This window comes from Phocoena sinus, chromosome 3, assembly GCF_008692025.1.
Source record: "Phocoena sinus isolate mPhoSin1 chromosome 3, mPhoSin1.pri, whole genome shotgun sequence".
NCBI classification, from domain to species: Eukaryota; Metazoa; Chordata; class Mammalia; order Artiodactyla; family Phocoenidae; genus Phocoena; species Phocoena sinus.
In genome coordinates this window covers 7,109,858-7,243,788 of record NC_045765.1, presented here as the reverse complement: position 1 = coordinate 7,243,788, position 133,931 = coordinate 7,109,858, and the positions used below count along the sequence as shown (strand labels likewise).

The 133,931-nt window shown below is 55.0% G+C and overlaps 11 protein-coding genes and 1 pseudogene across 33 annotated transcripts in view; 7 read left to right on the top strand and 5 right to left on the bottom strand.

Moving 5' to 3' along the window:
* The window catches only part of CDC37 (cell division cycle 37), a 9,529-nt gene extending 163 nt beyond the window's left edge, over positions 1-9,366 (top strand). The window contains exons 1-8 of one of the 2 annotated variants that reach the window (XM_032628382.1): positions 1-58; positions 5,652-5,933; positions 6,271-6,379; positions 6,482-6,597; positions 6,684-6,806; positions 7,435-7,617; positions 7,718-7,789; positions 8,788-9,366. The exon at positions 1-58 is cut by the window's left edge and continues 163 nt beyond it. In XM_032628382.1, the coding sequence (XP_032484273.1) occupies positions 1-58; positions 5,652-5,933; positions 6,271-6,379; positions 6,482-6,597; positions 6,684-6,806; positions 7,435-7,617; positions 7,718-7,789; positions 8,788-8,940 (1,096 nt within the window). In that variant the 3' untranslated portion in view covers positions 8,941-9,366. Of the gene's footprint in view, positions 59-5,651; positions 5,934-6,096; positions 6,380-6,481; positions 6,598-6,683; positions 6,807-7,434; positions 7,618-7,717; positions 7,790-8,787 lie in introns of both variants that reach the window. The other variant, XM_032628380.1, reaches the window with a different exon arrangement.
* Positions 9,367-12,594: 3,228 nt separating this feature from the next.
* LOC116752377 lies at positions 12,595-12,694 on the bottom strand (annotated as a pseudogene).
* A 10,362-nt stretch (positions 12,695-23,056) lies between these two features.
* TYK2 (tyrosine kinase 2) lies at positions 23,057-45,156 on the top strand. 13 transcript variants are annotated; one of them, XM_032627381.1, is made up of 26 exons: positions 23,057-23,137; positions 24,516-24,621; positions 24,938-25,153; positions 28,121-28,244; positions 28,362-28,509; positions 28,828-28,991; positions 31,906-32,272; positions 32,855-33,064; positions 33,185-33,342; positions 35,849-35,957; positions 36,052-36,241; positions 36,334-36,437; positions 36,533-36,715; positions 36,804-36,891; positions 37,807-37,934; positions 38,824-38,959; positions 39,042-39,196; positions 39,917-40,067; positions 40,523-40,629; positions 40,848-41,040; positions 41,416-41,534; positions 41,906-42,078; positions 42,299-42,416; positions 43,386-43,496; positions 43,580-43,682; positions 44,381-45,156. In XM_032627381.1, the coding sequence occupies exons 3-26, from the start codon at positions 24,958-24,960 to the stop codon at positions 44,437-44,439; spliced, it is 3,594 nt and encodes a 1,197-aa protein (XP_032483272.1). In that variant the 5' UTR covers positions 23,057-23,137; positions 24,516-24,621; positions 24,938-24,957; the 3' UTR covers positions 44,440-45,156. The 13 variants fall into 13 exon arrangements, with proteins under 13 accessions (XP_032483272.1, XP_032483271.1, XP_032483277.1 ...); XM_032627380.1 differs by having other exon boundaries at positions 23,061-23,137; positions 24,516-24,580; XM_032627383.1 differs by having other exon boundaries at positions 23,071-24,375.
* Positions 45,157-47,757: 2,601 nt separating this feature from the next.
* On the top strand, positions 47,758-53,272 carry ICAM3 (intercellular adhesion molecule 3). 5 transcript variants are annotated; one of them, XM_032626276.1, is made up of 7 exons: positions 47,758-48,091; positions 48,753-49,019; positions 51,076-51,384; positions 51,709-51,990; positions 52,263-52,517; positions 52,629-52,877; positions 52,966-53,272. In XM_032626276.1, exons 1-7 carry the CDS (start codon positions 48,010-48,012, stop codon positions 53,121-53,123), a joined length of 1,602 nt encoding a protein of 533 aa, XP_032482167.1. In that variant the 5' UTR covers positions 47,758-48,009; the 3' UTR covers positions 53,124-53,272. The 5 variants fall into 5 exon arrangements, with proteins under 5 accessions (XP_032482167.1, XP_032482163.1, XP_032482166.1 ...); XM_032626273.1 differs by lacking the exon at positions 52,263-52,517 and having other exon boundaries at positions 47,785-47,886; positions 48,000-48,091; positions 52,966-53,270; XM_032626272.1 differs by lacking the exon at positions 52,263-52,517 and having other exon boundaries at positions 47,759-48,091; positions 52,966-53,270.
* Positions 53,273-53,350: 78 nt separating this feature from the next.
* RAVER1 (ribonucleoprotein, PTB binding 1) lies at positions 53,351-67,287 on the top strand. 3 transcript variants are annotated; one of them, XM_032626270.1, is made up of 14 exons: positions 53,351-53,733; positions 55,300-55,366; positions 56,954-57,423; positions 61,159-61,350; positions 61,470-61,599; positions 61,934-62,028; positions 62,837-62,924; positions 63,271-63,482; positions 63,578-63,671; positions 63,747-63,871; positions 64,647-64,721; positions 65,189-65,329; positions 65,717-65,800; positions 65,888-67,287. In XM_032626270.1, exons 1-14 carry the CDS (start codon positions 53,464-53,466, stop codon positions 66,032-66,034), a joined length of 2,190 nt encoding a protein of 729 aa, XP_032482161.1. In that variant the 5' UTR covers positions 53,351-53,463; the 3' UTR covers positions 66,035-67,287. The 3 variants fall into 3 exon arrangements, with proteins under 3 accessions (XP_032482161.1, XP_032482162.1, XP_032482160.1); XM_032626271.1 differs by having other exon boundaries at positions 63,837-63,871; positions 65,888-66,138; XM_032626269.1 differs by having other exon boundaries at positions 63,578-63,871; positions 65,888-66,138.
* FDX2 (ferredoxin 2) lies at positions 67,241-71,865 on the top strand. Of its 3 annotated transcripts, none has more exons than XM_032626278.1 (5): positions 67,241-67,673; positions 67,761-67,815; positions 68,024-68,066; positions 71,151-71,238; positions 71,437-71,865. In XM_032626278.1, the coding sequence occupies exons 1-5, from the start codon at positions 67,273-67,275 to the stop codon at positions 71,591-71,593; spliced, it is 744 nt and encodes a 247-aa protein (XP_032482169.1). In that variant the 5' UTR covers positions 67,241-67,272; the 3' UTR covers positions 71,594-71,865. The 3 variants fall into 3 exon arrangements, with proteins under 3 accessions (XP_032482169.1, XP_032482168.1, XP_032482170.1); XM_032626279.1 differs by having other exon boundaries at positions 67,434-67,673; positions 68,024-68,130; XM_032626277.1 differs by having other exon boundaries at positions 67,241-67,815.
* A 490-nt stretch (positions 71,866-72,355) lies between these two features.
* On the top strand, positions 72,356-74,742 carry ZGLP1 (zinc finger GATA like protein 1). The gene is made up of 5 exons (XM_032625528.1): positions 72,356-72,492; positions 72,697-73,116; positions 73,912-73,997; positions 74,353-74,446; positions 74,613-74,742. Exons 1-5 carry the CDS (start codon positions 72,356-72,358, stop codon positions 74,740-74,742), a joined length of 867 nt encoding a protein of 288 aa, XP_032481419.1.
* A 3,098-nt stretch (positions 74,743-77,840) lies between these two features.
* Positions 77,841-84,500, bottom strand: ICAM5 (intercellular adhesion molecule 5). Its single transcript, XM_032627839.1, has 11 exons — positions 84,339-84,500; positions 83,137-83,406; positions 82,634-82,954; positions 82,125-82,412; positions 81,476-81,730; positions 81,106-81,354; positions 80,374-80,616; positions 80,017-80,295; positions 79,676-79,915; positions 79,001-79,267; positions 77,841-78,280 (listed from the first exon to the last, which is right to left on the bottom strand). The coding sequence occupies exons 1-11, from the start codon at positions 84,418-84,420 to the stop codon at positions 78,006-78,008; spliced, it is 2,769 nt and encodes a 922-aa protein (XP_032483730.1). The 5' UTR covers positions 84,421-84,500; the 3' UTR covers positions 77,841-78,005.
* A 1,450-nt stretch (positions 84,501-85,950) lies between these two features.
* ICAM4 (intercellular adhesion molecule 4 (Landsteiner-Wiener blood group)) lies at positions 85,951-87,155 on the bottom strand. Its single transcript, XM_032627841.1, has 3 exons — positions 86,747-87,155; positions 86,323-86,628; positions 85,951-86,199 (listed from the first exon to the last, which is right to left on the bottom strand). The coding sequence occupies exons 1-3, from the start codon at positions 87,138-87,140 to the stop codon at positions 86,081-86,083; spliced, it is 819 nt and encodes a 272-aa protein (XP_032483732.1). The 5' UTR covers positions 87,141-87,155; the 3' UTR covers positions 85,951-86,080.
* Positions 87,156-87,529: 374 nt separating this feature from the next.
* Positions 87,530-96,318, bottom strand: ICAM1 (intercellular adhesion molecule 1). The gene is made up of 7 exons (XM_032627840.1): positions 96,164-96,318; positions 94,263-94,523; positions 90,379-90,687; positions 89,720-90,007; positions 89,385-89,639; positions 88,934-89,182; positions 87,530-88,848 (listed from the first exon to the last, which is right to left on the bottom strand). The coding sequence occupies exons 1-7, from the start codon at positions 96,228-96,230 to the stop codon at positions 88,667-88,669; spliced, it is 1,611 nt and encodes a 536-aa protein (XP_032483731.1). The 5' UTR covers positions 96,231-96,318; the 3' UTR covers positions 87,530-88,666.
* Positions 96,319-103,825: 7,507 nt separating this feature from the next.
* Positions 103,826-111,795, bottom strand: MRPL4 (mitochondrial ribosomal protein L4). Of its 2 annotated transcripts, none has more exons than XM_032628843.1 (9): positions 111,458-111,795; positions 111,306-111,372; positions 111,069-111,219; positions 108,713-108,764; positions 107,225-107,342; positions 106,323-106,429; positions 106,122-106,231; positions 105,951-106,027; positions 103,826-104,663 (listed from the first exon to the last, which is right to left on the bottom strand). In XM_032628843.1, the coding sequence occupies exons 1-9, from the start codon at positions 111,512-111,514 to the stop codon at positions 104,518-104,520; spliced, it is 885 nt and encodes a 294-aa protein (XP_032484734.1). In that variant the 5' UTR covers positions 111,515-111,795; the 3' UTR covers positions 103,826-104,517. The 2 variants fall into 2 exon arrangements, with proteins under 2 accessions (XP_032484734.1, XP_032484735.1); XM_032628844.1 differs by having other exon boundaries at positions 111,306-111,363; positions 111,458-111,775.
* An 11,196-nt stretch (positions 111,796-122,991) lies between these two features.
* Positions 122,992-130,993, top strand: S1PR2 (sphingosine-1-phosphate receptor 2). Its single transcript, XM_032629051.1, has 2 exons — positions 122,992-123,193; positions 128,496-130,993. Exon 2 carries the CDS (start codon positions 128,538-128,540, stop codon positions 129,594-129,596), a length of 1,059 nt encoding a protein of 352 aa, XP_032484942.1. The 5' UTR covers positions 122,992-123,193; positions 128,496-128,537; the 3' UTR covers positions 129,597-130,993.
* The last annotated feature ends 2,938 nt before the right edge of the window (positions 130,994-133,931 follow it).

The following is a 133,931-nucleotide window of genomic DNA, read 5'->3' as shown; positions in this document are numbered from 1 at the left end:
TGAAGACGAGACGCACCCCAACATCGACACAGCCAGCCTCTTCCGCTGGCGGCACCAGGTAGAGCGCGCGCGTCCAGCGCCTTCCCCCACTCTCGGGACTCCGCTTCAGAGTTCTGACTCCTGATACTGCTGGGGGCCCGGCCACTGACACCTGGGTTTCCCACCCTACAGTCTGGACTTTCAGGATCGCCCGGGGTTCCTTGATTCAACTCCGGGGCAACAGAATTGCCGAGACCCTTGAGTTCCTTGCCCGCGATCCCGGGCCCTCCCCCCTCCCCCCTCCCCCCTCCCCTTCCAATTTCTTCTTGGAACTCCCAGTTGACCCCTAGGGCACCTTCTTCACAGTTTAGACTACCAAGACAAGCTTTGGACGTGCCCCCCCCAATCCATTTGGGACCTTCCACTTACACCCAGAATTCTACCTCAGAATCTGCACCCTGAACCTTTCGGGTACCCACTTATGATCTTGGATGTCCCATTGGCCCCTCCCAACCCCCAGAGTTCCCAATACTTTAAGTCTAGTCTGTGACCTGCCTTTCGGAATCTTGACGGTGATTCCCATTTAGATGTAGAGGTTCTCCTCCTCTCAATAGAGCAAGGAGTTCTGTCCTCCCCCGAGATTTCTGTTCCTGGCCTGGGACTCCAACCCACACCCAGGACCCCTTCCCTAGAACGTAGACCGGTGCCCCACCAGGACCCTCAGTCCCATCTAGGACTGGAATTTTGAAACCTGGTTCCCCTTCAGATTGAACCACCAGCTCCGCCCTGATGGAGCCTCCAATTCCGGCTGCTCTCCTTCAGCCTCATGCACTGTACACCCAATTTCCCATTGCATCAGGAAACCCTACCCACGTGGCGTCCTGCCCAGCCAGAGCCCCTGCCCCTACTTGGTACTGCAGGCCCAGTCACCGCCCACCCCTGAGACAGGCTTCCTGTAGGAACCTCCGCCAGCATTGGAATGCCTCATTCAAGCCCAAGTCCAGGACCTAAACCCACCCCAGCTTCCTTCTGACCCCAGTTTGGTCTGCTGTTCTCAGACACCCACACTGACCCTGCTTTTACCAGGAACCCTCCCAGTCTGATTCCAAATTCTCTGCCCCTTCTTTTATTTATTTTCCCCCAAATCCAGACCCCAGAATCCCAAGTCTGTGTGTTCTCTCACCCCTCTCCCTGACCAGCAGCGCTCTCAGGCCAACAGAATGGCTCTCATGAGACCTAATGTTCTAATCTACTCCACCAAATCAGAGCTCCTGCACCCACATTCCTATGCTTGTTATACTCTCAGACTGAGGGCATATATCTCTCAGAATCTTCCAGTTAAGGAATTCCTCACCCCACCTTCCCATATATCAGCTCCCAGTCGTTTATCTAGAAGCTTCTAGAAGGGCCCTTCCCCATCCTGCCAAGACCCAGCATTAGTCCCTACATCTGGTTCCCAGTCCCAGTTCCAACCCATTCCTTAAAGCAGCAGCCTCCTGGGTAGTGTCTGCCGGGTGGGCCCCTGGAGTGTAAGGAGAAAGTTCTAGCACTTCTCTTTCTTGCCATGTGTAACATTTTATTATGAAATATTGAAGATCTCTGCAAGCTCTCAAGGCGATTCTTGGGAACACCTATTTCTGTCACATAGTTAATCTGTATCGCCGTGGGGAGGACGGTTTGGTCCTGCTGAGTTGGGAGGCTGCTGTCCCCTCTCCTGCAGCATCCTCCTCCCACCATACCCTTCTCCCTCTTGGCACAAAACCTTTTCCTGGCCTGCCGCTGGGAGCCCCAGGGCTGGAGTGGAGGCAGGGAGCCTGGTGTCTCCAGCACCCGGTTCAGCGGCCACCAAGCCTGGGTGCTCATCCCAGCCCTGCCACAGGGCCATTGCTGCTTTAGGGGGAGCGAGACCCCGCCTCCATGAGACCGTCGTAAGGACGACGTGAAATGAGATCTGAAAAGAACTTGGCTCAGGGCCTGGGAGGGAGTACGCAGGACCAGAGGGGAAAGGGGGATTAGAGGAAAGGTAGCCTGCTGTGCTTCTGAGCACAGGCCTGCCCACCCGGGTTCAGATGCTGGCTTCTGCTGAATCACTGACCTGCTGCATTGCCCCCAGTGAGTTTTGATCTCTCTGTGCCTCAATTTCTCCAGCTGGGGATCTTATTAGTATCTCCCTCATAGGGTTGTTGTGAGGGTTGCCTTATGTATTTAATGTGTGTAATGCTCTCAGGACAGCACCTGGCATGTAATAAACTGTGTAGAAACTTTAGCCACTATCATTATTATTACTCATGTAATTCACGCTCATGGTAAAAAAATAATCCAAAGGTTCCAGAAGGGGACCAGCGAGTCTTCCCGGCTCCAGCTCCAGCTCCCTGGCTCCCTTGCCCAGAAACAGCCACCAGTACTAGTTTCTTGTGGCTCCTCCCAGTGAGCTGTGTGGTATCCAGGTTCTGTGAGCCTTGGGTCCCCTGTCTGTAAGGAGGGCAGTGATACCTGTGGCCCCTTCTCGCTGCCAAGGCTTCTGCCCTGCCCAGCCTGCTACAGCCCCTCCTGGAGACGTAAAGCTCAGGCCGGGCAGGCTGCCACCCCCAGCAACTCCAGGAGGCCTTTATTTAGCTTTGGCCTCCCTGGCGGCTGCTCAGAGGATGCCGGGAAGATTTTGATGGCCGTCCAGCAGAAACCAGCAGTGTGGTAGATTCCTGCTGCCACCCAAGGCCAGCTATAATGCCAACCGTAACCCTCATAAGGCAGCAGGAAGGCTCCAGGTGACACAGTCCCATCATGGAAAAAGAGAGGTGGCAGAGGCCACAATGTGTCCTCCGCAAGGCGAGGGCCTCATCCAAGTGGGGAAAAGTGAGGCTCAGGGTTGGCCATGTCGGTCCTATGGGGCGTTAGAGAAGGATTCAGGTCTCCCGATTCTCACCCACCGTCTTCCTGGCCCTGTGCTAGAATCTGGAGATACGGTCTCTAGTAAAGCACAGAAGCAAGTTAGCAGACCATTCTGGTGGCCATGGCCGTGGCCGTGGCCATTGACGGCGGTGATGACAGTTGAGGACATGTATACTGAATGCTGTGTTGCAGGCAGTTTCCTGGGAGTAACTCATTTAGTCCTCAAAACAACCCTGTGAGACCCCATTTCATAGAGGGGGACACCAAGGCAGGGAGAGGTATGAGACTTGGCCAAGGTCACATCACCAATAAGTGGTGGAGCTGGGCTGCTCCCAGTTACCAGTTATAAGCATTTACTGGATATCGAGCTAAGCACTTGAAGTACATTTTCTTGTTTGAGCCCCAGTACAGTCCCCAGAGAGAGACAGATTGTCCCCTGGGACAGACAGTAATGACAGTAGCCAACGTGGGAATGGTGCTGACTGAGCACCCAGCACAGCTCTGGACTGTCTACTTTTATAACCTTTTTTGCTTTTCCCAGTGCAACCTTGGCACTGTTGTCTGCATCTGACAGATGAGGAAACTGAAGTTAGGGGATTGGCCCAGGGACACCCAGCCATTACATGGTGGCTGTGAGATATGACCCCAGGTCTGGTGCCCCAAGGCCTTCCACTAGCATCTCATCACGTCATCTGATGATCACAGAGGGGCCTTTGGGGCTCAGTGACTCTGGGGGTCAGGCACTTGGGGAAGGCTTTGTCGAAGCGGAGACTTGGGGACAAAGCAGATGGAGTAAGGGGAAGAGAGTTCCAGCTGGGAGGAACAGCATGTGCAGAGGCTAAGAGTCAGGAGAGAGCTGGTCCATTCAGGGCTAGCATCAACCACAGGGGCCGGCATCGGCCTGGGACCCAGCCCCCCAAGGAGCCTTGGCCATCTGGCCAGCGTGGGGCAGGGGTCTGGGGTCCCCTCTGAACCCAGACACTCCAGTCTGAGGTAGCAGGGAGGGCTGTGGTCAGACAGGTACATTTCAATCCAGCCTGGATTGGGGCGACAGCGATGGAAGATGGTGGCACCTCTCAGGGTTCAGTCATTGGTCTGGGTTGAGCAGGCACTGCTGGGAGCCAAGCAGGGTTGCAGAGTGACAGGGCCCAGTGATCTGATAGGAGGCGGGATGGGGGACTGAGGAGATGGGGTGCAGTGGAAGAGGAGGTCTGAGGAGTGGCGTCTAGGGTAGGGGGGGACAGGAGGCTGGTGGGCACTAGGCTGGGCTCAGGAGGGCATGCTGGCCTGGAGACAGAGCTGAGCGGGCCTCTGCAGATCCAGGTGCAGCACTCGGGGTGGAGCAAATTGGAGAAACAACTGGAAATGAAAAGTGTCAGGGGAGTTTCCTGGTAGCGTAGTGGTTAGGGTTCTAGGCTTTCATTGCCGTGCCCCGGGTTCAATCCCTGGTCGGGGAACTGTGATCCCACAAGCCACGTAGCGTGGCCAAAAAGAAAAAAAATAGTGTCAGGATTTGGTGGCAGCGAGGGAGGGACAGGGCTCACAACAGGCCTCAGCTTGGGACAGGAGGCGGGGGCAGGCTCTTTGCTGAGGGAGGACACAGCAGGAAAACAGGTCTGGGGGGCTCCGGTGGGGAGTTCAGTTTGGGGCACAGAATTGGAGGTGCCTGTGGGACACCCAAGCAGCGGTGGCTTGAGGGGCGTGGTGGGCACAGGAGGGTGCCCGAGTGTTACTGAGGGTGGCTCCAGGGAGGAGGGGGAACCTGAGACCCTGGGGAGGGGTGAGGCCTCAATCCAGCACCTTATTACTTTATTACATCCAACGAGGCTTTCCTGAGTCCGTACTGTGTGTCAGGCCCAGTTCCTGGCTCTGGAAGCACAACACCTTCGTTGAGCCAGTATCCTTGGAGGAGGACAGTGCCCAAAACATGATAAATAATTGTCACAGGCTGTTGTCGGGTGACAAGTGCTGAGGAGGAAGATCAAGCAGAGCAGAGTAGGGGGAGGTTGAGACCTTCAGCCGGGTGGTCAAGGAAGGCCTCATCTGTAAGGGACTTTTTTTTTTTTTGCCTCACTGTTCAGCTTGTGGGATCTTAGTTCCCCAACCAGGGATTGAACCCGGGCCCTCGGCAGTGAAAGCACGAGCATTGGACCACCAGGGAATTCCCTGTAAGGGACATTTGAAGATGATAAGGGGGACTTCCCTGGTGGCCCAGTGGTTAAGACTCTACACTCCCAATGCAGCGGGCACAGGTTCAACCCCTGATCAGGGAACCACAATCTCGCATGCTGCAGGGCGCGGCCAATGAATAAATAAATAATATATATTTTTAAAAAAGAAGATGTTAAGGATGCCAGGGTGGGGGGTATCTGGGGAGAGAACATTCCAGGCCAAGGGAACAGCCAGTGCAAAGGCCCTGAGGTTTGAAGTGGGTTCGAGAAAAGGTGAGGCAGCCAGTGTGGCTGGAGGGAGGGGTGAGCAGGAAGAGGTGAGGCCATGGAGGGCACGGGACAGATTGCGCACGGCCCTGTGGGTCACAGGGAGGACTTAGGTTTTTGGTCCAAGTGAGGTGGCAGCCGTAGAGGGTTCTGAGCAGAAGAGGGACCCGCCCTGGCTCAGGTGCACCTGTAGGGGTGAGAGCGGGAGCTGGGAGTCCGGCACACGGAGGTTGGTGCTGACATTCTCCGGGGTCATCCCAGGTGCAGCTGTTGGGGTCCTGGGGCTGGGGCTGGGGTCAAGGGACAAGCCGTTCCGCAGAGTGATGGGCCGTGCCTGTCCCACAGGCCCGGGTGGAGCGCATGGAGCAGTTCCAGAAAGAAAAGGAGGAGCTGGACAGGGGCTGTCGCGAGTGCAAGCGCAAGGTGGCCGAGTGCCAGCGGAAGCTGAAGGATCTGGAGGTGGCCGAGGGCGAGGGCAGCAGGGCCGAGCTGGAGCGGCTGCAGGCCGAGGCACAGCAGCTGCGCAAGGAGGAGCGGAGCTGGGAGCAGAAGCTGGAGGAGATGCGCAAGAAGGAGAAGAGCATGCCCTGGAACGTGGACACGCTCAGCAAGGACGGCTTCAGCAAGGTGTGCGAGGGCCGGGCGCGCTCGGCAGACGGTGGCAGGTGTGGCCGAGGGGACTGCTCAGGTCCAGGGACGGGTGGATGGAGGTGGCGGGTGAGGGGATCATGTGTGGGGGCCCAGGCAGGTGCGGCACCCCACCGGTACCCCCCCTCTGATCTGCCCGAAGGCCCTAGTCCGAGGCCACACCTGCCACGCCCACGCTCCCACCACGCTGATGTTCATGGCGCCGTCACCACCTCCACCCTGGATGGGATGGGCGCTGCGGCCGCGGCCCACCTGGCCACGCTTGAGGCGCCGCACAGCCTCGCCCCAGCCCACTCCCCTTCTCACCCCACCACAGAGCATGGTCAATACCAAGCCTGAGCGGGCGGAGGAGGAGTCGGAGGAGGTGAGGGAACAGAAACACAAAACCTTCGTGGAGAAGTATGAGAAACAGATCAAGCACTTCGGTAAGTTGGGCCCAGGTGGGGGCCCGGTGGGCGGTGCACGTGACAAGGGGCTGGCCTCCGCCTCCAGGGCCCTTCCAACACCTTGCCAACACCTTCCCGCAGGCATGCTCCGCCGCTGGGATGACAGCCAGAAGTACCTGTCGGACAACGTCCACCTGGTGTGTGAGGAGACCGCCAACTACCTGGTCATCTGGTGCATTGACCTAGAGGTGGAGGAGGTACGTGGAGCCCGCCCCCGGGGCTGGGGAAAGGCTCTGCCCTGGGTCTGCCACTTGGTGACGCCGTGCTTGTTTTCCCTTGGCAGAAATGTGCGCTCATGGAGCAGGTGGCCCACCAGACCATCGTCATGCAGTTCATCCTGGAGCTGGCCAAGAGCCTGAAGGTGGACCCCCGTGCCTGCTTCCGGCAGTTCTTCACCAAGATCAAGGTAGGGAGGGGCCGGAGTGGCCAGGGCAGAGTGGAGGGTGGTCCGCCTCAGGGAACCAGCCTGCGGTCCACTGGGGGAGACAGACATGGGTTTACTCAGACTCAAGCCCCTGTGATCAGTCCTCAGTCAGGAGAGGGCTGGGCCACGGAGTAGCTGACGAGTGGTCGGCTCCTGGGCAGATTTGGAAAGCCGAGCTGGCACGATGTGCTGAAAGTCCTAAGCTGGGGTGAGGGCCAGAGTCAAGGATGCCTGTGGGTTTCTTACCTGAGCACCTGAAGAGCAAAGCTATCCCTGCTGAGCTGGGGGAGCTGCAGGACAGACTAAGGGGTGTGACCGGGAGCTCCGGGGTGGCTGTGTTGCATTTGAGATGCCCGCTAAACTCCACAGGAGGACCCGGAGGAGGTGGGTGTCACGAGTCTGAGGTTCAGGGGCTTGTGCGGGCAGGGGGTCGTGAGCACAGAGGTGTGAAGTCGAGCTCAGAGGAGGCAGAGGAGAGCCCTGAGGCCCAGGGTGCCCGTCTGTCAGTTCAGGAGCAGATGCGGGGAGCCCTGGGGCGTCTCTGAGGACCTGCAGTGGGGCGGTCTTGGCTCCCCCAGTTCAGTCCTGTGCACGCCTCTGCCCCCCGCAGACTGCTGACCGTCAGTACATGGAGGGCTTCAACGATGAGCTGGAGGCCTTCAAAGACCGCGTGCGGGGCCGGGCCAAGCTGCGCATCGAGAAGGCCATGAAGGAGTACGAGGAGGAGGAGCGCAGGAAGCGGCTTGGCCCCGGCGGCCTGGACCCCGTCGAGGTCTACGAGTCCCTCCCTGAGGTGCGGCTCCCTGGGCCCTGGCGGGCAGCAGGCAGGCAGCCAGTGGGGTCCCCAGGCTCCTTGGGACCCAGGCCCTGACCCCGCCCCTCTGCACCCACAGGAGCTCCAGAAATGCTTTGACGTGAAGGACGTGCAGATGCTCCAAGATGCCATCAGCAAGATGGACCCCACCGTGAGTAACTGCGCCCAAGCCCACCTGGGCCAGCGACGTGTCTCCCTCCGCCCCCTCCAGCTCTGCTTCCCACATCATTGGTAGAAGCGTCCCTCCTGGGCTTCTCAAAGGAACAAGGGACGTTTTGTCACTCTGTGGCCAGCACACGAGGCAGCCAGGCACACCAGCTGACCCCACCTTTGCCAGCAGCTCAGAGTGGCCCAAGGAGGGGGTCCCTTTCCAGCCTCAGTTACCTCATCAAACCACTTTCTCTCGATATTAACTCACGAAATCCATGGGGAGGGCTGAGCACGTAGTTGGTGCTGGTAAAAACAGCAGCTGTTTGGAGCAGTCACCGCGCTGGTAGATAAATACTTTGAGTCTTGATAGACCTCGGTTTGACCCCATTCCTGCTGCCTGTCTCACCGGTTGGCCACACTGCTTTCCTCATCTGTAAAAAGTCTAGTCGCAAGCCCTGGCCCAGGGTTTCTAGATGCTTCTGTGGGAATGAACATTTAGACCAAGGGTCTTCCGCCTATGGCTTGCAGGCTCAATGCCTGTCTCTACATAAAACTTGATTGGAATGCGGCAGCCAGGCTGGTTTATTTTCATCTTGTCTGCGGCTGGTTTTGTGCTACAACCATAAAGCTGAGGCACGATGGGTTGAGGTTTTGACAGAGACCCGAGGGCCCGCAAGCCAACGATATTTACTGTCTGGCCCTTTACAAAAAAGTTTGCTCACCCTTGTTCTAGACTACACTGTTTCAACTTGAATTAAAGTTAAGTGAGATTTAAAGTTTCCCTGCACCGGCCACATTTGAAGTACTCGGTAGCCACACGTGGCTGGTGGCTACCGTATTGTACGGCACAGATTACAGACCATTTCCACCATTGCGGGCAGTTCTTTTGTAAAGCTGTAATCTAGAAAGAGCAGGAAGCAGGCTCGAGGATGCGCAGGGCACGGGCGGGCCACCAGAAGGTGGCAGCCCAGCCTCACCAACCCACCCTTCTCGCTGCAGGACGCGAAGTACCACATGCAGCGCTGCATCGACTCCGGCCTCTGGGTCCCCAACTCCAAGTCCAGTGAGGCCAAAGAAGAGGAGGAGGCGGGTCCCGGGGACCCCTTGCTGGAAGCCTCCAGTCGGGGCGACGAGAAAGACGTCAGTGCATGACCCACCTCAGCTGCTGCCCGACTGCCTGCAGGCCCCTGTGCGCCCCTTTTCAGAAAACAAAAATAGACACCATCTCCCCAGCTCCGGGCTTCCTCCACTTTGGCTGCTCCCACACCTAGCCCGGAGGGGCCTGCCCACCCACCTCCACTGACCCCACTCCCCGAGCGCTCATCCAAGTCTGCTTTGAGTCAAGGGGCTTCATTGCCTGCAGCTACCCCACTTCAGCATTATGCCAAAGGCTCGGGGGTCCAGGGAGGGGTAGAGGTTGCCAGGCTGGTCCACAGGGTATGGGTGGGGTCCCCAGCTGAGGGCCCTGCCCCAGTCACTGTGGGCTCCGTTTTCACTGTTCATCTGCTGTTGAGTCTCCTACATAGTAAACAGCAATTATCTTCCAATAAAGGATTTCAGATGCTCCGCGAGACCTCAGGAGGGCTGGCACAGCTCTTCTCTTGCGGGGTGGGAGGGAACCCTGGTCAGTGTTGGCGGCTGGGCTTGTGATGCCCCCAGCTTTGCCCTGCAGCAAATGGGCAATGTCCTCCGTCCTCACTCCAGGCTCTCCAGGAATGTATCGTTCCGCTGCCTGGAACACTTCCTCAGGACACCTTTGTGTCAAGGGTTCTCACTCCCCCCCCCCCCCCGCCCCCATAAGTCTTGGGATTATCTCATCCCTCTGAGCCACCCCCCACCGTCCGTTCAGGAGCATCAACTTGCACCGTGTCTCACCTTCCACGTGGCCAGCTCTGCCTCCAAAACAAATCTTGAGTCTGTCCACTGCCCTTCGTCCTCCACCCTGGTTCAGGTCCCTGTCACCTCTGGCCTGCATGGCCACTCCAGCCTCTTCCCTGTCTTCCTTGCCCTCACTGGACCCCAGCAGGCAGCCGCCAGTGGGCACCTGTGAACACCTGAGTCAGGGCACATCCCTCAGAGCAGAAGCCTAAGACCTCGCTGCAGTTCACCAGGCCCTACACCATCTGCCTGGTCAGCTCCCTGCCCTCGTGTCATGTCCTCCCCTTCTCAGCTCCCTCCTTGCTGATCCTTAAGCACTCTCAAGTTTTTCTATCAGTGTGACCGTGGGCACTTTCCTCAGCCTCAGTGTCCCCCTCTGTACAATGAGAGTGATGTTCATGCTTTCCTCCCAGGGTTGCGATGAGGTGTAGGTGAGATAATGTACAGGCAAGCATGGCGCCTGGTACCCCGGTGCTCAAAATCTGGGCCTCAGCACATGCCCGTCCCTCCGCTTGAGCACCCTTCCCTTGAAAAAGTAATCTTTTGAAAGCAGTCTTCCTTTAAAAGGTAATGGAATATTCGGGCCACAGGAAAGGCTTAAAGAATACTATAATAAACAAGGACACGTCAGCTTTTAAGACATGAAATACTAAGGGTCCAGTGAAGCCCACTGCCCACCTCTTCTGGGGGACACCACCCCCTGGCAGCTGCTTCTCACTCCAATCAGAGCTCTGCCACCTCCTCCCAGAGGTCCTCCTTGACCCGCCTTTTGAGTCACCCATCACGTCTGGCCACGCACCTTCTTCACCTGCCTGGTTTTGCTGATGTGTGTATTGCTGTCTCCTTTTTGCTGTGAGCACCACCACGGCACAAACTGAGTCTTTCTTGGTCCTAAAATATTCCCAGCGCCCCGAAGGTGTCCTGGTCCTCAGTAAATGCCTTTGTGTCCAAGCTGATCACCACCAGGGGTCAACAGTGAGCTGCAAACCTGAGTGGCATTGCCTAATGCTTTTCATATAGATGAGAATGGCTGGTGGGGGCGGAGGTATGGGGGGCCCCCCTAAGGCCCTGGATAAACCCCACCCATCCAGGATCCACTCAGGATCGTCAAGTTGTTAATTCTTTACTGCAAAAACTTTCAAAGATAGAATCCATATTCCTGATATTTCGTTTGACCTCAGGCTTCAGTCGAATTCAGCGCTGTTACTGATTTTTTTTAAAAAGTTATTTATTTTTGGCTGCATTGGGTCTTCGTTGCTGTGCCCGGGCTTTCTCTAGTGGCGGCGAGCGGGGGCTACTCTTCGTTGCGGTGCGTGGGCTTCTCATTGCGTTGGCTTTTCTTGTGGAGCACGGGCTCTAGGTGCATGGACTTCTGTAGTTGTGGCGTGCAGGCTTAGTAGTTGTGGCGCACGGGCTTAGTTGTTCCGCGGCATGTGGGATCTTCCCGGACGAGGGCTCGAACCCGTGTTCTCTGCATTGGGAGGCGGATTCTTAACCACTGAGCCACCAGGGAAGCCCTGTTACTGATTTTTTACTTAAAATTTTAATGTTCATCATGTTTTTTTTCACATTAATGGTGTTTTTGGAAAATATTACATTAAAATATTTATCTCGATTACTGAGTTGGCGCCCTTTTTGCTTTCATGCCTCGCCTGCCTCACCCTAGCACGGGCTAGGATCTAAAACACCAGCTATTAAGAGAGACACATAGAGTAGGTTCTCTCTCTACTCACCCGCCACCCACCCTGTTCCCTGCCCCCAACCATGGGAGCCCACTCTCTACGGTGTCTCGTGACTCCTTCCAGGGTTTCTTTTTGTAAGTTCAAATGTAATCTTACCCCTTCCGTTCCTTTTTCACACGGAGCTAACACACTGCAGTCAGCGGCGCGCGTCTTTGCTGTTTTTCACTGAACCTTGTGGCCCTGCAGATTTTTCCTTATCAGTTCATCAGCACTTCCTCATTCTTTCTACCCTGGTAGAAAGCTCCAGTATGTGCACATCTCAGCATTTATTTCACCAGCGTTTTTAACACTTGCAAGTTTTTCCGTCTCTAATTTTACAAGCAATGCAGCGAAACATACCTTTGCGCACCATTTTCCACGAAGACAGGCATCCCACCTAGAGTAAGCTCCCAGAAGCATGATTGGCTGGGTCTCAGCGGCAAACAGAATTCCACTCAAAAGGGTTTCGCTGAACAAAATGTAATGATGTGAGTGGGACAGGAGAACCAACAGATGTGTGTTGAGTGGATTCATTTTCTGTGGCTGCTGTAACAAATCACCACAAACTTAGTGGCTTCAACACAAATGCATTACCTCACACTTCCACAGGTCAGAAGTCTAACATGGGTCTCGCTGTGCTAAAATCAAGGCATTGGCAGGGCTGTGAGCCTTTTGGAGGCTCTGGGTAAGATCCATTTCCTTGCTGTTTCCAGCTTCTAGGGGCTGCCTGTGTTCCTTGGCGCATGGCCCCCTTCCTCCATCTTCAAAGATGGCAAAGATGAATCAAGTTCTGTCACATCATTCTGACCTCTTTTTCTGCCTCCCCATTCCACTTTTTAAAAAAATTTATTTTTATTTATTTATTTTTGGCTGCGCGCGGGCTTCCTCTAGTTGCGGCGAGCGGGGGCTACTCTTTGTTACAGTGCGCGGGCCTCTCATTGCGGTGGCTTCTCTTGTTGCGGAGCACGGGGTCTAGGTGCGCGGGCTTCAGTAGTTGTGGCTCGCAGGCTCTAGAGCACAGGCTCAGTAGTTGTGGCGCACGGGCTTAGTTGCTCCGTGGCATGTGGGACCTTCCTGGACCAGGGCTCGAACCTGTGTCCCCTACATTCTTAACCACTGCGCCACAAGGGAAGTCCCCTCCCTGTTCCACTTTTAAGGACCTTTGTGGATACACTGAGTCCACCAAGATAATCTCCCTATCATTTTTTTTAATATGGAATGATTCACATATTTGCGCGTCATCCTTGTGCAGGGGACATGCTAATCTCTGTATCCTTCCAATTTTAGTATACGTGCCGCTGAAGCAAGTGCTAATCTCCCTACCTTAAAGTCAGCTGAGTAGCATTCTTAATTCCTGATTCTCACTGGCGATTAGGGCATGGACATCTTTGGGGCGTTGTAATTCCATAAGGCACCCGGAACTAGCAACAGTGGGAAGATTTTGACAGGACTAAAGAGGATGGGAAGGGAGCAGAACTTGCTGACATCTGGAGCCGTGAAGAAGCGGCTCCTTGTAGGTTATGTGGCCACAGAGAAACCACCACTGTCCAACTGTGGTTGGGCAGGGAGGGAATAGGGACCCTCGTCTGTCTCCCACCTCTGATCTCCTGCCAGCCTTCCCCATCGGCAGAACCCACCAGAAGCCAAGGACATGGAAGCAGAGTGAAGCAATGTGCTCTTTTTTTGTGGCTATAGGAGGAAGCCCTGAATACACAGCTGCTCATAGGCAACACATATCCTGCCGGGGGCCTGGAATTACCCTGGGTGCTGAGGACAGAGCCTAAAACAAGTTACTCCTGCATCCTATACCCTTTATCTGCTCCACTCTTCTCTGCCCACCACTTCCACCTTCCAACAAAACCCACAAGTGGGCTTATTAGTATTTATCTGGTTTATGTAAGCTTCCTGAAGGCAGGGATTCCTGTGTTTTGTTCATGGCTAAATCCCCACGGCTGAGAACAGCACAGAATAAGCATTCTGTAAGTGCGTGCACGCGTGTGTGTGTGTGTTTGTGTGTGTTTAATTGTGGTAAAATGTACATAACAAAACTGATCACTTAACCATTTTGGGTTGTTTTGTTTTGTTTTGTTTTTTGCCATGCCACGTGGTATGGAGGATCTTAGTTCCCTGACGATGGATCAAACCCATGGCCCCTGCAGTGGGATCGGGAAGTCACAACCACTGGACCACCAGGAAAGTCCCCATTTTAACAATTTTGAGGGGTACAATTCAGTGGTATTAAGTACAAGACTTTATTTTTTTTAATTGAATTGTATACTTTTTAAAAAATTAATTTATTTTAAATTTTATTTTAGCGGGGGCTACTCTTTGATGCGGTGCATGGGCTTCTCATTGTGGTGGCTTCTCTTGCTGCGGAGCACGGGCTCTAGGCACTCAGACTTCAGTAGTTGTGGCACGTGGGCTCAGTAGTTGTAGCTGTGGCGCACGGGCTTAGTTGCTCCGTGGCATGTGGGATCTTCCTGGACCAGGGCTCAAACCTGTGTCCCCTGCATTGGTAGGCGGCTTCTTAACCACTACACCACCAGGGAAGTCCAAGTATGAGAATTTCTGTATGCATTAAACACTTAAGTCCCCACTCATAAAATATCTGTAATTTTGTTCCTGGCTTATTTCACTTAATATAGTGTTTTCAAGTTTCATCCATGGTGTAGCGTGCGCCAGAATTTCCTTCTTTTTTTTTTCTTTATGGCTGAATAATATTCCATTGTAGAATACACCACATTTTGTTTACCCACTCATCCATCGTTGGATACTTGGGTTGCTTCCCACCTCTTGGCTATTGTGAATAATGATGCTATGAACACAGATGTACAAATATCTCTCTGAGTCTGTGCTTTCTTTGTGTATACACTCAGAAACGCAATTGCTGGATCGTATGGTAATTCTTTTTTTTTTTTTGGTGGTATGTGGGCCTCTCACTGTTGTGGCCTCTCCCTTTGTGGAGCACAGGCTCCGGACGTGCAGGCTCAGTGGCCACGGCTCACTGGGCCCAGCCGCTCCGCGGCATGTGGGATCTTCCCGGACCGGGGCACGAACCCGTGTCCCCTGCATCGGCAGGTGGACTCTCAACCACTGCGCCACCAGGGAAGCCCCTGGTAATTCTTTTTGAGGAACCATTAAACCATAGCATGTTTTGAATTCAGTAATGAGATGGGTGTCAGGGGGCTGGAAGCAGAGTGGGGACTTGTCCTCAAAACCATTTTGTGCCTTTTCGATTTGGAACTATGTGAATGAATTACTTATTTTTTTAAAAAATCCAAAAAACAATTAAAAAGAAAAAAAAGGTGGGAAAATTTTGTTTCCTGGAGACATTGAGACCACAAAATTGGATTTCACATAACTGTCCATTCACGGGGGAAGGGACAAATAAATTACAGCCTATTAATGTGTACAGTGCTGCATGACAGAGCAGTGAAACCAGGGAGAGTAACTCACATCAATATGGATGAAATTCATGAACAAAAATGCGGTGAACAACAAGAGAAGCCACTGCAATGAGAAGCCCATGCACTGCAATGAAGACTAGCCCCCTGCTTGCCGCAACTAGAGAAAGCCCACGTGCAGCAACAGACACAACGCAGCCAAAAATAAATAAATTTTAAAAAATTAATTAATTGTTAAAAGAAATAATGAGAGACTTCCCTGGTGGCACAGTGGTTAAGAGTCCACCTGCCAATGCAGGGAACATGGGTTCAAGCCCTGGTTGGGGAAGATCCCACATGCCACAGTGCAGCTAAGCCCATGCTCCACAACTACAGAGCCTGTGCTCTAGAGCCCGCGAGCCACAACTACTGAGCCCATGTGCTGCAACTACCGAAGCCCACGCGCCTAGAGCCCGTGCTCTGCAACAAGAGAAGCCACCGCAATGAGAAGCCTGCGCGCTGCAGCAAAGAGTAGCCCCTGCTCCCCACAACCAGAGAAAAGCCCGTGCACAGCAACGAAGACACAACACAGCCAAGAATAAATAAATTAATTAAAAAAATAAAATTAAAAAGAAATAATGAAATGAGAAGAAGAAGAAAAAAGAAATGCGGTGAAGCAAGTTACGGGGCCCAGCAGATAGATAGGAATTACATCAAGTTCAAGGACAGCCTTCTCCTCCAGACCTTTGCCTCAGCTGTTCGCCCTGCCTGGTACACCCTGCCCCTGACATCCTTGTGTCTCCACCTCAGCTCCTGCAGATCAAAAAGATGGTCCCAGGCCACCCGATCTCCAGTGACGTCATCCCCCTGCTTTGCTTTTTCTATATCGTGTCGCTATCTGTCACACTATATATATTTACTTGTTTATCCTTGTTCTTGGCTGTCGTCCCATCTAGAATGTCACGCCACAAGTGCAGGGAATTTTATCTGTTCTCTTCCCTGCTGTGTTGCCAGGACCTAGAACAAGGCCGAGCATAAAGTAGGTGCTCGAGAGATATGTATTGACTAAATGAAAAGTGGCCCTTCCTCATTGCTTAGGGGGTGGAAGGGACAGCAACTACTTCCCTCCAGGGATGAAAGTGGAGAGTGGAACTCTGAGATCCTCCACGGTATTCATGCTGGTTTTATTTTGCTTTGTTTTTTACCTCAGTGGAGGGCACACAGACAATTTTTTTAGATTTTTAGAAAATTGAGAGGGAATTCCCTGACAGTCCAGTGGTTAGGACTCTGTGCTTTCACTGACGAGGGCGCAGGTTCAATTGCTGGTCAGGGAAGACCCCGCAAGCCCTGCAGCGCAGCCCCCCCCCCCAAAAAAAAAGAGAATCGAGGTATAATTGACATATAATATTATGTTAGTTTCAGGAACAACATAATGATTTGATGTTTGTATACACTGTGAAATGATCACCACTATAAGTCCAATTCACATCCATCACCATACATAGTTACAAAAACTTTTTTCTTGTGATGAGAACTTTTAAGATCTACCATCTTAGCAGCTTTCAGTTATACAATACTGTATTATTAGTCACCATGCTGTACGTTACATCCCCAGGGCTTATTTATTTTATAACTGGAAATTTGTACATTTTGACCACCTTTGTCCATTTCACTAACCTCACTTCTCCCTGATTTTTTAAACACTGTGGTTAAAATACACATAACATAAAATTTCATGTTTAAATCATTTTTAAGTTTCTAGTTCAGGGGCATTAAGTACATTCACATTGTTGTGCAACCCTCACCACCGTCCATCTCCAGAACTTTCTCATCTCCCCAGACTGAAACTCTGTTCTCGTTAAACACTGACTCCCCTCCCCCTCCCGAAGCCCCTGGCCCCTACCATTCTACTTTCTGTCTCCTCTAGGGACCGCCTATAAAGTGGAAACATACAATATTTGTCTTCTTGTATCTGGCTTCTTGAACTTAATATGTTTTCTTTTTTTTTTTAATATTTATTTATTTATTTGTCTGCGCCAGGTCTTAGCTGCGGCCCACAGGATCTTCATTAGAGGCATGCGGGATCTTCAGTTGCGCATGCGGGATCTAGTTCCCCGACCAGGGATCGAACTCGGGCCCTGGGCACTGGGAGTGCAGAGTCTTTTTTTTTTTTTTTTTTTGGCGGTACGCGGGCCTCTCACTGTTGTGGCCTCTCCCGTTGCGGAGCACAGGCTCCGGACGCGCAGGCTCGGCAGCCATGGCTCACGGGCCCAGCTGCTCTGCGGCATGTGGGATCTTCCCGGACCGGGGCACGAACCCGTGTCCCCTGCATCGGCAGGCGGACTCTCAACCACTGCGCCACCAGGTAAGACCGAGACAGAGTCTTAACCACTGAACCACCAGGGAAGTCCCAGCACTTGACAGGTTTTCAAGTTTCATGCCCACTGTAGCATGTGTCAGGACTTCATTCCAGGACCCCCCATGGATACCGAACTCTGCAGATGCTCAAGTCCCTCATATAAAATGGCATAGTATTTGCATATAACCTATGCACATCCTCCTGTACACTTTAAATCATCTCTAGATTACTTACAACACCTAATACAATTAAATGCTATGTAAATAATTGTCAGTGTATGGCAAATTCAAGTCTTTGCTTTTTTGTGGAATTTCCTTTTCTTTTGATTAGTCTCCATCCATGGTTGGTTAAATCCGGGATTCGGAACCCGTGGATACAAAGGGTCAAATGTATTCTATTGTACGGCTATATTATATTTTGTTTGTTCATTCCTCTGTTGATGGACACTGGGTTTGTTTCCGTCTGGTGCCTAGGTGATGTTTTTATTTATCTCGACACCTTTTTGGATGCCTGAAATATTTCATATTAAAACAATTCTGGGACAACATTGTAAAGCAACCATATTCCAATAAAAATTAATTAAAAACAAAACACAACAGTTCTGGGGAATTCCCTGGCGGTCCAGTGGTTAGGACTCCAAGCTTTCACTGCCGAAGGACGGGTTCGATCCTTGGTCAGGGAACTAAGATCCCACAAGCCGCGAGGCAGAGCAAAAAAAAAAATCCACCAAATAGATCTATACACAGTGGAAAAGAAAGATATCTAAGAAATATTGTGAAACAAAAAAGATAATACCAGTTGCTCTGCGCCTGGCTCTTTAAGTATATTAATTCATTTGATGATCCTGACACACACCTCTGAGTTTGGGACTCCAATTAGCCCCATTTTGTAGAAGAAGAAACTGAGGCATGGTGAGGTTGAGGGATGGCTTGGGATCACACTGGCCTTCTGGCTCCAGCCTTCATGTGTGTAACTCCTGTTTCCTCTGGAGTTCAGCACAGAATGTGCTTGACTGTGGCTACTTATGAGAATGTTCTAGAGGCCATGTGTTCACACACATACAAGGGAAGGATTCCCAACCGACCTCATAGCTGTTTTGGGGAGGGGGCTGACTGTTTCCTGAACCCTCCCATTCAAAAGGACACAAAGAGATTTTTGTTTTAATTTAGCAGCCCCTGACTTTTCCCTGGTTTGGCGGGAGCTCTAGGGAGGCCCCAGCAGGCCTCTTGGAGTCTGGGGAATTCCCCAATTCTAACTTCCTCCTAAAAAAAAACCACTGGAGCAGGGTGACCAGTAGTCTCAGTGTGCCCAGGACTGTCCCAATTTTAACCTGGAAAGTCCCTTGCCTGGGAACCCCCCTTGGTCCTAGGCAAACCCCCATGGTTGGTGGGGTAACCCGGAGCCTCCCTGCTGGGGCTGGACCCCAGCTGAGATGTAGGAGTTCAGGAAAGAGGACTCAGGCCTGGGGGGCAGCACATGAGCCTTCCAAGTGGCCTCCATGTCCTATTTTTTCTTCAGCTGTCAAGTGGGGTACTCGTTCCACTTTAAAAGAACCTGAGAGGGCTCAGAGAATTCTCAACTGAGGAATGAGTTGACTTCTCAACTCAAGAGAATTCTCTCTCAAGAATGCCTGGGCCCAGACAGCATCCAGCCTAGAAAAATGTGAACTATTATTAGAGTTTATTATTATGACTGGGTTTATTACCCTTATTGTAATTATTAATCACTCTGACACTTCCTGTTGGTCCCTCCTCGGGTGGTAGACAGCAGGTCCCAGGCCCAGCCCGCCCTCTGTAGTCTGGCCTCCAGGCCCAGCGAGGCCAACCGACCTCACCCAGGCTGGCTGTTGAAGAATCTGGCACACTTGGTTTCCTGCTGCTGTGGTCCTAGTGGCAAAGAGGAAGCTGAGGCCGGAAGGCCATGACCAGCCCTTCCACAGCAGAGCAGGACAGTAGTCCTGGCCTAGACATCTCCGTAGATCATTCACTCCACCAGCTTCTTGGAACCTACTGGGTGCCAGACACAATTCCAGGCACTGAGGACACAGTGGAGAACCTTTGTGGAGCTGACATTCTAGAATGGAAGCCAGGCATTAAAACCAGTGCTCAAAGAGACTTCCAGTGGAATGTCAGACTGTCATAAAGGTTGCTAAGAAAAATATAGCAGGTGGGGCTTCCCTGGTGGCGCAGTGGTTGAGAGTCCGCCTGCCGATGCAGGGGACGCGGGTTCGTGCCCCGGTCCGGGAAGATCCCACATGCCGCGGAGCGGCTGGGCCCGTGAGCCATGGCCGCTGAGCCTGTGCGTCCGGAGCCTGTGCTCCGCAACGGGAGAGGCCACAGCAGTGAGAGGCCCGCGTACCGCAAAAAAAAAAAAATATATATATATATAGCAGGTGAAGGGGACAGGAAGATGGACTTGCTGATTCAGAATCAGGAGCTTCTGGGGAGTGGTGAGGGTTTATTTCTTGGCCTGGGTATTTGGTTTGTTCTATTATTGTTGTTTCTTTAAAACTGGGCACGGGTGAAGCTCATGAAAGTTTTTTTTTTCTTTTTATATTTTAAAATATTTATTTATTTATTTGGCTGCGCCGGGTCTTGGTTGCCACATTCGGGATCTTCGTTGAGGCATGCAGGATCTTTAGTTGCAGCATGTGAACTCTTAGTTGCAGCATGTGGGATCTAGTTCCCTGACCAGGGATTGAACCCGGGCCCCCTGCGTTGGGAGTGGGGAGTCTTAGCCACTGGACCACCAGGGAAGTCCCTTAAATTTTTATTTTATATTGGAGTCTAGTTGATTAACAGTGTTGTGTTAGTTTCAGGTATACAGCAAAGTGATTCAGTTATACATATAAGTGTATCTATTCTTTTCCAAATTCTCTTCCCATTTAGGTTATTACAGAATATTGAGCAGAGCTCCCTATGCTACACAGTAGGTCCTTGTTGGTTATCTACTTTAAATATAACAGTGTGTACACGTCATTCCCAAACTCCCAGTCTATCCCTCCCCGCAACCCTCCCCACCCATAACCATAAGTTCGTTCTCTAAGTCTGTGAGTCTGCTTCTGTTTTGTAAATAAGTTTATTTGTATCATTTTTTTTTAGATTCCTCCTATAAGTGATATCATATGGTATTTGTCTTTTTCTATCTGACTTACTTCACTTAGTTTGACAATCTCCAGGGCCATCCATGAGTCACCTCATTAGCATAAACTCGGGTATGGCTGCTCAGGCTTAGACCGAAAAACAAAACATGTTTTTCTCATCTCTCACCTCTGTCACTCAGGAAATTCCAAGGGTTTTAGGAGCTCTGAGCCGGGAACCAGGAACTAAACCCAAATACTATAACAAAACATGATGCTATCAGCTCTTTCACTCAACAAGTTTCAAGAGTTTTCGAAGTTCTGTGCCAGGAATCAGGGATGAAGACCAAATATATATTTCTTGTTATATCACAATATCACCCGTAGAAAGGCCAACTCCTTCAGACAAGTGTATTGATGGGGTCAAAGTTCTCAGGGTCATCTGTGTCTGCCCAATATTTCCATTCCAAACCTCTCCAGTCAGTGCCCTTACCTTAGCAAAAGAGACCCTGAGCATTTAAATGGTTTTACAATTCTGTAACCCACACAATCAGGCTCTGGGCCCGATCACCCATATCTATAAAGGATAGGAGATTGTGCTCAGATGCTCACAGATGCCCTGTGGGTGATGCAGGGAGGATAGACAAGGAGGTGGGGGTGGGCAGGGGCAAGGGGAGGAGCCTCAGACCAGGATAGAAGCAACTGCATTGGTCCAGGCAAATGATGATGGGGGCTGGACCAGGAGGGGTGAGATTTTGCTGATGAACCAAAGGTTGGTGTGAGACAAATGTGAGATTTTTTTCCCTGAGATTCTCTGAAATTTTTTTCCTTGAGCTAACCAATATTTCTATATTTCTCTTGAGTCTTCCCATAGGTGGGCTGAGCAGGCACAGGGAAATATAACACATTCTCTTTATTCTATGTATTTCATTCTCTGTTATGAAATATACAGACACTCTGGAGATGTCTCCATATCAGTACAGAGCTCCTCTTTTTTTTTTTTTTCCCCAGTTGCAAATTATTCCCTTGTCAGGATGCATCACTGTTGATTCCCCAGTTCCCAAGTTCCTAGCACTCACTACCCTCCAGGTGCTAGGCTAAGTCTCTATCTACAACTTCACATTGAATCTCCATAGCTGCCCTGTGAAGAAGAGTCTGTTTTTCCCCACATTTTCTCAGACTAAGATGAGCAGCCACATGCCCTTGGCCGCAGCAGTTATGGCTCCACCTTCAGAAATGAACCTGGTTCTGCTCTTTTGTGCTGGGAAACTAACTAACCTCGGAAAGTTACTCAGCCTCTGTTAAAGAAAAAAATTACTGTGACATTTGTTAAAAACCGTCGACTGAAAAAAAAAACAAAAGCATGACCTAAAAGTTGAGAGTTATATTTTATTCAGCAGACAAAACTGAGAATTAAGTCTGGGACACAGCATCTCAGATAACTCTGAGAGATTGCTCTGAAGAGGCAAGTGGGGATCCAGGATATACAGGAGTTTTTGCATCAAAGACCAGGTAGTCGGAACATCAAAAGATTATTGTTAATTAAAGAAAACCAGCTATCTCAAGTTAAGGAATTTAGTACTTTTCTATGTATGGGAAGATGCAAGAGTCTGGGCTCACTGAAGTCGTTCCTTTGATAGGCACCTCAGCTATCTAGGGCCAGTATCCTGGGCTTTCTCATCCTGAGTCTCCTCAGGGTGCATCATTGCGGGGGTTGGGGGGTGTGGTGTGCTGTGGCTGATGGCTTGATGGTAGGCATCCTGTTTCTATCCTGAGTTCCCTCCAGGGTCACCATCTGGGGGGCTGTAATGTGATGGCTTGATGGCTACAACATCCTTTGTTTTATTGATATGGCAGGCAATATTTTTCATTCACAGAACAGTAAGGAAGACTTTATTCAGGACTATTGCAATAGGCGGATTGCAAAAGGGGAGAGCATTGGGCTCAACTCTGAACGCAGCAAAGACAGCTGGGGATTGACAGCCAGAGCAGAGTGATGAGGTCCATGGAGACATCGAGGGTAGGGGGATTCTTGCTAAAGAGAGGCCAAGGATGTATACATCAATGGTGGGGAATGAGAAACTTGATCAGATATCAAGGGTTGGGGGATGACTTAGAAGGATTCTTTGCTTAGACTGTACTGTGCAGGCCAAAGACAGGACTGCGGCCAAGGTTGAGGAGTAGTCGAGGAGAAGGTTCAGAAGACTACAGTATGGTCAAGGAGAGAGTCTGTCACCTCTCTGGACCTCAGTTTTTTTCTCTGAGAAATGGGGATAATAGTCCCCAGAGGAACTACTGCTAGCATCAAATGAGATAACGCGTGGAAAACGCTCAGCGCATAGCCTTTTCTGTAAAATGACAGCGACCTACTTACTGTGTAGGCATCAGAACTCGGATCAGGTGGGACGTCCAAGCTGCTACCTTGAGAGCAAGGGGCCCTCGGAGGACAGGGCTACAGGTGATCAGAAAAGGGATGTGAGCTGGTGGGCCGGAAATGCCTCCCTTAGAGGAAGGGGGTCTCAGGCCGCAAAGCAGGGCTGGCCAGGCAGACAGGGACAAAAGGCAGGACAGATGTAGGGCTATATGGCAGGGGAGTTGGAGGACTGAAAGACTGCCGAGCTGAGGACCTCGGCTTGCACCAAGTTCAGGTACGGAAGCCTGACTTAGGCCCACCGCCCGCGTGGGTACTGGGAACAGCCTTGCCCCGGCAAGACCTCACACGCCCGCCCGCTGCCGAGCAAAACTTGAAGCCCGCACCAATGGGAGCGCCGCCGTAGCAGCGAGGGGGCGGAGCAGACCGGCCGCCAATGAGTGTGCCCGTTTCAGGCAGCCAATGGGAGGCGGTGTCCCAGCGGCGATCAAGCGGCGGCTGACCCTGGCTGCTGGGCGGGGCGGGGTCCTAGGTTCGAGCCGGAGCTCCCCGGAAAGGGTGAGTCTGGAGGAGGGGCGGGAGGGGGCGCGCCCGGGAGGTCATCAAGAAGGATGCGGCCGGCGGGACTGCCCTTTGCAGGAGGTGGGTAGAAGCCCCCACACTGCCTTGGGACTGATTGATGCCCGGTGGGTACACGTCGCGGTTCCCGCCCGTGCCAGAACGGTTTGGAGACTTCTGTTGGGGGGCGGGGGCCGCGGACCTCACCCAGACCTCATCTTCAAAGCTGGGTCTGGGCCCAATGGGGACGAGGAGGGAGGAGATGGGCACCTGCGAAACCCCATCCCCAAGATCTTATCTCGAACGTTAATAAGATAATAATAGCGAACATTTATCAAGCACTTATTGCACGCCAGGCCCGGTGCGGCGCCCTTTCCCTGTCTCACCTCACTGAATCCTCCCATCAACCCTTTGAGAGAGAGACTGTTTTATGCCCATTTTCTAAATGAGGAAACCGGTTCAGAGAGGAGTTGATTCTTGACGACTCCGACATTGTGCTATTACAACCTTCTCTTTTCCCCCATCACTGTCTTAAATCAGTAACATCGGTCGAATCGCTGACAGCCCCTCCCTGCAAATACTGGAGACCTCAGGAGGCCTGAGCCCTGGGCCTCGCTCTCGAAAAGTTCCAGATTGTTGGGGAAGGAGCTGAACACAGCCCCTTCTCCGCTCAGGGAGCCAGTAGGGACTGGGGTCGCTGGTGGGGGTAGATGTGGTATGCAGGAATCTCGGCTTGAAAGAGAAAAAGGATTATTTTGATAAAACCAATAATGACTTCATTCTTGTTTTTATCATATTTGTTATTTTTTCATGCCTGTATGTGACATGCAGAATTGTGTTGAAACGTCACAACCTAATTGATCTACAACTCTAGTTTTTTTAAAAAAAAGGATGTAGAAAAAATAACCGTAATACAATAATCTGTTTTAGTTACACAATATAAAAAATATGTAAAGTGTAGCAGCAGTAATCAAAATATGAGGTGGAGGAGAATGAAAAGTATAATGTTTACCAGTCCTATTGAAGTGAAGCTGTTATTAGCTTAAACTAGGGTGTTACAAGCGTGAGGTATGTTATGTAAGGCTCATAAAATGTCTTAAACTTATAACATTAAACTTAGGGTAACCACAAAGGAAAAATCTTATAGTAATTACATCCAAACACAAAGAAAGACAGCAGGATAAGAAACAAGGAACAATGGATGTACAAAACAACGAGAAAACAACAAAATGGCAATAGTAAGTCCTTACCTATCTGTAATATGGTGACGGTGGTGCGTAATTCACTTACAACTCTAGTTTAAAAGTTAAAAAAAAAGAATGTAGAAACTTCACAACCATCTCTTCATGGCAACACTCTCAGCATCTCCATTTTCCAGATGGGGAAACTGAGGCCCAGCATGGCTAAGTGACTCATCTGAGTCGACACAGGATTCACCCCCAGGTCTGTCTGGCCACCCCTGTCTTCCTGGTTATTTTGGAAAGGTGGGTTCAGAGCAGATTAAAAAAAAAAATTTTATTGGACAGAGCAGATTTTTATATTGGTGAATTTGTCCAATAAAGGGGTTTGGTGGTGTTATTGTTCGTGACTGATCTGGTAGGTGGGGACACATACCCCAACTCCATCAAACGGTTGTGGAAACTGGGGCTCAGGAAGGGGAATTGGGTGTCTAAGTTTGCACAGCTAGCAGGGGTCCAGAATCTTCCCCCCAAGCCTCAGTCTGGATGGTTGGAAGGTTGAGGTGCTCAAAGGGGCCTCCAGGCTGAGGCCTGGGGCTGACAAGATGTCATTCCTTCCTAGGCAAGCCAGCTGTCAAGAGCATGCCTCTGTGCCAATGGGGGGCCACCACCAGGGGCAGAAAGCCCGATGGGGATGGAGCTCAGCCCATGGCCACCAGAGGAGGCCTGAAGGTGCTTCTGCACTGGGCTGGCCCCGGTGGCGGGGAGCCCTGGGTCACCTTCAGCGAGGCCACACTGACTGCGGAGGAGGTCTGCCTCCACATTGCACACAAAGTCGGTGAGTCCCGGGCATCAGCCCCATGGCGGGGTGGAGGCACTGGCAGCCGCCGGGCCTCATCCATCCAATCGTCTGCCCATTCATTCAGAGGACATTGAGTGAGCACCTAGTGTGTGCCAGCCCCCAGTTACTACATTTGTAGAGCTGATATTCTAATAGGGATCAACAAGAAACACAATAAATAAGAAAACTGTATAGGAGGCCAGAGATCATGGTAAAAGATTTAAAACTTGGGGAGATAAGGGACTGAGCCACGGGTATATCTTGGGGAAGATGGCGCCAGGCAGTGGGAACAGCAAGTGCAAAGGCCCTGAGGTGGGAACTTACCAGCAACAGTGAGGAGGCCGGTGTGGCTGTAGCCGAGTGAGTGAAGGGGAGACAGGAGTAGGTGAGGGCAAGCAGGTGATGGCACAGGTTGTACAGGGCCTCTTGGGCCTCAGGGAAGACTTCGGATTTTACTCCAAGTGAGGTGGGAGCCGCAGAGGACTGTGAGTGAAGAAGGAACGTAATTGGACCAAGTGTCACAGATGATCTCTGGCTGCTGTAGGGGGAGCAGACTGTGGCGGGCGAGGGTGGGAGTAAGGGCCTCCAAGTAGGAGGTGATGGGGCAGAAGTCAGCCAGGTTCAGATCTTACAGTGTTTTAAACCCCAGAGGGAGGAGTTTAGGGCTTAAAGCTTTCCCCAGGAACAGCAGTGAAGCATGGAATGGTTGAGAGAGCCTGCGGCACACGTGCTTGAAAGTTAGTTTCTCCTGCCGGAGGGGGAGAAGGTCTCTCCAAGGGGACTTTGCTTACGTGCCCTTTCCTCCAGGACGTCCTCTCAAACCCCCTGTCCCACAACTGGATGGGGGCCTTCTGGTAGCTTTCTATAACACCTTGTACTTTCCCATCAATGGCAGATTCTTAAAGAAGCACTGGTTTTCTGGGTGGTGTGAAACATGCCTGACCAAGGACCCAGAGAACCTGATCTTTTTAAGGAAGCAAAAGACCTTAAGAGTAACTGGAGCATGGTTTTCAAGAATTTGGAAGGGGAAGTAGGAATTGAAAGCAGAGCATAATTGTCTGGGTCCAGGTCATGGTTATTCAGTGCTGAGGGGGTTGGGCTTTCTCAGGGGGCAAAGGGGAGCGATGGAAGTTTTAAGCCAGAGAGTGAAACAGATTGGTTCTTTAGGAAGTTGTCTCATAGGGAGGCATGCTCTTTCTTTGGGGGGCAGTACACTTGGATGCAATGATTCTTTTCTTTTCTTTTTTTTTTTTTTGGCCGCGCCATGCGGCTTGCGGAATCTTAGTTCCCTGACTAGGGATTGAATCCAGGCCCTCGGCAGTGAAAGCACCAAGTACTAACCACTGGACCACCAGGGAATTCCCGGATGCAATGATTTTGGAGAGCAATTTGGCATCGTCTAACATGGTTGAAATGTACATCCCCTGAGGGCACACAGTTCCACTCCTAGACGTGCACTCTACAGACACTCAGCTCATGTGTTCCAGGAGATGTACATGGGAATGTTCAGAGTGGCTTCATTGATCTTAGTGAAAATAGGAGACCATCTCAACGTCTGTGTATAGGAGAATGCACAAATCAGTTGCAGTATGGTTGAACACTGGAATACTATACAGCCAGGAAAAAGGAATTTAACCAAAGTTACATATATCATGTGTGAAGCTTAAAACCTATCGTAGCATGAAAAAGCAAATTGCAGGACGCCTATGGTATAATACCCATTTGAATTTATAGCATTCAAAGATGATAGAGAATATGAAAATGATAAACTCTAGTTCAGGAGTATAGTTACCTCTTTGTGGGAGGGGAGAGGAGGTGGATGTAGGTGGGGGCTTCAGTTGTACTTGCCAGGTTTTATTCTTTTTCTTGTGGCTGGTACTTAGGTGATTATAAATTATTCTGAAGGACTTCCCTGGTGGTCCAGTGAGTAAGACTCTGTGCTCCCAATGCAGGGGGCCTGGGTTTGATCCCTGGTCGGGGAACTAGATCCTGCATGCATGCTGCAACTAAGGAGTCTGCATGCCACAACTAAAGATCCCTCATGCCGCAACTAAGACCCGGCACAGCCAAAACAAAGAAAGAAAGAAAGAAAAAATTTTTTAATTAAAAATAAATAAATAATTCGGAACTATTTTAGATACAATTTTTAAGTGATGTGTATAAAAAATAGATGCTTGGGCAGCCAGTGTGGGGAACGACAGTAAGTTTGGAGGCTGAACTAGGGCTGAGTTTTGGATTTGAAGGAAGTGGGTAGATCCCAGAGAGAAGGAGGATGCAGAAAGTACAGGACTTGTGACCAATCTGATGTGGTGGGGGTGGGACGAGTTGAGGACAAAGATGAAGTCCGGCAGAGAGGGGGCAGGTTTGGGGACCTCAGATGAGATCTATTTGGAACAAGGCACATCTCAGGGGGCCCGAGATGTCTAGAGGAAGACAGCCAAGGGGTAGTTGGGTATTTCTCTGGGTCTGGAGTTCAGAGAGAGACCAGGCAAAGTGCCAGCAGTCTGTAGAGCTGTGTTAGTCAGTCTATGATAGGTTTTGCTGTAGTAACAAGCAGCCCCCCCAATTCTACTGGGTTAAGACAATGAAAATTGACCTAAAATCTAATGCAGGTCAGATGGTTCCCCTCTATCTTATAGCTTCACCACTAGGCATAAGGGGTTTCCAACATTCCTGGGGCAGCGAAGATGGCAGGAAAGTTTATTTCTAGGCCTGGAAAAATGTACTCCCTTATGCCCACATCCCACTGGCCAAAAACCAGCCCAATGTCTCCATCCTAGCTGCAAAGGAGGCTGGGAAATGTAGTTTTCCTGTGAGGCCATAGGATGGTTTACATATTGCATTGTCTTCTGTTGGCAAGGCAGGAGGCCCAGGGAGGGATTGTGAAGGGAGACAGTGGGTCTGGGGGTCCACAGGGCTAATGGCAGCAGGCACTCACTCCTGACTCATTTCTCCCCTGTCCAGGCATCACTCCACCCTGCTTCAATCTTTTTGCCCTCTTCGATGTCCAGGCCCAGGTCTGGCTGCCTCCAAACCACGTCCTGGATATGTCCAGAGACTCGAGCCTGATGCTGTACTTCCGCATGAGGTGGGTGAAGTCCCCTTGGAAGGCTTTCGTTCTGTCCCCTCTCTCCCCTGTCCCCACCTTCTTGGACCTGGTCTGAATCTGTGCTAAACCCCAGCTGCGCCCCCTCCCTTCCTGCAGGTTTTATTTCCGGAACTGGCATGGCATGCATCCCCAGGAGCCGGCTGTGTACCGCTGTGGTCCCCCAGGGTCCGAGCCTTCCTCAGAACAGGCCAAGCAGGGGGTGCAACTCCTGGACCCCGCCTCCTTTGAGTACCTCTTTGAGCAGGTGTGAGCAGGGCTGGGGAGGTGAGACTGTTTGTGAGGGAGGTTGCAAATGAGGAGTCCTCACTTCCCTCCCAATTTGCTATAGCTAGTAGGTTTGAACTCATGCCCTCTGGGATCCTTTGGCTGCCTGAACCAAAGGGTTTTGAGACTCTTAGGGTTGTAGGGGTAAGTGCTGTGATTGATTAGTGATGTCTGCCACAGGCATAGGGTTGGGCAGAGGAGGCACACATGTGGGGTCCTTCCCTTCCGCAAAGTGACCAGAAGCTGGGGAGTGAACAGGTTCTCATGCCTCCCTTTCTGCCTGATTCCCCATCCCCAGGGTAAGCATGAGTTCATAAATGACGTGGCATCGCTGTGGGAGCTGTCAAGCGAGGAGGAGATCCACCACTTTCAGAACGAGAGCCTGGGCATGGCCTTTTTGCACCTCTGCCACCTCGCTCTCTGCCATGGTGTCCCCCTTGAGAAGGTGGCCAAGAAGATCAGGTATTGAGAATGAGGCGGAAACACTGCATAGGTGGGTGGACATGCCCAGGTATCTGGTGGCCAGGGTAGACCTTGCATACTGTCATGCCTTCATTCATTCAACAAACATTTATTGAGTGCCTACTGTATGCTTGTACTAGTTTTTTTTTCTTCCGGCCGTGCTGAGCGTCTTGTAGGATCTTAGTTCCCTGACCAGGGATTGAACCCAGGGCCCTGGCCGTGAAAGCACTGAGTCCTAACCACTGGACCGCCAGGGAAGTCCCTGGTACTAGTTTTGGGTGTTGGGGACACAACAGTCAATAGGACAGACAAAAATCCCTGCCCTCCTGGAGGTCACATCTGATGAAGGAGACAGGCAATAAACAAAATACAAAAATAAAATGTATAGTGTTTTAGACGATGATAAGTACAATGGGGAAAAATTAAGCAGGAACAGAGAAAGAAGGGGTGTGTCAGGGAATGGGGGGCGTACAGTTTAAAACTGGGTCATCATAAGAACCTGCTGTATAAAAAATAAATAAATTAAAAAAAAAAACTGGGTCATCAGGGAATTCCTCACTGAGAAGGTGACATTCAAATTCAAAAATCTGAAGGAAGTGAAGGAGGGAGCCAGGTGGGTATTTGGGAGAAGAGACTTCTCCACAGAGGGATCAGCCAGTGCAAAGGCCCTAAGATTGTACCATGCTTGATATGTGGTGGAGGAAGTGTGGTTGGAGCAGGGTGAGCTTGGAGGACTCCCTAGAATTCAAGGGAAAAAAGGAGGCAGGAGCCTGGAGAGCTGCTAGCCTCCACTGCAGTGAGGGCTGGGGCAATCAGGGCACACTGCCTGGAGGAGGCAGCAAGAGAAGTGGGTCTTTCAGGACCTGCAGTTTTTTTTTGGCCGCGCCACACAGCTTATGGGATCTTAGTTCCCCAACCAGGGATTGAACCCACGGCGAGTCGTAACCACTGGACCGCCAGGGAATTTCCCAGGACTTGCAGTTCTTAAAGCACATATTTTTCAATCCCTGTCGTGTTATCACTGGAGGACTAGGGCTGTGACAGTGAAGCCCAGGATGCTGGGAAGCCCAGAAGAGGGACCCTATCCAGCCTGGAGATCAGAGGATGCTCCTGGGGGGAGGTGATTTCTGCTAAGACCTGAAGGTTGAGTTGGCTTTATCCAGATGTGGATTGCTTTGGCCAAGCATTCGAGGGAGAGGGAACAGCATATACAAAGGCCCAGAGGCAGGAGGTGGCAAAGGCCTAGTTTCCAGGGGAACTGAACTCGGAATGTGATCGCCCAAGTGCAGGAGACGGCCAGGCACTAGTCAGGGAAGCTTTTTCCCTGAGAGCACTAGGGAGCCCTGGAAAGCTTGGAAGTGGGGGCAGAAGGCAGCTAGAACCTTGACCTTTAGGATCTTTGTATTCAAAGGTTGGAAGAGGTGGCTTGGGACATGGAGGATGAGGCTTGGAAATCTCATCTAAGTGGGCTATGCTGGTGCGCAAGTGCAGGGCAGGAGAAGGGGTGAAGGGTATGGCTTTGTGAAGAGCAGAGGGGCTTCCCAGAGCTGTGCCTTTTATTGATAGTCATATTAATGATCAAAACAATAGCGACTTCTCCAATAATAATAATAGCCAACACTCACATAGTCCTTATTTTATGCCAATCAATAGTCCTGATTCTCTCATCAGCCCTAGAAGTGGGCACTGTTTGATCCCATTTTACAGATGAAAAGACAGAGCCCTTTAGAGCTTAAGGAAGTTGCCCAAGAGCTGGGATTTCCGACCTATAGTCTCCTCCAAAGTCCTGGGCCCTGGGCCCAGACACCACATGGCCTCCCTGTGCTGGCCCTTTATAGCATTCTCTGTCCACCTTCATGACAGCCTGCCTGTTTTTTTTTTATTGTTTTGGGTTTTTTTTTTCAGTTTTTATATTTTTTATTTTTATGTTTTAAATTTTTGGCCGCACTGGGTCTTCGTTGCTGTGTGCGGGCTTTCTCTAGTTGTGGCGAGCAGGGGCTACTCTTTGGTGAGGTGTGCGGGCTTCTCATTGTGGTGGCTTCTCTTGTTGCAGAGCACGGGCTCTAGGCGCGTGCACTTCAGTACTTGTGGCGCATGGGCTCAGTAGTTGTGGCTTGCGGGCCCTAGAGCACAGGCTCAGTAGTTGTGGCGCAAAGGCTTAGTTGCTCCGAGGCACGTAGGATCTTCCTGGACCAGGGCTCGAACCTGTGTCCCCTGCATTGGCAGGTGGATTCTTAACCACTGCGATACCAGGGAAGCCCCCCCTAATGTTTTTTAAAATGAAATATAGCTGATTTACAATGTTGTGTTAATTTCTGCTGTACAGCAAAGTGATTCAGTTATACATATATATACATTCTTGTTTTTTTCATCCTCTTTTCCATTATGGTTTATCATAGGATATTGAATATAGTTCTCTGTGCTATACAGTAGGACCTTGTTGTTTATCCATTCTATGCATAAAAGCTTACATCTGCTAACCCCAGCTTCCCACTCCATCTGTCCCCCAACCTCCTCCCCCTTGGCAACTAGAGTCTATTTTCTATTTTGTAGATAGGTTTTCTAGTTTGTAGATAGGTTCATTGTGTCATATTTTAGATTCCACATATAAGTGATATCATATGATATTTGTCTTTCTCCTCCTGACTTACTTCACTCAGTATGACAATCTCTAGTTGCATCCATGTTGCTGCAGATGGCATTATTTCATTCTTTTTAATGGTTGAGTAGTATTCCATTGTATATACGTACCACATCTTTATCCATTCATCTGTTGATGGCCATGTAGGTTGCAGCCTGTCTGTTTTCTAGACGAGGCAGCTGAGGTTCAGAGAGATGAAGCCACTTGCCCCACGTTACCCAGCTAGGCCTGCAATCCCGGCCCCTGACTGGCCCCTCCTGGTCGTCCCCACAGCTTCAAGGACTGCATCCCACGCTCCTTCCGGCAGCAGATCCGACAGCACAATGCTCTGACGCGGCTGCGCCTGCGGAGCATCTTCCGCAAGTTCCTGCGGGCCTTCCAGCCAGGCTGCCTCTCCCAGCAGGTTGTCATGGTGAAGTACCTGGCCACACTCGAGCGGCTGGCGCCCCGCTTCGGCACAGAGCGCGTGCCCGTGTGCCACCTGGAGCTACTGGCCCAGGCCGAGGGGGAGCCCTGCTACATCCGGGATGGCGGACAGGCCCCTCCCGACCCTGGGCCCGAGTCTGCCGCAGGACCCCCCACTCACGAGGTGCTGGTGTCGGGCACCGATGGCATCCAGTGGCGGCTGGTACAGGCAGAGGTGAGCGGGGCGCCTCTTCCATCTAGCAGTCCAGGGCAGCTGGGGGTGGCGCGCCCTTGCTCAGCCTTGGCCTTGGCCTCCGAAGGTGGTTTTCCTCCACGTGCCTCTGGGGTGTGCCTGGGAGTCTGTGCCTTTTTTTTGTTTTGGTTTGGTTTTTTGTTTTGTTTTTTTTGGTCACGTGGCATGGCATGTGGGATCTTAGTTTCCCGACCAGGGATCGAACCCGTGCCCCTTGCATTGGAAGAGTGGAGTCTTAACCACTGGACCACCAGAGAAGTCCCTGGGGGTCTGTTTCTTGGGGAGTGTGCTCTGTCTGCCTGCCCCCCTGGGGACCTGATTTCTGGGGTCTGGCATCTGGGGCCGAGAGGGTGAGGAACCTCCATTCTACTCTCCCCGAAGTTCCAGTTTCTGGCATGTGTATCTCTCTGGGTGGGTCTCCTGTCCAGCCTGTGACACTGGGGTTGATGGGGGGGGCGGGTTGCCTGGTCCCTCCAGCTCCCGCCTCTCCCCCGGGGAAAAGTGCAGTGGGACTAAACAGGCGCTGCCCTTCTCCATTCACCTGCCCCACGTGCTGGTTTCCAGACTCCCAGTGATGGTGGTGGTGGTGGTGGCAGAAGGATGCCCCATGCTGGCCCATCTGGGAAGAAAGCCAAGGCCCAGGAAGTGGGCAACCAGCCAGTGCACAGACCTCAGGAGGCCCCATGGGCCTACTTCTGCGACTTCCAGGACATTACCCACGTGGTGCTGAAAGAACGCCGCGTCAGCATTCATCGTCAGGACAACAAGTGCCTGGTGGGGCCCGGGACGGGGGCCCAGGCTGGCCGTGGGGGGAGGGTTGGGTGACAGTGGGAGCCTCTGGCCTGTGACATCTGCCTGATGTTGTCCTCCCCACCACCGCCCCCTGGCCTGCAGGAGTTGACCCTGCCTTCCCAGGCTGCAGCCCTGTCCTTGGTGTCACTGGTGGATGGCTACTTCCGCCTGACGGCCGACTCGAGCCACTACCTATGCCATGAGGTGGCTCCTCCACGGCTGGTGATGAGTATCCAGGACGGTATCCACGGACCCCTGCTGTGAGTGCCGGGAAGGGCGGGTGGGCTGCGTGTTGGTGACTGAACTGGGCAGTGAGCTCTAGGGACTGTGGGGTTTGAATGAGGTGTGTGCATGTCGGTGTCTTAGTGTGTGCGTGTGTGTCTTAGGGTGTGAAGGCCTGTGTGTTCACCCATGTATATGAGTGCACATGTGTGTGCAAGCATCCGTGTCTCAGTGTGTACCTGTCAGTGTGTGTGTGCCTGGGTGTGTACGTGAGTGTGCGTGCACGTGTGCGGGAGCATTCGTGTCCAGTGTGCCCACGCGTGTCTGTGTGTGCGTGCGGGTACACGTGCAAAGATTTGCTCATACAGCATTGTGCGTGCGTTCACGTCAGTGGGTGCTCATGTGGGTGCATGTGTGCACCCAGGGGTGATGGGGGGAGAGAGGGCACCTGTAACGGCATGGACGGTGTGTCACGCTGAGAGTGCCTGGGTTGGGGACTGTCACCACGCATGTCTGAATGTTTAACAGCCCATTTGGCACGCAGCTGTGTCACTACTCTGGGGAGTGCGTTTTGTTTGGTTTTGTTGTTGTTGGTTTGGCCGCGCCACGGGGCATGCGGGATCTTAGTTCCCCGGCCAGTGATGGAACCCATGCCCCCTGCAGTGGAATCGCGGAGTCTTAACCACTGGACCACCAGGGAGGTCCTCCAACTGCGTTTTAAATTGTCAGTGTGTGTTTTTGCACGTGACAGGACTGGTGAGTTTTGCTGGGCTATGCGTTGTCCAAACGCTGGTGGCTGTTCAGATATACGTGTGGGTGTTTACACCCCTGCAGGCATGTGTCTGTCCTGGTACTTGTGGATCACTGACTGAGCACTCCTGCTTGGACGTGTGGGGCTGAGAATGTGAAGTGTCAGGGCTTATGTGGTCATCAGGTGTGTGTGGCCATCCTGTATGCTGCCGGGTTGGGGTTTGTGACTATCAGCTCATCTGGTCATTGGCCCTGTGCCTGGGTATCCCCTGTCCTATCTGTGACACTTGGACTGGCCCCTGGGTCAGTCTAAGAGGTCTCACCCTTCCAAGCCTAGTCTCTACACCAGAGGAGGGTGAAGTGGTCGTTTCACCTCTCAAGGGCTGTGGCCGTACGGGGCCTATGGGCCATGTCAGCGTGTGTCTTAGTCCATTCGCGCTGCTGTAACAGAATGCCAATGACTGGGTGGCTTAGAAACCACAGACACTTATTTCTCACAGTTCTGCAGGCTAGAAGTCCAAATTCAAGGTGCTGGCAGATCCAGTGTCTGGTGAGAGCCCCACCTCCTGTTACATAACCAAAGTTCAGTCTTCTGGCTGTGTCCTCATATGGTGGAAGGGGTGAGCGAGATCTCTGGCGTCCATTTTATTTTTGTATTTATTTATTTAAATTAATATATTTATTTAATTTAATTTTTGGCTGCATTGGGTCTTCATTGCGGTGCCCTGGCTTTTCACTGTGGTGGCTTCTCTTGTTGCAGAGCGTGGGCTCTAGGCACACCGGCTTCAGTAGTTGTGGCGCTCAGGCTTTAGTAGTTGTGGCTCATGGGCTCTAGAGCGCAGGCTCAGTAGTTGTGCCACACGGGCTTCGTTGTTCCGCGGCATGTGGGATCTTCCTGGATCAGGGCTCGAACCCGTGTCCGCTGCATTGGCAGGCGGATTCTTAACCACTGCGCCACCAGGGCAGTCCCTGGGGTCCGTTTTATGTCACTAATCCTATTCGTGACAGCCCCACCCTCATGACTTAATCACCTCCCCAAGACCCACCTCCTAAGGCCATCACCTTGGTCGGGGGTTAGGGCTTCAACATAGGAATTTTGGGGGGACACAGACATTCAGTCTATGGCACCACATAGGTAACTGTCAGAGTCTGTGTGGCTGTGTCACCTTGTAGTACCTGTTTGTGCTTATGACAGTTGTCCCCTCTGGGTCTGGGATGCCAGTGCCCCTGTGCTGTTACGTTACACAGCGGCTGTGTCTGCGATCTTTCATTCTCTTTTTTTTTTCGGCCGCACTGTGCGACATGCGGGATCTTAGTTCCCCAACCAGGGATTGAACCTGCGCCCCCTGCAGTGGAAGCGTGGTCTTAACCACTGGACCGCCAGGGAAGTCCTCTGTCTGTGATCTTTTCCTTTCGGTGTGTGACAGACTGCATGTGCGTCACCCTGGGAGTGGCAGTGTCTATGGCTGGGTGTGTGCCCATTTGGCATCTGATGACTGTTTCCCGTGTGTGTGTGTGTGTGAGTGATCTTGTCTGCCACGGTGTCCACAGTTGTTACGCACAAGCATGTGCCTGTTCCGGTACCTGTGTCTGTGTGTGAGGTTTCATGCATGGGACAGGCTTACCTGCGTGTGTGTGTTCAGACACAGTCTCACCACGTAAGCTGTGTCTGACATTTATCCCAGCTGGAGTGTGCCCTGCTGGGCAGGTTTTGTGTGTCCTTGTTGCCAGGTGTGGGTCCAGCAGTGCTCCCAGGTGCCCTGATGGTGCCCCTTTGTGCCCCCACCCGCCCAGGGAGCCATTTGTGCTGGCCAGGCTGCAGCCCGAGGACGGCCTTTACCTCATCCACTGGAGCACCAGCCACCTCCACCGCCTTATCCTCACGGTGGCCCAGCGTGACCAGGTGGGCCTGGGGCGGGGGTCCTGGGCTGGGGCTGGGCGTGCTCCCTGCCTGGACCCCTGCTCACCGCCCTCACCCCTGCTGCCACCTGCTCCAGGCACCCGGCGTGAAGGGCTTGCACCTACGGAAGTTCCCCATCGAGTTGCAGGCTGGGACTGTCGCGCTGGAGGGCTGGGACCGGTCCTTCCCCAGCGTGCGCGAGCTGCGGGTTGCCCTCCAGGGCTGCTCCCTGCGGGCCGGCGATGACTGCTTTTCCCTGCGCCACTGCTGCCTGCCACGGCCAGGAGGTACTAAGATGGGAGTGCCACGGGGCTCGGGTTGCGGGGGCGGGGGGGCTCTTCCCTCCGTGCGAACTTTCAGGGACTGCTTCCATCCCCAGAGATCTCCAACCTCATCGTCACGCGGGGACCTCGGGCCAGCAGCAGGCCACTCAACCTCAGCCATCTCAGCTTCCACCAGATCCGCCAGGAAGACATCACCCAGGTGCGTGGCGCGGGGGTGGCCCCTGCGGGCGCGGGGCACCAGGGAGGCAGCCTGGAGCCGTTGTCATGGAGATCTTCCACACCATGTCCCCCCAGCTATCCCACTTGGGCCAGGGCACGAGGACCAATGTGTATGAGGGCCTCTTGCGAGTGGGGGGCGGAGGCCCTGAAGAGGACAAGGTGGATGGTGGGGACCCCCCCATGCCCGGGGCGGGCTGTGAACAGGAGCTGCGAGTGGTACTCAAGGTGCTAGATCCCAGTCACCATGACATCGCCCTGGTGAGTGAGCGTGGCCAGGGGATGGGGGGCAGGGTGAAGAGGGTCAGGGTCAGGGCCTGCAGCCCCCTAACCTGCCCCGTCCCCACAGGCCTTCTACGAGACAGCCAGCCTCATGAGCCAGGTCTCCCACGTGCACCTGGTCTTCGTGCATGGCATCTACGTGCACGGCTCCGAGAGTGAGTGGGCCCTGCCCCACCCCCGACATACACACACACCCCACCCCACTCTGCCGCATTTACAGCCCGACCCCACTTACACTCTTGACCTGCATCCTTATCCCTGACTGCACACTGACCTTTGACCTACACCCCACCCCTGAACATACCCCAGCCTGTGCCCATCGACTCTCATCTCCATCCTAAATCCTGTCCACACCATGACCCTTAGCAGCAGCTCCCTGATCCCTGGCTACGCCCCAACTGTCTACCTGCACCCCGACTCCAGACTGCATCCCTAGCTCCATCTACCACCCAAACACCTCTACAATCCAGCCCCTGTGTATCCTCTGACCCCCTCGATACTGTGACAGCATGCAGACCCCAGCCTTGTCGGCCACCCTGATCCTCCCAGACCTCAGCCCCTGCTTCTCCCCCCGCTCTCCCGCTACTCTGTGCACACCTCCTTGTACAGGGTGCCCACGGCCGCCCCCAGGCCCGCCGACCTCAGCACCACATGTCCGTCTCTCCTGCTTTCCCCGCAACGCTGGCCTACGTGCCGAGCCTGCGCACCTCTCACTGCACAGGCACCCCCAGCGCTGTGGGATCCCAACCTCCAGCTCCACTCCCTCCACTCGTCTGCACCCTCCCCCCGGTTCCCCAATCCCGTCCTGACCTTTGTCACTCACTCGCAGCCTCCTCTCTACCCCAGTCCCACCCTGGACCCAAATGCCAGCATTCAGCGCGGCCTCACCCTGCACCCACCTCCTCCGTTCCTCCTCTCCCCAGAGTCGCTCCCGAGCCTCCCCCCACACCCTTGCCCAACACCTTCCGCACCTACAATCCCAGTGCCCGCCCCCCTCATCCCCGTCCTGCCCCCTGATGCCCTGGAGGGTAAGCTGGTGGGCAGCACCTGCAGTGGCTGGGCCTTTGCAGATATCATGGTGACGGAGTACGTGGAACACGGGCCCCTGGACGTGTGGCTGCGGCGGGAGAGGGGCCGCGTGCCCCTGGCCTGGAAGCTGGCAGTGGCCCAGCAGCTGGCCAGCGCCCTCAGCTACCTGGTGCGTGGTCTGCGGGCGGGGCCTGCGTGGGTGGGGAGGGCCAGGGCAGCTCCCACGTTGCGTATGGAGGCCTGAACGCACCCATCCACGCACTGGATCTTCCCATGAACCTCCTCTGCTCATGTACCCCTGTGGCTCCCATCTCTCCCCACCTCCTCCACTTGGTGTCCAAGGCCCTGTGGCAGTCACCTCTGTCACTCTTGCCATTTGTTCTCTAGCCCTTCCCGGTCCAGTCACCCCAGTTTCCAGAACACCCCCTGTGTGCCGGGCTCTGTCCTAGGCCCTGGGGACCCAACAGAGAACAAAACAGACAGAAGTTTCTGTCCTTGGGGAGCTGGCATTTTAGTTGGGAGGGACAAGCGAGAAATAATAATTCGTACATTATATTACATAGTACGCCAGAAAGTAGCAAGAACTGTGGGCAAAAAAGCAGAGGTGGAGATGAGGATTTGTTACAGTTTGGGGAAGAGGTGATGTCTTAAACAGGTGGGTTGGGGAAGGCCTCACTAAGGTGACCTGGAGGTGACATGGGGTGAGGGGAGAGGTGGGTAGTTGTGAGTGTATCTGGGAGAAGTGCATTCCAGGCAGAGGGGACAGCCAGTGCAAAGGCCCTGGGGAAGGAGCATGCCTGCCATGGGTTTGAGGACCACAGTAGGGTCCTCTGGCCTTTTGTCCCTGGGTGAGGGCCTTGGCCACCAGCACTGGGAAAACAGGAAGGACCCACTGGAGACCCAGTGCTGCCTCGTCACTATGACAATGGACTGGCATCTCCATAACGACCATGATTGTCTTTTTCACTTGGGCTGTCCCTGGGGGGACCATGTGGGATGGGGTAGGGGTGGGGTCTACAGCCCCCAGTGGCCACGCCCCCCTTTCCCCTCTACCCCAGGAAGACAAGAGCCTGGTTCACAGCAACGTGTGTGGCCGGAACATCCTCCTGGCACGGCTGGGGCTGGCGGAGGGCACCAGCCCCTTCATCAAGCTGAGTGACCCCGGTGTGGGCCTGAGCGTCCTCTCCAGGGAGGGTAAGGACGCAGGCAGGGCTGGGCACAGGGACGGGCTTCCCCCACTCCTTTTACCTTGCTGACCTCTGACTCTGGCCCCCAGAACGGGTGGAGCGGATCCCCTGGACAGCCCCTGAGTGCCTGTCCGGTGGAGCCAACAGCCTAAGCACTGCAGCCGACAAGTGGGGCTTTGGTGCCACCCTCCTGGAGATCTGCTTCGATGGGGAGGCCCCCCTGCAGGGCCGCAGCCCCTCCGAGGTATGTCCAGGGGACCCCTGGGCCCTCCGCACAAAGAGGGCTGGCACCGCCAAGGAGTCCAGAGGGTACATTCAGGGTCCAGAGCTGCCTCCCCTCTGGCTATGCAGCCTCATCTCTCTGGGGCTCCATCAGGTCATCTGTCAGTTGCAGTGAACTGCAGTCCCAACCTCATAAGGTCGTTATGGCCCAAAGCAAATAGATCACATGCTTTAGGCAGAGTGACCAGGGCATCAAGGGGGAGGCACAGGCTGTTGGGAGGAAGGGGACCCAGAGGATGCCCCTGACCCAGCTGAGGGATGGGGCAGGGCTTCCCAGAGGAGGTTTTAATCTAAGTGCAGAAATATCAGTGTCCCAGGCTAGGAAGAGCAGCCTAGGTGGTGGACACAGCCTATGCAAAGGCCGGGAGGCTTTGGGGCATTCAGGGAGCTGCAGTATGCAAAAGCGTTCTGGGAGCAGAGGTGGGTGGAAGGCAGGGCAGGAAGGGCCAAGTGTGAGATGCTCCAGCCCAGCACAGCCTGCTCTACTTGGGTTCCAATCCTGACTCTGCGGTGGTGGGCAAGTCTGCATCCCATTGCCGAGGCTCAGTGGCCTCATCTGTAAAATGGGAATGACAAGAACAAGGACCTGGCTGGTCTAGCCCTGCTCTGGGGACTTGACTCCGCCTCTTGGGGAAGGGGACTGAGGGTGTACACTGACTCCTTCCGGTCCCGTCTCCAACAGAAAGAGCGCTTCTACCAGAAGCAGCAGAAGCTGCCTGAGCCCTCGTGCCCAGAGCTGGCCATACTCACCAGCCAGTGCCTGACCTATGAGCCAGCCCAGCGGCCATCCTTCCGCACCATCCTGCGTGACCTCACTCAGCTGCAGCCCCAAAGTGAGCATCACTCCAGGGCGGGGACCCTGGAGGGGGGGAGGGGCTGGGATCCCTGCTGACTCAGGCATGGTGCACCCAAGTCTCTGTACAGTGGCTTAGGGTGTGTGCCGGTTTCTAATTCACTTAAGTAAGGGGGAGGGGAAGCCCCAAGCTCTCCTTTATGTTTTGCTTGGGGAGAGCCACGGCTTCTTTGGATGAATTAGACCCTGGCAAATTTTTTGGTTATTAATGAAAAGTTTGTGCCCTTTACCCAATCTCAGAACATCCCAGGTGTTGGTTATGGTGCAGCCAGCTCTGTGTTTTGGACAATAAGAGGAATTTTCCAGCCCTTGCAAAAAAAAAAAGTTTGCTTATCTCTGGGATCGGATGCTGGGGATAGCAGTAGCTGGCTTTCTGTGTCCCCAAGTGTGGACCCTTTTGGAGAAAGGGCTGTGTTCCAGACTCACCCACTGTAGCTCTTCCAGATCTCGTTGATGTCTTGTCTGTGAACCCGGACTCACCGGCGTCAGATCCTACGGTTTTCCACAAGCGCTATTTGAAAAAGATCAGGGATCTGGGTGAGGTAAGGGCGAGGCCTGGAGGACCGGTAGCGGGGCATGGGCTGCTCCAAGGCCCTGGCCTTAGAGACTCTCAGCTTCAAGAGAGGCCCCGGGGAATTGAAAGGGAGGCCTCAGCCCCAAGGGGACCCATCCACATGGAGTAGGTGGGGCCTTGGATTTTCCAAACAAACCTGCCTGGGGAGCTGGGGGTGGGGCTGACGCTCCTGCACGCTCCGGCCAGGGTCACTTCGGAAAGGTCAGCCTGTACTGCTACGATCCAACCAATGACGGCACTGGTGAGATGGTGGCCGTGAAGGCCCTCAAGGCAGGCTGCGGTCCCCAGCTCCGTACAGGCTGGAGGCGAGAGATCGAAATCTTGCGCACACTCTACCACCAGCACATTGTCAAGTACAAGGGCTGCTGCGAGGACCAAGGTGGGCGGGGCCTAGAGCTGTAACAGGGCGGGGCTATGGCTTGGGTGTGGCTTGGTGGGCGGGGCCAGCAGGACCTGGCCAATTAGAGCCTCTCAGCCCCAGGCTGGAAGATGCAGTTTGCAGACACCAAGGTGGGCGAGGCCCGGCTGCCTCCTTTCCATCCTTAGGTGCTCTGCTGGGGCCAGGATGGGTGGGAGCCACCGTCAGCTCCCTTGCCTGTGGACGGGTTCAGGATGGGTCCGCCCCACCTGAGGACTGGTCCTAGTGTGGATGGATCTTGGTTTTCCCTCCCCACCTTGGGATAGGGGGTGCAGGGTGGGCAGCCTGTGGTCCAGGTCTCTACCACCCTTACCGGCCGCTCCTCTCCGGTGTCAGGCGAGAAGTCGGTACAGCTGGTCATGGAGTACGTGCCCCTGGGCAGCCTCCGAGACTACTTGCCTCGGCACAATGTCGGGCTGGCCCAGCTGCTGCTCTTCTCCCAGCAGATCTGCGAGGTGGGCCTGCCTGCCCCTGCTCCCAGAACCTGCCCCCTTCTTTGGCTTGGCCTGAGCTCCCTATCTCCCCCGCCAACCCCGCTGGGCCTGCTCTCCTCCATCCTTGTCCATTCAGCAGATCACCTGGCCACACCCCCACTGGCCCGGGCCCCCACCCCCTCCCAATTCTCCCGCCCCCTGCCCCGGGGGAGCCCCCCATGTGGCTCCACCTCTGCTGTCTGGCTCTGCTCCTTTTCTCTCTGGCCCCAGCTGCCATCCTGACCGTTCTCGCGCCTGGTCCCCGCCAACTTGACTGTCCCCTAGCCATCCTGGTCACTGCTTCTCAGGCCCGGTCCTGCCCCCGCGCTGATCCTGACTTGCCCCACCCCCAGGGTATGGCCTACCTGCACGCGCAGCACTACGTGCACCGAGACCTGGCCGCACGCAACGTGCTGCTGGACAACAACAGGCTGGTCAAGATTGGGGACTTCGGTCTCGCCAAGGCCGTGCCCGAAGGCCATGAGTACTACTGTGTGCGCGAGGATGGGGACAGTCCCGTGTTCTGGTAACCAGCGGGACCCAGCCGAAGGGAGGGGTGCCAGGGTCACCTGGAGCAGACAGGGTGGAGGAGATGGATTCCGGGGTCTCAGACGACAGGGCCTGGGTCAAGTGACACTGCCCCCCCTCTTAAGGGTGGGGCCCTAACTGGGACCACAGGGCTCCTAAGCCTCAGGTAAGGACTCCAGCTCGGTCTGGCCCAAGGCCTGAGTGCCCTCTCTCCCCAGGTATGCCCCGGAGTGCCTGAAGGAGTGTAAGTTCTACTATGCATCCGACGTCTGGTCCTTTGGGGTCACCATGTATGAGCTGCTGACCTACTGTGACTCCACCCAGAGTCCCCCCTCGGTGAGAGCCAGGCCTGCACCCCGACCCCATCCTAGAGGAGTTAGCGAGGCATGCATTCAGTTCCCAGCTCCCCCACCCTAGCAAGAACTTAACCTACCTGAGCCTCACAGTCGCATTCTGTAAAGTGGGCCAGTTACACTGCAGAGGGCTTGGATTGTGACCGAAACCCACTCAAATAGGAACGGCTTATTCTGCCACTTGCAAACCCCAAGGGGACAGTGGGAACATGGCTTGATCTAGACCTTCAAATGCCATCAGGAATCCCATTTTCTCCATCTCTCAGCTCTGCTTATTTCCATGGTAGCATTTTGGTTTTTTTGCCGTGCCACGCGGCATGTGGGATCTTAGTTCCCCGATCAGGGATCGAACCTGTGCCTCCTGCAGTGGAAGCACCGAGTCTTAACCGCTGGTAGCATTTCTTAAGCAAGCCTTCCCTTTGTTGTGGCAACAGTGGACCCAGCTGAGGGGAGGAGGGTCTTTCTCTTTCCAACATAATTCAGGACTCTCTGATTGGCCCAGCTTGACTCACGTGCCCTCCAGGGAGCCACTCACTGTGTAGTCCTTGGCTGAGGGGAGGAGCCTAGAGTATGTTAGGGGTTTATTCCCAAAGCCAATCAGAGTGCCTTCATAGGAAAAATTTTTTTTTTAATTTTAAAAAAATTTAAAAAATGTTCTGAACAGGCAAAAACAACTTGCTGAGGCTTAATAATAATAGCAAGCACCTAATTCAGACTTACTCTATGAATATTAGTTCATCTAAGTTTCACAATAACCCCAGGTGGTAGATGTTATCACCCATTTTACAGATGAGAGAACTGAGGCCCAGAGAGGCAAAGTCATAAGACCAATGTTATGCAGCTGAGAAGTGGTAGAGATGGCATTAGAACTCCTGCCGTCCGGCTTCAGACTCTTGACCGCTATCTAGGCAGCCCCGCCTCTTAAAAAGAGCTTGTCCTGTTTCTTCTGTAGAAATTCATCGAGCTCATAGGCCTCACCCAGGGGCAGATGACAGTGCTGAGGCTCACTGAGCTGCTGGAACGAGGAGAGAGGCTGCCACAGCCAGAGAAATGTCCCTGTGAGGTGAGACCCTCCCTTTTCCCCCTGCCCCCACCATCGGACCAGGGAGAGAGCAGAGATCACAGCCTCAGTTTTTCCTTCCCCAGATCTATTGCCTCATGAAGAACTGCTGGAAAGCAGAGGCCTCATTCCGCCCGACCTTCCAGAACCTCATACCCATCCTCAAAACGGTCCATGAGAAATACCAAGGTCAGGCAGCCTCAGTGTTCAGTGTCTGCTGAAGCCTGCCAGCAGCTCTGCTTGGGGGGATTGGAGCAGACAGTACCCACAGAGAGGGCCTTCTGCTTCCCACCCTAAGAGGAGCCCAAGAGGAGGTGGTCAGCCTCACTGACTCCCTGTGCCTTACTCCTGTCTGGATGCCCCACCCCTCTGAACTGACTTTCCTTGTCTTAGTCCGTTTGGGCTGCTATAACAAAACGCCACAGACTGGGTGGCTTATAAACAACAGAAATTTATTTGTCACAGTTCTGGAGGCTGGGAAGTCAAGATCAAGGCACCAGCATGGTTGAATTTTGGCAAAAAGCCCTCTTACTGGTTCATAGCCTATGCCTTCTTACTATGTCCCCACAAGGTCCAAGGGGGCAAGGCATCTTTCTGGAGCCTCTTTTATAAGGGCACTAATCACATTCATGAGGGCTCCACCCTCATGGCCTATGCACCTCCTAATACCATCACGTTGGGTGTTAGGATTTCAACATAGTGATTTTGAAGCGACAGAAACGTTCAAACCATAGAACCTTCCAAGATCATGAGCCTGACACAGGCTCCTGAGGGATCCAGGACAAGCTAAAGGCCCTTGAATCTGATCTTTTTATCTTCCCCCAGCTCCTGCCCTTGGAGCCCACTATCTCCCCTAACTGGTTAACAACTCATATTTCCTCTGCTAGAGGCATGGTCCTTGGGCCCTTCTTCAGCAAATGTCCACTCTCCTGGGGACTGCAGCTAGAGCAAGACACTCATTGCTGAAGAAGTCAGATTCAACTATTGAACTTTGCTCACCTCTAAATCACCAGCCAGCAATTAGACCAATGCCTGGAACACAGAAGGCCCTCAAGATGTATGTTAAATATATCAACAAAGGACCTGGAGGACCACATGCCATGTAAATAAGATTGCCAGTTTCACCTTTTTTCTCGCTATGTGACCTCAGGCAAGTGGCTTCCCCTCTCTGGGCCTTAGCTTTCAACTATGAACTTGGGATGGTCATGCTTGCTGCCTTGTAGGACTAGTGTCAAGAGCTAATGAGGGCTTCCCTGGTGGCGCAGCGGTTAAGAATCTGCGTGCCAATGCAGGGGACACGGGTTTGATCCCTGGCCCGGGAAGATCACACATGCTGCAGAGCAACTAAGTCCATGCATCACAACTACTGAGCCTGCGCTCTAGAGCCTGTGTGCCACAACTACTGAAGCCTGCACACCTAGAGCCCGTGCTCTGCAACAAGAGAAGCCACGACAATGAGAAGGCCACGCATTGCAACAAAGAGTAGCCCCCGCTCGCTGCAACTAGAGAAAGCCCGCGCACAGCAACGAAGACCCAACACAGCCAAAAATAAAAACAAATAAATAATATTTTAAAAAAAAGAGCTAATGAGGTCGTATCTGTCAAATGCTTAGCAGAGAGATATGCAAACAACTGCTCAATAAACATTTGATATTATTGTTAATCTGGTGTTTGCCAACGTGTTTCTGCTTGACAGGTATACTTGAGATGGGTCTGCCACATTGTGAGAGGCAGTTAGATTTCTTTCCCATGGGATTTCCTAAGACCCTGTGCATTGCAGCCCTCCTGACTGGTCAGTTTCACACTATTTTAGTGATATTTGCTTTTTATAACAGTTTTTAAAATTAAATATTCATTATAATTGTAAATCTTCCTTTTTTTTTTTTTTTTTGATATTGCCATAGGCAGTGAAATGTTTCCCTCCTCTGTCCATCAGCCACCACTGTCCCCTCCCCAGGAGACAACTAATGTTATCTGGTTTTCTCTTTTGGCTTCCAGAGACATTTTATCCAGATACAAGGAAATCTGTGCACATGTTACATTTCCCCATCTTTTGCAAAAATAATAGTGTGTGCTGCTATATAGAGCTCTAGCCTGTATCTTTTCTATTTTTTTCCCACATAATAGGCCTTGGAGGCAAACAGTGTTTTCTCTTTCTATTTTATGGTTGTGTTGTAGCTCATCATTCAAATGTCATCGGCATTTGTTCATGTAATCATTTCTAATCCTTTGCCATACCCTGGGCTGCTGCAGTAAGCAAGCATGTGTGCACATGGTTTCACCCACGTTCAAGGGTATCTGTAGGACAAATTCCCAATGGGAATAGCTGCACGATCTAACCTGGTAATTTGGAAAGTCATTGCCACTAGAATATATTTTGATAGGTGATAGGGCAAGTCTCTCTTCATTCTTTTCTCAAAATTATCTTGGCTTGTTCTTGGGCAGCTACTTTTTTTATTTTTTGCAATTCTTTTTTATAAAAAATTATTTTCCGGGACTTCCCTGGTGACACAGTGGTTAAGACTCCACGCTCCCAGTGCAGGGGGCCCAGGTTCGATCCCTGTTTGGGGAACTAGATCCCACCCGCATGCCACAACTGAGAGTTTGCATGACACAACTAAGGAGCCAGCGAGCCGCAACTAAGGAGCCCTCCTGCTGCAACTGAGACCCAGTGCAACTAAATAAATAAATAAATATTTTTAAAAAATTATTTTCCGTTATGGTTTATCACAGGATGTTGAATGTAGTTCCCTGTGCTATGCAGTAGGACCTTGTTGTTCTCTCTGTTTTATTCGCTTTCTTTTTTTTTTGTCATACCCAGTTACATGGAGATTTTTTTGCCCGTTTGGAAGTCTGGTATCTTCTGCCAGAGTTCAGTAGATGTTCTGTGAGAATCCTTGCACATGTCAATTTTTTTTTTTTTTGGCCGTGCGGCATGTGGGATCCTAGTTCCCCGACCAGGGATGGAACCCATGCCCCCTGCAGTGGAAGCACGGAGTCTTAACCACTGGACCACACGGGAAGTCCCTGTAGATGCTTTTTTGTTTTTTGCGGTACTTGGGCCTCTCACTGTTGTGGCCTCTCCCGTTGCGGAGCACAGGCTCCGGAGGCACAGGCTCAGCGGCCATGGCTCACGGGCCCAGCCGCTCCTCGGCATGTGGGATCTTCCCAGAACGGGGCACAAACCCGCGTCCCCTGCATCGGCAGGCGGACTCTCAACCACTGCGCCACCAGGGAAGGCCCTTTGCCCATTTTTGAATTGGGTTTGTTGTTGAGTTGTAGGAATTCTTTATAATCTGGATATTAATACCTTATCAGATATATTATTTACAAATACTTTTGATTTGGGTTTTAGTTGCTCTCTGGGAACCATGTGCGAAACGGATTTTTGGGAGGTGGGGCAGGCGAGGAGAGACCTCATTGGGGAGGGTACTCCAGGTGAGAGAGGAGGGGGTGTGGCCTTAGGGATGGGGAGAGTGGATGAATGCCGAGTGCCATCAAGATCTTCAACAAGGTCCCTCTCTGGAGCTCAGGTCAGAGGCACAGGAGGCAGGTCAGAGGCCTGAGAGATGGAACTGATGGAGGTGGGAGTCCCCACCTGACCCCTCTCCCCGCCCCGCCAAGTCCCTGCTGTTGGGATAAAGAGACCAGCTACCTGGAGAAGAAGGGCAAGGTGGGAGGCGGACAGGGGTAAGAGCCGGTTACAAGTAGCACCCTTGGCAGACGGTGGCTCAGGATTTAGCTGTCCCCCAAGCACTCTACCTCAGCACTGCACACAGGGAACGGGGGACCCCACCCACAAGATCTTCAAAGATAAGGGACCCTATAAAAGCCACCCAGGCAGCCAACACAGAGCCTAGCACAAGTCCCCAATAAATGTGGGCTCTGCTCATTTTCATGGCTTCACTTATCTTAGGGGTCCCTCATTATCACCCCCCAAATCTCTTATTTGCCCCCCAGGAATGTTGGGATCTTGCGCTAACTGCGCGAAGCCCTGCCTAGAAGTCCACCCATTGTTGTTGCCTCCTTGAAATGTTGCCTTGAAATCCCACCCTATCCCTTCAAGGAAAGTGTCTGATTATCCCCCGTTAACTTCCTCTCTGGGAACAGAACACCCCTCCTTCACCTAAGTTCAACAGGAAGGAGGTGTCTCACCACCTCCACCCCCTCCCCCCTCCAGGCTTTCCTGTGCTAAAAACAAAGGAAGAAGACTGCATTAGCACTTCCTGTGGGTTCATCTGGGGGCCAGGGGTGAGGGGAGGGGCGGTGACTGAGGTCTACCCTACCTGAGACTCCCTGGAGACTGGCCAGCGCCCTCCACCTCCCTGGGCCCCCCACTCTGGAGCCCTGGGGCTGCGCAATATTCCCCTGCCCCTCCCTAGGCCTGGGCAAGGTGTAGCCCCTGGACTGCTGCATTCTTAACTGCGGTGGCTGTGCTTCCTTCCCCTGGGTGACCCGCCTGCTCTCCAGTGCCCAGCGCCTCATTAAGGCAACTTCCTCCTACAGGCTGGCCACCATGATGCCCTCAGGGCCGCTGCCCAGGGCCTGCTGGACTTCGTTCATCTCTCTGCTTCTAGTCTGCTGTCTGCTGCCCCCAGGTGAGGCCCGGCAAGCTGGGGAGGGCTGGAGTTGTGGGATTGGTGGCTGAGGGGAAGGAGAACAGAGCGCCTCACACCCTACTGCCCGGGCTGTGCCAATAACACTTCTTAAACTCAGATCGGCCAGGGGGCTCCCCAGTGTCCTCGGGAGAAAGTGGTGGCCTCTTAACACAGCCTTCAGGGCTCCCGGAGAGACACAGTCCCTGCATTTGACTTGTTCTTCTCCCTCTGCACAACACACGCACACACACCCACACACTTAAACACACACACACACAAGCACGCATGCATGCACGCATTCCCTCCCTGGTTCCTCTGGACCCTCAACCTCTGCGTATGCTCTTCAGTCTGCCAGGTTCACTCTTCCCTTTCACTTGGCTAACGCCTCCTTGACACTTTAAAACTGACCATAGTGGTCCCCTCCTCCAGGAAGCCTTCCCTGACTCACTTCCTCCTAGAGGCTTGATCAGGGCTTCCCCTGGCCTCCCTCCCAGCTCTCCTTGGTTCCTGATCCATCATCTGTCTTCCTCACTAAACTGAAGCACCATGAAGGCAGAGACCATCATATCTCGGCAAGAGGAAGTTTTGAATGGTGGAGCCTGCAAATGGGTGGGTTGGGGGGCACTGGAACCCCCAGGAGAGCTTCCTTCTGTTCCCCCAGGTACCCAAGGGCAGGAGTTCCAGCTGCGAGTGGAGCCGCAGAACCCAGTGGTGCCTGCCGGAGGGTCCCTCTTGGTAAACTGCAGTACAGATTGCCCCAGCGCTGAACTCATCTCCCTGGAGACGTCCCTACTCAAGGAGTCGGTGGGCAGTGGCCTGGGCTGGGCAGCCTTCCAACTCAGCAACGTGACTGGTGACATCCAGCTCCTCTGCTCTGGCTTCTGCAATGGCTCCCAGATGATAGGCTTCTCTAACATCACAGTGTACCGTGAGTGGCTGTGCCTGGAGGTGGAGCTGGCTTCGGGCAGCAGTGGGGCTAGGTAACCAATGGTGCAGGGGAGTGGGGCGGGCATGAGGGCCCTGAGTTTGCAGGAATAGACCTGGGCTCTGACCCAGAGCTTGGACCTGAATGTGTGTGTGTAGGTGTGTGTGACAGAGACAGAGACAGAGAGATGCATCTCGACCACATGCCAGGGCAGCAGTTGTGAATTAATTTATTTGGGTCCCAATAAGCATTTTAAATATATCTGAGGAATTCCCTGGCGGTCCAGTGGTTAAGATTCCATGCTTTCACTGCCAAGGGCCTGAATTCAATCCCCGGTCAGGGAACTAAGATCCCACAAGCCATGCAGTGTGGCCAAAAAAAAACAACAAAACAATAGACTAGAAAGTAGCAGAGTACATCAGTCATGGTGCTTACTGTTTTGTGAAGCCATAGAAAAGTGTAGTGTACATGTGTAACTGTGTGTATGCTCCTCCTGTGTGCACCAGTGTCTGTATTCGTGTTTGTGTACCTATGTGTGTGTCTGTGAGCTTCTGTATCTGTCATTATCTCTGTGAGACCGTGTGAGCGTACTTGTGTGTCTGTATATGTGTCTGTCTGTATGTTTGTGTGTGCCTGTGTGTATGTGTCTCTGGATTTGTGTATATCTCTATGTGTGAATGTCTATATATGTCTGTATGTCGGTATCTGTGCCTGTGTATCTGTGTATCTCTGTGTGTGAGCAAGTGTGGATGTCTGTGTCAGTACGTGTCTGTATATGTCTTTGTGCGTATTTCTGTTGTAACATGTACATCTGCGTGTGTGTATGTTTGCCTACGTGTGTATCTGGGTGTCCCCATCTGTGCGACCGTGAGATGCTTCTGTCCAGTGCTGTGCGAGAGCCTGTTGGTCCTGGCTCATGAGAGTCCATGGTGCTCGTCTCTTCCCAGCTCACCGAGTGGCTGATTTCAAGCTACTCAATGTGTCACACTGAGTAGCTTGAAATCAGCCAAAGTACTTACACCACAGAAATTGGCAAATGCTCCATGTTGGGGCTCCCCCATCTCACCCCAGAGAGCCCAAGCATAATCAGCATTGGCCAGCATACCACTGTCCCTTAACCAGAGGTTAAGATGGGGGCCTCCTTGTTAAATATTCTAAAATTACAGTTAGATGTTGAATATTTTCCATAGCAGCCAGTCCGTAGGCCTGCGTGTGACAGCTTGAGATCCAGGCTTGAGAGATGCTCCCCCAAAGGAGGCCCAGGGTTTGGTATGTGTGCCTGTGAGGGCCGCTGCAGCTGCAGCTGGGAGAGGACCCAGCCTGGGGCTGCTGAGTCCCCAAGGACTGTGCAGAGCACCCTCAGAGGCTGCCCTAGGCCTTGAGCAGCTGGGACTGATTGGGGAGGGCTAGACCAAGCTCTGGGAAAGGCCAAGACCAGAGTCCAGGCCAGAAGCTGGGAGGAGGGGTCAGGGGAGTTTCTAGACCTGATATCAAGGAGGCAGGTGGACACACAGGTCTAGAGTTTGGGAAAAACCCCGTCTAACCCTGGCTCTGCCCTTTCCTGGCTGTGCGTCCTTGGGCAGATCACCTCATCCTCACCTCTCTAGGCCTCAGTTTCTCTATCCATAAAAGGGAAGAATAATAGAAGAGATTTCACTCGGTTGCTGTATGAATGAAGGTGGATGACATCTGGAGAGTCTAAGGAAAACTCAAAATAAACAGGAAATTTTATGATTACTATTAACATCATAAGTGGCCATAAACTTTAGTCCCCTTCCTTCCTTCCCCTCCCCCCTTAATGGTGAGGTCCTTGGGAACAGAAAATCTGAGTTTTATTTCAGTGCCTGGCAAGGCGTCCGACAAGACAGGAAATAATCATCACGGTGCTAATGGTAACAGCAAACACTTATACTAGCACATTTCTAAGCCCTGGAGGTTTATTAACTCAAAGTTCACAGCTCTGCACTGGGCCACCCTTGACTCCTCGCCACTCCCTAGTGTGGAGGCTGCCAGGCTGGCTGTTAAGTTCTACTCTCCCCTTCATATACCCCCCACGCAGGGTTCCCGGAACGCGTGGAGCTGGCCCCCCTGCCCCTCTGGCAGCCCGTGGGCGAGAACCTCACCCTGCGCTGCATGGTGTCCAGTGGGGCCCCCCGGGACCACCTCACCGTGGTGCTGCTTCGTGAGGAGGAGGAGCTGGGCCGTCAGCCAGCGGGAGACGGGGAGCCTGCCGAGGTCACGGTCACGGTGCTGGCGAGCAGAGATGACCATGGCGCCAGTTTCTCTTGCCGCACGGAGCTGGACCTGCGGTCCCAAGGGCTGGGACTGTTCCAGAACAGCTCGGCCCCCAGGAAGCTCCGAACCTTTGGTGAGGGAAGGGACTGCAGACGGTGGGTGATGAGCGGAGCCAGAGTAAGGGTGCCCTGGCGGCGGGATTCCTGAAAAGGGGGTGCCCTGGACCTCAAGGGCTTTGGGGAAAACATGCCTTTAGCCACGGGTAGCCTCATATGGGAGGCTCGCAGCCATAGGACCTTTGGAGAAGGCTGTGAGTGTGTGTCCTGGGAAGGGGGTGACCCAGGCCGCAAGGTATCCTGGGAAAGAAGGACCCTGGTTTGTGGGGATGAGTGTCATGGGAAAAGGGGCCTCCACGGCTGTGAGACCTCCTCCCGCTCACTCCCACCCTTCTTTCAAGCCATGCCCACGACCCCCCCGCGCCTCGTTGTCCCCCGGTTCTCGGAGGTGGAAACGTCGTGGCCCGTTGACTGCACCCTGGATGGGCTGTTCCCAGCATCGGAGGCCCAGGTGCAACTGGCGCTGGGGGACCAGATGCTGAATGCCACAGTCGTGAGCCACGGTGACACACTCACGGCCACAGCCACAGCGAAAGCAGAGCAGGAGAGCACTCAGGAGATTGTCTGCAACGTGACCTTGGGGGGCGAGAGCCGCGAGACCCGGGAGAACGTGAAGGCCTATAGTAAGAGGGGGCGGAGCCAAAACAGCTCAGGAGGCAAGGGGCGGGGCCTCCATAGCTCAAGGGGGCGTGGCATTGGGCGGAGACTAAACCGGAGAGGAGCGGGACCTAAGTGACCCGAGAAGAAGAGCCTGAGCGCCCCAAACTGGGCGGGGACTGCAGAGTAGATGAAGGCGTAGCCTGGATACTCCGAGGGGAAGGAGGCGGGTGGGGGCGGGGCTTGACCTAAGGGAGGTGTGTGGTCATCAAACTCCTGGGCAATGCTCCGCCTTTAGGCTTCCAGGGTCCCAACCTGACCCTGAGAGAACCTAACGCCACCGAGGGGACCACAGTAACTGTGACTTGCGCGGCCGGACCCCGAGTCCGGGTCACGCTGGACGGAGTTCCAGCCGCGGCACCGGGACAGCCTGCCCACCTTCAGCTAAACGCCACTGCGAAGGACGACAGGCGCACCTTCTTCTGCAATGCCACCCTCGAGGTGCATGGGGTGATCTTGCACCGTAACAGGAGCGTCCAGTTGCGTGTCCTGTGTGCGCAGGTCATTCTGACCTTTAATCCCTTGCTTCCTTGATTTGGGAGGACTTGTCTCTCCCTTGTCCCATTGTGCCTCGGGTGTATCTAATCATTTGGTGGTCCCACAGACGGCCCCAAGATTGACCGAGCTAAATGTCCCCAGCGCTTGACGTGGAAAGACAGGACTATGCATATCCTGCAGTGCCAGGCCCGGGGCAACCCGAACCCCAAACTACAGTGTCTGCAGGAAGGCTCCATGTTCAAGGTGCCCGTCGGCATCCCATTCCTTGTCAGGTTAAACTATAGTGGCACCTACTATTGCCAAGCGGCAAGCTCACGGGGCACGGACGTTCTGACAGTGATGATGGACGTTCAGGGTGAGCCTAGGCGGGGCGTATTTATTCTAGACGGGCAAGCTTAGGAGGGGCCGAGACGCGTGTATTTATTCCTCGCTTTTCTGCACAGGTCGGAACCCCATCGCCATCACCATTGTCCTGGGGGTGTTAACGATCTTGGGCCTGGTGATCCTCGCTGCGGCCTCAGTGTACGTCTTTGGGGTGCAGAAGCGGCGTGACATCTACCATGTGAGGCAAAGCAGCACCCGGTTGCCCCTCGCGCCTTAACAGCCCGACGAGGCTGCGGCAGTGGAGTTATCCTGAGCATCAGAGTGCCGTGATACTGGGCAAAGTGCCGTGATACTGGGCAAAGACGACGGAAGTTTGGCTGCATCCCCGAATTCCGCACTAATAAAGGCTTTAAAATCCGCACACCGTGGCTGGCCATCCCACTGCTCCGCGCGTCCTTTGAGTGACACCTTGATAGCGGAAAAGGGCGGAGCCTGTAGCGCCCAGACGCGGCGTGAACTCTGAGAGGCGGGCGGGGCCTTATCCAATGGGCTGAGGGGTCGGGAAGGAGGCGGGGATTCTCTCGGCCAATCGGCGGACGCGCCCTCGTTGCCGCTCTATGCCGCTCCGCCTCGGCTCGCTGGTCCCAGAAGGCGCCGGGTTTCCCAAGATGGCGGCCGACGTGTCCGTTACTCACCGGCCCCCGCTGAGCCCGGAGGCTGGGGCCGAGGTTGAAGCTGGTGATGTCGCGGAGCGCCGGGCGCCCGAAGAAGAACTGCCGCCGCTAGATCCAGAGGAGATCCGGAAACGCCTGGAACACACCGAGCGCCAGTTCCGTAACCGCCGCAAGATACTGATCCGGGGCCTCCCGGGGGACGTGACCAACCAGGTGTGTGTGTGGGGGGGTGCCCTGTGGGAGCGTGGCGGGAAATACCACCGTGCGCGTGCGCGGGGGGAACCGGGCGACACCAACGCTCTGGCGGGGGGGCGTAGGCTGAGTCCAAGCGCGGGATCCACGCGGGGTCGGGAGAGACCAAGAGCGGGATGTGGGGGGTCGGAGATGGAGGGTGAAACCAACTTGATTGAGGGGACGTTGTTAGGGGCGACCACAGGCTTGGACTAAACCAAGTGATTGAAGGGGGCGGGGAATGGAAGGGGGCGGGCAGCTTTGGCCACGTTGGGGGATTGTGAATGGGCAGCCAGATTGGGACTGTGGAAACCGGGACGCCAGTTTCTTCCTGCTCTACCATGGAGTGGTGGGACCTCATATCCATCAGTTTCATGGTTGACGAGACTATGCCTTTTCCTAGCAAGCGTTTATTAACTCCTTTTAGAGGTAGATCCGGAAGTTATAGCAGCTTCTGGGGTCTTTTTTCCCCAAAAGCCTCGGGATTAATTTGGAAAAATGGAGTCTCCTCCTGTCCCCATGCCACAGACCTGCAGAAAAGGGGGTGGGGTGTTGTTCCACGTAGCCCCCACTTGGATGATCTGGCCAAGGGTGCTCTTCTGTTGGGGCCAAATGGGGCAGGACTTCCCAGTGCTCTTTGAACCCAGGAAGATTGCATCTGGTCTGCCCTGCCCATCAGCGATGGAATGGGTTCTTTGTTCCTGCTGTGGAGAATCTCTGGTCTCTGGCCCACCAACACACCTGCCATTGGCTCTCTCTGCCCATGGGTGGTCACATGGCTGGTGGGGCCCTAGGAGTGTTGGGAGGAGTGTGACTTGGGGACAGACCTGGGGCAGGCGCCCCTAAGCATAGTCTGGTTTGTTTCTAGAGTCAGCCATCCTCCTAGTGCCCACCATCTCTCAGCTGGGAACACGCTGTCTCTCCTGCAGGGTGCACAGTGTGTCTGGCACAAGCAGGCCCCAGAGCCTCGCCTCCATAGCTGGCTTGCAAGAAGGCAGCCCTGCCAGTAGGAGGGAATGGGGAGGCACGTGAAGCCACACAATGTGGGCTTATTAAGTACACAGGGTCCCCAGTCACGTACCCATGGGTGGCATTCCCACTGCTGCCCTGACCAACTGCATGACCTGTGACAATTTTCTTCACCTTTCTGAGCCTCAGTTTCCACATGTACAAAATGGATTTGTTAATACTTGATTTGCAAGGTTGTTGGAAAGAGTCAGTCTTGAAAGCTGAGGTTCAGATGGGTTAAACAACTTCCCTGTGGGTGTACGCAGAGCTGGGACTTGAACTCAGACACACCTGACTCTCTAATAAGAGTGTGTTTTGTTGGTGAAAAACATGGGATCTGCAGCTAACCTCTGAATCCCAGCTCTGCCAGGTATGGCCTCAATGGCCTTGGGCAAGTAGATGCTCTGAGACTCAGTTTCCTCCTTTGTAAAATGGGGATGGTAATTGACCTGCCCTCATAGCTGGTCCACGTGAAGGTGGCACTGGGTTGCTCCCTTCAGCCTTCGGTGATTCCCTGTCCTTTGGCTTCTGTCTCCACAGGAGGTGCACGACCTGCTCGGCGACTATGAGCTCAAGTATTGCTTTGTGGACAAATACAAAGGGACAGGTTTGTGGGACTGTGGGGTGGGCTAGGGGCAGGGGATGACAGCCCCTGAAGCTGGGAGAATCTTGGCCCAGTGTCTCATGAACTTCAGGCCCAACATTCAGCAGTGATGGAGGGGATGTGGACCAGAAGGAAGCCAAGAGAATGGAGGGGCACCAGTTGTTTTGGAGGACTTGCAGGAGAAGACCAGACAGGCGTGGGTGACTGGCCGGCCGGGGGGATGGCTTGGGAATGGGTACCCAGTGCCCAGGTATCTGCTGGGTAGCCTGGAAGAGGAAAATCAAGGATGCCCCACGATGGGCGCCCAAGATGAGGGACAGATTGGGGCAACGGTCTGTCCTGCGCTGGACCTAAGTTACATCTCTGCCGAAATGGCAGCCTCCCTCTGGCCTCTCTGCCTCCACGATTTTACTCCCCTGCTTGCCTTCCCCCAGACCGCCAGCTCTGATCTGACTGCAATCTGATCATACCTGGTCCTAACCCTGATCATTCTTCTCTCTTCTCAAAACCTGTCTGAGGCTCCTCCTAATACCACCTTGCCAGGATGTGCCTCAGCCTCGTCGTCTCCTCAGGTGCCTAAGGTTCCAGGCTGTTCCCTCTGCCACTGTTCCTAGCTGTCTCCTCTTCCATCCAGCTGGCGTCAGGCAGCTCCTCACAATGCCCTGAGCGCACCCCCCCCCCGCCCCATCATAGCACTGACCACCCTAGGCTGTCGCTGCCAGCCCACTCACCTGCCTCCTGCACGTGGCGGTCAGTTCTATGAGAGCGGGGACAGGTCTTGTTAGCCTTAGCCCACTACATGGGAGGCTCTCTGTGGGTGTCTGCGCCCACAAGGCATTGGGCCAGGTGTTAAACCAGCCAGGGCCTTTGCCTGTGAACTATAGCGTGGTTGAGAAGGAACTGAGGACTGGTGAGCCCTCGAGACCTAGCTGGTGGGCTGGAGTAGTGCTTAAGATCTTGGGCCCTGGAGGCAAATGGACCCGGGTTCTAGTCCTGGTCTGTCCTCACTCTATGGCCATAAGCAAGTGATTTACCCTTCTCAGCTTTGTTTTTCTCACCAGCAAATTGGACATGACCTGTTGGAGTTGGCCGTGAAGCCAAACGTATTAAAACACCTGAAAAACTGTGGGTGCCTGGGAGCCGGCCTGCCTGGGTTCAAGTCCAGGCACTTGGGCAGGGCACTGCTCTGGGCCCATTTCATTGCTGGAAAATTAGTGTTTGTGAGGAGTAAGTTATTCCCGTTTGACAGACGAGGAAATAGACCTCAAAGCAACTCAGGGGCTAGAGTTGAAACCCAGGCTCCAGTGACCACATGCTTAACCACTACCCTGTGTGTCACCCGAGTTACACATGTAGTTCTTAGGATGGGGCCAGGCTCCCAGTAGGTGAGCGTCACCGTGGGTTGCAAGGAGGTGCTGGCTATTGTTGCTCAAGGCTGGCGACTGTTCCATTCAGCTGGTGCCTGCGATGTCCTGGCTGTTCGGTGTTCTGAGGTCACATGTGGTTTGGAGGGAGGTCGGTGCGGGTGACCATGGGGTGGAGGGGCAGGCCCTCGGGGGCCCCACTGACCCACACTCCCTCCCACTGCAGCTTTCGTGACCCTACTGAATGGGGAGCAGGCCGAGGCCGCCATCAGCGCCTTCCACCAGAGCCGCCTGCGGGAGCGCGAGCTGTCGGTGCAGCTGCAGCCCACGGATGCCCTGCTGTGCGTGGCCAACCTGCCCCCCAGCCTCACGCAGCAGCAGTTCGAGGAGCTGGTGCGGCCCTTTGGCAGCCTGGAGCGCTGCTTCCTGGTCTACAGCGAGCGCACCGGCCACTCCAAGGGCTATGGCTTCGCCGAGTACATGAAGAAGGACTCGGCTGCCCGCGCCAAGTCGGACCTGCTGGGCAAGCCGCTGGGCCCACGCACCCTCTACGTGCACTGGACAGACGCCGGGCAGCTGACGCCCTCCCTGCTCCACTCCCGCTGCCTCTGTGTCGACCGCCTACCGCCCGGCTTCAGTGATGTGGATGCCTTGCGCCGGGCGCTCTCGGCCGTCCACACACCCACCTTCTGCCAGGTGAGCCCTGTGCCCAGTGCGGGGATCTCGGGGAGCAGATGCGAAGCCCAGAGCACCTCAGAGGGGCTCTTTGAGTCACCTGCTCTCTCCAGTCTCCTGGGTTCCATTTCAGTAAGGCAGCAGCGATGCCACTTTGAAGGGGCTTCTTGTTAGAAAGGCCACATGGTGCAGTGCGTGACAGCCCACCGAGGAGCCAGGTGGCTGGGCTTCAGATCCCCGCACACCCTCTGGCGACTTGCTTAACCTCCCCACTGTAAAATGTAGGCGAGGCTACCTTTGTTAAAAAAAAAAAAAAAAAAAATGGCTGTGAGGCCTGCTCACCCTGTGTTCACATCCACTTCTGCGCTCACGCCTCCTGGGTCCCAGGCCCCGGGCCCATCATCAAGGAGGCTACTCTGGAGGAGCCCACAGTCCATTTAAGCCTTGAGGTCAGGAAGTTGGACGTGGCCAGATCCCAGCCCTGCTCTGTGGCAAGTCACTCACTCTCTGAGTCTTGGTTTCCCTCCTCTATAAGAAGGGCTTCAATACTCATGCATTGGTTTAGCAAAACAAGCCCTGGTTCATTCTGGTCTCACTTTTTGGGCCCTTCTGTGAGGGTGTCTAGCCCCGTGACAGGCGCGGTGGGGCAAGAATAGGCCAGACCCAGCTCTCGGAGAGCTTCCAGGTGGTCGTGCCCACAGACTCCCAGGGTGGACATTCCTTCAGCACTCACTGGGCTTACCTGCAACCCCTCCATCCTGTAACAGCCTGGAGAGGCAGGTGTCATCCGCTTCTTCAGGTGGGGACACTGAGGCATGGAGAGGTCAGTTGACATGCCCCAGGACATATAGCCAGGGTGTGGCAGAGCCAGCATTGGAACCCCAGGCCACCTTGGAGGAGGCTGGTACTGGGCTCAGACCCCAGCTCTGTGGCCTTGGGTGTTGGTGCTGGGGAATTGGCGTTGGTAGGAGCCCCTCTCTTTGCTCACTGCTGCCTCTGCCGTGCACTTACTGTGTGCCAGGCCCTGGATGGGACTCAGGACACAGATGACATATACATATAGCTTAGCAGCCACCTCTTCTCGTGTGGAGATTGTAGGTCTGTGGCCAACTACAGGTTCTCTCTCTGGGCCTTGCTTTCCCCATCTCAAAATGGGTCTGGCCGTGCTCTGTGACTAGGTTATTGCAAACGGCTACTCACGCATTCCTCCACTTAGGCATTCACCAGATGTCTGTTGAGCACCTGCTGAGTCCCAGGCCTTGAGGAGACCGCCTCTGAGGAGCCCAGTCATGCTGGGCATCCTGGTTGAATGGAGGTTGGGCTTGGGAGTCAGGCAGGTTGAGGTGTGAGCCTCGGCCCCCCTATTTAGGAACCTTGTGGCCTTGATTGCTCTTTGACCCGTCTCTATTTGTCTGATGAGACGAGCGTGACTGTGAGAAGAAGCACATCCAGGCCTTGGTGCCGGGCCTGGCCAGAGGTGAAGGTGAAGTGCTCTCTAGAGGTGGGCTGAAGGCCCGAGCCTGCTCTGCCTGGGCACTCAGAGTGGGCGCTGGGCCCACGCCCACAGCCTCCCTGCCCCTGCTGAGCACACTGTTGAATCCCCACTGCTACCCTGCCAGGTGGGTCTAGTGGCTGGGCCCATCTTACAGATGAGGAAACTGAGGGCCATGTACGGGCACGTGCAGTGGCTTACGCGGGCTGGCCTGCCAGTAAGCGGTGGGCTGGGAGCCAAGATCAGGCAGCTGACCCTGGGGCCCCCGCTCTCAACTGGGTGCCCCCGCCTCCCACAATGGGAGTTTGCTGCCCATGTGTGGAGTGTTTTATTTTTGACATAATCAAGAGGAGATCGTGAAGGAAAGCCCACAGCAACCCAGTCCAGTTCACTTTGCCAGTTATCCACAGGCCAATTGACGTATCTTTTTTTATATGTATATATAATTTTTATTTATGTATTTACTGCCGTGCGGCATGTGGGATCCTAGTTCCCTGACCAGGGATCGAATCCATGCCCCCTGGAGAGGAAGCACAGAGCCACGACTGCTGGACCACAGGGAAGTCCCTGTGTATCTTAATTGCTTCATTTTACTGCAGAGTTGCTTAAAAATGTTTGAATGCTATGGGTGTGTATAAAGCAGGTGTCCCAAGACCCTGGGGTGTTATAAAAAGCCTGTTCAACTTGATTCGTTTTTATGAATGGGCAGTCCAGGCCCATTTCGAAATTTAGCATGTCCACAAGGGCCCTGCAGTGAAGACTCCCTCCTGGCTCTGCAGGGTCTTTTCCTACAACCCCTTCTCAGAGCAGTTTGTGTGTGTCCTTCCAGTGAGATTTTATTATGCATTTCAAATGGATATGTATATATGTTCCTGCACTCCCCTTTTCTTGACTCAAATATTGCCATGCCTGCATTGGTTTGACTTTATCTTGGGCGTCTTTCCATGTTCAGAAATGAGAGCTTTCTCATTTCTCCTGTAGCTGCGCCATATTCCATTTTATGGACTCTGTGCTATGTCCTACTGGCGGGCAGTGCATTGCCCCAAACCACACTGCAGTCATCCGTGCGGCATTCTGGACCCAAGAGGAACAGCACTGGTTCTCAGGACAGCCATTGCCGCGCCAAGGTGCCCAGTCATGTTGAGGGCTTCTGCCTGGCCTTGTCTGACCCCAGCTCCAGCTCTGTGGCCTGGGCAAGGGACTGCCCCTCTCTGAGCCTCAGTTACTTCACCTGCAAAGTGGGAGTGCTGAAACAGCGCCTGTGGCACCTGGCCCAAGGGCGCGCAGGGCCCAGCTGAGTGCTCTCACAGTATCTGCTCGCCCTGGGACAGCCCCGGCCCACAATTCCAGCGCCTACAACACCCTGAAAACCAAGAGTTTTGTTCCGAGTTGGGCAGGCTCACTGGGCAGCAAAGCCTGAGTTGAACTGACGTGGGGTCGTCTGTGGCCTTTGTCTTTGCATCTTGCTGCCGGGCTATTCACAAGCTTGATTTCCAGGGCGCCTCAGAACCCACTGCGGGTGACTGATACATAATACAGGGTGTGTGCGGCACCCTCCTTTCTCATCTCCCAAACAGCCTCAATCCTGGAACATATCTGGCCCCAGGGTCTGGAGAGGGGGCTGTGGGCCGGAAGTATCAAATGACTGCGTCAAGGGGGATGAAGGGGCCTCTCTGGCCTGCTCATGACCACATCCCTGTTCCCGCCACTCACTGGCTGTGTGACTCCACCCTCCAGCCCAGCACCACCAGCCTCAAACCCAAGCTTGGTGGCCACCGGCCTCACCACCAGGCTGTGTGCCCTTCCCAGCCCCACCTGCATCCTCGGCCTGAGGTCTGTGGCAGGGCTGCACTGCCGAGCCACCTGCTTCTTCTGCTGGCCCCTCCTCTTTGAGCCCTGCAGCATGTGCTCGGGAATCCCAGGCAAAGTCCCAAAGTGGCACTGGAGCAAGGCCTGGGGGAGTTGACCCATATGGAGTGGGTCGTGCCTCTGCCCTCCCACCAACAGTATGACCTTGGGCACGCTGACCTCTCTGAGCCTCAGTTGCCCCCTCTGAAAAATGGGCAGAATGTAGCATCCTGGGGCCATTCAGAAGATTCGATGAGCTAACGCTGAAACCAGGCACAGGACAGTGCAGGGCCCCGAGTCCATCCTCTCTGGGGGTCACTGTCATCAGGATCCTCATCTGGTCACCGTTGTCACTTCACATGATGGTGGTCACTGCCACCCAGGTGCTTATGACTGCCTCTGCCCCCACCCCCCAGCTGGCGTACGGCCAGGACGGGCAGCTGAAGGGCTTCGCCGTGCTGGAGTACGAGACGGCGGAGATGGCGGAAGAGGCACAGCAGCGGGCAGACGGCCTGGCCCTGGGGGGCAGCCACCTGCGCGTCTCCTTCTGCGCCCCTGGGCCCCCTGGCCGCAGCATGCTGGCTGCGCTCATTGCTGCCCAGGCCACGGTGAGCGTGTGCCAGAGGGAGGGTGCCCCAGAGGGTGGAGATGGGGGAGCCAGGGGACCAGGCGGGCACCCTCTGTGGCCAGGCAGGACCCTGAGCTGCTCCTCTGTTCCTTTCTGCAGGCCCTCAATCGGGGCAAAGGGCTCCTGCCCGAGCCCAGCATCCTGCAGCTGCTCAGCAACCTGGGGCCCTCCGCTTCCCTCCAGCTGCTGCTCAACCCCCTGCTCCACGGCGGCGCGGGTGGCAAGCAGGGTAAGGCAAGCAGGGGCCAAGTGTGCTCAGAACCGGGCACCTCCCGCAACCGTTCCCACCCGAGCTTCCAGTGACATGAGCCCATGCGCAGGGGCTGGGATGAGAGTGATGCTGCCCCGAGGGAGCTGGTGCCCTGAGCCCCTTGCAGGGGAGGCAGGGTGGTGGAGGGAGGGACCGTCCCCTCCTGGGGGACTCATCTCCCAGGCCCTTTTCTTTGGTTGTCGTTGCCCTCTGGCAGCTTCAGTTTCCTGCTCTCCACAGGCCTGGGGCTGTGTTTAATTGATGGGGGGGTTCCACCCGGGGCCCACCTCCCATTTTCTGGGTCTCCCCGTAGGCCTCCTGGGCGCACCCCCGGCCATGCCGCTGCTCAACGGGCCCGCCCTGTCCACAGCGCTGCTGCAGCTCGCCCTGCAGACCCAGAGTCAGAAGGTAACAGCCGGCCGTGGGCCACGGGCTCCCTCCTCACATCCCGCAGCCCCTCGTCATTCCGTTTCCAACACCACTTGTACCCACCAACGGGTGGTTCACCATCAGTGGGGCTGTGGACCATCAGACTGTGGCCCTGGGGCCCGTTATGGGGCCCGGCCTGTCGCAGGTGCTCAGGACTCAGGAAGTGATTCAGTCAAAGCTGAGGCTGCACAGGGGAGTAGAGGGGCCTCTCATCCCCACCCCCTCAACACACACACACACACACACACACTCACTCACTCTCACTGCCCTGTGTGGTTTGATTCACTGGGGCCAAGTCAGTGGTGCAGATGTGTCTGATGGTAACTGACAGAAGGTAAGGTTGTGTGTGGGCTTGGGCCGTGTGTGGCTAAGAGTGACTGAATCCACATGTGGCTGTCACACGCCATGTGCCTGAAGTCGACGTGGTGTTGTGCATGTTAAGACGCTGTGCTTCCGTGATAATCAGCAAGCGGGCTGGGTGTGAGATGGTGGGTGCCAAAGAAGGACTGTCACAGTGTAGATATTTCACAGGAATTGACAGTGTGGGCGACAGGCTCTGATCCGCTGCACATGGTCCGTGTTCCCTGGGTCTCCCCAGCACCTTGGGCAGGCCCTGGCATGCAGGAGGCCTCGGTCACCATCGGCTGGGTGGGTGATGGCCAGGCTATCACAGACATTGGGAGACACCCGGTGTGTCTGCCTGTGATTGGCTGTGGGCTGGAGTCTCGGTGTGCTGGGCATTGTGACCCACTGCCCTCGTCTCCAGCTGATTGTGCTCTGTCCCTAGAAACCCGGGATCCTGGGAGACTCTCCCCTAGGCACCCTCCAGTCCGGGGCCCAGCCGGCCAGCCCCCTCCTCGGGGAGCTGTCTGCAGGTAATGCAGACCCTGCTCCTTCCTGTCTCTGTGGGCCCCACCCCACTTCCCCTTCCTGGGCCCCTTTCCTCACTGGGCGTGGTAAATTCCCAGCTGTGCAGCTTTGGGCAAGTGACCTAACCCCTCTGGGTCTCAGTGTCCTCGCCTGTCAGTTGAGTGCGTGGGTGTGCACCTCCCTGGGGAGCCATGAACATCTGGGAGTTGATGCACTTTGAGGGCCCTGCTCAGTGTCCAGCACATAGTTGCCCCCCGGCTGCTAGCCCTGGTCCAAGCGGAGGCTGTAGGGCCCTGGGAGGAGGTGGCCTGTGTGGTCGGGCTGCTGACACCCTCCTCCTTCTCTCTGTAGGAGGGGGCCTGCCCCCGGAGCTGCCACCCCGGCGAGGGAAGCCACCACCCCTGCTGCCGCCACTGCTTGGCCCCTCTGGGGGTGACCGGGAACCCATGGGCCTGGGTCCCCCAGCACCCCAACTCACTCCACCCCCTGCTCCTGTGGGGCTTCGAGGCACTGGTCTCAGAGGCCTGCAGAAGGACAGTGGGCCTTTGCCAACGCCCACTGGGGTAAGGCCCTGCCTGCACCCAGCACCATTCCAGCCCCCTGCCTTGCGAGGGCCCCCCTGCCAGGGGCCCTCGTGAACCCGGCCCTCCTGCCACAGGTCTCGCTGCTGGGGGAGCCTCCCAAGGACTTCCGGATCCCCCTGAATCCCTACCTGAACCTACACAGCCTGCTCCCAGCCAGCAATCTGGCGGGTAAGGAGGCCCGGGGCTGGGGAGGCGCTGGGAGAAGCCGCCGCCCAGCTGAGGGCCCCCTGCCTAACCCCCCAGCCCCTGGAGGTGGTGGCAGCAGCAAAGCTTTCCAGCTCAAGTCCCGCCTGCTCAGCCCCCTCACCAGCGCCCGCCTGCCCCCCGATCCAGGGCTGCCCGACAGCTATGGCTTCGACTACCCCTCAGTAAGTACCTGGCCGCCCTGGGGGCAGCCCTCCCAAAGGCTGGCTGCTGTGGCCCTTTGTCCCTTGGGAGCAAGTCACTCTCCAAACCGACATTTCTCTAGTACTGATTGTGACAGGCCAAGCGTTAGGGAGACAGCGGGGAATGTGCTGGACACAGTCCCTGCCCTTAAGTCTCTTGTCTGTTTGTCTCTGCACATCATCAAACCCTGCTTCCTGTCAGTCAGTTTTTCTCTCCCGAGAGGCCTGCAGCCACACTTCTGCTTCTCCTTAGAGACAGGGCTCAGCCTCCGCTCTCTCTGTCCTTCTCCCCCTCCTCCCCTCTGTGATTCATGTCTCTGTCCCTGGAGAGCTGCTCTTTCTATGATTCCGACTTCCTCTAGGCCCGACGTTGCAGGCTGGCCACCTGTGTTGTGTTTGGCCCACAGTGGGTTTTTTAAAACATAACCGAAATAAATGCCAGTGCCAACATAAAAAAATCACAGGAGTTCACACAACCTGGATGCCCTGCTTGCCTTGAGAACTCCAAAGCCCTGGCTACATTGGGGCCACACACTCTCACAGCCCTCTGGGGTCCAGGTACAGTCACCCCCCTGGGACTGGGTACCTATTCTGTCTCATTGCCCCACCCTGCTGGCTGAGTTTGCCCCCATACGCTAGAGTTTGCCCTCTCCTGGAGGGGGCTGACTTCCCCGGTGACAGCTGTGCCATGGAATTGAATCAAGGGTGAGGTTGGTTACAGACCCCAACCCAACGTGCTTCTCCCACTTTCATTCAGGATGTGGGACCTCGGCGGCTCTTCTCCCACCCGCGGGAGCCAACCCTCGGGCCTCATGGACTCAGCCGACACAAAGTAAGAGCTGCCCTGTCCACCCTACCTCCTGGGTGTATCAGTTAGCTTTTGCTGCATAACAAGCAATTCCACCACTTTGTGACTTAGAACAGCAAATATTTTATTATTTTCTCACCATTCTGTGGGGTGGTGGGTGGGCAGTTCTTTGCAGTCACCTGGCAGTTCAGCTGGGGCTCAGCAGCAGTCCGTGGTGGCTTCCTTCATATAACTGGCAGTCAGTAGGCTGGGGAAGAGCCTCGGCTATAGTGATTTATCTGCTCCACATGGAGCTCATCCTCCAGCAGGCCCCCCAGTGCTCATGCATGTGGTTCCCTGGAGGAGGGTTCCCCAGAGGAGGAAGGGAGGGCAGGCCCCTCTGCTGACATTGTCACACCACTGTCGTATTGTCCAAAGCCCAGAGTTGTTTGGGGGACAGAAGGGGTGATACTGCAATGATCTGTCTTACTCAGCCAGCTCCCTTTCTGCAGATGTCCCCCCCACCCAGTGGCTTTGGCGAGCGGGGTGGCGGAGGTGGCAGTGGGCCCCTCTCCCACTTCTATTCGGGCTCACCCACTTCCTACTTCACCAGCGGCCTGCAGGCTGGCCTCAAGCAGAGCCACCCTAACAAGGTGAGGAGCCTTCCTGACTGAGCACGGGTCCCCAGGGACAGCCAGGATGCACGGGGCCCTGTGACCTTCAGCGCCAAGGCCAGGGTGGTGGCAGGGGTCAGTTTTGCTCAGGGCCGAGCTGAAACAAGCCATTCTCCCTGAGCCTGTGTGTCTTGTACCCAGTATTGCCCAGGCTTCTTGGCCTCTTACTTCCTCCCCCGGCAGTCCAGGGTGTGGGTGGTATAGCCTCAATCCACAGATGAAGAAACTGAGGCCCAGAGAGATGAAGTAATCTGACCCCAGTCTCATAGCTAGTAAGTGGCAGCAGCAAGATTTGAACCTGAAACCCTTGCCTCTGCTCTGGGGGCTGCTTGCTTTCCCATCCCACATCTCTCCCATTTCTCCCAGGCGGTCGGCTCCTCCCCACTGGGCTCTGGAGAAGGGCTCCTGGGCCTCGGCCCTGGGCCCAATGGCCACAGCCACTTGCTGAAGGTACGGGCGAGGGGTGGGGACACTCGGCTGGGGAGTGGTGGCCCCTGGGTGGCCCCTGACCCGCCACCCCTTCCCCTCTGTCTCCAGACCCCACTGGGTGGCCAGAAACGCAGCTTCGCCCACCTGCTGCCCTCACCCGAGCCTAGCCCAGAAGGCAGCTATGTGGGCCAGCACTCCCAGGGCCTTGGAGGCCACTACGCAGATTCCTACCTGAAGCGCAAGAGGATTTTCTAAGGGGCCAGTGCTGGAGATGCTCAAGGGCCTGCACCAAATCGCTTTTGGGTTTTCTGGTGTTTTGTCTTGTGTTATTTTTCTTTTTTTTTTTTTTTTCCTTTCGGTAATAGAAAAATTTCTGAAAGACTTTGCTGACCAACCAGCAGGAGCCCAAGGAATGTAGGGGCGTCTGGGAGCCACTCTGCACCTCTGGCCTGCTCCCAGTGTGGAAACTGCAGCCTTAAGAGGGAGAGGCCATGGCCTGCTCTCTCTCCCCACCCCTGTGTCCGCCTGTGTTCGTCTCTCTGGGAGTTCTCTCCTGCCTCGTCGCTCCTGTATCTTGGCCTTTCGAGTGCCTTGGAGGTTTCCCTGACCTCCCGTGAGGATCAGAGACTGTCCCCCTTTTTTAACTTTGACAGCTGACTTTGGTTTCCTTTTCTAATTTTTATTATTTTTTAAACAATCCAGGACGACCCCCAGCTCTGATTCCTTCAAGGCCCAGCGTGTCTGGGCCTCCATTCCACACTTTTCGGTTTGAGGTGGCTCAGCCCTTTTTTCTGTTTCCCACAACTGCTGCAGGCATGGCTGTCTCCTGCCCCTGCCTGCCCTCTCTGAGCTGTACTCCAGGTCCGGGTCCCCCGCCCCCTACCACAGCCCCCTCGCCTTCTGATGCCTTAAAAGCCAGGCTCCAGGCTCCAGGCCCCAGGCCCCGCTGGCCAGAGCCTCTCAGATGCTGAGCTCCGGAAGCTTGACTCAGGACCAAATGGCTCTGGCCTGGGGATTGGGCCCCTCTACCCACGGTCCCCCATCGTGGGGACAGTAGAAGGCCAAAGCCTTGGTCTTGGCAAACCAGTCCCACCAGCCCTCCTGCTCAGGCTTAGGTGCAGGGATGGGCTTTCTCTGCCAGCTTAAATTGGTCCCCCTGCTGTCCGTCTGTCAGGCATTGTGCATCTCACTGAGCCTCTGCTGTCTCCTCCATGTTGAAGATGAGCTCTGCCTCTTCATCCCCAGGCCAGATCACCCGGAGCTGGCCTCCCTTTGGCCCACTGCTAGAAAATTCAACAACATGCCAATAAGCTCTGCCCCTGCCCACCAGCAGGACATGTCAGCCTGAGGTGACCCTGGGCCCTGGTCCTGGCCGGCTGGGCCACCAGCTTCCCTCCCCTGACTCTGGGGGTCCACATCCACTCCGGGCCGGGGGGGTGTCCTCTCCCCAGTCTTCTCACACAGACCTTTGCTGAATTAAAGTTTGTAAGTAAATGGTTTTAAAGAAAGCAGACCTGGCTGGTTCTTGGGATAACAATGGGCCTGGTGGGAGGTCTGGGAAAGCCCTGCAGGTCTTGGTGCAGCCGAGCCTGCCCGGCTCCTCACTCTGGCAGCCTCCTCCTGGACTCACTTATGTCGTACGCCGCCACGCAAAAATGTCGGCGCTTATGTTCGGGCAATTACGGGCCCATCTCTCTCGTGTGCGCCACGGCGCGTACTTAGTCTCTGGGTCACATGATGCCTGTCATGGCCGCCTCCGTGGCCTGGGGAGGCGTGAATGCTGGGTTCCTGCTGCGGGCGGCCAGGGGTGCCTGGTGGTGCCGACCCGGGGGCTTTTGGGGGTCCGGGGAGGCGGCGGCGGCGCCTGCGACAGCCAAGAAGTTCCGGGCGACAGGTACCTGGGGCGCTTCGGACGGGCAGCGTTAACCTATTGGACGCCGGCCGGGCGCGGCATGGCTGCTCACCCAACCGTGTTTTCTAGGCTCGCGCCCGGCGGGGGAGGAAGAAGCCGGCGGCCCCGAGCGGCCCGGGGACGTGTGAGTGTGGGAGCCAGGTCCCCCATTACTAATTTCACGAGGTTTCTCCGGTCCTCACTTTGCCCTGTAGCCTCATCCCTGGGTCCCCCTTCTGTATCACCCTAATCCCCTGTCCATCAAGCCCCAAACGCGACTCCCTAATCCTAGATTACACCTGGTCCCTGTGCCCATCATCCAGTTCGTCATCTGCACCCCGATCTGTCCCCAGGGTGAACGTGGTGTTCGTAGACCGGTCAGGCCAACGGATTCCGGTGAGCGGCAGAGTCGGGGACAATGTTCTCTACCTGGCCCAGCGCCATGGGGTGGATCTGGAAGGTGGGAGCCGGGCACAGGGAACTGGGGAGGCCCGTATTCATTCGTTAAAAAAAACCCATAAGTCAGATACGATTTTCCACTACTTAACCCTGCATGGCTTCCCACCAAACATGGGTAAACTTCAGACTCTTCACCACAGTCTCATTCCCTGCCTCTTAACCTTCATTCATTCAGCAGTTATTTATTGAGCATTTGCTAGAGGTTACGAAAACTCCTGCCCTCCAGGAGCTTGTATTCTCTTCCTTTTTCCTCCCTCTCTTCTAGCCACACTGGCTTTCTTGCTCTTCTTCAAACAGCCCAGTTCATGCCTGCCTCAAGGCCTTCGCATTTGCCGTTCCATCAGAAGTGCTTTCCCACCAGATCTTCTGGCTCCTTCTCATCCTTCAGGTCCCCATGTAAATGTCATCTTCCTGACAGTCTTGTCCCCCTCGGTCCAACTAAAGTCCCCATGCCCCGATAAATGTCATCTCAGTGTGTTTTATTCTCTACGTAGCACTTCTCATTGTTTTGTTTCCTTCTTTGCCATCTCTCCCCAGAATCAGATCAGAAACCCTGTTTGCCTTGTTCACACTTATCTGTTGCCTGTCATGGTATTTAGATGTAACAGGTATTAAATCAGTATTTGTTAGAGGAAATACAATAATAGCAGACATTACTTTAAGCCTGTTAACACATATTAACTGATTGAATCTATTCCATGAAAACTTTATGCAGGAGGGGAGAATATTATCCTATCTTATAGGTGAGGAAACTGAGCCTCAGGTTGAGCAGACCTGGTCCAAGTTCAAGTGGCAAAACTAGATTCAAGCAAACCCAGCCTATTTTAGCCACTAATCTGTGCTGCTCTTCTATGAATATTGAACACTTACTGTGTGCCAGGTAGCAATGTAAAAAACAGATAAGGCCCGTGTCATTTCACACCAATTTCAACCTAATAGGGACAATAATCCCATGCATAAACATGTAATTATATCATGAGCAACTGGGAAGAGCAATCTTTTAAAAAGTGTACAGGGGGCTTCCCTGGTGGCGCAGTGGTTGGGGGTCCGCCTGCCGATGCAGGGGACGGGGATTCGTGCCCCGGTCCGGGAGGATCCCACATGCCGCGGAGCGGCTGGGCCCGTGAGCCATGGCCGCTGGGCCTGCGCGTCCGGAGCCTGTGCTCCGCAACAGGAGAGGCCACAGCAGTGAGAGGCCTGCGTACTGCAAAAACAAAACCAAAAACAAAACCAAAAACAAACAAAAAAAAAGTGTACAGGGTTAGCTGTTGGGTGTATGTAATAGGGAGCTGATTTAATCATTAGACGGGGAGAGTTGTAGGAATGTGTGTGTGGGGCATGGGGGTCATAGCAAACCTACCTAAAGTTCTGTTCTGGAATCCAGTGATTGGCAGTTCACGACAGAGATTAGAACATGAATTTTCAAGGCAAGTGGCCTGTGTTCAGATTTTGCTGTTGCCAACTGTGTGACCGTGAGCAAGGTCCTTAGCATCTCTCGGCCTCATTTATAAAATGGGATAATTTAGTTCCTATCTCACCAGATTGCTGTGAGGATTAAACAGATCTCATGTGTAGTGTGTAGTACCTGGCATATAGTTGGTGTGCAGTGAGTAGCTGGGATGATTACATTAGATAATCTCTGTCTCATGGGGTAAGGACGCCAACGAGTTGGGAAAGAGGGCTGAGGAAGAGATGCCTGGGAACTACTGGCAGTTTCGAGGCCCAGACAGTTTCTTCCCCAGAGACTGGAAGGGTGGACAAATGAGTCACCATAGCTCACAGGGATGGTCTGCTGGTTCAGGAGGCTGCCTTGCAGCACCACCCTTATTATCCGACATGTCCGGAAGAGAAAAGAGAATTCTGTCCCGTTCACTTATAACAAGTATCTCTCGAGCATCTACAACCTGCCAGGCTCAGTGCTGAGTACAGAGAGAAGAGGGCAGGTTGACAGAGCACAGGTAAACCCAGAAATTATGATGGTAATTTCACACTGTGATAAATACTGTCCAGAAATTATTTAAGAGATAACAAGGGTCAGGGGAAGGACAAGAAATGGGGCACTTGGAGGACAGTTGAGTCCCCAGAGACAACAAGGATGTAGCCGTGGAAGGAGTGGAGAGAACAGCATTCCAGATCAAGAGTATGGAAGATGCAGAGGTCCGGTGGTGGGGATGAGCTTGGCATGGAGGAGTTGAGTGAGGGGGCCGGTGTGGCTGAAGTGGGTGAGTGCGGGGGTGGGAGCATCTCAAGGACTGAGTGAAGGAGTTTGGGTTTTATTCTAGCTATAAAAACCCTTTGGGGAAAAAAAAAAAAAAACCTTTGGAAGGCTTTAGGCCAGGAGGAACATTATTCCGGAGCACAGTTCCCTGTGATCAATCAGAAGGTTGGGAACGTGTCCAGGGGCAAGCAGGAAATCCCAGACTCTCCATCTTCCAATCCTTATTCCCTAACCCCTTCCCCTGCTGCAGCATTAGATGCGGAGTGAGCCGGTCCCTCCTTCAGCAGCAGCAGGGAAGCCCAGCACAGTGGCAGGGTCGCAGCAAGGGCCCACAGGCTACAGGAAACCTGCCTGGCCTGTCCCCTCTCAGCTACACTGAAGTCAGGTCCACGCTCATTAACGGTTCCAGGTATCCAGCCTGGTCCTCAGCCTGCTGGGGAGTTTGGGGGAAACCCCGGGCTTCCTTTTTCAAAAACTATGTGCAGGTCGGGAACAGCCAGCTAAGTCAATGACAGGGTGGGTGGAGGGTGCCCACAGTGGGCGTGCAGGCCCGGGAGGGAGAAATGAGGGTCGAGTGGTGAAACGAAGGGATTCTTGGGAATTCCCTGGTGGTCCAGCGGTTAAGACTTGGCTCTCACTGCCGTGGACCTGGGTTTGATCCCTGATCCCCAAGCCATGTGGTGTGGCCAAATAATAATAATAATAATAATAAAGAAACAAAGGGATTCTCCTTTATGTCCTTCACTGAATGGCACCTGCCTGACCACTCCCCTTACCAGTGCTCCCTCACTTGCTGCCCCCAGGAGCCTGTGAAGCCTCCCTGGCGTGCTCCACCTGCCACGTGTATGTGAGCGAGGACCACCTGGACCTTCTGCCTCCTCCTGACGAGAGGTGAGCAGGGGGGCCCCTCCCGGCTCTGAGCTGCAGGGCTTGGTTGCCGAGCCTTCGCGTTCCGGGTGTCCAGAGTTCCGCCTCGTCAGCAGCAGAGGGCAGCCCCAGCTTTTCTCCCTGCTCCTGCCGCTGGCAGGAGAGCTTCCTTTCTGGCCGCTCCCCCAGACCCATTAATAATCGCTGCCCACCTTGCTCCAGGGAGGACGACATGCTGGACATGGCCCCCCTCCTCCAAGAGAACTCCCGGCTGGGCTGCCAGATTGTGCTGACACCTGAGCTGGAAGGGGCTGAATTCACCCTGCCCAAGATCACCAGGAACTTCTACGTGGACGGCCACGTCCCCAAGCCCCACTGACACAGGCAGCTGGATGGTCCCAGACACTCACGGCCCCGGGGCCAGGACTGGAGGAATAGCCAAGTTGCCAGCCCCGCCCAGAGCACGGGACAGGCCCGGGAGAGATGGCGGAAGCAACCGGAAGGCCAGAACGCGTGCTTCAGAGAGATCCCACGTCCAGGCTCTGGTGGGGACGGGGCCCCTGCTGGGGCAGCCTCCCCCAAACCCCTGAAAATGGAGGTGTGGACAGGGGTGGAATCTAATCGGAGAGAGAATAAAACCGGCTCACAGACTTCCGGCATCTTGAGTGTCCTTGCGGGGGGGTGCGGGTGGGAGTACAGGCCCTGGGGTCTACAACTGCAACTTCCAGGCCTCCAGCTTTCCCCTCCCACGGTGGTCATGGGCCCGCGGGAAACTGAGAAAGAGGCCTCAGAGTGAGGGGTCCGCGAGCCTGAGGATCAGCGTGGCAAGGCCCCGCCCCTCAGCCGCGGAAGGATTTGGAGGGGTCCAGGCTGCTCTTGGCCGAAAGGGGTGATCAGGCCACCTAAGCAGGGTCGGAAGGGAGAGAGGGACGGAGGCTGGCCTGAGGGTGGAGGCTTCGAAGCCCGTGCGCAATATCGAAGGCCAGAGGAGCCCGATCCCACTGGCCCCGCCCCCCTCAGGTGGAGCTCCTTGCACCCAGGGCCAGAAGCGCCCCCGCCCCAAGCAGGTGGGGCTCATCGGGTGGGCCCGGCGTGGGCGGGGCCGGGCGAGATTTGGGAAGTGGGTAAGGGCTGGGGCACAATGGAGGCCGAGCCAACCCCGGACTTGTCGATGCTTCGAGAGCTGCTGGCGCCGCCCTGTCTGGACCCCGAACCGTCCCCGGAACTCGCCACCCAGCAGGCACCAAGGACCCCAGGATGCCTCAGACCCAGTGGCAGGTGCGTTAAGGAGCGGCCCCTTCCCCCAACCTGGCCCAGTGGTCAAGGGATCAGGACCTCTGGTTCCTGGGGTTACTCAGGGGTCAAAATGTTAGTTCCTGGTACTTACAAGGAAGAGGTCCCGGTCCCCAGGGATACTTGGAGTCAAATGGGAGTCAGAGGCTATACAGTTCTCCTTGCCCGCTGTGTCTGAGACTCATGTAGGTACCACCCAGGGAGTGGGGTGACCACACTGCCCCTTGTCCCCAGATCCTTCTGGCCTGCACACCAGGACTCGGTCACCGCCCTTCACTTCCTCCAAGAGACAGCAGAGGGGCTGGCCCAGCCTGCCACCTGGGACACTCAGGCCCTAGGGCCCTGCTGGGAGCCGAAGGCCCTGGAGACTCTGGGAGCCCTACCTCTGGCCAAGGATACCAAGAACATGCTGACCCCAATCAGCCAGCAGAGCCGCAGCCTGGGGCCCCGAGTGGCTCCCCCGGCCTCTTCAGCCCAGCCACAGAGGAGACCCCGGAAGCAGTCAAACCCCCAGCGGAGCGCCGAGAAAGTGGACCCCCAGTTCGAGGGAGTGACCCTGAAGTTTCAGATAAAGCCAGATTCCAGCCTACAGATCATACCCACCTACAGGTAGGGGCTGGCCTGAGCAAGGGCACCCTTTATGCAAGTAATAGTGGTAACAGTGCAGAGGCCCGGGGGCAGGTGCTCCCAGGAATGCTGTCATGGACTCCCACCTCAGCCCTGCCTTACAAATGGCCCCATCTCTGAGCGAGACCTCAGGCTGGTGTCAGTCCCTGTCCCTGCTGCTATGAGCCATCCAGGTCTGAGCCTGGGTCTCCTCCTAAGAGGCCTGACCATGCCCGGGGCTGCTGCTTCTGTTAGTTTTTCCAGCAATGATAGTAGCTACCGTTTGTCAGACATGATAACAGTAATAGAGGTAACAGGTAGCACTTGGTGTGTATGGGCTCGCTGAACCCCGTGAGGCCCACTTTACAGATGCAGAAACTAAGGCGCAGAGGATGAGATCTCTTGTCCTTGGTCACACGGCAAAGACGTGGGAGAGCTGAGCTTTCAACCTGGCAGGCTGAGGAATTCCCTGGCAGTCCAGTGGTTAAGACGTGGACTTTAACTGCCGTGGGCCAGGGTTCAATCCACAGTCGGGGAACTAAATTCCCACAAGCCGCACGTTGCAGCCAAAAAAAAAAAAAAAATAGCAAAACAAAACAAAAACAAACCTGGCAGGCTGGCCCCAGGCTTACTGTCTTTTCAAATGATTATGTCTGTGATATTAATGAGGTGCAAGGCCAGGCCTTTCAGACATCAGATGCCTCCTTGGGGGTTGCCTGATGGTAAATCTTCAGTTGGGGGCTATCTGGGACAGCATACAGACAGACCCTCGGTGCTAACACCTTGTCTACTCCCCAGCCTGGCCTGCAGCACCCGCTCTCAGGGTCCCCCACCAGGCCCTGCCAGAGTCCCAGAGGCCAACGCAAGAGGCAGCGAGGGTCTGGGTGAGTCCTGGAGACTTGAGAGCTATAAATACTTGGGGGGGGGTACAGTTTCATTTCTTCCTTGTCTTTCTCCGCATCCCGCTTCCCTATTTAGACCCATCCAGGAGGAGTCTCAGCATCCCCCTCCACTCAGGCTGAGTCACCCACACCCCCGGCTTCTTCCTCTGCTGAGCTTTGCCATCTGTCTCCCTTCTTGGCTTTCCCTCTGTCTTAGATCTGGCAACACCGGGGCTGGCCCGGAGCTGGGTGGGGCCTTCACAGAGACCCCACCCCCCCAAAATGCCCATCCCACACAGGCCTCCTGAGCTCGGACTCTTGGCCTCTGACCCTTGCCCTTTGGCCTCTTCCCTTTCAGGGCCCCGACGCTGTGCTTCCTGTAGGACCCAGAGGACCCCACTCTGGAGAGATGCCGAAGATGGGACCCCCCTCTGCAACGCCTGTGGTATCAGGTCCTCAGAATGGAGGAGGGATTTGGGGTGGGGTCCTTGCATCAGTCCATGCTTAGCCGGTGTGGGGTTTGGGGAAGAGAAAACACCCACCTCTTGGGGAACGTGGCTCACTCGTGGTGATTTCTGGGCCCCTGCTGAATGTTGGTTTCTTGCACCCCCATCCCAGGTACAAGAAATATGGCACCCGGTGCTCCAGCTGCTGGCTGGTGCCCAGGAAAAGTGTCCAGCCCAAGAGGCTGTGTGGCAGGTGTGGGGTGTTGCTGGGTCCCCACCCAGTCCCACCTCAGGAAGGGTAAGCCTTTCCTCACCCAGCCGAGCCTGTCCTGCCTCAGTTTCTCCAGGGGAAGAATGGGCTGAAGGCCTCCTAGGGGAAAGAATTGGGTCTTGAGGGGTGCAGCCTGCCTCCTCTCTGCCCCCTCCCCATTCAGAGACGCCAGGTGGAAGACCCAGGCCTCAGGCCCCAGAGCTCCTGGCTCACGGGGTCACTGGCCCCCTCCTTGGCCCCTGCTTCAGCCAGGCTTGGCTGGGCACCTCACCCCCTCAGGAAATGCTCATGGCTGTGAAACTCATATTGTTAATAGCAGTGACAATAAAGAGCAAAACTTCTCAGATAAAGGGCACTGTGACTTTGGGATCCCACCTTGCGCGCTCTCCCCCGCCTCTCCCCTGGCCCAGGAATGTGGGGAAGGGGTTTTCTCAGTGGTGTTCTGAGGTACACAGTCATGCAGACAGGCGCCACCTGGGAATTAGCCACATTCATTACAGCACCCCATACAGGGTGACAGCCACCACATGCTGAGACAGACAACGCGTTCAGAAAGATACACACAGTGGGACATCCCCGGGGGTCCAGTGGTTAAGACTCCCCGCTTCCACTGTAGGGGCACAGGTTCAATCCCTGGTCAGGGAACTAAGATCCCACATGCCTTGCAGCACGGCCAGAGACGCATCCGCAGACACATATGTGCCGACAATCACGAGACAGACCACACACAAGACAGCAAGACACTGACAGACGCACATCCACCAATAGACACACGTGTTGATGTACACACAGGACACATACACATGCACGATACAGACACACATGAAAGAAACATAGGTGGCACAAGTTGGCCCACGGTGATACACACACAAGTGGGCCCTTTATCTGGCAGCTCCACCCTTGCCTAGAGAATGTCTCCGTCCTGCATGCTTTCACACACCAATCCCTACTGTGTCCCCTCCTCCCTTTCAAGATCTCTCTAACCCCACCAAAGTGTGTCCCCAACCTGAAGCCAAAAGCCACATGGGAGACGCTTAGCTCTACCCCTGTTGCCAGGACACACAGGCCACCACTACTCACTGGGAGGGAGGGAGGGAGGAGGGGGGCATCAAGGATGGGTGAGATGCAGAGTGGGCAGGGGTGGTCCCTGCTGTGAGGGGTGAGTGAGGCCTGCAGGTCCACTGGCCCTGGGAAGGCGAGCCCCTCTGAGACCCCCTTTGACTCTCCTGAGTGAGCCTGTGGGGAAGGCTTGGGTCCAGATTCCTCAGCCCTCGGATCCCTGACTCATTCAGTACCCCCCTTGCTTGGCTCAAAACACCCTCCCCCAGGTCTCCCGTAGCTGCTGCCTTTCGCATCACTGGAGTGGGGGTGGGCTCTGCCCCAACACCACATCTTCAGAGACCCCTTCCTTGACCCCCCCCCAGCCTAAAATGGACACCCCCCCCTCCCACCCCACGTCAGGCTCTAGTTCAGCTCTTTGCTCATCTCTCTCTTAGAACCTACCAGAAGTTTCACCTCGCTACTGGTCCAGGGTTGTTTCATTCACATTCATCTCCCCTACTGGACCATGACTTCAGAGGTCCAAGGTCACCACCTCTCTGTTCTTGACCGTGATGTGCCCCCCACCACCACCACCAGCGCCCAGCATGGAGAAGCTCTTTGGGGAGAGACACAGCACACGAGGGTCTCAGACTGTGTGTCTACAAACCCCTGGCTGTTTTTATCGACGTAGTCAACATTTATTGACCAACCACTGTGTGCCAGGTCCCAATGAGGCACTCAGTTATGAATGGAACAAAGATCCCTAGCAAAGCCAATATTCGAGGGTGACAGGAAACAGGTATTCAGTAAGTATCTAATAGAATGTCAAGTAGTGATCATGCTACAGAGAAAATAAAGTATGTAAGGAGGTGAGGAGTTGGGCTGCTACCGTGTTCTCAGGGAAAGCCTCTCTGAGCAGGTGTGACCTTTGTGTAGAGACCTGACAATAAGGAACTAGCTGGGAATTCCCTGGCGGTCCAGGGGTTAGGAATCCGCGCTTCCACTGCAGGGGGCACGGGTTCGATCCCTGGTCAGGGAACTAAGATCCCACTTGCTGGCAGTGCGGCCAGAAAAAACAAAGGAACTATTTGAAATGAGGACACCTGGGGCAGAGGTAATGGCAAGAGCAAAGGCCCTGTGGCAGGCAGGAGTTTGGGATTCACGGAACCTCAAGGATGCGGGTGGGCAAGGAGAGAGGTGATGGGGTCCGGACAGCAGGGGCTGCACCACGTTTGGGCCTTGTGGCCTTTTGTACCTGCCACCTGGCACTGGCTTAGCCTCTAATGCCCCAGTTTCCTGCTCTCACTTTTGCTCCCGAAATGTTTGTGGGGGGCAGCCGGTGGAGCTGGAGCAGTCCAGGCCCGCTTCCTTCTGGCAGCTCTGTGTTCCTGCTTTTGAGGGAGGAGGAAACTGGGGGTGGAGGAGGCCCAGCTGTTCTCTCCTTCTGCTGTGGGGGGTGAGGGGGTTGACTGGTGGTGAGCAGGGGGCGGGGATGTGGCTGATACCCTATGTGTCTCTTCCGAATCGTGATGGGCCAAGTCGAAAGGCAGCTTGTGGGTAAACTGAGGCACCACGGATGGACACAGGATGGAGGAGGCCTTGAGGGTGGGGCAGGGGTGCACCCTGTAATAGGAGGGACATCGCAGTGGCTGACACTTGGAGCTGCAGCTTCCTTTACCCATCCCTGCAAGGCCTCAGGGCTGGGGCGATGCCCAGACCCCTGGGAAAGGGCCTCCACCCATCCAGGGAAGGCAGCCTCAGCTCCTCCTGGAAGCAGGCCTGGGGGAAGCACCCAGCTCCCACCCCTAACATTAGCCGGATTAGAGGGCAGCGCTGGGCGGAAGAGATAAGCATAGAGAGGGAGGAAGGAGCCAGGTCCCCAGCCCCGCCCAAGGGTCCAGGGAGAGCACGAAACAGGGCACGGAGAGCGCAAACTCCCGGTCACATCGCGAAATGGCGGCTTGGACTGTGCCTGACACATAGTAGGCCCTCAAAAGCAAAAATGGTTTTTTGAATAAACACCCACAGGGTTGGGATTCGAACCCTGCGTGGCTTCTGCGTCGCAGACTGAAACAGATGGAGCCGAAGTCCTTTATAAAAACTTTATTGGGGAAGGGGGGTAGAAAATGGGGGGTGACGCCCCTGGAATTGAATTAAATAAATAAATAAATAAATAAATAAATAGAACAATAAATAAGCCCCCGTGTGAGTCTGGGGGGGCGTCCCCCGGCCCGCGGGGAGAGGGGAGCAGGCTCACGCTGACGTCAGCTGGATGGCAAAGACCTCGCCCCCCGCCGGCGCCTCTGCGGTGCCCGCAGCTTCAGTCGCACCTTCGGCGCCCCCGCCCCCGCCGGCGCCGGCACCCGCGCCGTTGAGACACACGGCCTCACCCGAGCTCTCGGCCTCCTGCACATTATATTCGCCCTTCTTGCAGGCGGTGGACTGCACGTAGAAGGCCAGGCCGGCCCCCGCGGCCAGCAGCGCCGCGCCCCCAGCCGCGCCGCTCACAGCGACCCATAGCCACGGACCTGCGGGGTGCGGACGCTCAAAGAAGGTGGTCGAGCTCCCCCCACCCATCCCACACACCAAGCCCGGGCCACTTCTGCCCCTCCCCACAGGCATGAGGTCAGTTCTCACGCGCCTGGCAGGGAGCTCCAGGGAACCCAGCCTTGGAGGAAAGGAGAGACCCCAGTAAGGCTACCCCCAGCTCGGGTGAGGCCCTAGACCCATTTTATGGGCCACCCCATCACAGGGAGGATTTAAGCCCCTAGCCCCAGAGATACCCAGGAAGTCAAGCAACTTTCCTCACCCTCAAAAGGATGGTGGGGCGGGGGGGAACCCAGTCATTCCTCCACCCCAGAAAGACCCCAGCCCCAGAGCTACGCGAAGCGGGCTCTGCCTCTGTCCCCCTCCAGACCCCCTTCTCCACAGCCGCACGCTGGAAGGTGAACTGGATCAAGACTTCACCACGCAGAACCCACCCAAAGTTAAGTCCCTCCTCACAGCAGTCACAGCCCCGAAGGTTCCCTTCCCTTGGGCTCGTCAGCTCCCTCTCCTTCCACTTGCCACCCCCACTGCGCCATCAAAGCCCCACTCGCCAGGGCGCCCCTCATTTCCACCCCGGTCACTTCTGTCTCATCTGTGGGGACTGAGAGGGAGGCAGGGACGGGGTCAAGAGTCCCAAGGCGCGGGTCACAGCCCCCTGTAGATCCCTCGCCCAGGCCCCCCCCCCCCCAGCTGCTACTTACCAGCCACGCGCACGGTGATGCGCCGGGTGTGGCGCCCATGCGCGTTGGTGGCTGCGCACTCATACTCGCCGCCGTGGCTGCCCATAGCGCCCGCCACGCTCAGCGTGCTGTTGTTGCTTGACAGGCCGATGTTGAGCGCCCCCGGGGGCGCACGCCAGCTGATCTGGGCTGGGGGCCAAGCTTCCGCTCGGCAGGTCAGCGTGAAGTTCCCGCCTGGCCGCACGCCTCCTGGAGGCGAGGCAGCCAGCTCGGCCACGACGGGGCGGTCTACAGGAGACAGGAGGTTGAAGGGGCCAGCCGCTGACCGAGAGCCCCCTTCTGAGACTGTCCCTCCTGAGATGAGCAGGCAAAGATCCTGCCTCACTTCAGAGCCCCATCCCCCTACAACTGGACTGCTGTCGGGACTAAAATCCTGAGCCCTGCTTCACTGAATGGAAGGAGGTGGGGACCCACGCCAGGGCCCTTCAGACCCAGAACTTGAGGGGGCGGGGGCGGGCTCGGGCTCTTGTTCCCTAGAGTTTTCATTACCCTTAACATTTCATGTTAAGGCCAGGGTTCCTTGTCCCCAGAAATGGGACTGGGGAGGTGCCCTTGAACTCCCCCGGGGAATCCCACCTCTTTTAGTCAGTGTGCCCGAGACCGGGTGCCCTCTATCTGGTGCTGCCCGCAACTCACACTCCACGCCCACGGTGACGATCCGGGCGTCAGTGCCATGCGCGTTGGTGGCCAGGCAGCGGTAGATGCCTGCATCCTGTCGGGACACGCGCAGCCGCTGCGGCCGGGGCGCGCCCTCCCGGGAGCAAAGCACTTGTGGGGAGGGGCGACCCCGGGCGGAGCAGGCCAGCGCAGCAGCGTCGGCGCCTTCCAGCCACGTCTGGTGACTCGGGCAGGTAGATTCATCCATTTGCGGTGGCGCTGCAAAACAGCCATGGGGTGGGGGCGGGGGGGCTCGTTGTTCAGGGAGAAGCCGGGACCTGGAACACCCCCTACTCCCCGCCCGCCTGGGCCTCGCTCACACTCCGCGCTCACGGTGACCATCTTGACCACGGAACCGTGCTGATTGGTGGCGTTGCAGATGTAGGTTCCGGGTGCCAGTTCTCTAGGGATTTGAGGGGCTCTGGGACCAGGGTCTGGGGGTGCCAGCGGCAGCAGCGCCCCCTCACTGGTGCCTCCGGAGCCAACGCACTCCACGCTCGGCTCTGGCTTCCCATCCACCTCACAGGAAAACAGTTGCCCAGATCCTTCCACCCACGTCCAATTGCTAGGGCAGCTCACCTCCTCAAAACTGGGGCCATCTGGGGGGCAGAGGGACTGGAAGTCAGGACAGGGTGATTCCGACGTACCCCGTCCTGCCCTGTGTTGCCCCCACTCACATTCCACCGTGACGGCTACATTTTTGGCTGCAGACCCTCGAGCATTAGTGGCTTCGCAGCGGTAGGTGCCCGCGTGCTCCCGGACCACACGCAGTGTGCCCTCGACGACCCTGGCTTCCCCAGAGCGCACACAGTTCACGTTGGGTGGCGGGACCCCATGGGCCACACAGCTCAGGGAGGCCTCTGTTCCTTCCAGCCAGGTAATGCGTTCAGGGCAGCCCACACTGTCCAGCGCTGGTGCGTCTAGAGAGGAGGGTGTTGTTGAGTTTTGGGGTTTAGGGACAGGTCTAATGTCCCTAGACCCTTTTTCCTATCCCAGACGGGTAGGCTACGCTCTGCACAGGGACACCAAAGCAAAGGAGTTTCTCTCCAGTCAAGCCGTGCACTGTTTTGGGACTTCCTGAGCCCTGAAGTGTGCTTTTTTCCTGATGCCTACGAAGTGCCCACAGGACCCTCCCCAGTCTTTAGCTTAAAAATTGTTAGCCGGTTTGGAGCACCCACGTTTCCAAGACTCAGCTCAAACGCCAGGCCCCAGGCCCCTGTGGACACGTCCACCCCCTCCCCTCCATCCTTCTCTAAGATCTTCCCCTAATCCGGCTCACCAGCCTCTTGCTTTTCTCAAAATCCTGCTCAAAGGCACGCCTCAGACCCTGTTTCCACCTTCCTCTGTAGTCAGGCCACCCCTAGACGCTGAGAACCAGACAGAGGTGCGCCCTATGCACCTCCACTCACACTCCACCGTCAGAGTCACGTCCTTGACCGCCTGGCCCTGGACGTTGGTCGCGGTGCAGTGGTAAGTTCCAGCGAGCGCGCGAGTGACCGGACCCAGCAGGCCCAGGGCCAGCACCGCCCCGCCGTCGGGCCGCGCACAGTGCACCGAGGGCTCTGGGTTTCCACGGGCCTCGCAGCGCAGCGTCTGCTCTGGTCCCTCCGGCCACGTCCAGCTCCTGGGACAGTCCGAATCGTCCAGCCGGGGGGCGTCTGCGGGCAGGGCCATGGGATACAAGAGGCTAGACGTGGACCGTGGGGAAATCCTCCACTTCCATGACACGGCCAGAGACCAGGCAGGCGGAGGTAGGCGAGAGGTTAAAGGCCAACTCACATAGGACGCGCAGCTCGGCGCTCTCGTTCTTTCTCAGGGTCTCCCCGTCAACTTCGAGGGTGGCGTCGCAGAAGAAGCCACGCCTGTCGTCGTTCTCGGTGGCGTTCAGCTGGAGCTGGGCGGGCTGTCCCGGGACCGCGGCTGGAATTCCGTCTAGTGTGACTAGGGCTCGGGCCCCGGCTGCGCAGGTTACTGTCACCATCTTCCCCTCGTGGGCGTTGGGCTCGCTCAGGGTCAGGAGGGGTTCCGGGAAGCCTGGGGACGGGGCATTGGTCGGGAGACCACTGACCATGCCCCTCCTGCGGTTCAAGGCTGCCCCTTATCAGCCCGAACCTTCCCCACTTCAGCCAAACCGTGGGTACCGTGCCCTGCCCCTCGGGCTGTTCAGGCTCCTCTCCCTTCTCGCCCCGCCCCTTTGAGGTGGTCAGGCCACATCTCTAGGGATCCTCGTCGGGTCTGCGACCTTCCCCTTTGGGCAGCTCAGACTCCGCTTCTCCAGCTACTGTTGAGTCTTCCATCTGCCCCGCCCCTTCGGGACTCTCGGGCCACGCCTATTCCGATACCCGGGCCCCACCCACTATTTGCCCCGCCTTCGCCTTCCTCTGGCTCCACCCCAGAGACGCCGAGGCCCCACTTCACTCCCTCTTACTGTAGACAGTCACGTTCTCTTGGGTCTCTCGACTCTCGCCCCCTAGGGTCACGTTGCAGACCAGCTGCCTGGCGCCCTCCTGCTCTGCGCTAGCTGTGGCTGTGGCAGTGGCCATGAGAGCGTCCCCCTCGAGGGTGACATCGGGACTCAGCCTCTGGTCCCCCAGCGCCAGGTAGACCTCAGCCTCCGAGGCTGGAAACAGCCCGTCCATGGCGCAGCTTACGGGTCCTTCTGAGCCCACTTCCAAGAGCCGGGGGGCAGCGAGGCGAGGGGGTTCCGGAGGCAGGGCTGGGAGTAGAAGAACAGAGCTTGAACTTACGTATTGAACACTCAATATGTTCTAAGCGCTTTACAGGCACTCTATTATGGTATTATCCTCAAGGCACAGAGGGGAAAATAACTTTCAGCTGGTGAGTGTTAGGGTAAGAATTAGAATTCAGATTTCTCTGCCTCCAAGCTTCTTAGACATCGGCCCGACCCCCCTGGGTCCCCTCCTCACACCCACTCACCGAAGGTTCGGAGCTCTCTGGGGGCTGAGCTGTTTTCAAACAGCCCCAGGCCATGCGGCCGAAGGTCCAGCTCCGCACGGCACGAGAAATTGGCCCCATGGTCCTCCCTCCGAGCAAGTACCGTGGCTGTGAGCACCGCACCCCGCGCTCGGGGTGGCTCCCCGGAGAAGCTGCGGCGGATCAGCTCCCGGGCGCCCCGCAACAGGGTCAATGTGAGACTCCCACGAGGCCCAGCGCCGGGGACCCTACAGCTCAGGGTGAAGTTCTCGCCCACTGGCTGCCAGGCAGGCAGCGGCACCAGTTCTACACGATCCGGCCGTTCTGCAACGGGGGAACCACGGTTGTTGGAAATGCCAGGGCTCAGCACGACGTGGCTTGGAACCCAGGGGCCAAGAGGGGGAGGGCGTGCTGATCCAGAGGGTGGGGCCTGTAGGAGAGGACCCCGTTACCCAGGGGGCGGGGCCTGGAAGGGAGGGAAAGTAGCTTGGCCTCTGAGAACTCACGAAAAGTGCGAATGAGCCCGCGAGCCTGCAGTGTGCGTCGCGCGCAGCGGAAGAAGCAGACGGGCTGGGTCTCCGGCTCTCGGATGTCCACCAACTGCCGCGCGAGCCAGCGCAAACCCCTCTGGGTCCCATTCCGGCGCAGCGAGGTCTCCAGGCCACCGCGCTCGGGCCGTGGGCAGTTGGTGCTGCAATTCAGCCACAGCGATCCCCCGCGCTCCACGAGCGCCACGCGGGGCTGTAGGTCCGCCCAGAAAGGCTCTTGCGCGACCACTGCCCGGAGAAACGCGAGCTCAGCCTGGGAGCCACCTCCCTGGGATCTAAGAGCCCCTATGCAGACTCAGGATTCCCAGGGAATGAGCAGAGGCCACAGCCAGGAGTCCCAAGTCCTGCCCAGGTCTCAGGTTTACAAGCGCGCTCCCACGGTCCAGACCTCGAGGGTGTCTCTGGTACATTGCAGCGGAGAGCCCTCCTCTCCAAGGTGCGGATGGAGTGACGGGGAAGAATGGGGGGGAGGGAGAGATGAGAGGAAACATGGGGTTTTCAACGCACACAGCAATGCTGGGAAGAGGGGACCCCGGGTGGGGGAAGGGAAGCGGACTGGTTCTCACGGTTCTCGCCAGGAGAAGGGGAGACTGGTTGAAGCGAGGGCAAAAGAGAGATGAGGCTGAGTCAAGCGAGGTTAAGGGAGGAGTCCAAACCCGGGTGAAGAGTACGGAAAGAGGACGCGGGGCTGGGCTCATGAAAGGAACCGCGGGAACAGCCGATGGACTCTGTTGCCAGGGCTCCGGGTGGAGCGGGAACAGTGCCTCGGAGTCACGGCAGTTGGTGAGATTTGGGTCTTTGTGGATTTCGAGTGGTGAAGATGCCAGTCCGTGGACCATGGTGCATAGCAGAGCGTGAGGAGGTACCCCGGGAGGGGACAGGGGAGATAATGGAGTCTCCAGAGCTCAAGGCTGGGTGCAGAAGAGCACCCAGGATCTCGAAGAAGGTAGGATAGAGACCTGAGTGAGCGAGGAGTCCGGAAGCTTGGTGTCCAGTGTGTGTTGGGGGGGAAGAGGGATAGAGAAGAAGGCCCTGGGCTCAAGGTGGGTGCAGAAGCGTGGGAGCGAGGCGAGGGAGGAGCGGGGAGGGGCTTGTGGCCGCTTCTCAGGTCCAGAAACTACGACCCCGCCCCGTCCACCCTGAGCCGGACCGGCTCTTACCTGAGAGACCGAAGAGCCCCAGGCCCAGGGCAGCCCAGAGGCCGAGCAGCGCCCGGTGCAGCCCTGGCGAGGGTCCTGGCATCGCCGCCGCGGGGGAAGCGCAGGAGGCGAGGGGAGCGCGAGCGCTGAGCTGGGCTAGAGGACTGCGCGGCGCGGCGGGTGGGGTGTGGAGGAGGCTGAGTTGCGCTTGGGGATTGGTTTAACGTTGGTAACTTGGTTTCCAAGGAGGGGGCGGCAGCAGAGGCGGCGCGGGGAGGGCGGGAAGGCGAGCGTGCACCAGGCTACCGGCCTTGATGAAGGCGTGCTGGCAGGAGCGAGCGACCCCCAGGGTCTACATGGAGGCCGGCCCCATTGCCCGGAGACTTCTGGGGGCGGCTGCGCACTCCAGCGTTGTCCCCGGCGGCGACGCTGAGGTGGTTGGGATGCAGGGTTGCCCTTCTCAAACCCCCACCCCACCCCTTGCTTAGATGCTATGATAATGAGCTGGACTCCGAGCTCCGCCTCCACATTTAGCCCCGCCCACCAGCCCCCCCCTTGGAGCGGAGATGGGTTGGGGGCTAGGAGAAATTTGAGACGTGCAGGCTGGGGATGAGAAGGCTCTAGGGGAGGATGTGGGGATGCCTCCCTCACTGATCCTTCCCCTTTTAACCCCTGGGAGCTGAGGGTTACAGCTACGCCTCTAGTCTTTCTCTGGCTCCGCCCCCGCACGCGACAGAAGGGGCGGGGACGAAAGTGACAGCGAGTTGGGAACGTGTGTGCTTGCGCGCAGCGTTCTCGGGCGTCTAAATTAGGGTCGGCTCGGCTCTGGGTCTGTATTTACCCAGCGTGCAGCGGGCACGTGTCTACGCGACTTGTGTGAGCAGGAGCCGCCAAAGAGCGCCTCTGAATCCGCTTTCTGCTCGGCGGGCGGGGCCCTGGACCACGCGGGCCTTGCCAGGCATCCACTGCAGGCCCCGATTCTGCGTCCACGCGAGACCAAGAGACCAACTGTGATACTTTTGACTCCGCATCTGGGTTCCAGGTTTGGACACCCTCCATGTGCTCACCAGGCCCGGTGACTAACAGGACGTTTCCAGGATGCGAATCTGTGACATACACCACCGCCCCCCCCCCACCTCACCATCTGGTTGCTCCTTCCCCGCAGTCAACACATGGGTATCTTTTCTGCGTATCCACGTTCCTCACAAAGTACATTTGACCCAGCCCACCTGTGCTCTCACTCCCAGAGCTAATGGTGAACTATGGGGATTAGTTCTCTCCCCACCCCTGCCCTCCAGGAAAGTGCAGGGTCTAAAGGGCGGGGGGGGGGGTAGGAAACTTAACATCCAATCAGAGCTGCTGCGTGGCAGCGCTGGAGCCAATCAGGAGAAGCCATACCATGAACCAGCCTTCCCACAGCCTAAAGCCCCCCTGGGCCCATGCCTTGCCCCTCTGCACCGCACTGATAATGCCCGCGGGAGAGGTTTTTACTACATCGGCTGGGAATGCAGAGGGAATGGGGCTCCGGCATGGGAGACCAGAGTGAAAAACCTCAGGTGCCCTCAGGGAGACAGGAATTTGGAGAAAATGATAGAGGCAAGGCTAAAAAGAAGACCACTTCAGTCAGAGGAGGTGCACTAATGGGGGACCTTTATGCCCAGGGGCAGAAGCTGGCTGAGGAAGGCTTTATTGATCCAGGCAAGGTTCCCCCAAATGTCCCAGATTCCTTTTTCCTCCAGCTCAGCCAGCATGGACCACTGCCTCTATGCCTGAGACTTCATCGATAGGTACTTTCTCAGGCAGAGGGCCCCCACTACAAGAAGGATCCCCACAAGGGCTGCGATGGAGGTGGAGGCCAAGGCTTTGGACGCAGGGCTCCAAGCTGGAGACAAGAGGGGAAAATTAGGAACAGAGCACTTGGAGGTGTGACAACCCGCATGGACATGCTCTGGCTTGGCCCACATAACCCTTCCCCACTCGTCCCAGGGTTATAAGGGTGCCTCACCGAGGACTGGCAGCGTCATGGGTGCCGAGCTACTGAGGACCACCAGGCCATCGAGATCGAGGCGGGCGTAGCAGGTAACGGGCTGCCCGAAGTCACTGGGCCTGGCGCGTAACGCGTAAGTCAGCGTCACGTTGGCCAGATCCCGGCCGGTGAAGCGCTCCAGGCTCTCGGAGTAGATGACCCGGCCACCGCGCCTCAGAATCACCACCAGGAAGCCCACGGGGAACACGTGTGTCACATGGCAGCGCAGAGTGTACTCACTGCCCATTAAGACCGGAGGCTCCAGGATCACGCTGCGTGGCTGTTCTAAAGCAAGAGGGGGCCGCTGGGCAAGGTCCGAGGGCTCCCCCTAGCGCGACTGTCCGTTAACCCCGCTCCGTCCTCCTCCCCGCACCCCAGCCAGGCCTGAACCCCTGTCCCTCACTGTAGGCGGTAATCCTGGCGGTGGCCCCCCGCGTTTCTCCCGCGCAGGTGACGAAGCAGTGCACATCGGAGCTCCAGGCCCTCACATCCAGCAGCTGGTAGGATACCCAACCGTGCCCACTGAGCGTGTCGCCTCGCCGCAGCTCGGTGCGGAGGCTGGAACCCTCCGGTAGGGGGCAGCTGCTGCTGCAGTTGAGCCACACTGAGCCCCCCGGCGGCACGGCCTTGAATTCGGGGCTTATGCGCACCCAGAAGGGTGCTGAGGTCTCCGGGGGCGCGGGAAAGGGGCCTCCCGGGCCTTGCGTCCGCGCACTCCGGCGCCTCCACGCGCTCCCGCCTCGCGGGTAGGAGGGCGACAGCAAAAGCAGCAACAAGAGGAGGAGCAGAGACCCCATGGCAAAAAGCCCGGACTGAGGGGCCCCGCGCCAGGGAGCCAAGGCTGGCTCCGGAGATAAGGAGGCCCGCAGCACCGCCTCTTCAGCCCCACCCCGGGGAGAGACAGAGGCTCCGGGGGGCCCCGGAGCCCTGCGGTATACACCCCACTCCCACAGCTTAAGAATGGGATTCTCCACCCCATTCTAAACCAAATGTCATCGTGTTTTTCTGGAGAGGGATCTTTAATTTTCACTAAAGTCTCAAAAGGCCCTAATAAACCCCAGATTTGGATTAGAGCCTGAGGGCTGGACCTTGAACTGGCAGCCTTCTCTTGGGGCAGGAAGTGGGAGGACAGGCCAGAAAAGGCTCCAGCTGGACATGACACCTCCCCTCAACTCACACAAGGCCGGAAGGATGAAATAGCTTTATTGGCACAAGGGAGAGGCTTCCGCAGTTGGGAGGGGGTTCTCCCAGGCCTCTCCTCCCCACCGCCTGCAGAACCTTCATCGCTGCAGGAATTTGGACCCGCAGACTGTTCTGTTCTTGCATGGCCCCACTGAGATGGAAACAGGTAGGACAAGGCAGGGACACACAGGGGTTGGGCACAGTTTCCTGGGACTCCATGGTTTAGCTATCAAGGAGTGAACACCCACGTTTAGGCATGCCACCAAGTGTCATTGTGAGCACTAGCAGACATGGGTATAGGTGGAGAGGTGGGTTATCAGAGGTCAGTGCCAGTGCTGGGGTGTAAGGGCTCAGTGGGTCATCTCTGGGCATGTCACCAGCTATACCTTGTCACCGTTACTAATCCCTTTCTGGGAGAAAGCAGCTTGGCCAGTGGAGTGGGAAATTCTAGCCCCACTTAATCTTTTTGCCAGGCGCTCTTGTGCAGTGCACAACCAGTACAACTGTAGCTGGCGATCGTGCATGAGATTAGACTGAGAGCTCCCTGAGGGCGGGAATCAATGTTCTTCTTGTTTATCATTCTAGCCCACATAAAAGGCACTCAATAAATAGCTAGTAAGAGAACAAATGAATAAATAGGTCATCATCAAGAGTTGGGAAGAGTCTGTGGACAGCAATGCTGGAGCTGGCTTCTGTCAGAGGACGTGTGGGGATTTGTGTTTCAGTGCTGTATGTGTCTGTGCAGGGCCACTTCTCTCTTAGGACCGTAAGGCCTCAGCACACGCAGGAGGGGGTGAGTTTCAATGTTTCCCAGTTGGGTGTCCCCATGCTGGAGGTCAGGGTCTCCATCATACACCCTCCGGCCAGGTCAGACTTTGACATCCCTCACATTGGTGCCCTGAGCCTTGGCCCCTTCTTTGGTCTCAGTCCTGTGGCTCCACATCAGGTGTGAGGCCTGGGGGTTATGTGTGCAGGGGCCATGACCCCAGATGCTGTCTGTATCCTGACTGAGGCCTCGCTCCTGTCCTCTGGCACCCTGGGAAGGTGGGTATAGCTGAATGGCATATGTCCACCATTGTCTGGTGCAGCCCTGCTTGTCACAGTTTGGGGACTGAGGAGGTCCTGACCGGCGGGGGTAGGCTCAGGGCGGCGTGGCTGGTGTGGTCAGTTTCATGGCAGCCTCTTCCTGGGCCTTCCGGGTCTTCTGTAGTTCATATTTCTGGATCTTCCTCTGGCAGTTATAGATGTAAACGACTGTGCCCACAGCGACCAAGATGATCAAAGATGCCACCAGAATGATGATGGCCGTGTGATTCTGGTGGTCTGTGGGAAGGACACACACGGGGCGGTGAGGGTTGAGCTGCCCTCACTGCCCCTGCCCTGCCCAGCCCTGAACTCCAGCACTCACAGATCACGTTGATGACAACTTCACGGGTAACCTCACCGCGAGTGCTGGTGGCCCGACACTGGTAGGTGCCTGCCACCTCCCGCTTGACGGGTCTCAGGTCCCCAATGGGTAGCAAAGCCCCATCCTCTTTCCGGCTACAGTTCAGCTTGGGGGTTGGGTTCCCCCAGGCCTGGCACCTCAGGGTCTGCTGGGAGCCTTCCTGCCATGTCCAGTTTCCCAGGCAATCCCTCTCGTTTAGTCGGGGACCATCTGAAGAAACACAGCAAGATAAGGGACGGGGTCAGGGACCAGGACATCACTCACCATCTAGGTCTAGGTAAGAAGACTTAAGTAGGAATCTGGGGAAGGGGCTCACTAGGGTGGGGGTGGGAGTGGGTGGAGGCAGGAGTTCTCGGGGTCTTGGAGGTCGGGCCTTGGAGGTAAGGGATCATTGTCTAGCAGCCCCACTCACACAGGACACGGAGCTCCCGGGTCTGGTTCTTGTGTACCACCTGCTGAGCCACCTCCAGGGCAGCAGAGCAGAAGAAGCTGCGCCCGTTGTCCTCGGCGCTGGCATTCAGCTGCAACTGGGCCCTCGGGCCCGGAGGCCTGGCTGGGGCCCCGTTCAGCATCACCACAGCTCCAACCTGGGCCTCGCACTCCACGTTCACTGTAGTCCATTCTGAGACCTCGGGCCGGCTCAGGGTCAGGTTGGGAGCCGGGAAGCCTGGAGGTGGGGCGCACAGTGAGCCCCGCCCCTGGCATTAGCCCCACCCCTTCAGAAGCCCCACCTGGGTTTCTACTTACTGTAGATGGTCACGTTCTCCCCAGAGCTCCGGGTCTGCCCTCCCAGATTCACCGCACACATCAAGTACTGGACGCCTTCTTCCTCCACCTTTCCCTCGACCGAGGCTTTGGCCGAGAGTGAGTATTCATCGTACGTGATCGTGGTTTGCAGCCTCCTGCCCCCCAGCGCCAGGTGGACCTCCGCCTCCGAGACTGGGAACAGTCCATACAGGGTGCAGCTCACCAGGCACTGTGTGCCCACTTCCAGTACCGGGTACGTAGCAAGGTGCGGGTCGGTCGTTGGTAGGACTGGTGAGAGACAGTGGGTGTAAACAGAGAGGAGACAGACATCCTGAAGCCCTTTCCCGGGGCATTTTCATTCCCCCACCTGGAACACCTTCTTCCCGGGAGACTGTGGCCTGGGTCACCCTTGTCCCAGGATACGTGTACCACTTGCCCTGGGTCACAGCCTTCTCAGAGGGTCCTGCAGTCCAGGCACCACATCCCAGAACACTCCACCCCAGTGGCCAAGAAGATGCTCTTCCCAGAAGCCTTTGCAATCAAGGTTGCCACCTTCTCAATGCCCCCACGGCCAGGGGCCTCTCCTTCCCAGAGACCCCGCACCCCAAGCAGGAAACCCCTGTCATCCCATCCTCTCTGCTGGCTCCCCAGTGCCTCACCAAAGGTTCGGAGCTTCCTGGGGGCCGAGCTGTTCTGGAACAGTCCCAGCCCTTGGGACCGCAGGTCCAGCTCCGTGCGGCAAGAGAAACTGGCGCCATGGTCATCTCTGCTCGCCAGCACCGTGACCGTGACCTCGGCAGGCTCCCCGTCTCCCGCTGGCTGACGGCCCAGCTCCTCCTCCTCACGAAGCAGCACCACGGTGAGGTGGTCCCGGGGGGCCCCACTGGACACCATGCAGCGCAGGGTGAGGTTCTCGCCCACGGGCTGCCAGAGGGGAAGGGGGGCCAGCTCCACGCGTTCCGGGAACCCTGGAGGGGAGGGGAGTGTTGTTTGAACTGGCTGGCCGCCCGCCCACAGGAACGTTGGGGCCCTGGCTACACCTGCTCGGGAAGTCTCACCACGCCCTCCCCAGAACACACCCCAAACCACCTAAGCTAGAGAGGAATGTTAAGAGCTTCAGGATAACCCAGTGAGAAGTTCCCAAGTGGTTGTGAAGGAAGCAGAATACATTTTTTATTCACTGCAGCATCTCAGAGTGAAAAGTGGGAAAGAATTTCGAGGTTTATTGCCAGGAGTCCCGGCAAATGAATACAGTCCATTTAAGCTGTCCAGTCTCTAGACGCTGTTGTAAAAAAAACTCCTGTTTTTCCTTCTCCTCTTTTTGGCCTTAGCATTTTTTTCCACAGCATCCCTCACCTCTGAGGTAAAAGATCGTCTACTCAGTTAATTTGCTTTTCCACTATTCCTGCCATGGAATGTCAGCCCAGGAGGGCAGGGATCTTTGTCTGTTTTGTTCCCTGTTGTATCCTTGACACCCGATAAGCACTCTTTTTTTTTTTTTTTGGCCACGCCACGCGGCTTGTGGGATCTTAGCTCCCTGACCAGGGATCGAACCCACGCCCTTGGCAGTGGAAGCGCAGAGTCTTAACCACTGGACCGCCAGGGAAGTCCCTTAGGCACTCTATGTTTGTAGAAAGAATAAGGTTGAGACATCCACACCGATTCAAGGCCTTTCAGGAGCTTGCTTTTAAGGGTTCCCGAATGAACCGTGTGATCCCCTGAAATGTTAAAAATCTAAGAACAACCCACAGACCCTCAGAACGAAACCCTGAATATCCCCTGAAAACACTACACGCGGGCTTGGTTGCCAGGGTCTCCATTCTGCATGAGGTAACAGAATTCCAAGCCTGGATCGCCAGTGGAAATTACCAGCAGAGCCCTGGTGAGCTGTGGCTTAGCCTGAGACTCACTCCCCGACCCCAGGCTCCCTAGGGAGGGGTCTTGAAGCCTCCCACTTTTAGTCCCTTCTCAAGAGGCCCTGAAATGTCACTTAAACAGTAGTGATGTTGGGAGTTGATTTTTGGACATGAGTCCACCTTCTCCCCAGGTTGCCAACCTCCTGAATAAAGCAACCTTTCCTTTTCCAACCTAAGGGAAAAAAAAAAAAAAAGCAGTGATGTTAAAATGTCAGGAGCCTGGAGTTGATTCCTAGCTTTGCTGGTTCTTTGTTATGGCCTGTGGGGGAGTGACTTTGCATACTGGAACAGTCCCAGCCCTCGGGGCTACAGAAATGCCTCAGTTTTCTAAGCTGTAACCTGGGGCTAATGAAGGTAGGACTATTATTATCGTTATTATTATTATTAGGACTATTATTAATCCACTTCAGAAGTTGAGAGTGACTGTACATGGGCATGAGGTTACTTTTTTTTTGACTTTTGATTAAATGTTTATTCATTTTAATTTTGCCTTTTTAAAAATTTTGAAGCCAATATATTGTGTTTTCCACATCTGAAATTTTTTTTTTGTGGTTACTTTTTAAGGTGAGAGATATGTTCTTAAACTAGACTGTGGTTCTACAACACTATAAATACTCCAAACTTCATTGCAGTGTATGCTAAAAGCTGTTAAAAAAAAAGAAAAAAAGGTTGAGAAAACCCTCAGACATCCAACTCTTACCTCTGACCATCTGTTGCAAACTCCAGCTTGCAGAGCTGGCAGCCCCCTCAAACCACAGCCTCCAAATGGAACTCACATCTTGGAGCCTAGATCCTTGCCCTGAAGGCCAGACTGGGGGAGGAGGTCTGTTCTGCCTGGACCTCTCCTTGACTCCCCATCTTTAGTCCCTCACTAAGTCCTGGTCACTCCACTCTTCAAATATTTGTCTGCCCCTCCCTTCGCGTATGCGAAACTGTGCTCAATACGCATGACCTGGACTGGGTCCATGGGCAGCTGCTCTCTGGCTTCCTGTAAGGTCAGCCCTCTGCTCTGGATCCCTGGCCTGCTCACACACCCTCCATGGCTCCCTGTCACCCTAAGAAGAAAGTCTCAGCTCCTCGGCCTGGCATCCAAAGTCCTGCCAAACTCAGCTCCAGCCACACCGATCTGTTGATATTCAATCCCTCTTGCCTCCCCAACCCCAGGTCAGCATGTTTCCCCGCTCCAAATCTTTGCCCAGGCTATTCCCTCTGTCTAGAATGCCTGTCTTTACCAACTCCTACGCATCCTTCAAGGCCCAGTTAGGGGTCACTTCCTGCAGGAATTACAACTCTTTCTAGAGAAAGCTCAGCCACCCAGAGATGCTCCCTCATCTTTACACTGGCAGTGGGGCGGGACCAAGCTCGAGTCTCTCCTAGGTGACCCCTTGCTACTGTGTGCAGCCATCTGTTCCATTTCACAGAGGTGAAAACTAAGGCAAAGTCTGGCACCCGAAGAGGGAGAAATAGATCTATCAGGGCCAGGACTCAAACCTGGAGGATTGGGCTTTCAACTCTCAGGGTGAGATGCAGAAGGTCCTGTGAAAAGGTTTTCTGGGGGTTTTCAGAGGCCACCGGCAATGTTCGGGGACTTCCCTCACTTGGCCAGCAGCTGCTCAGACATCCTCCAAATCAGAAACAAAGCTGATGTTTGCCCCAAAGCTTCTTTTACGCAGGCCCTGTGAAGGTGGAATGTCCTCCAGGCCTCACTGCATCATTAGACCCTTCCGAGGAGGTCTCATGTGAAAAGCAACCAGGAAGCCACGTATTCCCCCCTCCCCCGCTCCCCACATCAGAGTCACCCAGTTAGTGAGGCCCATGCTGGGACTAGAACCCAAGGCTGTCTGATCCCAAGGCCAGTTGGCCAGTTCTCTTTCCTTCTTCCTTTTTTATTTTGTTTTGTTTTCATTTGAATTTCATTTACCTATTTATTGCTTATAGTCATGCTAACTCAGTGTCACACTTCAAAATGCCCAAAGTAAAAAAAAGGCCCATGGAGAAAACTCCCTCCCTGTGCTCTCCCAGAGCCCTGCACCTTCTCTCCTCACAGCCAGCTATATTGCCATTTGTTGTATTTCCTTTCTGGGCCCTTTAATGCAGAAACACAGCCTCCCTAACCCCGAGCCCATGCCTCCCTAACACTGTGGGTGCATACTTTGGAACTTGACAATACATCTTGGAGCACCTGACTCATTCTTTTACACGGTTGCATACTATGCCATGGGATGACTGAACCACAGTTTCTCTCCCCAGCCCTCTACATTTGAGTGCCTTGCAAACTTTTACCCTTTCAGATCAAGCCACAGTGAATAACCCCACACTCCCTCAGTACCCTGGTGGGTGGGGACACCTATAGGCCCAATTCCCAGGAGTGGGTTTTCTGTGTCAAAGGACCCAGACATGTGACATTTTGAGGACTGAGTCCATACTCGGAAGTCACCCCCAAGGAAGTTCAAGGAAGGGTTCTAGATGACAATGAGACTTTCAGAAGATGGGCCCCCTTGCCCTTCAGTGAGACCCTACCCGCCCCCACCCCCAAGTAACAAAGGCTGTTCCAACCTGCTGGGGACCCCCTTGTCCACCTCCCCAACCCAGGCTGCCTAGTCCAGCCCCTGGACCCAGCCACTCACAGTATACGGTGAGGTTCATCAAAGCTGATGACTGGTTACCGAGACAGCTTGAGTAGCATATTGGAAAGCTGTCTTTTTGCACATCACTCAGTTCAAAAATCTTCCAGTTGTTCCCATGGTCTACTTCCCTCTTGGCCAGCTGAGTCTCTAGGCCCAACATTGTGTGTTGGTCACAGGAGGTACTGCAGTTCACCGTTATGGAGGCTCCTCGGGATGTGATGGCTTTTTGAGGATGCACTGACGTTTGGGCACCTCCAGGCCCTGGAACCAAAAGATGTGGAGGGGTCAGACATGACAAATCGGGCTCATTAACATTACTGCATCCAGCGTGTTCTGGGTGCTGGGGACACAGCCTTGAACAAGACAAAACTCTGCTTTCAGTGTGGGAGACAGAAAAATTCATGAGCACACAACATAATTAATAACTGATGCTGACAAGAGCTTTGGCAAAAACAAAATGGGATGATAGAACAGACAGTGCCTTGGTGACAGGGTAATGTGTGAGGAGAGATCTGGATGAGCGGGGGCTGGCCATCGAGAGAAAAGGGAAATGAGTTCCAGGCAAAAGGAGCAGCAAGTGCAAAGGTCCTGAGGCAGGGTGGCTGGAGCAGAGTCACAGGGATGAGCTGGGGGGAAATGAGGTCAGGAAGATCATGCAAAGCAGTGTTAAGCCACGCCAAGAAAGTGTTCTTCATTGCGAGGACAATGGGCAGCCATGGAGGATTTTAGCAAAAGAGCGGCATGAAGTCAGTGTTCTTCCCCCCGCCTCCCCGCAAGAGGTCAGGTGGAGAGAGTCAGTCCTCCAGGGATAAAGGGGTTCCAGTCAGGCTGGTTCCTTACCCACTTGGACAACTGGTTTCCCCTCTCAGGACCTCATTTTCCCCATCTGTAAAGTGGGTGAATACAGTCACCCCAACCCCTGCTGATGCAAGTAACTCCTAGCACAGGGCAGGTAGCATGTGACTGCAGGTAAGAAGGAGGGGGCTTGTTGGGATTAGCTCCCGCAGACGGTGGTGCCTCCAAAGCTAAAAAACAAAGTCTGTCTGAGCCCACCCATCTGAAAGCTGCCCCCCACCCCGCCAAAGATCTCTGCCTTCAGCTTTGGGTCTACTCCATCTGGGATGGAGGCGTGTGGAAACAGCAGCTCCATGAATTCTCAAGGGTGATTCTGGGGTCGCTTCCATTTCACAGAGGGAAATGGTGAGACCTGAAGGGAGGTCACTCAGCTAGAAAGTTGGTAGAGTCCAGATTAGAGTCCGGATTGGAACGCTTCATTGAGCTGGTAACCACGGTGTGGTCTGCTCATGAATTTTTCACTCTCCTGCTTCCCGACACTGACCACCATTTGAGACCAACTGTCCCCCTTCTCCCCTCCCTCCTTCTAGCTGGAGTTGATGAAGGGCTGCTGGGGCATCCCATTCCTTAGCCTCTGCTCCCTTGGCAACTCAGCCCTGGAATTCCCCTGGGCAGAGTTCTGGACTTCCCCCAAGGGCACGGGATGAGGAACAGAATGTCTGTATGTGGTGGTGGGGGGGGGTCCCAGTCTACTTAAGCTTGGCACGGGGCCACATCTCTACACGGTCTGACCACCTCCTGGGGCCAGGACACAACCGCTGCGACGTGAACACTATTAACTTCTCCATTTTACAGCTGAAAAAGTGAAGCTCCTCTGGGAGGGGAAGCCCATAGTCCGAAGGCACACAGCAAGCCATGATGTAGGGTCTGGATTTGAACCCATGGCTGTTGACTTTTAATCGATGGCTCTAGCCCCAACTTCCCATAAACAGCTACCTAAGTACCAGTGTCCCCAGCCGGTGGGGAGCCGGTCCTCCTACCGCTCCCAAGGCGCAGCCCAGATCCCAAGAGCTAACCCGACGGCAGCCCCCCCACCCCTGCCTCACCTGGGAGCAGAGCCCCGAGCAGGGCCAGGAGCGCAAGCAGCGCGGGATGGGCAGCGCCGGGAACCATTGCAGGCGGAGGCAGAGCGGACGAGGTGGCGCAGAGGCGTGGGCGCGAACTATGAAGCTCAGGACCTTGTGGGTCCTTTTATAGCGGCCAGCCAAGGGGGCCAGAGGGGGCGGTGCTGCCTTCCCGGAAACCTCGCGCTTTCCTCTCCGGAACGAGGGCTCTGGCATTTCCGGATTGAGAGGGTGCCGGGGCCGAGCAGGGTTGTACCCTCTCGCTGGCCGCTCTCGCACCGGAATTTCCGAGTTGAAGTAGTGAGGGCTGCCTGGCGGCAGCGGCCAGGAAACAACCCGGAGACTGCTCCCGGAGCTAGGGGTCCCGTCCCCGGGCTCGGCTACCCTTGATTCCGCGTTTACACAGTGCTTTATTGGATACTGACAACCACCCTGGACGGTAGGGACTAAACTGAGGGGTAAACTGAGGCTCCAAGCTGCGAGGTCATTCGAACTCCAGTCTGACTCCCCAGCGCAAGCAGGCCTCTTTAACCGAGTGGACGGTCCCTCGTTTCGGTGGGGCCCCAGGAATCTTCCTGGGGCGCTCTCGATCAAGGGTGCCCCTCCCCAAAGGGGCATGTCCCCGCCCAGTGACACCGAGATTCTCTGAGAAGCGGCCGCAGAAAGCCCAGGCACCTTCAGGCGCCTGTGAACCCTGGGGGAGAGGACGTAAGGCGCATCACGTCCGGGGCTCCGCGTCCCCCACCGAGGGGGGGTTCCCACTCCCCCGCGGCCTCGCTTCCCCTTTCGGCCACCAGCGCGGGGGCGTCTTTACAGCTTCCAGAAAAAGGAAGGAAGCCGCGTGGTCCTGACGTGCCGAGCCCCTCCGTTGCAGTCCCCAGGCGCCGCGGGGAAACTGAGGCCGCAGACCTTGACAGGGGAGGAGAGAGGGGGCGCTAGAATGCTTGCCTTCTGCAGGGGAACTGAGGCAGCTCCCAGGCCCCGGAATGGGGCGGGGAGAGGGGGCGCTCAAACCCCTGTCCTCTGCTCGCAGCTCCCGTAACTCGAATCGCGGGCGCCAGCACTAAATCTGTACGGGTGTTTGCCCCGGCTTGTTCCATTAGGGTGTTTGGGGGACTTTGTGAGGTCCCGCGCCGCGTCTATAGGCCGTCCCACGCCACCGCCTCCCCCCAAGCCACGCCTGCGCGTGTGACCGCCCAAGACTCGGCATCCACCACGTCAAGGCTGGGGATCCTGGAGTCTCCGAGCGCGGAACCCAGCCGCCTAAAGCTTCCTGTTGTGGCGCGCGCGGCGCGTCGCCAGGGAGACCTCAGAAAGGCCAAGGAGGTCGCGCAGCAGACGGGGAAGGGAGGGGGCTTCAAGGACGCTCGACCCCTTCCTCCCGGGGAAGGGAATTACTCGCCAGCCGGAAAGGGGTCCCTCGCTCCGCCCCGATTGTTCCTAAGGAATTTCCACGGGGATCTTTCTTGGAGTGTGGAAGGTGTTGAATTCCCGCCCCAAACGCACTGGGCAAAGGCGCAGAGCGGGGGCCGGGGACGTCCCTGGGAGGGTCTGGGAAAATCCTCCGCCGGGGGGGTCATTTTCTGGAGGATTTTTACCAGGTTCGGATCACTGCTTACTTTGGCCTCTGTCCCAAGTGCGCGGGCGGCGAGCTCCCCCGCGCGGCTCTGGTCCCCCTTACAGCGGTAAAATCGTGCTTCTTCCTTCTGTCTCTCAACACTTGCTACGCAGCGTCGATTGAGAGCCTGCTGTGTGCCAGGCATCGTTCCAGGTGCTGGGGACGCAGCAATGAACAGAATAGACCAAAATCCCTACCATCATGCAGAGATCGTCTTAGTCCGGACGACAGAAACAAAAATAAGGTATATGGAGACATAGCTTGTGATTAGTGCTAAGAGAAAGTAAAGCAGGGAAGGGAATAGGAAATGTGAAGGTTAATAAACCTTTAAATAGAGTATTCTGGGAAAGACTGAGAAGGTGACATTTGAGCAAAGAGCAGAGAGTTCTGACAATATCAGGGAAGGAATGTACCAAGCAGAGAGCACTGAATGTGCCAAGGCCCTGAGGTAGGAAGGAGCTGCCTTAAGGAACAGCCAGGAGGCTAGTGTTGCTGGAATGCAGTAAGGGAGGGAGAGGATTGGAGGAGAGGAGGGAAGGAGGGAATGGGGTAGAGCATGGCCTGGGGAGGACTTTGGCCTTTCCTCTCAGTGAGGTGGGAGCCATGGAGGGTTCTGAGCAGAGCAGGGACACGCCCTGACTCAGGCCTTTACAGGCACCCTCCTAAGACAGCAGGAGCTAGAGTCAGGTAGTGGGGAGGACAGGGTAGAAGGAAGCCGGGAGACTGGAGAGGAGGCGACTTCTCCAGTGCAGGGGAGCAATGATGGAGCCTGGAGTGGGCAATGGCACTGGGGAGATACGGTCCAATTTGGCATTTATTTTGGCAGCAGGTCCAACTGTGTTTGCTGGGATGTGGGGGGCAGGCAGAGTCAAGGTCAACCCCTTGGTCTTGGTCTGAGGTCCTAGGAGGGTGGAGGGCCATTTCCTGAGATGAGAATGGGGTGATAATAGGGGGCAGTTTGGCAGAAGAAGCACGCACCCCCTAGGCTATGTTCCCTTTGTGCTTTCTTGAAAGAAAGGGAAGCAGATATTCCCCATCCCTTTGCTGCAGCTACCAGGAAGGGCAGGGCTTCCTCCAGGGTGCCAGGCAGTCTCAAGAAGGTCAGGGAATGGCCCCACTGCAGACCAGAGGCTGTGGACCCGGGGCAGAAATACCCAAACCCCACTCCATGGCATCATGCCTGCTCGCCCCTCATTCTGAGGTCTGGCGTGACCACCTTGCGGTTCCCTTGACCTGGAATGCTCTTCTCGTCCCTGATATGGCCAGCCCTTTCTTGTGGCCTGAGCCTCTTCCTAAGAGCTTTCCCGGACGCTCCCTGACTCCCTGACTCCTTCCATCCTGGGCCACACCCTAAACGTTCTCTGTCACTTGCTCTAATGGTTTCATTACTGAAACTTCATTCACTTGCTGAAATTCTTTTGATTGACCTGTGTCACGTTCATTTGCTTGAGCTCCAGAAGGCCAGGGAACCTCTCAGCTCCTGCATCTGAATCAATGGTCATTATAGGCAGATGGTCAATACATATGTGTTGAATGAATGAACTTCTCTTATTCTCTGAACATTCTGCCCATGCTGTTCCTCCAGCCCAGAATTCCCTTCCTACTGCTTTTACAAGAGGTTACCAGAGGATTTCATCTACCAGGTTGTAACAGGGCTAGGAGCACAAGGTCCAGATATCTTTTTCTTTCTTTCTTTCTTTCTTTTTTTTTTTTTGGCCACACAGCTTGTGGGATCATAGCTCCCCAACCGGGAATTGAACCTGGCCCCTGCAGTGAAAGTGCCAAGTCCACTGGACCGCCAGGGAATTCCCAGATGTCTTTTCATCAGTTTGTTTATCCATTCATCAATGGATAGACATTTGGGTTGTTTCCACATTTTGGCTCTTATGAATAATGCTGCCATGAGCATTCAGGTACAAGTTGTATGAACATGCTTTCATTTCTTTTGGGTATATACCTTGGAGTGGAATTGTTGAGTCCTATGGTAATTCTATGTTCAACTTTTTGAGGAATTGTCAGACTGTTTTCCATGGCAGCTGCACCATTTTATCAATACATTCCCACCAGCAATGTACAAGGGTTCCAGGTTTGCAATTTCTCCACATCCTTGCCAATATTTATTTTGTTTTATTATTATGGTGATTGCCATCCTAATGGGTGGGAAGTGGTATCTCACTGTGGTTCCCCAGTCCTTCTGATCTGTCCAGTGGACAAGCCAAGCACAATCCTGCAGCAAAGGCAACTGGGGGTGTGCATGGACCAGCAAGTACCGAGGGGATGTGGCCAAAGTGCACCTGCGACCAGCTGTGACCTTGAGCAAGCCACTTCCCCTGGTGGTACCTAGATGGCCTCAGCTGTAGAAAGGGATGGTAATGCATCCCTCAAAGGGTGGGTGTAAGATTTTTCTTCTTTTTTTAACATTATTTACTTACTTTGGTTGCGCCAGTTCTTAGTTGCATCAGGTGGGCTCCTTAGTTGTGGCTCGTGGGCTCCTTAGTTATGGCATGTGAACTCTTAGTTGTGGCTTGCATGTGGGATCTAGTTCCCCGACCACAGGTCGAACCCGGGCCCCCTGAACTGGGAGGGCAGAGTCTTATCTGCTGCCTCACCAGGGAAGTCCCGAGATTTCAGTAAGACCATTCATGTGCAGTGAGAACAGATAACAGGAGTTACAAGTTGTCTGTTTCCATAGGACTCAGCTCTGAGAATCCCCCCTCAAACTTCCTAGGCAGAAATACAGACTTCCTCCTCTGTTCCCACAGGTTAGTTCATTCTAGCATCACGGTTCCTCATCAGAGCCCCAGCGTGTAAAGCAAAAATGCATGATGTTTGGATGTTGATCAAAATATAACTTGGGGGCTTCCCTGGTGGTGCAGTGGTTCAGAGTCCGCCTGCCGATGCAGGGGACACGGGTTCGTGCCCCGGTCCGGGAAGATCCCACATGCCGCGGAGCGGCTGGGCCCGTGAGCCATGGCCGCTGAGCCTGCGCGTCCGGAGCCTGTGCTCCGCAACGGGAGAGGCCACAACAGTGAGAGGCCCACGTACCGCAAAAAAAAACAAAAACAAACAAACAAACAAAACATAACTTGGCTTCTCCTTCCACTCTTTGAAAGTTTATTCTGTGGTGGACTCTGCCTGGCCCCTGGCTGAGAATCCTGCCCCGGACTCAGGCCCCGATCACCATCACGCTCAAATCTCGGAACTTGGTGTTGGATGGGAGCCCCAGGTGAGGCTTCTCCAGGCTGGAAGCCTTGGTAGAGAAGAAGGGCCTAGTCCCCCTGCTGTTGAACCTCTTTCTGTCCCCCTCACCTCCTCTCACCAGCCTGTGGGTCCCTCCTGCCCAGGTGCAAGGAGGAGGGGACAGGGCATTTCCTCCATGGCTGGTGGCTTTGCCCTTTTGGGTACCCCAGCAGCGTGTTAAAGTGTTCTGGGGGGGCTCTTTGAGGCCTCCTCTTCCTGGAGACCCCTTCGCTGGCATGGAGGCATCTTTGATATGGGTTGTGGCTCTTCCCTCAGCCCTTGGGGTCTGATCCTACCCTCTTATTTCTCCTGGTGGGCCTCCATGCTGACCATCAAGAAGCAGACACCCTGACTCCACCATGAGAACCGCCTACCTCTCGCCCCTGGATCTCCTGGGAGTCAGATCCCAGCCCTGTTGACTCACTCGAACTTTCTTAAGCCAGTCTTTGGTGTCCTGCCTTCAGGGATATTTTCCAGAGGCTGTGAAGTCATCTTCCTCTCTAGGCTCTGGGTTAACGCATGTCCCAAGAGGGTGTGATAGGGCTTTTTGTTTTGTTTTGGCCGTGCCGCGCAGCATGTGGGATCTTATTTCCCCGACCAGGGATGGATGTGCAGGTAGCACATCTGAAGCTCCTCTGAAGAAATGTCTTCACCCATCTCACTCTTTCTAAAAAAAAAAAAATTATACAGAATTTCAAAATAGACATCAGCAAAGAGGACATGTGATGAAGCCACATGTGCCAACTTCCACAGTCCTCATGGCCAATCCTGTTCCTTCCTTCCCCTTACACCCTGTCATGGGTTCAACTACGTCTCTTCCCCGGGGGGGGGGGGGAAGTGCTAACCCCCAGATTGTGATCTTATTTAGAAATAAGGTCTTTGCAGATGATCAAGTTCACGTGAAGTCGTTAGGGTGGGCCCTAACCCAACATGACTGTTGCTCTTATAAAAAGGGGAAATTTGAACACAGGCACACACAGAGGGACAATGCCATTTGAAGATGATGACAGAGATCAGGGTGATGTATCAAGCCAAGAAACACCAAGGATGCCAGCAAACCGCCAGAATCTAGGGGAGGGGGATGGGACAGAGCCTGCCTCACAGCCTCCGAAGGAATGACGTCTTGATCTTGGTCTTCTGGTGCCAAGAACCATGAGACAGTATTTTTCTGTAGTTGAAGCCCTAGTCTGTGGTACTTTGTTAAGGTAGCCTAGGAAACGAATACACATACTATGTTCTGATTATTAGCACATTCTAGACCCCGGATCATTTTTTTCTGATGTCTTTTTCCATCCTTGATCTGGCAGAGGGATCCCAGTGTCAGCAACAGGTTCCGACCCCTTCCTTCACCCTATTCCCTGATGGCTGTGATGTGGACGACTGAGCCTGGTTATGCAAAGCTACGACTAGGCTGGGCACTGTCAGGACAACAGATGGGTCTTACTTGGGGCCTCGGTGTCCCTGCGGAGCTGGTGAGAGGCACAGGGAGAGGTAGGTAATGGTTTGGGTTTAGCCCAGCATTTCCCAACCAGCCTCTGCACCCCTTCTTCTTTTTTAAAAAAAATAAATTTTATTTATTTAGGCTGCATTGGGTCTTTGTTGCTGCATGCTGGCTTTCTCTAGTTGTGGCCAGCGGAGGCTACCCTTCGTTGCAGTGCACGGACTTCTCATTACGGTGGCTTCTCTTGTTGCAGAGCACGGGCTCTAGGCGCGCGGGCTTCAGTAGTTGTAGCTCATGGGCTCTAGAGCGCAGGCTCAGTAGTTGTGGCGCACAGGCTTAGTTGCTCCGTGGCATATGGGATCTTCCCGGACCAGGGCTCGAACCCATGTCCTCTGCATTGGCAGGTGGGTTCTTAACCACTGTGCCACCAGGGAAGTCCCCACACCCCCTTCTTACTACTGGCTCCAAATAGCTTTTTCTTCTTTTAGTTAATTAATTAGGCTGTGCCGGGTCTTAGTTGCCGCACGCAGGATCTTCACCACGGCATGCGGGACCTAGTTCCCCCACCAGGGATTGAACCCGGGTCCCCTGCATTGGGAGTGCAGAGTCTTACCCACCGGACCACCAGGGAAGTCCTAGCTTTTTCTTTTTTACTCAGTCAAATCTGATGCTTTAAGGATCACAATTTATGCTCATTGAGGACTTTCAAAGAACGTGTTGTAAGCTCTGAAGGCACTCCCAAGAAGCATTCCAGAGATGTTTTCGGCGAGGAGCAGCCCAGTCGATGGGTCACTGCGGCCGCCTGGTTGGGCCTGCACACCAGATGGCAGTTCTGGCTTTTTTTTTTTTGCATTCATACTGTTTTATTTTTTATGATTTTTAAAATAAATCTTATTTATTTTTGGCTGCGTTTGGTCTTTGTTGCTGCACGCGGGCTTTCTCTAGTTGCTGCAAGCGGGGGCTACTCTTCGTCGCGGTGCGCGGGCTTCTTGTTGCGGTGGCTTCTCTTGTTGTGGAGCATGGGCTCTAGGCGCGCAGGCTTCAGTAGTGGCACGTGGGCTCAGTAGTTGTGGCTCGCGGGCTCTAGAGCGCAGGCTCAGTAGCTGTGGCGCACGGGCTTTGTTGCTCCGCGGCGTGTGGGATCTTCCCCGACCAGGGCTCGAACCTGTGTCCCCTGCATTGGCTGCCAGATTCCTAACCGCTGCACCATCAAGGAAGCCCCGGGCTGAGTTTAAAGAAACCGACCTCGTTACTTTATAGTCTGTATTGTGATAACTAGCAACAACAACAACTTGTGGGGGGCAAATAACACCAGCAGACTCAAGCATCAGGATACTGGTTTGGTGTTTTAAAAAAATGTTTATTCACTCATTTATTGACCACGTTGATACTGACTCTGTGCTTAGGGAAAATCACTGTGATGAAAGCTCAGGTCTCCACACTGCACCCACTTGGGGAATCAGGTCCACACTTGGACTGAAGGACCATAATAAATGGGACCACAAGCCCCGTCAGGGATGCAAGCGCTCGGTGAAAGTGCTTGGGATTGGGAGGCACCATGAGTGGGTTCCTAGCGATGGCTGGTTCTCTGCGTGCTCCGAGGCTGACTCACCCCAGAAAAGTTGATGGTGGGTCATTTCTATAAACAGTGCCTTGAGGCAGCCGGGTACCCAGCGGTGCCGCGCACCGGGGAAAGAGCCTAACTCGCCAAATGGAATTATTCACAAAACGGCAATGAGCTGTTGTTCTGTTTCTCCTCTTTGATTAAAAAGTAAAATTTATCTTACACAAAAGAGACTTGGGGCAGGAGCTGCCCCAAGCTCCTGTCAGCGGCCCCTTTCCAGTAGTGATGCCTGCTTGACTGCTCTGTGAGTGGCCTCAGCTTCCCACCGGGATGAGGGTTCTGGCCGCCCTCGCAGGGTGAGCGGGAGGCTCCCAAGCCCACCGGGGGCTCGGCCGGGCTCGGAGCAGGCGCACCGCGTGGACAGCGAGCAGGAAGGAGGGTGGCCGATGGGCCCTGGAGGTGCAGCGTGGGGCTCAGGGGAAATCACGGTAGGGCAGGCGGAAGGGGTAGAGGGGCGTGTGGCGCGAGTCGTGCCAGAGCAGCTTCTCCTCCAGCAAGGCGATGGTCGGCAGGGTCAGGACCAGGGTCTGGTGCTTGAGCATGCTGTGCACGTTCAGGCCTGGGGGGGGAGGGGGAGGGGGTGGAGGCACAGTCAGGGCGGGTCCCCCCTGCCCCCAACAGAAACACCAGGGTCTGGTGTAGGGTCCCGAGCCCCGTAGCCTGGGTTCAAACCCTGGCTCAGTCGCTCACCCCCAGCGAGACCCTGGGCAAGAGACTGCCCTTAGCTCGTCAACTTCCAACCGAGAGCATCTTAAGTACCCAACTCCGCCCTGCGCTTGGGCACGGTTCCCACCTCACACCCCAGTGCGGGAGGCTGACGGTAAACAGAGCAGATAAACAAACACAATGTACTGAGGGAGGCCCACGGGGCTGCAGCGAGTGACGAGGGGAAGGAAGGGCAGGGCAGGGCATGCAGGGTCTGTGGTCCTCCGGGGAAGACTTGGGCTTTTACCCTGAGTGACGAGGGAGCCCTGGAGGGTGGTGGGCAGAGGAGGGACAGGACCTGACTCAGGTGCTCAGGCGCCCTCTGGTGGCCGTAGTGGGAGCGGGGGGGGGGGGGGAACGGGAGTGCAGGACAGACTGTGGGGAGGAGTCGGTCAGCTGGAGCCTGGGACCAGGGCACAGGCCACTGTGCCCTAACTGTGCCAGTCCAGACAGATGGTGGGAGCTGGCCCAGGGCAGTGAGAAGCGGTGGGATTCTGGATATGTTTGGAGACAGCACTGACAGGGTGAGCTAACAGACCGGAGTGGAGGGGGACAGTGTGGTTTAGGGCCGGAGCTGCTGGGAGGAAGGTCTCGTGTGCCAGGATGACTAGCAGACCCCACGTGCCGCTGTCCAGGAGGCAGCCGGGCACACAGTCAGGAGACCAGGAGAGAGCCCTGGGGATTAGTCACCACAGCCACTGGTGTGACGTACTCAGGACAGCCCTGATCCTGCATCTCCGAGTGAGGAGCCGGGTGGGGACAGCCCGTGGGCCCTCAAACTCACTCCACGCCTGGCACTGTGGCCCAAGCTTGGACAGATGTGACCTCAGAGTGTTTTTTGTTTTTTGGCTGCACCGTGCAGCTTGTGGGATCTTAGTTCCCGGACCAGGGATTGAACCCGGGCCATGGCAGTGAAAGCATGGAGTCCTAACTACTGGACCACCAGGGAATTCCCCTCAGAAGTTTTCTTTAAGAAACACATCATTCTCCCAATGTTCCATCTGGGCAAACTGAGGGTTGGGTGGGGGAGGGTGGTCACTGCCCAAGGCCACTCTGTGACCAAGTTGCAGACACAGGATTTGAACTGGCCCATGCTGTACTCTCTGGGGGTCTGGGAGACAGAGCGGGGCCCTTTGCTCACCAATAGCAGGGACTAGGTTGAAGGTCTTCAACCCAGAGGCAGCTGCCACAATGTTCTGGGGCATGTCCTCGTGTTCTCTGAAACAGAGGCCAAGAGGTGAGCCCCTGCCGAGGACGGACCGCCCCCCCGTCCCCCTACCACGGCCACCCCTGCTCTGCCCGGCACCCTCACAAGTCCACAAGGAGGACGGAGTCGCCCCAGCGGCGGTAGCGGGCCAGCTCCATCAGGTACTGGGGGTCTGCGGTCGGCAGCTCCAGGGAGTCCACGATGTGCAGGTCGTCCTGGTGGGAGGAAAGGACAGTCTGAGCCCACCCTGCACCCACAGCCCACACCCCAGGACCCCCGTGGCTCCCGGCAGGACTGCTGCTGTACCTGGGCCAGCTTGACGGTCAGCGCCACCTTGAGGCCCTGCACCCGCACTTTCATGGGCAACATGTAGTAGTAGCTCGTGGGGCCCCGGGGGCCATGGGCAGTGCCTCCTGTGGGGGCAGAGGTACGTGACTAGGTGAAGGCCCCAGCTGGGCTTGGAGGTCAGAAATCTGCCCCAGTGGCTGGCACAGGGGAGGTAGGAGGGAGGCTGCCCTCGGCCAGGCAGAACCCCAGCAAAGAGGGCAGGGCCTCAGGTAGGGATGGAGAGGGGAGGTTGCATCAGGCATCACCTGGGACAGGTAACTTCACCTCACTGGGGCTTGGTGTCTTCAGCCGTCAAACCTGGGGTGAGGATGGTCTACTCGTGTGTCCTCCCTCTGCTGGGCGCTGGGAGTGCAGCAGGGAACATGCGGGACAGGATCCCTGCCCCCACGCCATTCATATTCAGCCAGAGACTTGATCCCAGAGGGAACCAGGCAGCACAGGGGGTTGCAGGGGGTGGGGAGACCCAGAGAGGGTCAGGGAGGGCTTCCTGGAGGAGGCATGGCCCAAACACATTGGAAGGATGAGAGGGATTGGCCAGACAAATGGGAGATGACTCTGAGTCAGCTCTGTTTGGTCTTGGAGGGTGTGCAAGGGACAAGGGGGTGCGGTCTGCAGCCACCAGGGCCTGGAAGGCCAAGATGAGGGGCTCAGACTTCACGCAAAGGCCGCAGGAGCTGGGAGGTTTAGGAAGAGCCCTCTGGGTGCTGTGTGAAGTGTGGGCCAGGAGAGGTGAGATGGGAAGTGGGGCAAAAGGGGCTGTGGCCATGGCCTGATGAGAGGCCAAGGCCAGAGCTGCAGGGAAATGGGGCGAAGTGGATGGAGTCTCCAACCTCTGACCGCACGTGGGCAGACCTGCTTACCTCCTCGCCAGATTGGGGAGCGGATGCTGCCATGCCTGGCACGCCCACTGCCTTTCTGTGGCCAGGGCTTCCGGCCACCGCCCCGCACCTCGGCCCTGGTCTTGGTCTTGGCATAGCTCTGTGGGCGCAGAGTGAGGAAAGAGTCAGGTTCACAAGGGAGGTGCCGTTGCAGATGAAAGGTGCTGGGCCCAGGAACACAGCAGTGAGCTGGGCGGACTGGCCTGCCGCTGGGGAGCCGGACAGGAGACACAGAGACTGGGGCTCCATCGGGACAAGCACGGAGTGCTTTGGGAGGGAGAGAGGGAGGGAGAGATAAATCAAGAGTTCCCTCCTGCACTCCAGAACGTCAGCCTCAGAGAGGCAGGGGCTCTGCTGCCTGACACACAGTATGTACTTAGTATTTTTTGAATGATTTCCATGTAGTTGTAACTAAAAGGAAGCTGGGGGAATTCCCTGGCTGTCCAGTGGTTAGGACTCTGAGCTTCCACTGCACGGCACAGGGGTTCGATCCCTTGATCCCTGGTCAGCGAACTAAGATCCCGCAAGCCACGTGGCCATAAATAAATAAGTAAAATTAAATAAAAAAATAAAAGGAGGGCTTCCCTGGTGGCACAGTGGTCGAGAGTCTGCCTGCCGATGCAGGGGACACGGGTTCGTGCCCCGATCTGGGAAGATCCCACATGCCGCGGAGCGGCTGGGCCCGTGAGCCATGGCCGCTGAGCCTGCGCGTCTGGAGCCTGTGCTCCGCAACGGGAGAGGCCACAACAGTGAGAGGCCCGCGTACCGCAAAAAAATAATAATAATAAAAATAAATCAATAAATAAAAGGAAGGTGGGGCATGGAGAAAGACGCGGGGGTTAGGGAGAATCAGGGAGAGGTGTGGGTTAGAGGATCATGCAAGGCTTCCAATGCCAGGCTGATGACTTCATTTCCAGGGCCACGGCGAGCCAGGGAGGACTCGGGAGGACTCGCCAGACTTGAGGTGGGCGGATGGAAGGCGGGGACTCTGATAACAGCATCATCAGCGCTCTTGGTGTAAGATCCAAACACCTCACGTTGCCCCTGTTGACCTCCATGGCCACACTGGGCCCCTTCTGATCCCTGCCACAGAGGCTTTGCCTGTGTTGCCCCGACGCCCTCCACCCCAGCCCCACTGCCCGCTTCACCTGGTTAGCGCCTGTCACACACCTGAGGTTAAACGCCCCTTTCTTTGAGACAACTTCCCTAATTATACATTTACAGGCATGACTGCTTGATTCATGTTCTCCTCACCAGCTAGACTGGGAGCTTCAAAAGGACAGGGACCTTGCCTGTCTTGTCCCCCAGCACAATGCCCAGGGCACAGCGGCAGTTCACAAAATGCCTGGCAAATGGCCCATCGGTGAATGGGTCAGGAGAGAGAAGATGGGGCCTGAGCCCCACAGTCCAGAGAAGACACAGCAGGGGCATCCTCTGCCCTCCCACCCCCGCCCCACTCAGGGCACTCACAATTCTCTTGAAGTTCTTCTGCCAGATTGCAACCTGGTGCAGGATATCCAGCCTGTGGAGGAAGGAGACACGACAGGCCCACTTCCACTTAAAACCCTCTCCGCCCGACTAGATGAAAACTCCAGGGCTTCCCTGGTGGCACAGTGGTTGGGAGTCCGCCTGCTGATGCAGGGGACACGGGTTCGTGCCCCGGTCCAGGAGGATCCCACATGCCGCGGAGCGGCTGGGCCCGTGAGCCATGGCCGCTGAGCCTGCACATCTGGAGCCTGTGCTCCGCAACGGGAGAGGCCACAACAGTGAGAGGCCCGTGTACCGCAAAACAAACAAACAAACAACAACAACAAAAACTCCGGCTCGTCCCCATCCACTTCCAGGGCCCTGTGTGACCTGCCCCGGTCCCTCTCTGAGCCCATCTTGCACCACCTCCAGCTCCACTCTGTGTCCGTTCTATGGAGTCCAGCCTCCAAGCCTCTGCACTTGCCGTTCCCCCTGCCTGAAATGCTCTTCCCCTGGCTGGTTCCTTTTCTGCCTACCAGTCTTAGCCCAAATGGTATCTCCAGGAGGAGTCCCCTTGCTAAAGAGGACTTTACCTTACTCCTTTCCTACCATTACGACTTCCTTACTGCCACTTCTTTACAGACTGGTTTGCCTCTCTACCCCTGTGCTGTTCCATACAGTAGACACTGGCCACATGTGTCTGGCCACCCGAGAGGTGGCCAGTGCCACATGGTGAAACGACAAGATTTTAGATTTATCAGGTTAAACAAAATATATTATTGAAATCAATCTCATTTGTTTCTATTTGAAAGAAAACTTGGCTACTGGAAGAATTTAAGTTACATGCGTGGCTCGCATTGGACAGTGCTACCAGGCTGGTTTGCCAGGGGTTGGCAAACTATGGCCAGTAAGGCCAAATTTGGCCTGCTGCCTGTTCTTGTAAATATGTTTTACTGGAACACAGCCACGCTCATTCACTTACACACTGCCTATGGATACTTTTGTACTACATCAACAAAGATGAGGAGTTGCCATGGAGACGTTACAGCCTGCAAAGCCAAAAACATTTACTCTCTGGCTCTTTACAGAAAAAGTTTGTTGATCCCGGCTTAGACTGGGAGCAACATCAGCAACCTCGGTGCTCATTTACTGCTGTATCCCTGACACCTAGAATGGAATCCGGCACATAGTAAGTGCTTCATAAGTATTTACAGAATAAACAAAATATGTCGTTTTTATCACCCTCTAGCAGACTGGGACTCTGTAAAGACAGAGAGCAAACCATACAAATAAGTAACAGTAATAGATTAATAGCACTTATGTGCCAGACACATACACGTAAGAGACATCACACACCTTGGCAAGCGAAAACTTGGTCCTGGGAGTTGGCCCATATAGGGTTGAGATCTGGCTCTAAAGTTTATAAGCTGTGTGACCTTGGGCAAATTTCTTAACTTGTCTGTGCTCAGTTTCCTTACCTACGAAGTAAGAATAATAGAATCCATTCCTAGGGTTGCTATGAGGATCTAGTTAACTAAACTGCAAGTAGGGTGACTTCCCTGGTGGTCCAGTGGCTAAGACTCTGCGATCCCAATGCAGGGGGCCCAGGTTTGATCCCTGGTCAGGGAACTAGATCTCACATGCCACAACTAAAAAGGTTCCGCATGCCGCAACTAAGGATCCTGCATGCTGCAACAAAAATCCCCCACGCGGCAACCAAGATCCTGCGTGCGGCAACTAAGACCCGACACAGCTAAATAAATATATATTTTTAAAATGCAAATATGCTCCCCCCCCAACAAAAAAAGGGAATGCCCTGGCAGTCCAGTGGGTAGGACTCTGTGTTTTCACTGCTGAGGGCTGAGGTTCAATCCCTGGTTGGGGAACTAAGATCCTGCAAGCCACGTGGCCAAAAATAAAATAAAATAAAATACAAATAGACTGTCCCAGGCACACAGTAAGGACTTAACCACTATTAGTGCTCATTTTTGCAAAAACCAATAACAGCAACAATAACCAACATTTCTACAGACCATATTATGGACTAGAATGATCTCATTTAATCGTTTGAGGTTTGACAGAATAGAGACACTGAAGCACAAGGGGGAAGGCAGGATTTGAATCCAGTCACTCGGGTTCCAGAGCTCTGCGTCCCTAACCCTCAGAGGATGTTACCTCTCAGCCCTCACCTTCACACAACTCTACAGCAAGAAAAACCATCATTCTCTCTCTTTTTTTTTTCTTATCACTCTCTTCTAACAGGTGGAGAAACTGAGGCTCGAGTCCAGGTCATCCCGATTCCTAAATCCCCGCTCCTCGTCCCTCTGCCACCCAGTTTACCATTTCGGCTCCCACTTACCTGGGCGTCGCGGAGAAAACGTCTGGGTGCAGCTCGGTCAGACCCAAGCGCTCCTGCTCGTAGCCCCGCAGGGACTCGACCCAGGCCTGCACGGGACGCCGGTGCGCGAGTACCGGGAGCTCGCACCTGCGCAGCACGGGCACCTGAGGACCTGGAGCGATTGGGAGGTCAAGGGTCAGGAGCAAGGGTCAGAGTTTCCGGTTGCCTTCCCTCCTAGGGCAACCCCAGCAACCTCACCCGCGCTCGCCACCGGTTCTGGTTTCACCGCCGGCTGCACTGCCTCTTCTGCCAGCGCCTTTAGGCCCTGTAAACGGTAAGCAAGACTGAGAGACGATCCCCAGACCCTCCAACCTTTGTCCTCCGACCCCGCCTTCAGTCCCCGGCCTCACCCGGCAGCCCTTGGGCCGAAGCCAGGCCCGCGCCCCTGCCCGGACTAGCTGCAGCATTGTAGCGCAGCTCCCCACGCTTAGAGAGGTCAAGGCTTCCTCTGCTGGACTCTCTCGACGCCTCGCGATGACGTCACGCCCGCGACGCCGCCGGCCGGGCTTGTATTCGGCGTTAGAAAGCTGGGCGAGCAAGAGCAAAGACGACGGGGACCGCTAACGCCTGTCCCTACCTCCGCCCCAAGACTAACCCCAGACGCTAATTTTCACCGCTGGCCTAAAGAACCCTCTGCAACACCTGGGAGCGCGACCCGACAGCGAGAAACCCCGCCCCCTCTTCGGTCCCGCCCCCAAAGAGCCGGTGCGGTAATCCAGCCAATGAAACCTCCCTGCTCAAAGGGCGCGCTCCTCGTTCAGCCAATGAGCTCGTTCAGTCTGGAAAAGTGGCTGGGCGGTGCTAGGGCGGGCACCTAAGGGAATATGGCCAATAACTGTTAGGCTTTTCTTTTTATTTATTTATTTTTGTCGGCCACGTCCTCAGGGCCCGCCCGCTTTGGGCCTCCAAGACCGTAGCGGTTGGTTTCTCCAGAAACGTGGTTTTGTTTGCTTGTTTAAATGCAGGGCGTTATCTCTCACAGAAAGCCCTCAGGGTAGGGCCTGGCGGATCGTGCTTCTCTTAGGTTCCCCCGGGGCACGTCCCCCTCAAATGCGTCAGGTTAGGAGATGTGTCTCCCCCCATCACCTAGGCCAAAGGTCCTGTCGCATCTCAGACTGCCAGGACTCTCCGAGAGCAAACTGGGGAGTCCACAGATCCTGCGTTGCCTCCCTCATCCACTCACCAACAGAAATCCAAACGCTCATTTTGTAGGTTCTTTGCCACGTTCCTCGTCAGGCCTCCAGGCGGCGCCACGAGCCCATAGCAGCCTGCCCGGGAGGGCCAGACCTGAGCCCTTGATTACCAGTGAGAAATGGACCGAGTTTAGCCGCCGAGAACGGTGGTCTGGGAGCCAACCTCAGTGTCCTCATCTGGAAAATGGGGAGGTGTGAGATTCGATGAAATGATGGAGGCAAAGCATGCGTAGCTTTATTATTATTACTATTATTTTGAAGGTGAGTTTTATCATCAAAGCAAGACAAGAACCAAGGTAGGGGACTTCCCTGGTGGTCCAGTGGTTAGGAATCCGCCTTCCAATGCAGGGGACGGGAGTTCGATCCCTGGTGGGGGGAACTAAGATCCCACTTGCTGTGGTGCAAGTAAGCCCGGGTGCTGCAACTGGAAAGAAGACTGCATGCTGCAACGAAGAGCCTGCGTGCCACAACTAAGACCCAATGCAGGGCTTCCCTGGTGGCGCAGTGGTTGAGAGCCCGCCTACCGATGCAGGGGACACGGGTTCGTGCCCCGGTCCGGGAGGATCCCACATGCCGCGGAGCGGCTGGGCCCGTGAGCCATGGCCGCTGGGCCTGCGCGTCTGGAGCCTGTGCTCCGCAGCGGGAGGGGCCACAACAGTGAGAGGCCCACGTACCGCAAAAAAAAAAAAAAAAAAAAAGACCCAATGCAGCCAAATAAAAATAAACAATAAAAGGTCAAAAAGGAAAAAAAAAAAAGCCAAGGTAGGGATGGGGGTGGACCGTGGAAGACTTGAAGGCTTTTGTTTTGTGTTTTTGCATCTGATGTATAACATATGGATATTTTTGTGAAGTATTAATGAAAACTTATAATGTGTTTCATTGTGCATTCTATCCTTGCAAGAACTGTGGATGTGTGTTTCAAACTCCACACACTTTGCAATTTTAAAAGGTCTTTTAATTTTGTACAATTTTGTTTATTCATCTTATGTTTGCATAAGTAATTCACACACCTCGTAAAGAAAAGTCCAAAAACTACAAAAAGAAAACTAGAGTGAAAAGTCTGTCTCCACCCTCTGTTCCCTGCCCTGCCCCCACCCACCTCTTTCCCTTCCCAGAAGCCACCACCACAACCAGCTGTGTGTCTTCTCCCAGAACCAGTTTATTATTTTACAGACAGATTTACATGTCTGTCCTGTGCAAGAGAATTTAGATTTTATGTGGTGAAAGATGGAACAGCACTTAGCTGCTTAATGATTTGTTGGGCACCTACTGTGTACTGCTGGGGTAAATCCGCAGACACGCTTGAGATACTCACAGCCCAGTGCAGAAGGTTGAAAGATCAGAATGGGGGAGGGGAGGTCTACAGGGTCTGTGGGAGCACAGGGGAAGAACTGCTAATCTGTGGCGGCGGGGGTCTCAGAGGCAACTTTTCTGAAGCTGCAACCGGAGAGCTAAGGCTTGAGGGTCCATCAGGAGTTTGTCCAAAGGAAAAAATGTGATCCAGGCTGAGGAAACAGCAGTTGCAAAAGCCAGAAGTGGGGACTGGGGGAAGGGGTGGCTGGACTTTCCTGATGGCCACAAGCTTAGTTCATTGACTCAGTCATTTATGTTGAACCCACCTCAGGGCCTTTAGTACTGTTGTTCCTTCTGCCTGGATCATACTTTTCCCAGAGCTACACATGGCTTGATCCCTCACCTCCAATTCTTTGCTCAAATGTCACCTCCTCCGAGAAGCCTGTCCTGACCACCCTATTTCAAATTGCAATCCCCACCCTTGGCCCTTCTGACTGCCTTATCCCACCCTATTTTTTCCCATCAGTACTTATCTTTTAACATCCTATATAATTTCCTGGGGGTTTTTTTAAGGATCTTTATCTTTTAAAAAATATTTGTTTATTTATTTATTTGGATGCATCGGGTCTTGGTTGTGGCGTGTGGGCTTCTCTAGTTGTGGCACTCGAGCTTCTCTCTAGTTGTGGCGCGTGGGCTCTAGAGCGTGGGGTCTCAGTAGTTGCGGCATGCGGGCTTAGTTGCCCCGCGGCATTTGGGCTCTTAGTTCCCCGACCGGGGATCCAAGGCAGGCGTTGGAAGGCAGATTCTTAACCACTGGACCACCAGGGAAGTCCCTCCTGGGGTTTTTTTTAATGCTTTTTGTCTGTCTCCCCTACTAGAGGAGAAATTTTGCCTCCCCCTCTTGGCAGAAATTTTGCTCTGTCTTGTTCCCTGCAGCCAGCATAGTGCCTGTAACACAGTGGGCGCTCAATACATGTTTCTTGAGTGAATTCCTTTGTTCATCATCCTAATGCAGGGGTATTACCAGAAACAGAGCCCCCCTCTCTGTCTCTTGGGTCTCAAGATCTGTAACCCCCTGAGGTCACAGGTACATAAGGTACCCAATGAATGATTATTTACCCAATGGCACTGGAGTCACATAGACAGGTTCAGATCCAGGGGCTGCTGCTAATTGGTTGGGTGTCCCTGGGCCAGTGGTTAGCACTTTCAGAGTTTGGCCCTAATTGGTAGGTGGGACACACACAAACTCTCCCCTACTGAGCTGTGTGGAGGATGAGTTCTCTTTCCTTCCATCCTCAGTTCCCACAGTGTTTTCCCCCACCCCCACAAAGGGAGCCTGTAAATACTTGAGTCAGATCCGTCCCTTCTCTGCTCAGAACCCTCCATGCCTCCTACAGCAAAAGCCAAAGTCCTTAGAAAAAAAGCCGAAATCCTCACTGCAGCCCACAGTGCCCTGCAGGACCTGTCCTCACTTCCTCTCACTGTCCCCCTCTATCTCCCTGTGGTTTCCGCCATACTGGTCTTCTCACCAGAACCTGTCAATCTCACACCAGCCTCAGGGCCTTTGCACTGGCTGTCCCTTGTACGTGGACCACTCTCCCCTAAATATCTGCATGGTTCACTCCCTCATCTCCTTCAGGTCTTTACTCAAATGTCACCTTCTCAGGTGACACTGGGTCTAAAAATCACAGTCCTTTCCTACCCCACATATCTAATCTGCCTTCTCAGTATCATTGTTTCCAGAACTCACACCACATTCTAAGAGATGACATCATGTTCTTATTTATCCTGCTTCTTGTCTGTCTCCTCCACTAGAACATCAGCTCCTGGAGGATAGAGGTCTTTGTTTCTTTCACTGCTGGGCCCCCATGCTAAGAAGGAGAAGGGTGCCAGGCACCCAGAAGGTTCTCAATACATAGTAATTGAACAAATGGAATGTAGAGAAAGCAGTTTGCACACGGTTCCCCCACTGGTGTTATTGATTGTGAGCCTTAATGAAAGGGAGGTAATGACCTCGAGACCTTCACACTGCGAGGCTCAAAGTTTGACCGTTTTGGCCCAAGCCTGGGTGGAGTCAAAGGTCGAGGTGTCCAGCCCATTCCTGTGGATCAAAGGCTCAGTTGTAGGTGACCTCTGTCCCCAATGGGCCAGCATCAGCCTTGCAGCCCAGAGAGGGTCTTTGCTGGCCACGGGCATGATAGCAATTTAGGGAGCATATATTGGAAGCTGGAGGGCCCCTCAACACCTGGCCATTCCTAGCCCCCCATCACTGTGCCAGGGTTTTCACAAAGGCCAGAGTCAAGGCTGGAATATTGGGGGGCAACCTTCAGATAGAAGATGCAGGGTATGAGTGCAGGATTGATAGGGGGGCGGTCTGACCTCTTTGGGGGAGCTGTTTAAAGTACATCCCCATCAACTCCCAAAACATCTGCTGTGTGTTTGTTTGCAACTCAGTTTGTGGGTAACTGCTAAGCGTGTGAGGAGGAGGAGGGATCCCCATTGAGGCATTCTCCCCCAACCCCTAGGGACGGGCCTGATTTGCGTAGATGTTTCCATTCCCTTCAGTTCAGCATCAAAGCAGGTGCGTGGAGCAGAAAAAAAGGCGCAGGGACAGCCCCCTGGGTTTTGGCAGAGACTCAGACCCCCTCAGGGCTTGAACCCCTGGGTAGGGCACATGGGCTGTCTGGGCCTCAGTTTCCCCCTCTGTAAAATGGGGGTATAATCATCCCTTCCTCATGTTTTGTGTCAGCCTTGCACCTGTGTACACTCAGGTCACCCATTCCCTGCTCTGTCCCTGCCCCATGGCTAAGGGCTGACCCCTACACAGGATAGCCCCCTTGTCCCCTGCCATCTGTGCCCAGATTTAGCCAAAGGCAGGCACTGAGGGTAGATTGGAGGGTGAGAAGATGGGAGAAGCCAGGGTAGTTCCCCTCATCTGCTTCTGACAGCATCTCCCACTGGACACGGCCTCCCTATTTGTTAATTTGCAAGTTATCTCACCCCCACCATGCTTTGGTTTCTCATCTAGGTCACCAACCCCTGTATTAAAGCCCCTCTGTTTGAGATATGTCTGTTTTCCTAAGTGGACTTTTACTGATGTAAGGCAGTTGTGAGGGGTTTCTGTTTAAGATACAATTTAAAACAAATAAAGTCTCCCCTTTTCAGTGTACAGTTCCACAAGTTTACACACACATATACAGTCATATAAACGCCGCCACCATCAAGATATAGAGTTGTTCCATCACCAAAAAATTCCCCCACGCCTTTTTGTAGTCAACTCCTCCCTCCACCCTCAGGCCCTACGAGTCATTGGTTGCTCACTGTCCCTACAGTTTGCCTTTTCTAGAATGGCATAGAAATGGACTCATATAGTATATAGTCTTCTGTGTCTGCCTTCTTTCCCTCATCATAATACATGTGAGATTCATCCATGTTGTTCTATATCGCTTGTTCCTTTCAGAACTCGAGGTTTCAAATATTATATGCCTGAGTGGTCTTCCATGTGAAGATAAACTGCAGTGTGTCTATTCATCCCTTAGTTAAAGGAGCTGTTGTGAGCTTTTGATGGGTTTGCAAAGAGCTTAGGACAGTAACTGGCACATGATATATGGGTCAGCTGTTATTATTATGCTGGAGGGGGGCTGAAGTGGGCCTTTGGGATTCCCCTCTCCCCTAACTATGTACGTCTGCCTCATCTGGAAGAGACAGCCCACCCTTCCCAGGCTCAATGGGCTAAAACTGCATCTGGTGCAGACATGGCAGGGACTGGCCTCCACCGGCAGCCTCCCCACCCCATTCCTGAGCTGAAAGTGGACCTCAAGCCCATGGATGGACGAAACAAGGCCGCTGCAGCTCCGCTGCCTGCCAAGATCAGCATCTGGAAAGCTTCTCTGCAGCTGGGCCCCTCCCCCAGCCCTGGGGTGATGTTGAGAAAGTTGGGACCTGTCTCAGACACTTCTCCTTGTGCAGTTCCTCCTGCCAAAACCTGAGAGCTGGGGATGGGGGGAGAGTGGAGGCCCAGAGCGGATGGAGGACAGTCCCAGACCTCATCAACTGGGGGGAGTTCACAAAGTTTGGGGTGGGGTGGGATCAGAGGTCAGAGGGTTTCCTTCACCTCTGGACTACAGAGAAGAACATTCTGCATGTCACCAGTGACCGACGTGGTCCTCAGTGATAACCACCGCCCTTCTATTCCAAATCAATGGGGGAGGAATGGGGACGGGCAGGAATGGGTCTGGGACTTGGGATGAAAAAGAGGACAGAGAGCTCTAGTTCAAATCCTACCACGACTGTGTGCCTCACTTTCCTCATCTTTAAAATGGGGTGAGGAAAAGGCAAAACTATGGGGACAGAAAAAGATCAATGACTGCCGATGATTAAGGACGGGTCGGGGCGGTAATGGATAGGCAGAGCACAGAGGCTTTCTGGGCCAGCGAAGCTATTCTGTATGATACTATTGATATAATGGTAGATATGTGTCATTATACATTTGTCCAAACCCACAGACTGTACAACACCAAGAGTGAACCCTCATGTAAGCCATGGACTTGGGGTGATATCAACGTGTCCGTGTAGGTTCAGCAATAGTAACAAATGTGGGCTTCCCGGGTGGCGCACTGGTTAAGAATCCGCCTGCCAATGAAGGGGACATGGGTTCGAGCCCTGGTCTGGGAAGATCCCACGTGCCGCGGAGCAACTAAGCCCGAGCGCCACAACCACTGAAGCCTGCGCGCCTAGAGCCCGTGCTCCGCAACAAGAGAAGCCACGACAATGAGAAGCCCGCGCACTGCAAAGAAGAGTGGCCCCCGCTCACTGCAACTAGAGAAAGCCCGCGTGCAGCAACGAAGACCCAATGCAGCCAATAAGTAAATAAAGAAATAAATATATTTAAAAAAACGAAAGTAACAAATGTGCCACTCTGGTAGGGGCTGTTGATGGTGGGGAGGCTATGTGTGTGTGGGGCAAGGGAGATATGTGACATCTCTGTACTTTCTGCTCAATTTTGTTTTTGGGTTTTTTTTTTGTTTGTTTGCTTTTCTTTTCTTTTTCGTTTTCTTTCTTTGGCCATGCCACGCGGCATGCAGGATCTTAGTTCCCCGACCAGGGATTGAACCTGTGCCCCCTGCAGTGGAAGCATGGGATCCTAACCACTGGACCAGCAGGGAATTAGCTCTGCTCAGTTTTGCTGTCATCCTGAAACGGTTCTAAAAAATAAAGTCTATTTAAAAAAATGGGATGATGATGATAGTCATAATACCCACCTCCTAGGGTTGGAGGATTCACAGAGCCGCACCCAGCACAGTCTGTCCGTGTGAGTGTAAGCCACTATTGTCAGTGGCCCTATAATTAGTGGAGGCTGCTCCAAGCCTCTTCCTTTTCTTCTTTTTCCCCTGCTTGGGAGCTCCCCAAGGCAAGGGCCCCATTTCCTTCCTCTTCTGCTGTTCTCTTACTCAGGGATCCCCCCTAGGGAGGGTTCACCTTTCCCCTTTGACCCCCTGGACCATCAGGGCGTCTATGCCAGTGTTTCCCAATTCTCTAGCCTCTTCCCTCAGCTGACCCAGTGGAGACGTCATGTTACCCCAGAAGTGGGAGGTGAGGGGGGGAGGCAGAAGTAGCTTGCTGGTGTATCTGTGTATCCCTGGGGACATCACCTTTGTCTAGGAGCCATGGTCCCCCTAACAGACGGCCGGATATGTCTGCAGCCTTGACAGTACCCCCCCCCACCCACAGGTCCCTGAGGGGATAGCAAACTGCTGAGCCAGCCAAGGCAAGCTGGGGGGGGGGTGTTGCACTTCCTCCCCAGCTCTCAGATCCTCACAGAGGGCTTAGATTTCCGCTCTGATAGCTCTCTGGCGAGGAGAGGACCCAGTTTTTTTAGTACTTTGTCCTCTGTGGGTTGAACACCTGGTTTCTAGAGGTTGTACAGCTGCACTTCATTTGGGCAGAGGATTCGGTAAGGTTGTGCTATGGTCTGAGTGGACCCCAAGATCTGGCCCGGAGCTGAGTGGACACTGAAATCTGGCTCAGGAAAAGGAGTGAATTCACTCTCTGGCTTTTCTTATCTTCCCATCAAAGCCCTGCTACCCTGTGTTAGAACGGTCTGGTTTCTTCGGTCTCCTCCAACGGACTGTCAGTTTTGGTTGGCAGAAACCAAGGAGGTATCACCAGAGCTGGCACAGAGCATTCTATGTTGCATTATATAAATATATATGCTGTCTACCTGTATGTAACATTAATATATTGATTCTTAATATTCATTTCCTTATTCATAACTTAAATATGTTTATCCTTTTTTTTTTTTTTTTTTTTTTTACACCCACGGTACGTGGGCCTCTCACTGTTGTGGCCTCTCCCGTTGCGGAGCACAGGCTCCGGACGCGCAGGCTCAGCGGCCATTGGCTCACGGGCCCAGCCGCTCCGCGGCATGTGGGATCCTCCCGGACCGGGGCACGAACCCGTGTCCCCTGCATCGGCAGGCGGACTCTCAACCACTGCACCACCAGGGAAGCCCCCAATATGTTTACTCTTAATACAAATTTATTTCATAGCGACACGTTGAATAATAGCATAGATGTTTATTAGCAATGTTATTGGTTATTTATATTATTGATACTATTTGTTATTATTATTATTACAGGAACAATTTTACATTAGAAGTCTGGTGATTTGTTACCTTCAATTTGATTTTTCATGTCTTTGTAAATTTTTTGAATTGGTAATATGAGCTAAAAATTTCAAACAGTCCCCCCCCGCTACCCCCAGGGTACACCATGAAAAGTCTGGTCCCCTCTCACCTGTTCCCCTGCCGCCCCCACTGTCCCCCTCCCTGGGGGTAACCGCTGTGACGGTGTCTTGTGCCCTTCTCCTGGAGACGGCCTGTAGGTCCACAGGCAAATGTGTGTGTATTTATACAGCCCTTATAAATATACCCAGAAATGCAGGCAGGCAAGCAAGCAACTGGTTTACATTGCGCTTTTTTCATCTTAACATGTTGAACACAGTTTCGTATCAAGACTACTCCAATTTTACTTTTTAATAGGCATAAACGGATCAACTTTAATTTCCTTTTCCAAAGTTTTGCTGTTCAGCACTGCCTATGGAGTGTAATATGCATACAAAAGAGTGTGCTGAACTTCTCCCTTTTTTTGAAATGGGTTGCATTGTCTGGGATTTAAGCATCCACAATTTTTTTTTTAAATTTTCAGCTTTTCTGAGGTATCCCTGACATGTAAAATTGTAAGATACTTAAAGTGTACATCCAGGTGATTGGATATATGTATACATTGTGAAAGGAGTCCCCCCCCATCTAGTTAATGAACACATCCTTCACCTCACATATTTATCTTTTTATTGTGGATGTGAGAGCATTTAAGTTCTACTCTCTCAGAAGTTCCAATTGTTTGATACAGTATTACCAACTGTAGTCACCATGCTGTAAATTAGATCCCCAGACCTTATTATAACTGAAAGTTTGCACCCTTTTACTAATCTCTCCCTATTTCCCCACCCACCACAGCCCCAGCAACCACTTTTCCTACTCTCTGTTTCTGTAAGTTTGACTTTTTCTTTTTTAATTCCACATAAAAGTGATACCATGTGGTATTTGTTTTTCTCTGTCTGGCTCTTTTCACTTAGCATAAGGCCCTCAGGTTTCATCCATGTTGTTGAAAATGACAGGACTTCCTTTCTCATGGCTGAAAAATATTTCATTGTGTGTGTGTGTATATGTGTATATATATATATATATATAATCTCACATCTTCATCCATTTATCTGTTGACAGACACTTAGGTTCCATACCTTGGCTATTGTGAATAATGCTGCAATGAACATGGCAGTGCAGATACACTTTTTTGTCATTTTGCTTTTCAACACTCTTCACTGAAGTATCATATACATATAGGGAATTCCCTGGTGGTCCAGTGGTTAGGACTCCACGCTTTCACTGCTGAGGGCTCAGGTTCAATCCCTGGTTTGGGAACTAAGATCCCACAAGCCACGTGGTGCCGCAAAAAAAAAAAAAAAAAAAAAAAGATAGAAGATAGATAATACCCTCTCCCTCCTTTTTCTTGCACTGTCTGGGTATCAAGCAGTCTACCTTTCAATTTAATTTATTGTTGGAATAGGGCACATGTTACAAAAGTCAAAAGGTACAAAAGCATTCACAGAGTGAAAGCTACCTCCCTCCTGTCCCCTGTCCCCTATCTTTCAGTTCCTCGCCCAGGAAATTTATCAGTTTCTTCTTGCAATATTCTGAGCACATACAGTAGAACATCAACTCCATTGGAACAGGGAGTTTTATCTGTTTTGTTTCCTGATCTATCTCCAGCCTTTTAGTATGGTATCTGGCACATAGCAGGTGCTTACTGTATGTGGTAAGTAAACATATAAGTAAGTAAACATATAAGCAGATTATGTATTCATCTTCACAAATAGTACCCTCCTGAACATGAGTTCCATGAAGGCAAGGGCTTTTTTTCCTGTTCTGTTCACCGCTGTGCCCAGCAGGCACACCAAAAACATTTGTTGAAGGAGTGAGGGATGTGTTGTCTAGTCACTGATTTCACACACACGCGTCAGTAAATGAAGGTGTGCTTCATCTCTGCAGCCAGGCACCCAGATATGCCCAGGAAAAGCTGAATGAGGAAAAGAGGGAAACTAAAGAACTGGATAGGACTTCCCTGGTGGTCCAGTGGTTAAGACTCCACGCTTCCATTGCAGGGGGCACGGTTTCCATCCCAGTCGGGGAACTAAGATCCCTCGTGCCACGGCAAAAAAAAAAAAAAAAAAAAAAGAAGTGGATAGAAGATTGGGCCTCAAAACTTGAAAGGCAGTCAGCCTGGGCCTGCTGGTCAACCACAGCGAGCGCAATCAACTGACAGAGGCAATGGAAGCTTCTGGGTGCGCCCAGTCTTCTACGGCAGAGGGGCCAGCGCCTGAATTCTGGGGCCTTATCAAGGCAAAAACCAATCCATTCTTTGAGGCAGGGCCTGGCACATAGTAGGAACTTGCTTATTTGTTGGATGAATACACAGTGGGCACTCAATGCCTATTTGTTGTGTTGACACTTAGTAGGTGCTTCGTGGCTCCTCGCTGAGTAAATAAAGGGGATTCCATGTGCTCCTCCAATTCCAGGCTCCTAGGGATGGGCCAAGAGTACATCTGCAATCCAAGACAGTCGTTTCAGGTTGAGGTCACCTGGCCAGGACCGACTGGACAGCACGGGGCTGCGTGACGTCATGCGCCGACCGCTTCTCACGGGTGGGGGCTGGGAGGGGCAGGGCTGGAGGTGGGGGTGCGGACAAAGGGACCCCGCGCGCCTCCTCCCCACCCGCCTCCTCCCCGCCCGCCCTCGCGCGCGCCCCGCTGGGCAGGCCACATCTGGAATTCATTGCTGCTGCCGCCGGAAAGGAGGCGGAGATAGGGCGGGGCAAGTGGGGGCCGAGGCGGCGCCTCTCCTGGTCCCCCTACGTCCCCGGTCCCCAGCCCCGGGACGCAGAGGAGCCCGGCGGGCAGTCCCAGCCCTAGCCGCGGCCGTCCCGGGGACGCAGACGCCAAAGCCCCTCCGGCCAGGGCAAGGACCCGGGTCGGCCTAGCCAGGTGAGCGTGCGTGGCGAGGGGGAAGCAGAAAGGGCGGGCCCTGGTCCCCGGAGGTCGCGGGATCGGAGCTAGGGGCGCCGGCCAGGGGTCGGGGGCGTCGCGGGCGCGCACGCGCCGCCCGTGCTCCTGCTGCACCGAGAGAGTGGTCATCGTGCGCCCTCTCCACGACCCCAGGAGGCCCCACTACCTCAGCCGCGACCCCCCAGACTGAGCTCCCGCCTTCTCCAGCGGCAGGAAGTTGGCCCCGAGGAGAAGGCGGAATCCGAGCGCTTTCGGCCGGAGACTGGGAGGCTGGATGGCGTGCCCCCGGACCGGGGGTTTGGGGAGTGTGTATGGGGGAGGGGAGGACTCCCCTCTTTGCTGACTCCGGCTGGGCGAAGGCGAAAGGTGCCGCGCGCCGCAGTACCTCCAGGCCAAGGGGCGGGGCCCCAGAGGAAGGCAGTTGCCCACCTCCACATCTGGTCCTCTGCCTCAGTTTCCCCGAGTAGTTCGTCTCTTCCAGTCCCCCCGCGGGGTCGTGGCTTTGTTCTGGAAGGAAAGTGAACCTGACTGCGTGGCTCCGGCGTCTCTTCTTTCCCCTGGGACCCGGGGATGGGGCGTGGGTGAAGGCACCCGTGGCGCGGACCCCGCGTGGTTCCGGGCCCAGCCAAGCGTGGGAACCTCGCCCACTCCTCTGGCACGAGTTGACTCACCCGGGGATTTCCATCCCCTCTCCCGACTGTGCCCTAATCGGACGCTCCGGGCGCCACGCGCTGAGCCCACGGTCCCCCGCGTGGTGCGACACGCGTGCGGCATTCGCGGTGCAGCTGCTGCTGGGATCTGTCCCCACCTCTCCCCAGTCCTCTGGGAATATCGAGGCTGGGCCCCTGGCTGGACGCAGAGGAGCCCCCCACCCCCACTTGGAGATGTGTGGGTCACCCGCGTGTGGCTGTCGCGGGAGAGAGGAGGCGCGGCCCCAGAGGCAGCGAGTGTGGATACCGTGCATTCCACCGCCAGATAAGGAGGCCGAGACTGCAGCCTGAGGGCGGGGGCGGGTCGTGGCGCCGTCTCCACGGAGACGCCCATCTGGGCTTCGCCTGGTGGGGATGGCCTCCCAGCGGACCAGGGGCGTCTCCAGCCTCCCTTGCTGTTGTTTGGGCCTGGGCTGAGTTTAGGAGCCTCCGCCCTCGGGGACCCACTGGGGCCTCGTTCGTTTGGTCATCCATCCACCCACCCATCCATCCATCCATCCATCCATCCATCCATCCTACATGTTTTCTGAGCGCTTTCTGTATGCCAGGCATGATTCCAGGGAGTGAAAACAGACTTCGTTGCTGTCCTCTGACACACATTCTACCCTGGAAACAGACAGAAAACAAGAAATACAATCATTATTGCTGAAATTGGCAAGTGCTGTGAATATAATAAAAAGATGCTGAGGTAGAAAGGGCCTCGGGGAGGCGGCTAGGATAGCCTGGTGGTTAGAGGAGGCCACCAAACAGAAACCTGAAAGATGGGCTTTGTGGGAAGGCCATGTCAGGTGGAGAAACAGCAGAGGCAAAAGCTCTGAGGTAAGAACGGGGCTGACACGTCAGAGGCCAGTGTGGTTGCAGTGGACTGACCCTGGGGGAGAGTGGGAGGAGGCGAGGTGGGCAGGGGCCAGACCATTTTAGGTAGTGGGGAGCCATGGAAGAATCTGGAGCTGAGGAGTGACATATTGGAGCTATAAATTTAAAAGCTCCCCCTGGATGCTGCATGGAGACTGGCAGTGTAGAGGGCAACTGAGGGGAAACCAAGCCTAGGGGGCTGCCCTAGGGCATGGGGCATGGGACCAGTGAGTGCCCAGGGGAACAGTAACCACAGGGTCTGCCTCCATGGAACTTGGGGGAGGGGCTCCTGGAAGCCACTGAGGCTTCCTCTTGCCTTCTACTCTCCTAATCTCCCTCTGAACAGTCTTGGTCTGTCTAGCTTCCCTTCCCTCCAAACCCTGTCACTTGTCCCCCTTGCTCCATTTCAGGCCTGGCCATTCCCCAGTGCTGAGCCCAGGGACATCTTCTGGGAGGGAGTCAGGCCCTATGTTAGCCAGGCCTGGGAGCCTGACACAGGGAGGGGAAGCAGGAAAGGCCTGGGGGTGACTGTGCCAGCCCCAACCTCCAGACCCTGCTTCCTCTTTCTGGGAAGCATGAACCTGCCTTAAGCAAGGTCCTAGTGGAGAAGACGGAGGCATTGTGGGCCTCAGATTCCCCTTCTCTAATGAGCCACCCCTCCTGAGGCTGCCCAAAGTGAGGATCTTCCCCTCAGGGAAGAAGACAGACATTTTGGTCAGTCCCTGGGGTACGAGGGCTGAAACCATTCCTTTCTTTCTTTTTTTTTTTATAAATTTACTTATTTATTTAATTTTTGGCTGCATTGGGTCTTTGTTGCTGCGCGCGGGCTTTCTCTAGTTGCGACGAGCGGGGCTACTCTTCGTTGCGGTGCGCAGGCTTCTCATTGTGGTGGCTTCTCTTGTTGGGGAGCACGGGCTCTAGGCACACGGGCTTCAGTAGTTGTGGCACACGGGCTCAGTAGTTGTGGCTCGCGGGTTCTAGAGCGCAGGCTCAGTAGTTGTGGCGCACGGGCTTAGTCGCTCCACAGCATGTGGGATCTTCCTGGACCAGGGCTCAAACCTGTGTCCCCTGCATTGGCAGGCGGATTCTTAACCACTGCGCCACCAGGGAAGTCCTGAAACCATTTCTTATTTCCCTAGGAAGCGGCCATAAATCTTTCTCTTGGCTGCCAGACAAGAGAGGGGTCTGAGCAGCGGCAGAGGGGGCGGCCTTGGGACACACCCTGGGCTTCTAGCCCACCAGCAAGTGTGCTTCCCAGACCTGCGATGGGTCCTTGATTCTCAATTATGATCCCCAGGAGGGGCAGTAGGCCAGGGCAGCCTGGGGGCGTCTGGTCGGGGTGACCCAGCGGTCAGGCCGTGGTTCAAACTCTCCCCGGGGACATCCACACAGTCTTAATAATGTCCTGGAAAGAAGTGAGCTCCAACCGCCTGTAAAGGACCAGATCAGTAGTGCTAGCCATAGAGCGCCCCCAACTGGGCCAATCGAATGTCGAGGATGGAAAGCTCAGGCCAATAGGCGAATTGCTCAATGCCCTGGAATTGAAAATGAGCCAATCAGGGCGCGGGCTGTTTCTGGCCCGACGGCCGGTCTGGTAAGGCCCAGACCTGGGCCAAGCCGGCTGCAATGGGCAGAGGGCATCGGGGCGACCGGGGCTCGTCCGGCAGGGGAACAAGGAGCCTCTGTGTGGCGATCTGGGCGGGGCGACAGTCCCTGGGGATGTGCACAAGCCCTTCTCTGTTCCCAAACTAGGACGGATGTCCCTTCGCCCAGGGGGAGCAGCTGTCTCTATCGGGCCAGGAGCCAGGGCACCCCCTCTGAGGGGGTGTGCGGGACTGAGATGGCTGGACGACCCCGGAAGCCCCTCATCACTCCCAGGCTCACTGGGAACCGGCCTAACCAGCCTTTTCTGGAACGGTGCTCCTGGCACGCCTGGCGTGCACGTGGTCCTTGCTAGGCGTGTTTCCAGGGACCTGGGGAGGTCTCTTCCCACGGCCCCCCCCCCGCATTGAACTAAAGGCTGGTCTGGAGCTTCCTCCTGGCTCCCCTGTGCCCCTCGTGAAAGGCAGTCACTGCACCAGCTCCTCTGAGACCCCGCCCCCCAACTACCAAGCTGGGGGGAGGCCATGAAGTCAGCCTCTCACCCTCTCTGCCCACAAGCATCTTCCCGCCCCTTCCCCCCACGGCTCAGTTTTCCTTGAGAGAGGGGTGACTCAGGCTTTCATGAAAGTGAATACCGTTCCCCCCTCCCCGCAGGGCTTCACGCCCCCTCACCACTCACATGGCTTCGCACAGCTGCCCCATCCTCCCAGCCAGGACCTCCCAGACGGGTCTCCTGTGGCTCCCCCATCCCATCACCCCCTCCCAGCCTCCCTGCACCGGATGTGACTGGGGAGCTGGGACTCAACCCTGTTTCTTTCAAGGGCCTCACATCTGGATTTCATCTTGGCTGGGGAGGGGGGTGCCAGCGCCCTGCCCACCATGCTAGGACCCTCTGTCCCAGGGCAGGCCTAGATGGTGCTGATGAGATCAGGCTGTTGGGAATCTTGCCTGGTTGGCTCGCTCAACATCCCTTACCAAAAGATTGGGAGGAGAGCACCTAGTCCCTAGCTGTGGGTGTGGCAGGAAGAGGGAAGCTAATAATATTAGCTAATATTTATTGAGTGCCTGCTGTATGCTAAGGGTGCCTCGTGTATCGTTCAACAGGATTTTCCCATCACCCCTCTGAAGTGGGCTTTCTTCTCCCCACTGCCCAGATGAGGCCATTGAGACTTAGAGGTCAAGCGTTGAGTGACTTGGCACAATATCCCACAGCGTGTCAGAGGTGGAGCAGAGTTGAACCTTGGATTGCCTGCAGGGTCTGAGTCCTTGAAAATGACATGACCTCTGTGATGCTCAAACCTCAGGTGTCTCCCCAAGACCTTATCTTGGGAACACGTATGGCCTCTAGGCTTAGACCCAGCCTGAAATCCAGGGCAGTGGGTGGATGGTGCTATCAGCGAGAGCATCTCACTGACCCAGGTTGGCAGGTGGCATGACGCCCGAGGCTCCAGTGTTTTCAAGAAATGAGACAATCCGGGCTTCCCTGGTGGCGCAGTGGTTGAGAATCTGCCTGCTAATGCAGGGGACACGGGTTCGAGCCCTGGTCTGGGAGGATCCCACATGCCGTGGAGCAACTAGGCCTGTGAGCCACAACTACTGAGCCTGCACGTCTGGAGCCTGTGCTCCGCAACAAGAGAGGCCGCGATAGTGAGAGGCCCGTGCACCGCGATGAAGAGTGGCCCCCGCTTACCACAACTAGAGAAAGCCCTCGCACAGAAACGAAGACCCAACACAGCAAAAATAAATTAATTAATTAAGAAATGAGACAATCCCTCCAGGTCCTGGCTAAGACTCCCTCTCTGGGTAGGTGGGTCAGGCTTCCGGAAGTCCATTTTGTGTCTTTCATGCCCTTTGGGGGAGCTTCTGTTCCTTTGAAGGACACTGTATCCTAGAGGTTATAGAGGCTTTGGAGTGGGTCTCTGAGGCTCTTGCCACTGACTAGCTCTGAGGCTTTGGGAAAGTGAATTGAGCTCTCCGGTTTCCCATTTGTAAAGCAGAGATGATGATAATTCTGACTTCACGTGACAGAGTTGGGACTTGAACCACAGCCGTCCAGAGTCAGCCCAGGCAGCAGCCACGGCACTGACCTGTCTGTCTGTCTTTTCTCTCTGCAGCTCTGACAGCCCCATGGCCCCAGCCGGCTACTAAGCCCCACCATGGGCAACGTGTACTCCGAGTACCTAAGCCCCAGCAAGGTCAAGGAACACTATAATTACACCAAGGAGAATCTGGACACGACGGAGACGCCCTCCCGCCAGGTGGCCTCAGCCCTCATCGTCATCCTCTGTTGCGCCATCGTGGTGGAAAACCTGCTGGTGCTCATCGCGGTCGCCCGCAACAGCAAGTTCCACTCGGCCATGTACCTGTTCCTGGGCAATCTGGCTGCCTCAGACCTGCTGGCGGGCGTGGCCTTCATAGCCAATACTTTGCTCTCGGGCTCTGTCACACTGGGGCTGACACCCGTGCAGTGGTTCGCCCGTGAGGGCTCTGCTTTCATCACGCTCTCCGCCTCTGTCTTCAGCCTCCTGGCCATCGCCATCGAGCGGCACGTGGCCATCGCCAAGGTCAAGCTCTACGGCAGCGACAAGAGCTGCCGTATGCTGCTGCTCATCGCGGCCTCGTGGCTCATCTCGCTGGTTCTCGGCGGCCTGCCCATCCTTGGCTGGAACTGCCTGGGCCACCTGGAGGCCTGCTCCACCGTCCTGCCGCTCTACGCCAAGCCCTACGTCCTCTGCGTGGTGACCATCTTCTCGGTCATCTTGTCAGCCATCGTAGCCCTGTACATCCGCATCTACTGTGTGGTCCGCTCCAGCCAGGCCGATGTGGCTGGTCCGCAGACACTGGCCCTGCTCAAGACGGTCACCATCGTGCTGGGCGTCTTCATCTTCTGCTGGCTGCCCGCCTTTAGCATCCTCCTCCTGGACTATGCCTGTCCTGTCCGGGCCTGCCCTGTCCTCTACCAGGCCCATTACTTCTTTGCCTTTGCCACCCTCAACTCACTGCTCAACCCTGTCATCTACACATGGCGCAGCCGGGACCTGAGGCGGGAGGTATTACGGCCGCTGCAGTGCTGGCGGCGGGCAGCAGGGGTGCAAGGGGGGCGGGACGGGACCCCGGGCCACCGCCTCCTGCCTCTCCGCAGCTCCAGCTCCTTGGAGAGGGGCACACACATGCCCACATCACCCACGTATCTGGAGGGCAACACGGTGGTCTGAGGGGCAAGTGGGCTGACAACCAGGCCACCACAGCAGAGGGCTCCATGGAGAGGCACCGGGTGCCCTGGGACAGAGACATGGGGCTGCCAAGCAAGATGCCCCCATTCCACAGACCTGGGTGATGATGAAGATGTTTCACACCTGGGCTGGCTGACTGAGGCACTGACCAGTTGGGTGGCACAACTGCAGCCGGGTCCTGGAGGCCGGCGAGGTGGCTGGAGTGACCTCTTCAGAACTGCATCGTGGGGAGGGCCGGGCGGGGGGCAGACCTGGAAAGAGCCCAGGTGACAGCAGGCAGGTGCTCGAGAGGAGCACAGCGCAGGGGCAGTCTGAGCCTCCGCCCTGGGCCTGACTCCCCTCTCTGAATTTAGCCCCCTTGCCACCTTCTCTTGTGGTTCCACTTCCCTAGAACCACTGTCCTGAGGGGCTGGAGACCTCCTCCCTGACCGTTCTGGGCGGCCCTGGCTAACAGTTCCCGGGCTCAAATCCACAGCTTCCCCAAATTTCACCAGCTGCCACTTTGGCAACTTCTTCCCTTTCTTCTGACTCTTGTGAGTGAGATACCAGGAAAGCACGTGGCGGTGGGGAACTAACCCCCGTTCTCAGACCTCATTGGCCAATTGCACTATTTGGGGCACAGAGGAATCACCCAGGGCTGGAAAAACCGGTCTGGGGGCCTGAAGAGGGCTGTGGGCCTCCCAGTGGGGCAGGGTGGAATTGGAGAAAGTTCTAGGGGAGCTGTTGGTACAGGGCCCCAGACCCCCATAAAACAACCACCCCCAAACTCTCTCACCTCCAGACCCAGCCGAGGTACCAGATCTCATAAGGCAGGGCAGCCTTGAGCCCGCTGTGCCTCCTTTCAGGTTGTATTGAACGGAGCATGGGGGTAGGGGTGCCGAGGACAATTGTGGGATGCCCTCCTGTTGCCCGCTTCAGAAGGACTTTGCTAAATTCTGTGGACAGATGGAAGGGACATTGCGGTACAAATGTATATTTATGTGTGTCTGTCAGTGTCTGTGTGTGTGTGTGTGTGTGTGTGTGTGTGTGTGTGTGTGTGTGTGTGAGATGTCTGGGATCCCTTCTGCTCACCCTGTTTCCCCAGAATCGATGCTATTTTGTCTCCTCACGTCTGTGTTGAAGCTACCAAAGAGGGATCTGGTCCCCGCACAGACTCCTTTGTAATTCCTTGCTTATGTCCCCACTTGAGAGCTGGGGTGCAGCTCACCTGGGGGAAGGAAACTTCACGCCTCAAAGTGATTTCTCATGACTGCAAAGTCTGGGAGAGGGGATCTCTGGGGGGGCAAGGAGCCAGTCGGGGACTTGTCTCCCCTCATACAGCTCCCCAGATGCCCCTCATGCCTGAGACCCAGGCCCAGGCCAATAAACGGTTCAATGTCTCTTTCTGGTGGTGGTTGTCTTTTTAGGCTTAAGGTGGCAGTTCCCCCATTAGCCTCCTGTGGCTGGGGGTGGATGGGACCGGGGAGGGTGGCTACTGCTCAGACAATTCATCCTTTGCCAGCCTTTCCTCGGTGCCCCCAGCCCTGGCCCAGCCAGAGACAGGATTGCAGTGGCTTCTGAGAAAACAGGGTCAACACTGACTTTCTCCCTAGGGCAGTTAGCTGGCCCCTCCCAGTGATTAATTAGGCCCAGGACCTCCATGCTATCCTTCAAAGAGAGAGCCTGGCAGGCGGTGGGGGCCCCCCCGCTTCTTCATCCCCAGTACACATCCCTCCTGGGGAGCTAGAGAGATGGTCTTGGGAGACACAGGCCCAGATACCGCTCTAAAGCACAGTGTTCCCGAAAGGAGTGGCCCACCTTCCTCAAGCACTTTCCAGGCAGGAAGACAGAATCCTCAGGAGGCTGGAGTTACTATAAACTGCTTTTATGGAGATGTGGGTTCAGAGAAGTTAAGTGAGCTGCTCAGGGTCACACAGCCGGTTGGGCCAGTGCCTGTCTGGATCTGAACTCAGGCGGGCTGACTCTAGATCCTGCCAGCTCCACCACTGAGTCAGAGAAAAGATCCTCAAACCCCTCTTTGCCATGGAAGGAGTGAGGAGCGTGGGCTGCCAGCCTCCACCAGCAACAGCAGGATCCAGGATATGCCCAGCTGGGATGCAGCTGAAAGGTGGGTCCCTAGCTCGGCTCCAGAGTGACATTCCCTCCTTTGCCCACAGGCACAGGGCCCAGCGGCTCCTTTGAAGATAGATCTGGAGCTCTGATGGGGAACCCAGGCCCTCAAGCTGAAGCTCCGCCCAGCAACACCAGCGCAAAGCTAGGGCAGCCAGCTGAAGCGAGGAGTGGGGCAGACGGTGGCCAGAAGCTGAGACCCACACCCCCCATCGGAATTCCCCTTCCTCCAGCAATTCAAAGACAACCTCTGGAAACCTGAGCCCTCGCTGGGACTGGGAGGAGGAAGAAGCACAGGCCAGGCCAGAGTCAATAAATTTCCCCCAAATACCCACATGCTTCCTTCACCTGCTCCTTCAGGCATCCGCTCAAATGCCGTCTCAGAGAAGCCTGCCCTGACCACCTTCTTCCCTCTATCTAGCCCCTCACCTTCTTACCACCTGGCGGTGTAATATACATTGGTCTACTTCTCCCTAATTAAAATATTTACTTTTTTTTTTTTTGGCTGCACCACGCAACATGTGGGATCTTAGTTCCCCGACCAGGGATGGAACCTGCGTCCCCTGCGTTGGAAGCACAGAGTCTTAACCACTGGACCGCCAGGGAAGTCCCTTTTTTATTTAAATTTTTTTCTGATTAAAATATGAACACCTTGCAGATAGGACTGCATCCTATTCACCACCATCTCTAGCATCTTTCATAGTACTTGGCACGTTCCCACCAAAGGACCTTAGCACCTGCTGTTCCTTCTGTTGGGAATGATCTTCCTGCAGACATCTTTGTGACTCTTCTCTCCTCCTTCAAGTCTGTATTCAAATATCACACCCTGGGCGAGGCCTCTGGCCATGAACACAATTTTTTTTTTATCCTCTCTACCTCCCTTGCTACTCGCTAACACGCAACACATTTCGCTTCTTTATCTTGTTCATTTTATTATTATTATTATATTTTTGGCCATGCTGCGCGGCATGTGGGACCTTAGTTCCCCAACCAGGGATCAAACCCATGCCCCCCGCATTGGAAGCGCAGAGTCTTCACCACTGGACCGCCAGGGAAGTACCTGTCTTGTTTATTTTCTATTTCCCCTTTAGAATACCAGTCCCATTCTAAATGCCAGACAGCAGGAGTTTTTGTCTATCTTGCTCTCTGAATGGCCTCAGTGCTCAGAGCAGTAGCCAGCTCACAGTAGGTGCTCAATAAATGTTGAATGAATGAAAGCCAAAGCAAATGGGTGAACGTTAAGTGCTGTGAAGAAAATAAAATAGGAGAAGCAACAGTTTTGGGGTACTGTATTCTGCAGGGAAGGCATTATTATAGGCACTCTGACCGAGAAAGAAACTGAGGCACAGAGAGGTCAAGTAATATGCCCAAGGTCACGGAGCATGTGAGTGGAGGGGTCTGGATTTGAACCCAGGCAGTCCTTTTATTGGGCTGCACCACTCAGCTTGTGGATCTTAGTTCCCCAACCAGGGATCGAACCTGGGCCCCCTGCAGTGGTAGCATGGAGTCCTAACCACTGGACCGCCAGGGAATTCCCTTTTTTTTTTTTTTTTTCTTTTTCTTTTTTTCAGGCAGTCCTTGATTGAAGACCAAATCACATCTCATTCTCCTCAGTATGGCCGTCTGAAGAACTGATTTGCTAATATCTCTCAAATCTCAGAGCCTAGAATGGAATGGACCAACCTGTAGGGATGCAAGATGACTTTCACCTCCTTTTTCCCTACAGAGGCTGTTGGCTATTAGGGAGCATCAGAATCGCCTGGAAGAACCTGTTAGCATGTAGATTCTTACGCTCCCCAGTCAGAGATTCTGATTAAATAGGTCTGGAGTGACCCTAGCGTTGCATGTTTTTCATCAAGCCCTGCCAGTGATTAGAAAAAGCATCATCTTGGGACTTCCCTGGTGGCCCAGTGGGTAAGACTCCGAGCTCCCAACGCAGGGAGCCCAAGTTCAATCCCTGCTTGGGGGACTGGATCCCACATGCATGCCGCAACCAAAAGATCCTGCATGCCACAGTGAAGATCCCATGTGCTGCAACTAAGACCCGGCACAGCCAAAATGAATAATAAATAAACTTTTTTTAAAAAAAAAAAAAGAAAAAGCATCATCTTGGGACCATATTCTGAGAAACATTCTAGACTCCTTAATCTAGAGCAGTGCTGTCTAGTAGAACTTTCTGTGGCCATTTAGCCCGTGAAATGTGGCCAG

Excerpts from the sequence above, each read along its gene's own strand:
- TYK2 (XM_032627374.1), top strand. The coding sequence starts at position 23,191 with ATGCGGCCGGCGGGACTGCCCTTTGCAGGAG. Across the intron at positions 42,079-42,298 it reads GGGGACAGTCCCGTGTTCTG|GTATGCCCCGGAGTGCCTGA; the intron begins GTAACCAGCGGG and ends CTCTCTCCCCAG. Across the intron at positions 43,497-43,579 it reads CAGAGAAATGTCCCTGTGAG|ATCTATTGCCTCATGAAGAA; the intron begins GTGAGACCCTCC and ends TTCCTTCCCCAG.
- ICAM3 (XM_032626276.1), top strand. The coding sequence starts at position 48,010 with ATGATGCCCTCAGGGCCGCTGCCCAGGGCCTGCTGGACTTCGTTCATC. Across the intron at positions 51,991-52,262 it reads GGAGAACGTGAAGGCCTATA|GCTTCCAGGGTCCCAACCTG; the intron begins GTAAGAGGGGGC and ends CTCCGCCTTTAG. Across the intron at positions 52,878-52,965 it reads AGTGATGATGGACGTTCAGG|GTCGGAACCCCATCGCCATC; the intron begins GTGAGCCTAGGC and ends TTTTCTGCACAG.
- RAVER1 (XM_032626269.1), top strand. The coding sequence starts at position 53,464 with ATGCCGCTCCGCCTCGGCTCGCTGGTCCCAGAAGGCGCCGGGTTTCCC. Across the intron at positions 61,600-61,933 it reads CGGCGCGGGTGGCAAGCAGG|GCCTCCTGGGCGCACCCCCG; the intron begins GTAAGGCAAGCA and ends GTCTCCCCGTAG. Across the intron at positions 63,872-64,646 it reads ATGGCTTCGACTACCCCTCA|GATGTGGGACCTCGGCGGCT; the intron begins GTAAGTACCTGG and ends ACTTTCATTCAG.
- FDX2 (XM_032626277.1), top strand. The coding sequence starts at position 67,273 with ATGGTTTTAAAGAAAGCAGACCTGGCTGGTTCTTGGGATAACAATGGG. Across the intron at positions 67,816-68,023 it reads CCCGAGCGGCCCGGGGACGT|GGTGAACGTGGTGTTCGTAG; the intron begins GTGAGTGTGGGA and ends ATCTGTCCCCAG. Across the intron at positions 68,067-71,150 it reads GGTCAGGCCAACGGATTCCG|GAGCCTGTGAAGCCTCCCTG; the intron begins GTGAGCGGCAGA and ends TGCTGCCCCCAG.
- ZGLP1 (XM_032625528.1), top strand. The coding sequence starts at position 72,356 with ATGGAGGCCGAGCCAACCCCGGACTTGTCGATGCTTCGAGAGCTGCTG. Across the intron at positions 72,493-72,696 it reads TGCCTCAGACCCAGTGGCAG|GTACCACCCAGGGAGTGGGG; the intron begins GTGCGTTAAGGA and ends AGACTCATGTAG. Across the intron at positions 74,447-74,612 it reads TGCAACGCCTGTGGTATCAG|GTACAAGAAATATGGCACCC; the intron begins GTCCTCAGAATG and ends CCCCCATCCCAG.
- ICAM5 (XM_032627839.1), bottom strand. The coding sequence starts at position 84,420 with ATGCCAGGACCCTCGCCAGGGCTGCACCGGGCGCTGCTCGGCCTCTGG. Across the intron at positions 82,413-82,633 it reads CAGAGAGCTCCGAACCTTCG|CCCTGCCTCCGGAACCCCCT; the intron begins GTGAGTGGGTGT and ends TTCTACTCCCAG. Across the intron at positions 79,268-79,675 it reads CGTCACCGTGGGCGTGGAGT|ACCGCCCCGTCGTGGCCGAG; the intron begins GTGAGTTGCGGG and ends TGTCTCCTGTAG.
- ICAM4 (XM_032627841.1), bottom strand. The coding sequence starts at position 87,140 with ATGGGGTCTCTGCTCCTCCTCTTGTTGCTGCTTTTGCTGTCGCCCTCC. Across the intron at positions 86,629-86,746 it reads CGCCAGGATTACCGCCTACA|AACAGCCACGCAGCGTGATC; the intron begins GTGAGGGACAGG and ends CTCTTGCTTTAG. Across the intron at positions 86,200-86,322 it reads CATGACGCTGCCAGTCCTCG|CTTGGAGCCCTGCGTCCAAA; the intron begins GTGAGGCACCCT and ends TCTTGTCTCCAG.
- ICAM1 (XM_032627840.1), bottom strand. The coding sequence starts at position 96,230 with ATGGTTCCCGGCGCTGCCCATCCCGCGCTGCTTGCGCTCCTGGCCCTG. Across the intron at positions 89,183-89,384 it reads CCGGGAGCTCCGTGTCCTGT|ATGGTCCCCGACTAAACGAG; the intron begins GTGAGTGGGGCT and ends GTGTTTCTTCAG. Across the intron at positions 88,849-88,933 it reads AGTTGTCATCAACGTGATCT|ACCACCAGAATCACACGGCC; the intron begins GTGAGTGCTGGA and ends TCCTTCCCACAG.
- MRPL4 (XM_032628843.1), bottom strand. The coding sequence starts at position 111,514 with ATGCTGCAGCTAGTCCGGGCAGGGGCGCGGGCCTGGCTTCGGCCCAAG. Across the intron at positions 111,373-111,457 it reads TTCGGCCCAAGGGCTGCCGG|GGCCTAAAGGCGCTGGCAGA; the intron begins GTGAGGCCGGGG and ends TACCGTTTACAG. Across the intron at positions 107,343-108,712 it reads AGAAGAACTTCAAGAGAATT|AGCTATGCCAAGACCAAGAC; the intron begins GTGAGTGCCCTG and ends CTGCGCCCACAG.
- S1PR2 (XM_032629051.1), top strand. The coding sequence starts at position 128,538 with ATGGGCAACGTGTACTCCGAGTACCTAAGCCCCAGCAAGGTCAAGGAA.